This window comes from Panthera onca, chromosome B1 (genome assembly GCF_046562875.1).
Source record: "Panthera onca isolate mPanOnc1 chromosome B1, mPanOnc1 haplotype 2, whole genome shotgun sequence".
Lineage (NCBI taxonomy): Eukaryota > Metazoa > Chordata > Mammalia > Carnivora > Felidae > Panthera > Panthera onca.
In genome coordinates, this window is record NC_138342.1 from 152590350 (window position 1) to 152712088 (window position 121739).

The following is a 121739-nucleotide window of genomic DNA, read 5'->3' on the forward strand; positions in this document are numbered from 1 at the left end:
TCTCTCTCTCTCTGCCCCTCCCCTGCTCGCACTCAGTCTCTCTCTCTCACTCTCTCTCTCAAAACTAAATAAACATTAAACAAATAATAATAATAATAAAATAGCTAATCCCCAAACCAGATTAACTACAAGAGTTACATCTTTCTTTTGTTCTTTTTCTTTCTTTCTTTCTTTTTTGTTTTTGTTTTTTTTTTGAGAAAGAAAGCATGAGCAGGGGAGGGGTGAAGACAGAGGGAGACACAGAATCTGAAGCAGGTTCCAGGCTCCGAGCTGTCAGCACAGAGCCCGACGCAGGGCTCAAACTCATGAACTCATGAACCGTGAGATCATGACCTGAGCCAAAGTCGGACACTTAATGGACTGAGCCACCCAGGCGTCCCAAGAGTTACATCTTTAAGCAGATTTTTTTTAAATGCAGCAAAATGTTCCTTCTATTTTTCACTTTAAGAGATAACTACTGGTCAGATCTTTTCCATGACGTTGATTTTTTTATGTAACATAAATAATGAGTGAATCAAAGACTAAAATATCGCTAAATTTCATCCTTTAAAATGAAAAGCAATGACATATCACCTCTTTAAATCAGGATTCAGAGTTCAAAGAAAAGCTTTTAAATTACCCATATGAGATCTGAAATGATTCTAATCTGTTGTCTTCCAAAGTTTTCCCCAAAATCACTTTGAACTCTTGCTTCAAAGCCTAATTTTTCTTAGAAGTAACATCCATTTTTAAGTGTTTTAATCCTGCTAAATTTTATAATTTCTGCTTTTGTTCCCATTTAATAAAAACAGAATGAAAAATTCTGATCAATTAATTACTGAAAAGTCTTACCACCCAAAAAGTTTCAAAGTCTTAACAACCCACTATGTTCTTCTGATTTCTACAAAAATTGTTAATTTAAAATCTAAGGATCCTTGTATTGCTGACAGAGGACTTTAGCAATCTTTTGTATTTTTAAAGTATTCTTTGTAGGACCTTCATTTGCATCCCAAAAATGTAAGCCAGGCTTTACTATGCATTCATTTATAGTATGCTTAATATACATAAACTTGATTATATCTCACTTGATTATTATTGGCTCCTGTGGGGCAATTTGTTTGCTAATTCTGCCACCACTCTCTTTATTAAAGTTTTTTTTTTTTTTATGTTATTTTTGAGAGAGAGAGAGAGAGAGAGAGAGAGAGCGAGCAGGGGAGTGGCAGAGAGAGAGAGGGAGACAGAATCTGCAGCAGGCTCCAGGCTCTGAGCTGTCAGCACAAAGCCTGATGCAGGGCTTGAACCACAAAATCATGACCTGAGCCAAAGTAGGACACTTACCTAGTGAGCCACCCAGGAGCCCCTTCATTAAAGTTTTTAAAATTTTTTTTTGAGTTCGAGCCCCGCGTCAGGCTCTGTGCTGATAGCTCAGAGCCTGGAGCCTGTTTCAGATTCTGTGTCTCCCTCTCTCTCGGACCCTCCCCCGTTCATGCTCTGTCTCTCTCTGTCTCAAAAATAAATAAATGTTAAAGTTTTTAAAGCCACGTTTATCAAAGATGATTCTCCAAACTTAATGTTTAGTAAGTATTTTCTCATGAGTATATCCACTGTATATATTCTTCTCATGCAAGGGATGAGTAACTTCATAGTATTACTAAAACCCCTCTTTAAATTATATTGATAATGTACTTTTGACATGGTTCTTGAGTTTGGGAAAATCCTAATATTTGCATTAGATGTCCCCTTTGAAAATGGATACCAAAGTTTGTTTTTATGACCTATAAACGGAACTGAAGGTTACAACCCTTAATTATAAATTAGTACTAAAATGCAAACTTGTCCAAACAGCTTAGGATTGTTGTCTCAATAAGAAAAAAAAAAAAAAAAAGAAATTGAAACACTATTCTACTATTGGACTCTGGCTCACAAATAAAACGTTCATCAGGAAGACAGGTAAAAATCGATGGCATACAATTTCTCCATGATCAAGCCTAATAAAAACTTCCACCCACAGAAGCCCTATGGCCAATCAATATCATCAGTGGCAGTCACTTCTAAAGAATCACTTAAAAAAGAAAACTCTCTAAATGTTTTTCCTTATGGATCTGTTAGCTGAGAAGAAAAAGGCTCCTTCATATCTACTCTTGAGACAAAAATAGGAGAAAACAAAAAGGTCAGCTGCATGAACAAATGCAGAAAGCAATTTTGAGGGGTGATAAAAAAGCTAGGATATTTCCTCTTTTAAAGTATTAATATAAACATTTTGTACAATACAGAGATACTGAGAGCATGATTTCCTTTGCTCCTTGCCTTAGCCTTTTTGTGAGAGCTTTCATGCCTGGAGACTCATAACTATAGCCAAGAAAATAAGAGAATAAATATGGGCTTGAAGGAGAAGGCAGGCAAATATACCAAAAGAGAGTTCTGATACGCATGGTTTTCCAAGCCTTTTGCTACAAGTCTGAGAAAACAGAAAAAAAAGATGAAGCTTGGGCAACTGGAGATAGAAAGTACTTTGCTACTTTCTAAGGCTTCTGAATGTGGCCATAGATGATGCTAGAGGTGATTTTTTAAAATTATATTTTTAGCTTAATACACAGCTCTAAAGCAGGGTTCAGTTTTGGTGTGCTTTACACTGAAATGGTTATATACAGATGGGGTGGAAATAGTATTAAACATTATTCTTCAACTATCCTTTTAATGGAAAACTAGAATTCATAGTATTTTTTAAAATAAACAGTGTCACAAAACAAATGTATACAGAAAGAACTGAACCACAGACTTTTAGAGTAGCAGGCATGAACTAGCATAGCATACGGTCATAACATTGAAACATTTCAATCTGTTTCTGAAGTTTAAAACATAGCTTTGTCATGTTCATAAACTTTCACCTCCACTTCAAGTAGATTTGCCTAACATATAATGGACAAATCAGCAGAATCCAGATAAATGTTCAAAAGGCTCAAGCCAACATGAAAGTTTTAAGCTTAGTATTAGTAAACTCTCAGAATACTTAAAAATAAGACACAATAAAACTTAACAAACACAGATACATAAACCAGTGCAATAAGAATTTCAGATAAGGGCAGTGCATCTCTGGTTTAAGGAAACCGTATTTGTAGCTTAATTATAACAAATTAACATCTACCCTAAATGATGGTTTAATACGATATCCAGCATTTGATATGCACTTTATTATGTACTCTCAAAAACCTGAAAAATCAATTCAACAGTAACAATACCATATCAGTAACAAATTCCTACTTTGTTTCTATATTGCACATACTTTTACGGGTCTACTGTTAAAATTTACTTCTTAACGTAAATATCAGAGGATTAAACCTATAACCCTTGCAAAAATAATTTACCTTGAATAAATATTCAGATTTTCCTTTCTTGACAAACCAGAATGAGAATGAATTCAGCTTTGTTAATCCAAAGCTATTTTAAAGAGAAGGGCAAAGGTATTGGAAATGGCGTGTTAATCACAAAATTCTTGGTTTTTCAACCATTTCAGTTTTGAAAAATATTTCTATATTTGGAGTGTTTAAAAGTCTAATCTTTTTTAAAACTACCAAATATTTCCTAAAGAGATTAATCATATACTTGACCGGTCTAGAGCAGTGTTTGGAAAGTAGACACAGAAGAATAAATGGTATATAACGCAAGTGGCATTAAATAGGTCACCTGTTTCACATAAAATAAAATGACTAGCACCTCCTTTCTGCTCCCAAAGTAAAGAGGCCTAACAGGCCACATGAAACATGAGTAATTACAGTATATTTCATTCATAAAGTATTGAGAAGTCCACTACATTTAGAGGGTTCTCACATCTAAAGCCTTAAGTTCAAGGCTACTTTGTAAAAGTGAACTGAAGGGCCAAAGGAAAAAGAGGTGGATACAGGTCCAGGAAGGTCCTTATGTAGGTCATAGGGAGGTCTTTCATGGACTCTCCTGCATCTCGTCCTCAGTTTCCAGTTCTGCCAACTGCCTCCTAAGGATATTTACTTTTGCTTGTAATTCCTTGTTATATTCAATGATGTTAACCATTTCTTCATATGCTTCATCCAGATACTTGGAGGATCTGTTCCAACGTAGGAAAATACCTATTGAATTCCAGGAAAGGAAGACAGAAGGGAAAAAGATACAGATGGTGAATTAACATTGACATTATTCCATGCATTATACATTCTTTTCTCTTTACTTTTCTTTTTTTTTTTTTTTTTTTTTTTTACAGTTCACATCTATATTTTACTATACTCTGAAATAAGCAGGAATATTGGTGTACTGAAAGAGTATAATTAAATACACTATTTAAAACATCACTATTTCTATGTACATAATCATTCATTCTTCAACCCCCCCCCATAAAATTATGATTTTACAATACCATTTTCTGATGTATTCAGGAAAATAAGCTGATAATTTACAATGCCATAAACTTTACAGTTTCACAATATAAATTTTTTATTCAATTATAGAACTTTACTCAGACCTGTAGGACCTCATACATGTATAAAATCATTCACTGGGAAAATGATGGTTACAGTAACAGCAAAACTACACACACTGTTATTTAAAAACCTAAACTTCCCAACAAACAAATGTTCAGGATCAGATGGCTTCAGAGGTAAATTCTACCAAACATTTAAAGAAGTGTTAATACTTATTTTTCTCAAACCATTCCAAAAACTTGAAGAGAAAGGAATGCTTCCAAGCTCATTCTATGAGGCCAGCATTACCCTTGATACCAAAACCAAACACAACACAAAAAAAGAAAATTATAGGTCAATAACCCTGATGAACATAGATGCAAACATCCTGAATGAAATTTTAGCAAACTGAATTCAACAATACATTAAAAGCTAAAAGCATCTTATGCCACAATCAAGTGGGATTTATTCCAGCAATGCCAGGATGGTTCAATATCCAGAAATCAATCAACACAATACGGCACATTAACAAATAGGATAAAAATAATGATCATCCCAACAGATGCAGACAAAGCATTTTATTAAATTCGACATCCATTTATGATAACTCACAACAAAGTGGATATAGAGGCCATAAATGACAAACCAACAGCTAACATCATATACAACAGGGAAATGTTGAAAGCTTTTCCTCTAGCTCACAGACAAGGAGGCTTACCACTTTAACACAATATTGGAGATCCTAGCCAGAGAAATCAGACAAGTAAAAGAAAAGGCTTCCAAACAGGAAAAGAAGAAATAAAACTGCCACTATTTGCAGATGACCTGATACTATATATAAAAAACCCTAAAGACTCCACCAAAAAACTATTAAAACTAATAAATTCAGTACAGTTAAAGGATATAAAATTAACACATAAATCTGCATTTTTGTATACTAAGAATGAACTATCAGAAATTAAGAAAACAATTCCATTTATAGTTGCATTAAAAAAAGTACCTAGGGATAGGAGGAAGATCTTGCACTGAGGAGGTAAAAGACCTGTACTCTGAAAACTGTAAGACATTAATGAAATAAAATGAAGAAAACGCAAATAAATAGAAGGACATACCATGTTCATGGATTGAAGAATATTGTCAAAATGTCCATACTACCCAAAGCAATCTACAAATTCAATACAATCCCTATCAAAAGGCATTCTTCACAGACATGAAACAATCCTAAAATTTATATGGAACCACAAAAGACTCCAAATAGCCAAAGAAATCTTGAGAAAAGAACAAAGCTGGAGGTATCACCCTTCCTGATTCCAACCTATACTACACAAAGCTACGGTAATCAGAACAGTAGGCTAACAACACAAAAACAGATACACAGATCTATATAAATCAGAATAGAGTCCAGAGGGGTGCCTGGGTGGCTCAGTTGGTTGGGCATCTGACTTCAGCTCAGGTCATGATCTCACTGTGGGTTTGAGCCCCGCGTCAGGCTCTGTGCTGACTGCTCGGAGCATGCTTCAGATTCTGTGTCTCTCTGCCCCTCCCCCCACTCGTGCTCTGTCTCTCTCTCACTCTCTCAAAAATAAATAAACATTAAATTAAAAAAAAAGAAGTCTAGATATAAACCCACACTTAGATGGTCAATTAATTTTGAACAAAGGAGGCAAGAATATACAATGGGGAAAAGACAGTCTCTTCAATAAATGATTAATGCTGGGAAAACTGGACAACTACATGCAAAACGATACTGGACCACTTTCTTACATCATATACAAAAATAAACTCAAAATGAACTAAAGATTTAAATGTAAGAACAGAACCCATAAAACTCCTGAAAGAAAGCATAGGCAGTATGCTCTTTGACGTCAGTTTTAGCAATAACTTTTTGAATATGTCTCCTCAGGCAAAGGCTAACAAAGCAAAAATGAACAATAGGACTACATCAGACTAAAAAGCTTTTGCACAATAAAGGGAAGCATCAACAAAATGCAAACTAATGAATGAGAGAAGATATTTGCAAATGATAGAAATGATAAGGGGTTAATGTCCAAAAGAAATAACAGAATCATATAACTCAAAATAAAAAAAAAAAAAACAATCTAATTAAAAAAACTGGCAGACAACTTGAATAGATATTTCTCCAAAGAAGGCATACAGATGGGCCAAGAGACACACGAGAAAATGCTTAACATCACTAATTATCAGGGTGAAATGCAAATCAAAACCACAATCAGAAATCAGCTCACACTTGTCAGAATGGCTATTATCAAAAAGACAAGAAATAACAACTGTTGGCAAGGATGCGGAGAAAAAGGAACCTTCATGCACTGCAAGTGAACATGCTAAATTGTATAGCCACTATGGAAAACAGTATGGAGGTTCCTCAAAAAATTAAAAATTGAACTACCATATGACCTAGCATTTCCACTTCTAGGTATTTATCCAAAGAAAATGCACACACAAATCGAACAGATATATGCATCCCTTATGTTCACTGCAGCATTATTTACAACAGCCAAGATATGGAAGCCATCTAAGTGTTCATCGATAGATGAATGAATAGAGAAGACGTGGTATACATAAACAATGGAATATTACCCAGCCATAAAAATGAATGACATTTTGCTATTTGCAACAACATAGATGGACTTGGAGGGTATTATGCCAGGTGAAATAAGTCAAGTAGAGAATGATAAATACCATAGAATTTCATTTATTTGTGGAATCTAAAAAACAGAAACAAAACAAACAAAATAAAACAGAAACAGACTCCCAGATACAGAGAACGGTCTGATGGTTGCCAGAGGGGAGGGAGGTGGGGCGACGGACAAAACAGGGGAAGGGGATTAAAAGGCACAAACTCTAGGTATAAATAAGACAGGGATGCAACATATAGCAGAGGAAACATAGTTAATAATAGTGTAATGCCTTTGATGACAGGTTGTAGCTAGACTTATTGTGGTTATCACTTTGTAACATACATAATGTTGAATCACTGTGTTGTATACCTGAAATTAATATATGTCAGCTACACTCCAATTAAAGAAAAGGATAGAAAAAATAATGCTCTCCCTCCCTGTTTCTTAAGAGGTGGTCTTCCAATTCTACAGGCAAGTCTTCTTTCCCCCATTAATAATTATCCTTTTATTATAGACTAAAAGGAGACATTTTCTCCTCCGTATAGATCTACATTAACTATATCAGCCCAACATAGTGGCTTAAAGATAGTCAAATAAGGAGGTACAGAAACTTTCCAGGCAGCAACATGTCAGTAGCTGGTAAGTTCACAAAGGTTTTATGTTTCTTTAAAACACTTTTTAGAAACCAAACTGCCAGGGCCTTAAATCCTGTATGTCCAAATGCTACTCTCTATCAGAAAAGGAAAATAGAAACATAGCTTAAAGACTATCTCCTTTGTTGATTTTTCTGTTATATGAACCTGTATTTAAAATCCTGTTCTTCAACCCAGGAATTACCTTAAATTAATGGTTAACTATGATGTAAATATAAACAGGAGAGAGACATTTTAAGGTCAAAGAGTAGTCTCATTATACAATCCAAATACCTACTGTGGGAAGATTTTCCCTAACAGAATTTCTTCCAGTTCTAAGCTGAGGCACTAAACACATATGGAAACTCTGTTCTTTATGGAGCGGTAGGAATTTATTCATGTAACAACAAAGATTTCCTCCAGTCTCTTAATTTCTAAACTCTCAATGAGGTTTACTCATTGTAACTAGTAAACAAGTTAAACTGTCCTTCAGGCCATTCAATTCCAAAATGTGGCTTTTCTCCCAAGTAGCTAGTCTCTCACTTCAGTTATTAAACATGACAGTGGCTTCTAGGTAAATTGTCCCAGAAATCTTTAACAAAGAAATCACTTATCCTGCACCTGTGACTATCTACAACAACCAAGAAAGTAAGCAAAGAGAAGTTCTGAACAGCCCAAAATTCCCAAAGCACCAAAGCTCAGGCTCAGAGAATCTGCAGACTATCTGAGGCCACTTTCCCCACAATTCTAACTTGGGGACACCTCAACAGATAAGATTAGAAGCATAAATTGAGGAGGAAGGAAGCAGCTAATGACAGATATGCCAAGAGGAACAAGACCTGAGGGCTGACATTCAGAGAAGTGACAGAAACAGACTCAGTCCCAAACTGAGAGAGCAAAATGATCTGAGGCCTTTTTGCACACAAAAGGCAGTTTCCCACACATGGATTTGCCCTGTGGGCATAACATATGAAACCGTGGTATAGTTAACTGACATGTATGGTAATTCAGTTCAATTACCAAACAGCTACCATTCCTGTGTGTAGGCTCTGTGCTGTTTAATACAAAGATGAATAAAGATGCATTACTACCTTCAAGATGATTAAAAAGAAACGGTATTTTATAGTCTTTGTTTAATGGATAGCTAATATAGTCTAGATAGATTTTGGTTATATTTTTAAGAAGAAGCTTTGGTATTTTATAGAACCTTACTAGAATAACTAGCTAATTAACCCTTCAACAGAAAAACCTATCCTAATGGCTGCTTAATAAAGGAAATAGAAACCATCTCCTTGGAGCTTATAATTTATTCCTGTCCCAGCTACCTACCAACTCTCTCAGACAAAAAATAACGTACTTTCCCTCATTACCCATCAGACTGGCCACTACCAAAGGGGGGAGAAAACCAAAAATATAGGAAGTGGTGGCAAGGATGTAGAGACACTGGAACACTTGTGCACTGTTGGTGGAATGTAAAACGGTACAGCTGTTATGGAAAACAGTACAGATGTTCCTTAAAAAATTAAACATAGAATTCTCATATGATCCAGCAATTCCACTTCTGGGTACACACCCAAAAGAATCAAAAGCAGGATCTTGAAGAGGTATTTGTGCACCTATGTGCCAAAAGATGAAAGCAAGCCAGCTGCCCATCAAAGTATGAATGGGTAAGCAAAATGTGGTCTACACATACAATGGAAAACTATTCAACCTTAGAAAGAAGGAAGTCCTCTCATATGCTACAACATGGATGAATCTGAGGACATGATGTGAAGGGAAAGAAGTCAATCACAAAAAAACAAATACTGTATGATCCCACTCATATGGGGTACCTGGAGTGGTCAAACTCAACACAGAAAGCAGAATGGTAGTTAACCAGGGGCTGCAGAGTGGAACAATGGGAAGTTGTTTAGTGAGTAGAGAGTTTCAGATTTACAAGATGAAAAGTTCTGGAGACCTGTTTCACAACAGTATAAATATACTTGGCAAGACTGAATTGTATACCTAAACATGGTTAAGTTGGTAAATTTGTAATCACAATTAAAAATAGAAATGTATCTTTCTATCTGGGGAAAATAACCAACATAAACAGCAGTATCCATTGAATTATCACCGCTAATGTCTGAAATGGGGACTGAACAAAAAAAGTGTGACCAGATCATGGATATGAAAGAGAGAACCATTCCCCACATTGAGAAAAAACAGCAATAACACACAGGTTTGAGGGTCAGGTCCACCACTTACCATCTTCAAATACAAACAACAGCATGTTCACAGAGGATCCTTGGCTACTGATAACAAATTTACAAAGGATGCACAGCTTACCTTCCCATAGCTGAAGACTCTGCGGAGCAACTGAAGGCCAGATGACGAGATTGTTGGCTTCAAAGAGAGGATTGGTGAATTTACTCAGTTCACTGGGCCGATTGACCCAGGACCACAGAGACATCGTTTTCTGCTGCAGCTTTAACTTACATCTGATTAAGGAAGAAAACTGCCATTAAAGCAGTTAAATTATAACCACCACTATTAAATGCTCCTAATAGGACAAGTGCTTCTCTACGTGTGTTAGAAGGCAGAACACAGGACTTTTAACAGAGGAATAAAATATTGCAAAATAAAAATATTTGTGGGATGCCTGGGTGGCTCAGTCCATTGAGTGGCTGATTCGGCTCAAGTCATGATCTCGAGGTTTTGTGGGTTCGAGTCCTCTGCCGGGCTCTGTGTTGGCATCAGAGCCTGCTTGGGATTCTCTCACACCCCACCTCTCTCTCTCTCTGTGCCCCTCCCCCACTCGTGCTGTCTCTGTCTCTCTCAAATAAGTAAATAAACTTTAAAATAAAAATATTTGTCAGAAAGTTCAACCAACATTACAACTCTCAATAACAACAAAACTATTCCACAGGCTCTCAAAGCCAGCTAAAAGGATAAAACCAGAATCTGGTCATGTCAGGTATGGTGTTAAGCAGAACATTACTATACCCAAAAGCCCTTTATTGCATCTGGCATTGTGTTTTAATTTAAAATAGCTAAATATAAAACTAACTCTCCTTTTTGTTTTGACAAGTCTAGAATACAAAGAACAGATTACAGACATACTACAAACGGAGGTTGAGTCAAATCTCAAAACTTAAAAATTTTAGACACTGAGATTTTAGGACAAATAAATTACATGTACATAAAATATACATGGACTGTCAAAGATTAAAAATAAAGATGTGTCTTGTGTAAATACAAATACAGATTTAATCTACATTTATATACAATGAACAGCTTCATAATAACCCTGAAGTTCTGTAACACTCTTTTATCATGGAATAAACTCACAGGGATGGAAAATAAACTGGTACATTTTTTGAAAAAATAAATTTTAATAACAACTGGAAGATAATTTGTGGTCAACCTTACATTAAGCGAAAAGATAGTACATTCAATTTTCACAGGATCCTATTGAAGTTTTACTATAAGATTGGTTTTGTCTCTGAAACTACTTGGCCATTTATAAGGTTCACACAAGTTAATTATGTGCATCCTTTTTATGCCAGCAATAAAAACAATCCACATAATCCCAGAACCCATGTGCTGGAACTTAACTGCTAGGATAGCAAGTCCCGTACTATGTCCCCCGGAACCAGGCATGGAGAGAATAGGAAACCACTGCACCAATTGCTCCTGCAGAAAGTGGTTTGGCCCTGCCCCCCAGCCCTAACCAATCACTGAACTTTTTCCACCTGAGCCCACCCCATACAGCTTTAGAATCCTTCTCAATCAGCCCTACTGGTAGAATCTACCAAATGGCAATCAGAATGTGAGATAAAATGCATTTGTGATGCCTTTATTAAAAGCTAGTTCTGAAGGATGTTAGTAAGTATAATTCCAAAAAGAAATCCATAGTCAAACGTATAATTTAATTTAAATGCTGAATTAAAGGGGCGCCCGGGTGATTCAGTCGTTTAAGTGGTTAAGCATCCCACTGGATCTGGCTAACTCAGGTCATGATCTCACGGTTCAATGGACTGAGCCCCATGTAGGGCTATGCACCGGCAGTGTGGAGCCTGCTGGGGATTCTCTTTCCTCTCCCTTAAAATAGGTAAACTTTAAAAACTAACTAAATAAATAAATGCTGAATTAAAGTTACGTACATTGCTTTATTGAAGAGTGTCTTAAAGCTTTTAATAATTATTTTGTGACTCTCTGAGAGGGGACTACATTATGCCACATTCCCCAAATTTATCTGTGTAAATCATCAATTCTCTTCCTTGCCCCATCAGAGTATAGTCCAGGGCTGAGTCAAACATGTTTTAAGAAATGGCAGGAGAGGGGCGCCTGGGTGGCTCAGTCGGTTAAGTGTCCGACTTCAGCTCAGGTCTCTCGTGCTCTGTCTAGCTCTCAAAAATTAAAAAAATTAAAAAAAGAAATGGTGGAAGATATTAGATTTCTAAAACATTAAGTGCCATAAAAAGAATTGCCTTTGTGATGATTATTGGGATGTAATTTTTAATCCCCTAAAAAACAGGCTAAAACCAAAATAAAATATCAAAGCCTTGACATACGACTTTGTTCAGTTCTTTTTTATTTTATTTTAATTATTATTTTAACTCAGCATTTTTATAAAAAAGTATTTTTTATTTCAGAGAGACTGTGCAAGCAGGGGAGAGGGGCAGAGGAGGGGAGGCAGAAAGAGACAAAGGGAGAGAAAATCTTTTTTTTTCAAGATTTTTTTTAATGTTTATTTATTTTTGAGACAGGGGAAGACAGAGCACGAGTGGAGGAGGGGCAGAGAGAGAGGGAGACACAGAATCCGAAGCAGGCTCCAGGCTCTGAGCTGTCAGCACAGAGCCCAATGTGGGGCTCAAACCCACAAACTGTGGGATCATGACCTGAGCTGAAGTTGATGCTTAACCAACTGAGCCACCCAGGCATCCCAAGAAAATCTTAAGCAGGCTCCATGCTGTGTGGAGCCAGATGCAGGGCACAATCCCATGAGCCTAGGATCACAATCTGAGCTGAAATCAAGAATTGGAGGATCAACCGAGTCACCCAGGTGCCCCCGTTTTGTTCAGCATTTTGTTTGTTTCTTTTTGACAGACAGCAAGCATGCCCACACAAGTTGGGGGGGGGGGGGGGCAGAGGATCTGAAGCTGGCTCTGCGCTGACAGCAGCAAGCCTAATGTGCGGCTCGAACTTAACGAACCAGGAGATCATGACCTGAGCCACCCACATGCCCCTTGCTCAGCATTTAAAAAGTATTTCTGACCACGAATCCTTTTTGGTGTAATACCTTTTAACATTGCTTGGTATTAGTGTCTATCAAAGAAACTGTAAATACGTTTCATTTCACGTGCTGACTCCCAACTGCTAAAGGTTACCAATTCTCTTTCCTTTTTTTTAAGCATCAGGTGACACAGAGCACAGTAAATCAGTGGTAAGCTTTGGGCTCATGTCTAAGCAGGTGATAGAAGACTGAAGGAGGAATGAATGAATGAACTGACATTTTTTAAATGCCATTTTGTGAAAGGTATGCTGGGAATTTTCACATGTGTGCTATTTGAACCTCCCTATAACCCAGTCTGGCAGAGATTAATTTTTGCCTTTAACATTAACAGAAATAGATTCAGAGAAGTCACATGGTTAGTAGGTGGTATGGTGGAGATTCAAACTCAAATCTCCTAACTTCAAGTCCTGAACTTTTTCCTTTTAAAGTACATTGGAGAGAATGAGGAAGGGGCTGATGGCAGTGAAAAAGAAAAGTCCCTCAAGTTTCTCGGAGTATATTTTAAAATGTGGCGTTTGGGTGTGGGACTTCTGGAATGGTAGTGAGGATCTCTGTATATCTTCTCTAAAAAGTCATGAAAACAGTGGCAAAAATGGTCAAAATTAATTACTTTTAAAACTCTGGGAATTAACAAAAGGCTTGGGACAATCTGAGGAATACTCATTCAAGAAAAACTAATGAGACTCTGAAAGAACAGCAGGATTTGTGGCATTTTAACTTGGTCAATGCCAACACCCTTTCCCCAGCTCTGCAGTAGCCTTGTAGCCACCGGAAGGGCAGGCCAAGTTTGGAGCTCCTCAAAAAATACCACCCCCAGGGGCGCCTGGGTGGCTCAGTCGGTTAAGCGTCCGACTTCAGCTCAGGTCACGATCTCCATCTCGCGGTCCGTGAGTTCGAGCCCCGCGTCAGGCTCTGGGCTGATGGCTCAGAGCCTGGAGCCTGCTTCTGATTCTGTGTCTTCCTCTCTCTCTGCCCCTCCCCCGTTCATGCTCTGTCTCTCTGTCTCAAAAATAAATAAAAAATGGTAAAAAAAATTAAAAAAAAAAAAAAAATACTACCCCCAGAGCACGGTCACTATTTGATGCGTCTTACAGCTCCCTGGCAAAGCCTCCTTTGCAGAGTGTTGTAGTTATCTGACTTGACTCACAGTTTTCTTGGAGGGAAAAACCCTATTCCCCAGGGTGTTTGTCAAAACTAATGAGCAGAAACTATTTAACATCACAGCTGCTTGAGGCTGCCATAACAACTGGGGCAAATAAGAGCCTGGGAAAAATCGTAAAAGTAAGATTTGGGGAATGAGATGTCCATGGGCAACAGGGGATGGGGGTGAGGTGGGGAGGGGGCTATGTGAAGCTCTGACATATTCCTGGGAATTTAAACGGGTGTGCACATGCCCAGAAAATGCTTGAGATAGTCCCAGTCTTTCACCTCTGGCTGAACCTGGGGCCCTGTACAAGCTGAAGGCTAAAGCAGAGTTGTAAACCACCTGAGAGTTGAAGTCATGCCTAACACACACATAGGGCCCCTCAGCAAAGGGTAAATGAGTTATTCATTCAGAGGGTGGAAGATCTAATTTCCAGATTTGCCATATTATCTAAAACATCAGTTTTCCAAAAAACAAATTATAATGCACATAAAGAAACAGGAATGCATGGGTAAAAAAAAAGGCAGTCAAAAGAAACTGTCCCTTGGATGAGGAAGGACATATTGAACTTACCAGACAAAGACTTTATATCATCTATCATAAATATGTTCGAAGAGCTAAAGAAAAATGCCTGAAAAGTTAAAGTATGATAACAATGCTATACCAAGTGGACAATATCAGTAAAGAAGTAAAAATTATAAAGAAGAACCAAACAGAAACCCTGATTTGAAAGTATAACTGAAATGAAAAAATGACCATAGGAGGTCAACAGTAGATGTAAGCTAGAATTTGAAGATAGGTCAATTGAGGTTATTAATTTCTGAGGAAAAGAAAGAAAAATTGAAGAAAATTCTAAAGAATCTCCAAACCCGTGGAAGACCACCAAATATACCAACATATGCATAATGGGAGTTCCAGAAGGAGAAGAGAAAAAGGGAGCCTGGGTGGCTCATCCGACTTTGGCTCAGGTCATGATCTTGCTGTTCATGAGTTCGAGCTCTGCATCAGGCTCTGTACTGACAGTACTGACAGTACTGATGTACTGTACATCAGGCTGTACTGACAGCCTGTCTCCAGACAGGCTCTGTACTGGAGCCTGAAGCCTGCTTCAGGTTCTGGGTCTCCCTTGTCTCTCTGCCTCACCCCTGCTCGTATTCTGTCTCTCTCACTCTCTCTCTCTCTCAAAAATAAATAAACATTAAAAAAAAATTAAAAAGGTCTCAAGTGTGATGAAGACATTATCTACATACCCTAAAAGATCAAGGAACTCCAAGTGGGATAAATTCAAAGTGTTCCACATTAGGACACATCAACGTCAAACTGTCAAAAGTCATAGAAAAAGAGAATTGTAAAAGCAGAGAAAAATGATCCATTATGTACCAGGGACCCTCAATGAAAATAGTGGCTGACTTATCAGAAACCACGAGGCCAGAAAGCAGGTATGACATGTTCAAAGTGCTGCAAGATAAAGACTATTACTTCAAAAATGAAGAGTGATGCCAGCAAAAATGGCAGAGTAGGCAGCTCCAAATGCCCATCCCTCCACAGGAACATTGATAACGCAAGCAGAAACTGTTAAAACCTACTTTGTCAGGAGCGCCTGGGTGGCTCAGTTGGTTAAGCATCCAACTTCAGCTCAAGTCATGATCTCACGGTTTGTGGGTTCAAGCCCTGCATCGGGCTCTGTGCTGACAGCTCAGAGCCTGGAGCCTGCTTTGGATTCTGTTTCCCTCTCTCTCTGCCCCTCCCTGGCTCACACTCTGTCTACCTCTCTCTCAAAAATAAACATTAAAAAAAAAAAAATTAAAAAAAAAAAAAACCCTACTTTGTCAGACTTCTCAGAAATAGTCCAAAGTTTATAGCACACAAGCAAATGAAGAATCAAGAGGAAAAGGGACTTAAAAACAATCACAAAGCTTTATGGCATTTTTATTTGCTCTTGCCTCACCCATTTCCTAGCTCCGGGAGGTCTTGAAGAGGGCAGCCCATGTTCTCAGTATGGGACCCTGGTCCTGGCTCCAGAGGGAACACAGCAGTCCTTATTCACAAAGAATTGTGTCTCTCTGTTCTAACTTATCCAAGGGTTCGGACTTGTCTTTGTCATGTCTAGCTTGGAAACCACCGTGGGCAGAAAGGTGATGGGCGTTCTTAGAAAACATAAGATGAGCGGGCAACCTGCAGTCTTCTAGGGGAAAAGATGATGGGTGAAGGAAACACCAGAGCACCAAAAGCCTAGGGAATAAGATTCTTTGGAAAACCAGAGTATTCAAAGGTGCCCATGTATACTGAGGAATTCAGAAAGCCACATGCATGCCCAATGCAGGAAACCTGCTTGCAAGGGCCGAAGAAGATCCCAAGATTTTGGTTCTGGCTGATCTCAAGGCTCAGTGAGAGCCAGAAGTGAAGGCTGAAGCTTAAGCACTGAAGAAATATTCCAGCAAAAAGCCCATCTGCAAAGACTGCAAAAGGATTTTTCCTTTGTCTTGAGTGGTTTTCCCTTTCTCTTTTCCCTCCCTCTTTTCATCTCTCTCTTTTGGTTCCTGGCACTCAAGAAAATTGCTGTCAAACACTAGATGAACACAAACTAAAAGAACAGATACTTCAGAAACCACACATGAAAAAAAAAATACGCTTTACAATATAGTTTAGAAAATGACTAAATAAAGCGATGAATCACGGTAATCTACCCCCAAAACCAAGAGCACACTGTGTTAGCTACCTTGACAGCAAATTATATTTAAAAAAACCCAGAAATGACTAAATAAACAGCTACAGCCCACAGAAAGCAATAAATACAAATGCTGAGGAGTGGGAAGAATCTGATTTCCAGAGAGCCACATTATAATATTTTAAATGTCCAGATTTAAAATTACAAATAATGCAAAAAGAAACCCTAGAAAGTATGGCCCATTCATAGGAAAAAATTAACAGACACTGTTCCTGAGAAAGCACAGACTTGGGTTTTACTAGATTTTAAATCAACTGTCTGAAATATGCTCAAAGAGCTAAACAAAACAAAACAAAAAAAAAAAACTAGGACAAAGAACTAAAGGAAACCAGGAGAACAGGTCTCAAAACCTAGACTATATCAATAGACAAAATTATAAAATAGTACCAAACAGAAATTCTGAAACTGAAAAGTATAATATCTGAAATTAAAAAAAAAAAAACAATGCACTAGATGGGTTTTAATTACAGATTTGAGCAGGCACAGGTATAAACAAATTTGAAGACAGGTCAACAAAAATTCCCCACTCTGAGAAGAACAAAAAAAGAATAAAGAAAAACAAACAGAGCCTAAGCAATATACCAACATACGCATAATGGGAGTCCCAGAGACAGAAGAGAGAAAGGGAACAAAAGAATATATAAAGCATTCATGGCCAATTTGTCATTTATACCTCAACACAAACGGGGGAAAAAACACAAACACAAAAAGAACCACACACACACATGCAAATATTAAGGACTGAAAACTCCCCAAACTTAATAAAAGACACAAATCTACATATTTAAGAAGCGCGATAGGCTCCAAGAAGGATAAAAGCAACTCACTGCCCATACTGGACACACCATAATCATCAAATTGTCAAAGCCAGACAGAGAATCTTGAAAGCAGCAAGAGAAAAGCAACTTCTCAAATACAGGGATCCTACATGATCCCTCCAGAACAGGTTTCTCATCAGAAACCATGGAGGCCAGAAGAGAGGGCAATAACGTTTTTAAAGTGCTAAAAGAAAACCAAACTACCTACGAAGAATTCCACATCTGGCAATAAGATAAAAACTGAGGGAGATCATTGCTAGAAGACTTGCTTTGCAAGAAAAATGCAAAAAGGAATCCTTCAAGCTAAAATGAAAGGACACTAGACAGTAACTCCAAGCCATGTGAACATACAATTCGGCAAAGATAATTACATAGGAAAGAATAAAAGTTATTATTGTATTTTTGATTTGTAACTCCTCTTTTTATTTCCTACATAATTTAAAAGACAAATGGATAAAAATAATAATAAATCCATGTTAATGGGCATATATGAGAATATAACTTGGGATAACAACACATAGAGGAGTGGAGTATAGAAGAGCAAAGTTTTGTATGCCATATGCACTGAAGCTAAGTTTGTAGTCAAGTAGATTGTTATAAATTTAGGATGTTAACTGAAATCCACCTGGTAACCAGTAAAAACAAACCCAAAAAACTGTTTTAATATACACAAAAGGAAACAAGAAGGGAATCACAATAGTATACTATAAGGTATCAATTAAACACAAAGGAAGGCAAGTAATGGAGGAGATGAAGAACAAAAGAGTATAAAATAAACAGAACACAAATATCAAACTGGCAGAAATAAGCCATTCCTTTTCAGTAATCACTTTAAATATAAATGAAGTAAATTCTCCAATCAAGATGCAGAGATTGGCAGAATGGATTTTAAAACATGATCCAACTATATATTGTCTACAAAAGACGCAAACAGACTGAAAGTAAAAGGAAGAAAAAAGATTTTTCATACAAATAGTAACCCAGAGAGAGCTAAGGAGGACATATTACATCAGATGAAATAAACTTAAGGGCAAAAGCTCTTACAAGAGACAAAGCAGGACATTATAAACTGGAAAAAGAGTCAATCCATGAAGAAGATAAAATAATTACAAACATATAATTTATGGCACTTTGCACCAGAGCCACAAAATATATGAAGCAAAAACTGATGTAATGGAAGAGAGAAATAGATAATTCTACAATATAGTTGAGGACTTCAATATCCCACTTTTGATAATGTATAGAACTAGACAGAAGATCAATAAGGAAATAACAGGATTTGAATAAAATGTAAAACAAATATATAATACTCTGCTCAACAACATCAGAGTACACATTTTTCTCAAGTGTACATAAAACATTCTTCATGATATATCACATGTTAGTCCACAAAATAAATCTCAATAAATTTTAAAAGTTTAAAAGCCAGCTAAGTATCTTCTCCAACAGCATGAAATTAGAAATCAATAACATAAGAAAAAATGGAAAATTCATAAACATGTGGTATTATATAAAGCAATTTTAAACAACCAACGGGTTAAAGAAGAAATCACAAGAGAAATTAGAAAACACTTAACAGATGAATGAAAAGAAAAACACAACGTGCTAACACAACGTATGGGGACCCAGTGAAAAGCAGTGCTCGGACGGATATTTATAGCAGTAAAAACCTCTATTAAAAAAGAACAAATACCTCAAATCAAAAACTTAATTTTTTTTTTTTAGTGTCTGTTTTTTTATTTTTGAGAGAGAGAGAAAGAGACAGAGTGCAAGCGGGGAAGGGCAGACAGAGAGAGACACAGAATCCAAAGCAAGCTCCAGGCTCTGAGCTGTCAGTACAGAGCCCGACATGGGGCTCAAACACATGAACATGAGAGCATGACCTGAGCCAAAGTTGGAGGCTTAACCAGCTGAGCCACCCAGGCACCCCCAAAACTTTTAAATCGATAACTTTATATCTTAAGGAACTAGAAAAATAGGGGAAACTAAACCAGTGCTAGCAGAAAGAAGAAAAAAATGAACAGTAGAGAATAGATGGACAAAACAGAAAATAAACAGATAATAGAGAGCATCAATGAAACCAAAAGTCAGTTCTCTGAAAAGATCAACAAAACTGTCTCTTCAGCTAGAATGACAACAGAAAAAAGAGAAAGCCTTTTGACTGTACCCAATTGAAATTACCAGTTGATCACCTTTAAAGAGCATTCTGATATGAATCTTCTAAATAAACCTATGAACTTGACAGAGTGTAGGCTGTGAAGTGAGACTGTCACTCTGGGCCTGAGGGCAGTTTCCAGGTGTAATAAAGAAAGTCTGGAGCAGGAGTAGAAGACCTGTATCCTAGCCCTACTACTGGTGACCAACTGGCTGCGTCATTTAACTTTTTGGATACCCTCCTAATCTATAAAATTGGATGGAGGGGCCTCTTCCAGATATAAGATTACCATGATCTTAGATAAGGAAGTTAACATTTTAAATGGTTGCCAAATTTACTCAAAGCTTTTAAATCAGTAGGTAGACTAATTTTAATCTAACAGAACAAAATCTAGGACATGTTCTCACCTAGCATGTGATAGGCTCATAATAAGAACACATGTTATGTAATTTATCTATACTAATTGTAACCTCTACCATCTTACAAATAACAATATGGAACCAAATCCTGGTCTCTTTTAGGAGGTGACCAAAACAATTACAAACAAAATGGCCCCCATCCCATGTAAACAGTGTACTCACCTTTCACTTTCATTGTTGCCGAGAAATGTTCCAAACTGTGAGGCATATGCATGCTCAAAGAGCATGATGAGGAAATTCTCATTAAATTCAAAAGAACAGGGAAACTGACGAAGTATCTGCCACACACAGTCCAAGAAGAGAAGAAATACAGGTGACTCCCACTTCTGCTTACTATTACAATATGCTGACTGTGCGCAGCGCTGCTGAAATGGGTGACCAGCCTAAGACAGAAGATGGAAAGGTGACAGTCATAGCCTACTGAGATCACATTACAGCACATTCTATTAACATATTTCACACAGTTACAACAAAACTTATTAAATGGAACATCATGTAATTTGGATGGCTGCTGTTTACATTAATGATTTCTTGGCTTAAAACAATTTTTAGCATCTAAGGAAAGAAACACAACTTCCAAACATGTAACAAGGCCATGCAGTTACGGCATAACCATAAGAACTGCAATTATCCTTGGTGAACTTCATAAAATAAAATTTTCTAGGTCTCTGTAATTGGTAGCAAAGTCAAAGAATGTAAGGTCTTCAAGTACAAAACAAAAGACAGCTATCACATTTTATCTGTCCAAAGCACTGCAGATTGTTGTAAGCTACGTAAGCCTCACTACTAAATGGAAATAAATCTGGGGCTCTCACAGACAAACTTTGTAAAGTCACTCCTGATATTCAATTTTTAATTACATACGGGAAAAAAGTTAGTGTGAAGAGATATTTATGAATACTTTTATATTAGAGATAAAAACTGTCCCTAGCTCCCCTCTTCTCTCAAAAAGAATTGGAGGAGTCTGACATGTACTGACTAAAGGAAATTCAAGAATCATTTGGCTCTCTGGCCCACCCAGAACCTGAGTACTGACCTTGTCCCAAATGACACCCTTCTAGGTATTTCACAAACTTGCTTTATCTTTGGATCCTTATACTACTTTACCAGACAAAGATAATGACATCAGCATTTTCTAGTGGCTAATGGTACTTCGATACTCATTAAAATGGTAATATATGAGTAAGTAAGTCATATTCATTTTATTTGTTTGCTATGCATCATGAGGAATGTGGCTGAATAGATTTTTGCCAAATATTTGGGATGGTCTGATTTGAACAGAGATACAAATCAGTTGTCAGGCAAGATAGACAAGGTATCCATAACAGCATTAACACGCAACAAACCTGAATTTTAACTAGAAGGTCCAGAAATTATTTTTCTCCAGAGATACTTCCACTTTCAAGATATATCTAAACATCTGTTCTCAATCACAATTATTTGCTAAGTTACACAGTGTATATACATTTATAAATTAATCTCTGACTTGGAGGTTTCAATCTATTTCATGAGAACTTTCTTTCAGTTGTCATTCAGCATTACGTGATAGCACTGCATTGTCTCCTAGGGATAATAGAGCAGCTGCGCATGGTTCCCTGACCTCAAAGGAATCACTTTATTTGGGTCTAGGAAACAAATCATGAAGACAATGGATGGATTTTATCTGTGAAGAAGGTTAAGGTCCCAAGACTTCAAGAGAGCAGTGACATTTAGCTGTATCTTAAAGCATGAGAAGGATTTCACCTGGTTGGGCAAGAGGATAGAGGGGAACCAGACAAGCAAAAGGCAGAAAGCACTAAAGCACACGTCTTATAATTACAAATCCCCACATCCCTTTCCTGCTTTATGTTTTTTATCTCTAGCAAAATTAAGCTCTGCAAGACAGAGACTACGTTTTACGCTCTTTGTTCTTTCCCTTGTAGGTAACAAAGTACAACTAGTGAGAGCTTGTTAGGGGAATAAAATGCCAAATGAGCAATATAAGCAAAGACAGGTACAAAATTGAGAGGCAGTAAAGATTATAAACATTTACTGAGAGGAAGACAGATTATTTGCCTCCAGAAAATTAAACATATAATGTAAACATTTTAATCAAAACTTCATACATTATGTCTGTCCTACAACTAGGATCACACCCATTATTATTAGCAGTTCCTGTGCACATCAAACAGTGTTTCTCACCTGCAGCCACTCTCTTTCTATCAGGGCCTCAAAACCACGGATGGTCCTGCTTCTCGGTTCCAAGATGATCTGGGCCAGGGAGGTAACCTGAAGTGTGGAATCAGTTCCTTCTGTTCCATGAATCAATATGGATGCCCCTTCCCTGATAGGAAAATCCAGAGTACAAATGGGGTACTCCCAACATGGTCAATCAACTCTGTTAATAATAAACATTTCCTGAGTACAAACTCATGCATTCTGCTCTGTCCAGCAGGGTTTAGAGTCTAAGTAAGGCAAATGAAGAGAGCTTCTCTTAGGAGAAATAAATAAATAAAACTATAAGTTCCAAATTTCACATGGCAAGAACCTCTTTAACTTACAACAAGTTTCACAAAACTTTTTAGTTGAATTTTTTCTCCCTTTACAAAACCCAAAAGCAGTCCTTATCATGCACACACAGTAAGCACTTACCTTTTCTGCCTATTAAGTTAACTAAAGCCTTTTCTCATCACACCTAGGAACACACACTTAAAGTTATTTTTCTGTATCTCTCTGACCTTGATTCTATCTTTCCACCTCAGCTGACTGTAAGGATGCCTTCATAAACTGTAATGTAATGAATCTAGGAAACAAGTCCTAAACCACATTTTTAGAAACATGAAAACAAGATACATAAAACAAAACATAAAAATTTCAATCTAGAAACTCAGTGGCAATGATACTATTATACCACAATATTTAGGAGGAGTCTGGGGCCCAATATTCTAAAGAGAGTGGAAGGAAACACCAAAAACTAAACTAACTACATTCTTTCCTCTCCCCTTCTACCTCTTATATTGAAATGACAGTGAATAAAATTTCCCAGAAGAGTCTCCAGTTTGGTTACCATTAATTCTTTTCCCACATACATATATACTTTACGTAGCTATAACATAAGGTAATTTCTTACTATTTCCACTTTTATTATAAACATTTTCCAATGTTTCTATACCACCTTTAGAAGTATTGTATTCATGGTTATATAATATTCTATTAGGTGATCAACTATAATTTGCTGAAATGTCTGAGAATTAGACATTTAGGTCATTGTCAATTTTTGTTACACTACAGATGACATACTTAGCTTTTTGTCTTTTGCTGGATCATTTGAGAGTTCTTAATTTGAAAATAAAGGTCCCTGGTTAGGTTAACAACCTTATTCTAAGAATGCAACCTCATGAGTAGGTAGAACGGTATGAGTAAATAGTTTAAGGCTTCTGATGTATATATTGAATCTATATATCTTAGTTATCTGTGGCGTATTTTAAATTCAATTCAATTCATTTAAGGTCTATTTTTACATTTTGAGCAGTTAATTATAAGGGCAGACTTTTATGGAGGTATAAATAATAAGCCTAATATCAGAAAAGGTAACTCAATCATGGCAAAATAAACCAAAACCTTCAACTCTTGTTAAGAATGTGGAAGTCCTTGTTTAAGGTGGCCAGCTGACTCTAAACAAAGATGGAGATAGCAAATACTGTTCTGCACCTAGGGTTCCCTTAATCTGCAGCATCCCATTATTACGGCTGCAAATTCGGACAACACGGTGAGAAATGTTTATTACAATTTATGGTTCATAAGAAAACAGAAGCTCTGTACTCATCATGTAAGGGGAAATCTTTTTAACTTGGGTTAAAAAGAAACAGAACCTTTAATATCAACACCTCATCATTCTGTAGTATTGATTTGTCTGCCGTAGAACCTCTTCTTTAACTCCCATATTTCGTTAGATAAATGAGCTTTGAGCTTTGCCTAAAACAAAAAACTAGTGACAGCCTGAGAATCCAGACCAAAAATCTCTACCCATTTCTGGTGTTGTCACTAATTCACCACATGACCTTAAGCAACCCATTCTATTACCAATTTCTCACTAACCACAAAAAAATTACATATGTCTATTTCCCTAATTTGGAAGCACCAATAAGACAAGTTACAGTTTCAAGGAAAAGTGTCATCCAACTATGTAGTGGCGATACTTACACCTACCTATTGTCTCAGAAGAATCCCCTTCTTAAAAGGGGCATTCTAAGCTTCTGCAACAACTTATACCAGAGTTCTCTGTTCAAGTCCTCTGCTTCAAGTCTCAAGGATTAGCAACCTTCAGCTGAATGAATAAACTAAAATCGCTTCATATACTTTACGTCACTGCCATCAGGTTTTCTCAACTTGAGATCCTGTTGTAATGGCACGTATCAAGTACTTTGTAATAAGATATCTGAGAGATTAGAAAGAATCATTTTACTGTGTAACAAAATTACATGTTTCCTCTCATTGATATTTCGAAAGTAAGAAGGCAAGCCTGGCCCTCTGAGAACAAATAAGAAAACTTCTTTTCATTCTTGTTCACAGTTTAAGCAAAGGAAAATAGGTAGATTCACAATTCAAGGATTTTATAGAAAAAAAGAGTTCCTTTAGTATTTAAAAGCTTTGTGTCCTTGAAGATGTGTGCCTGTGGTTCATATTTGTTCAACAAATATTAATCACCAATTAAATGCCAGACTCTATGCACACACTTCATTGATAGCACTGAATGGCATTGACCACCTTATACAGTAATTTATGCAATGATCTCAACATAGAATAGAGACTAAAAAACTTTTAACAAATATATAAACACATGTCTGGATAAAAGCAAAGTCTAGTTAGCGCTGCGTGTCCCATTTCAGAACACCGAAATACACTCTACCTGTCAATACACTGAGCCGCTAGACAGGCAGTTGTAAGAATCTCTTTGATGTGAGTCAGCCAGTTAGAAGCCTCCAATTTACTGAGCCATCTGTCCATGTTATGTGTTTGGTCATTACAAGCTTCCACGAGTTTGATTAAGCTCTCCTGAAGAATGTGATACCTTTAAAAAATAAGAAAAAGTAAAAAGAAAATAGAAAACACACTGATGAAGAGAGAAACCAACCAAAACTTCAACCTCCAATATATCCAAGAGGAAAAGTAGCTCAAAATGGTATAAAAATATTTACCTTACTGACAATAACTTGATGATTAAACACTGAAAAAATAATATGTAAACATGGCAGCAAAGATACTTAAAATGCCTGTCATGGTAAACCATTCCTCACCTGAACAGATTAAACCCAGTTTACATAGCTAAATTACCTGACTGGGGAGTGGGCCAGAACACCGCATTTTGTAAGAAGTCACGAGGCCGCACCACTGACACCTGCAATCCTATTTCCACAGATCCAACACTGGATACCCAGTACCTTTAGCAGGGATGCCCAGGGCCAGCTCAGACCCCACTGTTTTATTAGCTCCAACTCCCACCCACCCTTCCAGAAGTCCCTATAAACCTCTAATTGTAGACATAAACAAGATGTAGGTGGAGGAAACAGGGTGGGAGAATAGGAGGGTGTGGGGGAAAGTGTCTAGTCTTCTGACTTAGAAAAATATACTTATCCGTGGCGTATCTGTTCAGTAAGTTTGATGACCACTGATCTTACAAGGAGAGGAGCAGACCTCTGACCTTGCGGAGATGAAATTTCAGAGTTAACTTAAGAGGAAGCATGCTGGATGTAAATTAAAAAAAATATAAATAAAATAAAAATAAATAAATAAATAAAGCATTAAAAGAAAAGAGAGAGAGAGAAAAGCATGCTACCTGACTAAAAGTCAGCTGTGGGCATCCAAGATACGTTTCCTGCTTATCTTATAAAACGCAACAGGAGATCCAGCCGATTTCCGACTCTAAGTTAATGCGTAGGTTCATTTGAGAACTTGTGATTTTTGCAGCTAAGGGCTCACCCATTCTAATTCGCTTCAAATAAGAGCCTACTACTGTCTCCAGAGTCTGTTACCTCTCAATGGACTTATGAATCCGCCTCCACTGGGGATAATGGGCTTCTTGTTCAAAGCCGCCGCCTTTGGCTCTAGCTTGCTGAGCTACATTTAAAGACCGTGTGTCAATGATGTAGCCACGTTTCCCTGCCCTGAGGGTAGCATTTATCAGCTTTTCATCTTCTTTGCACCTTCTCCCATTTGTGCCAGTGAGTGGCTGACCGCTTCGCATGATTACCTAGAAGCACGATGCAGTTTAAAATTTAAGAGTAGCTGCTTTGAAAGTTTCTGAAAATAGAAATAAATTAGCTAGATTAAGAGTATCTCAAAAACAATTGTGTGGCACTTTGAAGATGAATATGATCGTAAAACAAAGAAATATTTCCACATATTTGCAATAGTTAATAACTGTAGAACAAAAATAAGCCTTGCACTTTAACACAATTTTTCTTCCTACTTCTCAAAATACTTCCACATAATAAATTACAATTGCTAAAAAGATCAATTACCACAATTTGTTTAGTTAGTAAATTGTTTACTGGACATGGCCCTGTAACAGAGATAATAATAATGGCCTATGTGCCAGTAAACTTTTGCTTCAACTACATAAAGAGGGTTGGCAGGTTTAATCAAGAATTATAAAGAGAGAGATGGGGTACCTGGGTGGCTCAGTCAGTTGAGCGTCCAACTCTTGATTTTGGCTCAGGTCATGGTCCCAGGGTCATAGGATCAAGCCCTGCATCAGGCTCCATGCTCAGCATGCTCTACTTGGGATTCTGTCTCCCTCTCCCTCCCTCTCTCCCTTCCTCCCTCCCTCCCTCCCTCCCTCCCTCTCTCTCTCTCTGTCTCTGTCTCTTTCTCCCCCTCTGTCCCTCTCCCCAGCTCAAGTGTACTCTCTCTCTCTCTCTAAAATAAGAAGAAGAAGAAGAAAAAGAGGGGCGGTTGGGTGGCTCAGTAGATTTGGCGACCAACTCTTGATTTTAGCTCAGGTCATGATACAGGGTCATGGGATTAAGCCCTGCATCAGGCTCTGTGCTGAGTGTGAAGCCTGCTTGGGATTCATTCACATTCATTCTCTCTCTCCCCCCTGCCCCCAACCCCTCTCCCCTCTCATGCTCTCTCTAAAATAAAAATAAAAAAAGAAAGAACTATAAAGAGAGAAAAACTATAAAGAGAAAAGCCACCAATGGTAAAATAAAGTTTATGTACTATTTGTGTTTGGGGAATCATTTTTAATATCTTTAAAGCTGCTTGTCTATTATTTATTCTCCTGTTACCCTCTTTCATCCTGTTCAATATTTCAGGATTTAGAAACTTATTTCCAAAGACCATCAACTATATATTTTGAAAGGTTTGATTTTGAAACCTTTCATTTTCTCAAGAAATTAATATTATACAGATCTCTTCCTTGGTGAATGGTTTAGAGTTATTTCACTTTCTCCCCATAACATGTGCTGTTATCTTCACTACCTTGAAATTTAACATGATCAAGAAAGGTCATCCAGAGGATGACAATGGCTAACTCCCAGACTGCACTAACCATGTAAATGGACATATAGTATATTTAATATCCCTTTTTAAAATGCTTTGTAATGAACTCTCTAACAAACAGAAATACTACTATGCAAATGGGATAGATGATCTGATGCCAAAGTAGCAAATTTTTTGGAAATTTTTTTACCCTAAATATCCATGCTTGACTTATTATCCAGGGGAAAAAAGGCAACGGAAAATGACCATAACTTATCCACTATTTTACTATTGGTTTCAAAATGAGAAGCCAAGTTTATTGACTGAGAGAAAATAAGAGGACAGAAACAGATTTAGAAAATATTTAGGAAACATACATACAGCAAGCACTATTCAATTACTGACTCCTGTGTTTACTTAAATTGTAACTAATAACGTGACATTCTTCTCCTTTTTGAAAATAAAAATGTCTGCTCAATTTACTTTTTACAGGGAAATTTGGGTAAAAATAATTTTAAAAAAGAATTCTGCCATTATTCTGGTCAGAGAAATTTATTTTTCTACCTAACAGTGTTATTTTAAGTATCAAATAAACATTAGTTCCCTTAGTACTGAGTCCTTAAAATAAACCTGCCTGGCCTTTTTTTTTTTTTTTTTTTTAAATATTTATTTATTTTTGAGAGAGAGAGAGAGCAGAGGAGGGCCAGACAGAGAAGGAGACGCAGAATCCGAAGCAGGCTCCAGGCTCCAAGCTGTCAGCACAGAGCCCCATGTGGGGCTCGAACTCATGGACTGCGAGATCATGACCTGAGCTGAAGTCGGACGCTTAACCGACTGAGCCACCCAAGCGCCCCACCTGTCTGGCCTTTCTAATTTTCAGCAGCATCATGAGAAGAATTCAAAGTCATATCCTAATCATGGAAAACACTCTACTCCTGATTCCCTAATGTTTAAAAGAAGGAAGTTCTGGCAAGGGAGACTAATCGCATCAATGAACAAGTACACAGAAAGTGGAGCATTTCTAAGGAAAGATCTGTAAACCAAGGCATTCATAGATCAAGCAGCAATACTGTACACATACCATTCCATTTTTCTTATGATAATAGCTGAGTACTGGGAAGCGTCCTCCATGCCGAAATGTAGCTACCTTCCGAAGAGCTTCATCATCAATGGATTTGGGCACTATGACAATTGGCGGGTAAGAAGGACAGACAGCAAATTCCTTATTGGCATAGCTTAACCTCCATTCACTGGTCTGGAAAACACAAAATACTTCAAAGCTAAGCAAGTATCTCAATGTTACAAAATAATCTGAAAATTTTAAAGGACCTTAGAGATCAATTTTCATACAATGAAGAAGCCATCTCTGGGGAATTTAATATAAGGATACCCAACCCATACTTAAAGGAGTTCTATTCTTCAGAGTCCGTTTCCTACATTGCTAGGTATTCTCCATTCCTAGAAAGTGCTTCCTTATATTGGGCAAATGTGGCTCTGTAACTTCCTCTATTGTTTTTACATGGCTTCAGTCCCAGTTTCCTATTTCACATGGCATCCTATTAAATATGTGAAAGACAGTTGTTTCCCCTGTAGTCGCCTATTCTCCAAGTTAAATATATTTAAGCATATCCATGCTATCAAGGCCAACATCATCCCATTCATCCTTTTTGGGGTAGCATTTAACTTTATTTTTGGTATTCTTAAGTACAGCAACAGGAAGACTGTAATATTCTAGATAATGCTTAAGCAGATGATAACAATAGAGCTACTACCTACATCAAATCCCTTGTTCCCTTCTGTTATTTAAAAATATAGAAAGACTGGTGATATCTTTCTTAAAACAATAACCACTTAATGCTAAAAAAAATTATACTTAGGAATCAATGAAATAATTTCTAACTCAATATACTGAGGACTAAGAGTATACAATATAAGATTATCAAATGACAACTTATTTTAAACATCAAAAATAAAAACCACTTGAAGACAGTAAAAAAAAAACTTTTTACAGTTAAAAAAATAAAGTTATGAATATGCAAATTTTGATACATTCCGATAAATCAGATTTGGCGTGACATACTGGCCAAGAGGTGCAGTACCAGGAAGATAAAATTGAAGCATATTCAACATACTATAGGAAAAGAGAATTTTTTTAAAAACCTTTTTACAAGATACAATATATTTTTTAATTAAACCACTTACACTTTTCGGTTATTCTCTTACCAATTTTAAAGACAGTTTTTAAAAAATTCATTATTTAAAAAAAGAAAAAAGGAATTTACCTGTTTCCTGTTCACCTCCATCATGTAATTCCCTTTCCCCAGAGGTAATCATTTTCAACTCTTATAGCTTTTTATTTCTAGTGTTTCCATCCAAATTTCTTTTTTTTTTAATTTTTTGTAATGTTTTATTTTTGAGAGAGAGAGAGAGAGAGAGAGAGAGAGAGAGACGGAGCACATGTGGAGGAGTGGCAGAGAGAGAGGGAGACACAGAATCCAAAGCAGGCTCCAGGTTCTGAGCTGTCAGCACAGAGCCCAACGTGGGGCTCAAACCCACCAACCGTGAGGTCATGACCTGAGCCTAAGTCGGATGCTTAACTGACTGAGCCACCCAAGCGCCCCTACATCCAAATTTCTAAATAACGTGATTATACTGTTACTTCTTGAATTTCACTATTAGACATTACTTACTGATTTCCTACTCTGGAGAATGGTATGATCATCCATTGACCTGCAATGCCACTTCCGGTATATATTAAGTTCCCATACGTAGAAGGTTCGCTATTCTGTCCCACTGGTTTATTGTAGTAAGTCCCATAGCTTTTAGAATAAACTTGATATTTAGTAGGCTAAGTCTCCTCCTCCCTCTTTTTTGTTCTTCAAGAGTACCTGAGCTTCTCTGTGCAACTTTTATCTAATTTCATGTAAAAACCCATTGTGGTTTTAGTAAGACTGCATTGATTTTATGGATTCATTTAAAGACATCTTTAAAATATTCTATCTCCCTGTCCATGAGCATAGTGTCTCTCACCTTTTTAAAGCTTACTTAATTTTTTCAACAAAGTCGTACAATTCTCTCAGTAAAAGCCTTGCCTAACTTTTCTTCGATATATTCCTAGAAACCTTATATTTTTGTTGCATTTTAGTCATATGTTTTTCAAAACTGTGGTTGGTATACAGAAATGCTCACAATCTCAAGACTCTTTCAGTTTCCTGTGTAGACAAACATATAAGTAAAAATGACAGTCTTGCTTCTTTCATTTCAATCTTTGTATCTTTTATTTTTCCTTCTTGTCTTAATGAACCAGCAAGTAGTGGTGGTGGACAAACTTGTCTCAGTCTTGAACTTAAAGAGAATGATAAAAGACTTGCTTTTTTCATGTTTTTGTTTTGGGTAGCTTTATCAGACTTATCAGACAGCATTTATCAGATGATATAAATGCCCTTCAAATCCAATTCTGCTAAGAGCTTTTATCATGAATAGATGTCTAATTCTATCCAATTTTTTTTCTATTCTAATTGTATTACACCAATATGTAGTTTCTCTTTTCTCTCCGACTTACTTTGTGATATTCTCTTTGCCTTACGATTTAATAGCTGGACTACAACACATCTAACTAAAGATTTATTTTTTATTGTCTTGCATAGTGCTTCCTGGGACACTTTAAGAGTTTGTGGCTTTCATCAATTCTGGAGAACTCTCAACCATTACCTACTTGAATAGTGCCTTTCTCCCATATTCTCTATTATCTTCTTGAACTCCCATTTAATGAATATTGGATCTTTTCCCTTTATCATTCATACACGTGTCTAACTTTTCTATCATTTTGCACATCTTCCTTGTTTCTCTGCTCTGCACTCTGAGCAATTACTTCAGATCTGTATTCTAGATCACTCTTTGTTTCCAATCAGGTACTTAACCTTACATTAAGTTTTTTCTCTTCTTTTTAATCAATTTTGAGATTTTATTATTTGTATGGAAAAATAAACTAGATCCATTTAGAGTGCATGATTTCATGAGTCTTGACAGCTATATACACTCATGAAACCACCACCACAATCAAGATAACAAACATTTCAATCATTTCCCACAAAAATCCCATGTGTATTTTTGCAGTCCATATCCTCTCCTCCACATCTCAAACTAGGAAATCATTAATCTGATTTCAGTCACTTTTGGTGTTCTATCTAAAAAATCTTTGCCTAATCCAAGGTCATAAAGATTTTCTCCTGTGTTTTCTTCAAGAAGTTTTATAGTTTTAGCTTTTATTCCATTCATCAATAAGTCTGCCCTTATACCAATGCCACACTCTCTTCATTATTATAACTTTACATTAAGTTTTGAAATCAAATAATGTAAATCCTTTCTTTTTCACAATTGTTTTGACTATTCTAGTAACTTTGCATATCCACATAAATTTTAGGATAATTTTGTCAATTTCTATTAAACACACGTATTGGAATTCTCATAGGAATTGCACTGAATCTATAAAGCAATCTGAAAACAACTGTGATCTTAATGAGAGGTCAGCAAACAATAGTCCACAAGCCAAATCCAGCCCACTGCCTGTTTTTATAAATAAAGTTCTATTGGAACATAGCACTACCCATTGTTGCAGTAGGCAAATAACTTCATTAGATTTAAACTGCAAATTCTGTCACACCTGAGGTGCATGGCAGCTCAGATCTTGGTTCTGACTGATCTCAGTCTACCCCATGCAAGCAAGGTTCGAGATCAGCCCAAAGTTCAAGGCTGCACACAAAATCAAGGTTCCCCTTCTCTGGCTCTCTGGTTGCCCCAAACCGTTCACCCGGCTCCTCCCACCAGAAGAAGGTGGGCTTTCTATTGGAACGTTAGCTGTTCCACATTATCAATCCCACAACTATGCTGACCTGAGGACAAAGCCACCCAAATAGAAATCCCACTCTGGCCTTCACTGTCTCTATGTTTTGATTCCTCCAAAATATGCTGCTTTCTGTACAATTACCAGAGCTTTCAGATGGCAGTTTTTTGTGTTTTATTCATAGTTTGTCATCTATCTCTGCAGGAGGTCTTGTCAGATAGGAGTTACTCAATCAAAAGTAGGACTTCATCACCTTTTTATATATAATTTCTAAAGTGGTAGATTAGGTGAGTACACATATACTGTGTATGTGTACTTCAACAAAGTACCTGAAATAATCTTTCATGATATCCTAGAATAAAAAGCATGCTTAACATAGGAGGAACTCTAGAGATCACTTTGTTCAATACTTTTATTTTGTAGACATGGAATCGGAGTCCCAGAAAGTCAAGCAGCCAATAATATATCTGGGATGCAACCCACAATATCCTGATAGCTAGCTTTAGTACTAATTCAATACCACACATTTCTTTTGGACATAATAATGAAGTAGGGACTGGCTAATATTATAAAGTTTTTACATGGTAAAAAAAAAAAAAAAAAAACTTACTCAAAGAATATTAAGTGATAGATGTCTAACCTGGCAGAGGATTTTTAATGATACATAGAAGGCTTTCCTGTCCTTCTGCCCTATCCTGAATAAATACACATTCCTACATTCATTCACTCAACAAATATTTACTCTTCGTTGATCATATGCTAGCAATACAGTAGAAAACAAGAATGACATTGTTCCTGCCCTTGTAAAGTTAATATTCTAGCAGCTTATATTCTACGCCGTGAAAGAGAAAATAAACAATGAATAAGAAGCTGTCCACACTGTTGACTCCCTCCTATGTGAAACTTGCTCTTTTCTTGGATTTTTCCTCCATTTACCTCTTAAATGGTTCAATCCTTAGCATCCTTTTTACTTTAGATGCTCCTTAGGCAATCTCAGTTTCTCCTCATGGTTTCTACAATGTATTTGCTGGTTAGTCTCAGTTTTTCATTTTTAACACATCCCTCAAGTAAGCTCTAGACTATCTCTTGTATACATTCAATGACATGTACCATACAGGCCATTCGAATTGCCATGCCCCAAACTAAACTGAACTCATTCCCTCTACACATATTTCTTTTTCTGCCTTTCCTATCTCAGTGGTAGCATCCTTTTCACATCCAGTAAGTGGGTCACCAACGCCTTTTAATTCTACTTTCTGAATCTTTCTGTGCTATATCCAACCACCTTTATATTATTACAGTAGCCTCTTAAGCAGTTTCTTGGCATTTTGCTTCAGAATTGATTTTCTGTAACACAAATTTAATTATGTCATTTTCCCTGTGCCTTGTGGATACTTTTGTCAGCACTTATTTTTATTGTACTTGATTACTTAAATAATTGCTAGACTTTGAACAAGTAGAAGGAAGGAACCATGCTTTGCTCATCTTAAATTTCCATAATCCAGTAATACCTCAAACAAGGCATTGAAGATGTTCTCATTAAATCTGTGGATTACAAAATTTGCAGGAAAATACCAGAACTTCAAACATACAAATTGCTTAAATAATTAGCTGAGCCAAAAAGAAAATGTCTACAAGGAGAAGTATTGAATCTGAGTAAAAATTAGTACGTAAATAAAATAACAGAAACATAGGGAGGATCCCTTAGTAACACATGTGAGATGCAGGAATTTTCACTTATTTCATTAGTAACTTAATTCTCAAAAATGCTAATTCAAACTTAAGCTGCCTTAAAGTACCAGCCATAGTTCCAATCTACACCAAGTGTTATGGGTACCATATGTTTAAGAGAATAAATGACAAACTGAAGGCCCTGTTGAGAAGAGCAACCAGGACAGTGTGGGGACCTGAGGTCACTGTTACTAGAAGAAAAGTTGAGGTAAATACTGACATTTAATCTACAGAAAAGAAAACTTCATGGGGACATAAAAGTTCTTAATTTGAGGAACAGTTCATGGTAGAGGAATAAGATAAATTGGGTAACACAAGGTAACATCAGAAACATTGGCTCTGTGTACAGGGAGACAGAGCTCAGCTCAGCATAAGAGCTGTCCCCAAACGGGGCATCGTTGTGTTTTTGTGAATTCTCCCACACTAAGAGTTCAAGCAGAGGCTAAACAACAACATCATGGTTGTTTTTTCGAACAGGAGATTTCTGCACAGAATAGGAGACTAACTTGAATGTTGAGTTGTAGAATGTAGAATTACACTGGTTCACTCACAGCACCTATCTCCAAGATAAATCACAGGCAGGTCATCTGTATGGACAGTTTTGGGTAACCAAGCAAATCATCCAGACATCTCTCTTTCTGACCACCATGTGACAGCCATTTGCCACCTAGGAAATAATTGAGGATTCCCCTAAGGTAACCATTAGGTGGCAGCTGACACAACAGAAAAGCATCATGCATTTAAGAGTGTTTACTATGCGGGCACCTGGGTGGCTCAGTCGTTTGGGCGTCCAACTTCAGTCAGGTCATGATCTCACAGCTCGTGAGTTCGAGGACTGCGTCGGGCTCTGTGCTGACAGCTCAGAGCCTGGAGCCTGCTTCGGATTCTGCATCTCCCTCTCTCTGCCCCTCCCCCACTTGTTCTCTGTCTTTCTCTCTTTCTCTCAAAGATAAATTAAAACATTAAAAAAAATTTTTTTTTTAAAGAATGTTTACTATGCAGTTTGTAATGCAATAAAAACACTAAATGTAAGTGTAAATACAGGTAGTTATCCACAAACTACACAAAAATGCCCCATAAATAAGAATGTGAACTTCCTGTTCCTTTGACACTTTGCTTGCCATGAACATCTTTATTCTTTAAATTACATAGCACCCTGGTCCCTACTTCTTCATCCCCATGCCCCGCCCCACCCCCACCGGGTCCATTTACATAGGTGTGACGGAAAAAGAAAGAAGTAAAATAGTGAAGAATGAGAAAGAAAACCTGGTTCTAGTAACATGGTCTTAATAACCCAAGTTCTAAAAACATAAAAATTATCCCACAGAAACAAACGTGATCTATGTTTCTCTAATGCTGTCTTAGGTACACAGTGGGTTCAACAGACTTCTTTGGGATAGCTCAGACCCTAATTACTACATATAAAATTGTATCTATGGAGACACTTTTAAAATAATCAACAATTAATTCAAACATGTCAGGATTACCTTTATGAAGATCTTAATGGTTTATCAATGTCATTTTCGAAATTAAAAAAGTAGTATTTGGAATACAGCAAATCCACTAGTGGAAAAATCACTTGAGCTACAGCATTGAAAATAAATTACGCAAATCTCTGAATGGCAGAAGTTGCATTACTAATCACTACCAGAAATTTCTTTTAGGCATAGATAAGCCAACAACACCTTATTACTTGTCAAAAGGAAGTGATCATTTTCACAAGTACGGTGCTGGGTTATTTCTCATTACATATAGATCTCTCAGAAAAGTTAACTCACAGCTGAAGAGTAGAGTTCAAACTCTTGCTCAGGAAGGAAAGAATGCCAGCCATCTTCTATCACTTCAAACATGGGTCGGTAAAAGAAAGGGTACATCAGAGTGATAGAGTCCAAGGTAGACAGTGCCTAGGGCATAAAAAGGAAGTTAAAGAAAGGAAAAGGAACATACTGCAATTTCAACACTTTCTAACTGCCAAATTGGTATTAAATATGATCAATAATGATACACACCCAATATATTTCTTTAACGTTGTACTTACCACTAGATGTATAGTTTATCGAAGCTAATTTCCATGCCTTTAGCATCTAACAAGGTATGTATCTGGCACATAACATACACTCAGTTACCATTTGCTGAATGAACACAAGGACAAGAAAAGTATGTACACCTATTCTAGGAGAAAAACTAAATAACTCCTTTTGATACCACTTAACAAAGCCTAATAAAAAGGTCCAAATATTTCTGGAAATCAGAAAATAAACACGTTTTGTTAGCAAGCAAGGTCATGGCTCAAAATCCCAGCTATCAACTGTATCAACATATGTAAACTACATAAAATCAGTGTCTGTTAATAACCATAAATAAGGGTGTCACAGGTAAGTGGCCAAAGAGTCAGACTAGAGCCAAACTGCTAGACTCAAATTCCAGATCCCAGTGCAATAATGGTTAACTAATGTAACCACTCTAATGCCTCCATTTCCTCAGCTCTAAAATGGGGGGAATTAAAGTACCTAACTCATAGGGCTATTGGTAGCATTAAGAAAGATAACGTATAAAACAGGCCTGTTAATAATAGTGCCTGGCACATGATAAACCCTGAAATTGATCTTGGCAATTATATGCTTCACATATATGCACCACATATGCTCCATCAATGTTCATGTTCTACCTCCTTAGAATGATATGCCATTTGGTCATGTATCATATTATCTTTATGTTACAATGAATGACCCATTCTCAACCTGCGGCATTAACTCTGTGGTCCCCAAAAGAGCCTGTGTTCATCTGGAACTCTTGAATTCTGGGTAACACCACCAAGAAAATCTGACTAAATGGGAGGAACAGACAGATGAAATAGCCTCCAGGGGATGGAGGCTATTTCAACCTTCTGACAGGGGAGTTATGAAAAGCACTTCTATGGCTGCAAAAAAAGGCACCAAAATCAATTAGCATAATTCAAATTCCAGGAATTATGGAGACACTCTTCTGGAGGAGGGCGGGGCCCCAACATCATGCTAGCTCCCCAAAACTCTCAGAATAAAGCTACCTCCCTCTAGGTCACAGAAGGATCAGTCTCACAAAAGAATGGGCCCAAGCCTTAGTAAAAAATAGACTGGACATGTAGTTCAGCAGCTTAACAAAAACATCCCCATCCAAAGCTATTCTTCTGTCTGTTCATAAATCATGACACCTTCCCCCCAGAGCTCATAAAACAGAAAATATGGAGAAGCAGGGCTGGATAATCCATTATCCACTTCTGTAGAGTCTTTGGCTTCCAATCACACTAAACAGAAACAGAATGGCCAGTGTCCACATCTGACCTAGGCCAGAACTGTCATCGTTCAGGACAAACATTATTTTATTTAATTGGTTTACTTTTTTCATTGGTTTAAGATATTTTTTGCAATATTTAAAAAATCTTTTTCATCTTTGCTGAGGCAAAACTACCAAAACTAAGAGATATTTCAAGTGATGATCTGATACACCGTGAAAGGACTCCCCCATTGAGTCAATTAACATGTCCATCACCTCACATATTTACCTTTTGTTGTTAAGAACATTTAAGTGCTACTCTCTTAGAAAATGTCTGTTATACAATACAGTGTTATCAACTGGAGGGACCATGGTATATATTAGATCTTAAGACCTTATTCATCTTATAACTGCAAGTTTGTAACTTTTACCAACCTGTCCCTATTTCCCCAGCCCCCAACAACCACTTTTCCACTCTGTTTCTATTAAGTTTTGGTTTTGTTTTTTAGGATTCCACATATAAGTAATAACATGCAATTATTTGTCTTCTCTGTCTGATTTCACTTGACACAAAGCCCTCCAATTTCATTCATGTTGTCACAAATATTAGGATTGCTGTTTTTTAAGGCTGAATCATATCCCATTATATATATAGATACGTGTCACATTTTCTTTATCCAGTCATCTGTTGACAGATACTTAGGGTATTTCCATATTTTGGCTAATATGAATAATGCTGCAATGAACAGTGGAGTACAGATACCTCTTTGAGATAATGATTTTGTTTTCTTCGGCTATATATCCAGAAGTGAGACTGCTGGGTCACATGGTAGTTCCATTTTTAATTTCTCAAGGAACCTCCTACTGTTTGCATACTGGTACAATCATGATTTTTTTTTCTAATTTTTTAAAATGTTTTATTTATTCTTGAGAGAGAGACAGTATGAGCGGGGGAGGAACAGAGCAAGAGAGGGACACAGAATCTGAAGCAGGCTCCAGGCTCTGAGCTGTCAGCACAGAGCCCGATGCGGGGCTCGAACTCACAGAGGGTGAGATCATGACCTGAGCCGAAGTCGGATGCTTAACCAACTGAGCCACCCAGGTTTCCCGTGATTTTTAATGCAAGTCAGCAGTCACTTTAGCAGATAATAAGCACTCATATTCTGACTTGTTGTGATCACAATTTGTATCGCTAGAGGTAGGACTTTTCCTTTAAACTCATTAACGCTGAAAGAACTGAAAACATTTCAACTCCAAAAGACAGTAGAAACTACATAGAAAAAAGCTTCATCAGCCTTCCTACTATGATTTAGAAAAACGAGCACTTGCAAGTTATTACTCCAGTGGGATTCTATTTATGGCAGCAGAATATATTTGGGTATATGGATTCTTGATTGCAAAGAACAGTTCAACTGTGTTATATAAGAAATTCACTTACTACTTCCAAGTTATATCAAGATATATAGGGGAGATGGGAAAGAAATTAGATACCAGCAAAAGGCAAGAGGCCACGTTCACTATGGACATTTACTACGTTGTAAAAATAACCAGTAGAGCATTCACTTCCTAAGGTCAAATTATGAGAATGGCTCGTAATTCATAGCTTCTTTTCAGCTGTAAGGGTTTCTATATAATCAGTTTCTAAAGGATTTTAGGTACTATATACAGCTAATGAAACAACTGATTAGTGCCAGATGCTAACAAAGCTAAGTAAATGCAATCAGAAAGTGGGTTAATAGCTTTGCCCTATATTTTCTTCACCACTATCCTTCACCATATGCAATTTCACTGACACCCACCAACCAGCTATCTTGTAACCCATAAAACAGATAAAAAGAAAAATGCAGACTGGCCAGTGAAAATCCAAACCCACAACTGAAATGAAATGGGTCAGTAGCATTTCCTTGCCCAAAGAGCAGGACGGTATTTCAGCTTAACAGCCTAGAAACCACAGTGTGTTTCTTACCCACGTTAGCGAATGTGGCCAAATCAACATTACTCTGTCACTTCCAAATGACAGATAGGTAAGACAAACAGTTCAGCTCATCTTCTCATTTCCTTTAAGGAAAATTTAGCAAAGGCAGAAGGTAAAATGGTTACATGCCATTTTCTCAGCACCACAACAGTTGTTTTTTTTATTTCTCTATTCTTGTTTAGAAACCAAACATGATCCTAGTTATAGATTTTTAAACCTTTCTGCCTCCTTTTAATAGTTAAGCCACTAGCATTTGTTTTGGATACAAAGACCAGATTAGTCACTCATAGACGGAAGGAAAAGAAATCAGTGTGTCTATAATTATCTAGAAAATACCATAAACATAAAGTTAATTACTATAATTTAGTAGCAATGATTTAAAATAAGGCAATTGAAAATTTGAGTGTAAACCAAAATAGTTGGTTTGAATGGGGAAGAAAATGAAGTGAGCTCCTCAATTTAAATATTAAATTATCCAAGTAAAATTTCTATTATTTGAAATCTGAAGAGACAGTCAATACTGTTTATACAAATATAAAACAAACACACTTTTTAGTCTTAGGCAAACATTTGCGTAAGACAAGCAAACATTCTCTGTTTGCTTCAGACTTGCTAAAAACAAACACAGGGCTATAATCATTGGTATAATTATTTGCTTTGATAAAAGAAGTAACTTCTAACAAAAGCCTTATCATATACACATACAATGGATTATCATCCAGCCTTAAAAGGGAAGGAAATTCTGTCAAATGCTACAATGAGTGAACCTGGAGGAATAAGGAACCCAGAACACTAAAAACTGCTATAAGTCAATAAAAGCCTAATACATTCCTATAACAATGAATCCGGGTGAGGCTTTTCCTAACAATTTTCAATATGTGAGTCATAGAACATGACCAAATATCTAGTAAAACAAACATAAGAGCTATACTGAGTAAGAATATAAGGTTCTTTTTTATTACTATTTACTTTCACCAGATTTTGCTTCTGAAACATTTACCTCAATGGAACTGGCAATATTCAAACATTCCTCCATTCCAGGAATATCCAACTGAATTATTCGAAAGTCTTTACATTTTATGATGATGGTACCCAGTGGTCCCACAAATCTGTAAAAAATTACAAATTATGCTTAGGAACATATACATTTCTATCTTTTTAAAAAAAGTATATTTATTTATTTTGAGAGAGAGGAAAAGGGAATCCCAGGCAGACTTCACACTGTCAGTGTGAATCTCAATACAGGACTCAAACTCACAAACCAGGAGATCATGACCTGAGCTGAAATCAAGAGCTGGATGCTTAACCAACTGAGCCACCCAAGCACCCCCATATATGTCTCTATCTTTAAGCATATGATTATTTCCTTGAAAAAAGAATGTAGAAAAAAGAATTACCATCTACATTCACCTTTCTTCTCCCCAATTAGTCTAGTTAGGGAAGAGGCAAGCCTGCATTACTAAAATGTGAGCCATAAATTATTTTAAATATATGTACTTAAAAACATTTCAAATTCATAAAGTAATTCATACTAGGCCAATTCATTTAATGAAAATTATTTGGGACCTTGCTTCAAAGAATGAAGAAAAAAGATCTGTAATTAATGTGGTAAGTGTTTGTACAGAGGTATTTCTGAAACGTAGGAAAACACTTCATTTCAGATTTTACTTACTTCCAAGTTTAATAGTTGATTTTATATATAAATATCTCTTTTTCAGTCTTTAAAAACTATTAGCTTGCAATATCTATTCTAAACCAATGTCATATCTAATCACAAATTTTGTATCAGTAAATTTTGTGCAAATGTAATTTTACCTTTATTGGAATTTTTGTCTTTTATTGTAGTTGTTTTGTTTTGTCAGTACTCGCTAACAGCTCTGATTTTTCTTTTGCTTTGCCACTGGTTGGCCCTAAATCTTTTCCATTAATAGTTCTGGGTATTCCTTAACTAGGAATTCTTAGATTGTCCAAATGCTGTTCATTTAACCTACTTTTTGCCCAGTTTAGAAAGACATCTCCTACAGCCACTCTTCTGAACACCATCTGAATTGTAAGCATCCCTATGCCTCTCACCACTGCGTTGTTAATTTGGACAAGCAGACGTTATCAGCACGGGTCAAATCCCAGTAAAGATAATTCCACCAGACATCCACAACCTATCAACACACTAGAATGCCGCTTATAAAATTTATTTTGAAAACTCACATTCTTGGCACTTCTACTTCTGGCAAAGGTAGAGTAACAGGGACCAGACTTACCTTCCCACCTGAAACAACCAAAATAACTGGACAAAATATAAGAAAGAACTGTTTTCAAGACACTGGACATCAAGCAACAAAGAACAGAGATCTCTGGGAGATGGGAAACAAGATGAGTCCTACAAATACCCCAGTTTACTGTTTTGAGTTTCCAGGCCACAGGAGAGGGAATCTGGGTGGGGCTGATAGTCTGAGGAGAGCATCTATATTAAAAAAGAAAGTTTCATAGTGACTTCAGATTCCAGGATACTAGGAAAAGAAGGGCAAATTAAATCCAAAGCAGAAGACATTAAATAATAAAGATCAGAGCCAAAATCAATGAAAGAGAAAAAAGAAAATTATAGGGAACAAGAAAAGCAAAAATGATTGTTTGAAAATAATAAAAGCAATAAACCACTTGCCAAAGTGATCAGGAAAAAAGAAAATCTGTCTCAATTTACCAATACCAGTAAGGAGAGAAACGAGAATCTCTACAGATTCTACAGGCATTAAAAACATTAAAGGAAATACTAGTAACAACTTTATGCCAATAAATTCAACAAAGGAAATGATATGGACAAATTCCTAGAAGACACAAACTCAAGGAGAACCTAATTAGTTTTATAGCTATTAAACAAACTGAAATGTTCATTAAAATCTCCTCCCTACCACCACCAAAACAAACAAACAAACAAACAAACAAACAAACAAAAAACAAAAACAAAATAACCTTCAGGTCTAGGTGGCTTCACTGATGAATTCTACAAAATGTTTAAGGAAAAAATACTATTCAAGACAAACTCTTCCAGAAAGTTGAAGAAAAGGCAATTATTTATCAATTCATTCCATGGGGCCAGCATAACCCTAATATATATATTAAAAAAAAAAAAAAAAAGACATTACAAGAAAACTACAGACCAATATATTTCATGAACCCAGATGCAAAATTTCTAAACAAAATATTAGCAAATTAAATCCAACAATACATGAAAAGGATAATACATCATAAGCAACTGGGGTTTATCATTTGAAAATCAAAGCAATTTATCTTATTGCCAAATTAAAAAAGAAAAACACCACATGATCATCTCAATAGATATAGAAAAAGCATTTGACAAAAGTCAACATCTATTCCTGATTTTAAAAAACAAAAACAAAAAACCTCAACTCTCAGCAAACTAGGAACAAAAGGAAACATCTTCAACAGCATTTACCAAAACAAAACAAAACAAAAACAAAACAACCCTACTACTAATTACAGACTTAACAGTGAAAACTAAATACTTTTTCACTAATATCAGAAATAACAGAGATGTTCACTCTCACCACTTCTATTCAACATTGTATTGACAGTTAATAGCCAGTGCAATAAGGCCAAAACAAAAGAAAACAAAACAAAAAAAAAAACACAAAAAAACAAAACCAGAATGAATAAATGGCATCCAGATTGAAAACAAATAAAATGGTCTTTAGTTGCGGATGACATGATTGCCTATTTAGAAAAGCCAATGAAAAATACATAAAAGCTATTAGAATTAAAAGATGAGTTTAGTAAGGCTGCCAGATACAAATTCAATACACAAAAATCAATAGTATTTCTATATACTATCGCAACAATTGTTTAAAACGCCCAGGATTTGGTTTTTATTCAGGACGGTGAGGCTGATAAATCAGGAGATAACTGTCACTGAAAAGTTATTTTGTTACTCACATTTCCCAACAGGAGAGGCAAACTATGTCACTCAGAGCCACATGGGGAAGCATCTGGGACAGTCAGGAGGCAGACAGAGCGAGAGGAAAGGATGGGCCAGAACTTCTGTGATGTTTCACAGAAAAGAATGGGAAAGGCAGGGTAGGTGAGCTGAGCAAGTTTAGGATTAGAGTTTGAATAATTCTGTCAGGCTCTGGGTTATACCAGTGATCCCTGGTTGTCTGGTACCTGGCCCTGGAAGAATTTAGGACAGGAGAATAGTGGTCCTGACTGCAGAAGCCTGATAAGAGGAAGCAGATGCGGGTATGGACTTGAGGTTGGTTGGTCTGCATATCAAAGGTGTGCTTGCAGGCAATTTTCTTGCTATCTCTAGGAAATAGCTAACCCTGAGTGGAAGCAGTCCCACTCCAGGTCTGCAAGGAGCTTAAGACATCAATGTATTATAAAATACAAAAAGTAAAAAACATAATTAATACATATGAGCAATTAGAAATTGAAATTTTTAAAATACCATTTGAAAGAGCATCTAAAAATGTGGACTAGAGGAAAATCTGTCAAAAGATGCCTAAGATCTGTAAATGAAAATTACAACACATCACTGAAAGAAATTTAAGAAGACCTAAATAAAATAAATGGAGAGATTCACTTTGTTCATGGGGCAGAACACTCAATATTTAGATATCAGATGTTAACTCTTACCAAATTCATTTATCAACAGATTGAACACAATTCTCATCAAAATCAGAGGCTTTTTTTAAAGAAATTGACAAGCTGATTCTAAAATTCATATGGAAATGCAAATGACCTGAAATAGACAGAACTTTTAATTAGAACAATTATGTAATACTACATAATTTCAACTTAATATAAAGCTACTGTAATTAAGACAGTATGGTAGTGTGGTAACAGCATCAAGATAAACAGATCAATGAACCAGAAAAAAGAGTCTAGAAACAGTTCTATTTATATATGGACAAAGATGCAAAGACAATGCATTGAAAAAAGGGCAAAACAATCAGATATCTATATGCAATATATATACATACACACATATACGATAAACCATATATAAAAACTCAAAATGTATCATATACATAAAGATAAAACCTAAAACTATAAAAGTGCTAGAAGATAAAGAGAAAAAATCTTTGTGACCTTGGGTTAGGCAATGATTTCTAAGATAAGACACCGCAACCCCAATCTATAAAAGAACTGGTAAATTGGGCTTCTTCAAAATTTAAGTCATTTTCTCTTTGAAAGACACTGTTAAAGAGAATGAAAAGCCAAGCCACAGACAGAAAATATTTGCAGATCTTATATAATAAAAGACTTGTATCTAAACTATATATTTTTAAAAACACTCAAAACTCAGTAAAGGGAAAGATTCTGGGAAGATGGTGGAATAGAAAGCACCAGGAATCTGTCTCCCAACCTAGACAGCAATTTCATTGGCATGATCTGTTGATGTGACTGTTTTATAACTCTAGAGTCTACTAAGGCTTGCAACTTCCAGAGTTCCAGAGACCTGGATGGTAAGTTTTGGATAAATTCAGCTCTTAGCAAAATAGCAGCTATGCATCCTACCCATGAGGTGGGCAGCTGTGCACACGTTCCTGGAGCAACTTACAAACAGCTTGCAGAAGCTAGGTTGGGCAAAAAAGACCCTGTCCTCCAAACATCAGAGAAAAGAGATCCTGTCCTACAAATATCAGGATTTGTGTGCTAGCTGATTGCTGCTTCTGATCACAGAAGAGCAGAGGCCAGTGGACATCTGGTTATTGCATCTGTTATTGCATCTTTCCCCATTGTTGTAAGCCTCTCCCCAACAAGTGACTTCCAGAGTTTTAAACAACAGTCCCCTTTCCCCTCCCTGCCTGCATTTCATTTTTCACTCTTCTCCTTTCAAGAGACAGACATTAAAGACTAAGACATTCAAAGACAATTACATAAATCAGGAAAATTAGGATTGGAAATGCCCAGGGAAAGGCTCAGAAAAAACCCTAAGATGACCTTAAATTTATACTCTAGGCTGATCCTTGGCATAGAGAAAGCTTACAACAATAAATAACAACATCAACAACAACAATAAGTAAATAACAACAACAAAACAACAACAAAAAAAGAGCAAACCTTGGGGAAGGAGAAAAACATGATTTCCAGAATCACCACATTATTAGATCAAATGTTCAATGTTCAACCAAAAAAAAAATCACAAAGCATACAATAAACAGGAAAGTATGGGACAGTGAAAGGAAAAAAATACATCAACAGAAACTTTCCCTGAAAAAGACCTGATGGCAGATACACTAGACAATGATTTTAAAACAATTGTCTTAAAGATGCTCAAAGAACTAAAGGAAGATGTAGAGAAAGTCAATGTGATGTGTGAACAAAATGGAAATATCAATGAAGAGAGAGAAAACCTAAAAGGAAACCAAAAAGAAATGTTGGGGCTGAAAAGTGCGATAACTGAAATGAAAAATTCACGAGAGGGATTCAAAGGCAGATGTGAACAGGCAGAAGAAAAATCAATGAACCTGAAGATAAGAAGATGAAAATTATTGAGTCTGAGGAACAGAGAGAAAAGATTGAAAAAAAGAGAACAGAGCCTAAGGGACCTGTGGGATACCAACAAGAGAACCAACATACACATTGTGGAAGTCCCAGAAAGAGAAGAGAAAGGGAGAGAGAATATTTGAAGAAATAATGGCTGAAAAATTCCCCAATTTGATGAAAGACATGAATATAAACATCCAAGAAGTTCAACAAAATCCAGATAAGATAAACTCAGAGAACCACATCAAAACACATTTTAATCAAACTTTCAAAAGACAAAGAGAAAATTTTGAAAGCAGCAAGAGGGAAGTAAATTGTCACATACAAGGGAGCCACAATAAGATAATAAACAGACTTCTCATCATAAACTTTGGAAGCCAGAAGACAGTGAGCTAATATATTCAAAGTGCTAAAAGAAAAAACTGTCAACTAAGAATCTTATATCCAGAAAAAAGTGTCCTTCCAAAGTGAGGGAGAAATTAAGATAATCCCAGATAAACAAAAGTTGAGGCATTTATGACCACTAGAGCTATCTTACAAGACATGCTCAAGGGTGGGGTACCTCAGTGGCTCAGTAAGTTAAGCATCTGACTTTGGCTCAGGTCATGATCTCATGGTTCCTGAGTGTAAGCCCTGCATCAGGCTCTATGCTGACAGTGCAGGGCCTGCTTGGGATTCTCTCTCTCTCCCTCCTTCTTTGCCCCTCCCCACCTCATGCTTTCTCTCTCAAAATAAACTTAAAAAAAAAAAGAAAAAAAAAAAAGAAATGCTCAAGGGAGTCCTACAAGATTAAATGAAAGAACACTAGGCAGTAATTTGAAGTTATATAAAAAAATAAAGATCTCAATAAAGGTAAACACATGGGTAATTATAAAAGCTAATATGTAATAATGGTGTGTAATTGCACTTTCTGTTTTCTACATGATTTAACAGATTAGTACATTCAAAGAAAAAATTATTAGTATAAAAGTTAATATTACTGTATTACTATAAGTTTGGTTTATAACCCCAAATTTTGTTTACTACATAATTTAAGAGAGTAATGCATTTTCAATAATTATGAGTTTATGTTTGGGGGCATACAATGTATAAAGATGTAATTTTGTGACATTAACAATGAAAAAAAAGTAGGGACAGTCCTATAAAGAAGTAGATTTTTTGTATGCGATTGAAGTTAAGCTGGTATAAATTCAAACTAGAGTGTTATAACTTCAGGATGTTAAATGTAATGCCTATGATCATCTTAAAGAAAATAGCTACAGAATATACATAAAAGTAGACAAGAAAGAAATTTAAATATTTCACTACAAAAAATCAACTACAGGGGCGCCTGGGTGGCGCAGTCGGTTGAGCGTCCGACTTCAGCCAGGTCACGATCTCGCGGTCCGTGAGTTCGAGCCCCGCGTCAGGCTCTGGGCTGATGGCTCGGAGCCTGGAGCCTGCTTCCGATTCTGTGTCTCCCTCTCTCTCTGCCCCTCCCCCGTTCATGCTCTGCCTCTCTCTGTCCCAAAAATAAATAAAAAACGTTGAAAAAAAAAAAAAAATCAACTACATACAAAATAAAACAGTAATTAAGGGACTAAAAAGCTATAAGGCATATAGAAAACAAACAGCACAGTAACAGAAGTCCCTCCTTATCAAAAATTACTTAAAATGTAAATGCATTAAACAAACCGTTCAATCAAAAGACAGAGACTGGAAGAATGAATAAAAACATGGTCTGGGGGTGCCTGGGTGGCTCAGTCGGTTAAGCATCCTACTCTTGATTTTGGCTCAGGTGGGATCGAGCCCTGCATTGGGTTCTGCGCTGAGTGTGAAGCCTGCCTCGGATCCTCTCCCTCTGCCCCTCTCCCCCACTCACACACTCTCTCTTATCAAAATAAAATAAAAAACTTTTTTAAAAAATGTGTTTAGGGACACCTGGGTGCTCAGTCGGTTGAGCACCTAACTCTTGATTTCAGCTCAGATCATGATCTCGCAGTCGTGGGATGGAGCCCTGTGTCAGGCTTTGCACTGACAGCATGGAACCTGCTTAGGATTCTCTCTCTCTCTCGCTCTCTCTCTCTCTCTCTGTCTCCCTCTCAAAATAAATACACATTTAAAAAAATGTATGATCCAACAATATGCTGTCTTACAAGAGACTCAAGATTCAAAGACACAAAGGGGTTAAAAGTGAAAAGACAGAAAACAGATATTCCACACAAACAGTAACCAAAAGACAATAGGTACAGTTATACTAATCTCAGACAAAATGGACTTTAAATCAGAAGTGGTTACAAGAGACAAGGAAGGGCTTTATATGCGAAAAAAGATTCATCACAGCAAGAAGATATAACAATTATAAATATTACACACTTAATTACAGGCAACCAAAATATATGAAGCAAAAACTGACAGAAATTGAAGGAAAAATAGTTGGAGACTTTAATACCCTATTCACGATAGTGGCTAGAACAACCAGACTAAAGATAAATAAGGAAATAGACACTTAACACAATAAACCACCTAGACACATCAGACATGTACATGCTACACAACAACAGAATACACATGGGACATTTTCCAGGATTGACATATGTTAGGTCACAAATCAAAGAAAGCCTCAATAAATTTAAAAAGATAGATATCTTACAAAGTATCTTCTCTGAACACAATGGGATGAAATTAGAAATCCACAACAAAAGGAAAACTGGCAAATTCGCAAAATTATGGAAATTAAACACTACACTTATAAACAACCAAGCCATGGGCACCTGGGTGGCTCAGTCGGTTGAGTGTCCGACTTCGGCTCAGGTCATGATCTCACAGTTTGTGGGTTCGAGCCCCACATCGGGCTCCATGCTGACAGCTCAGAGCCCAGAGCCTGCTTCCAATTCTGTGTCTCCCTCTCTCTCTGCTCCTCCCCTGCTCACACTCTATCTCTTTCTCTCTCAAAAATAAACATTAAAAAAATTTTTTTAAACACATAAACAACCAAGGGATCAAAGAAAAAAAAATCACACAGTAAATTAGAAAAAATAGAAACAAATGGAAACAAACACATAACATTACAAAACTTATGGGACACAGAGAAAGCTATACATATATGAAACCACTTGATATATGTTATGATGCATCAGTTAAGAATGGGTTGCTAGCCAATGGTAATGGTATATTAAGAAAACTGGCTTGCTACATGGAGGAAAACAATTGAAATGAAGGTAGAATCCAAATGAATTAAAGTACTAAAAGTGAAGGGTAAAAGTATAAAGCTAATATGGAAGAAAATGTAGAGAATATCCTAGTGATCTTCTTCAGTATGACTTAAAAAGCACAAACAATAAAGTAAAAATTGATGAATTCTGAATTAAAATTAAGGCCTTTTGTTCAACAAAGAACACCACAGAAAAGTCAACAAATGGGTGAGAGACTAGAAGACATTTGCCATGTCCAAGTAAAGAATAATACCTCAAGAGTATACACGGAACCAGTGCAAATCAATGCTAGAAAGACAACAAACCCAACTTTTAAGCACTTTTTTTTTTTTTAAGAGGGAGAGAGGGGCGCCTGGGTGGCTCAGTCGGTTAAGCATCTGACTTTGGCTCAGGTCATGATCTCGAGGTTTGTGAGTTCGAGCCCCACGTCGGGCTCTGTGCTGACAGCTCGGAGCCTGGAGCCTGCTTTGTATTCTGTGTCTCCCTCTCTCTCTGCCCCTCCCCCGCTCACGCTCTGACTCTCTCTGACTTTCAATAATAAATAAACATTTAAAAAAAATTTTTTTTAAAAAGAGGGAGAGAGAGAATTTACACATGAAGCGGGGGAGGGGCAGAATATGTCGTGACAGCAGGAAGTTGGAGGTTCTCTGGAGGGTCAGAAAAGCAGAATGTGGTAGATAATTTGGGATTCTATTCTGCCATCAGAAGCAGTGAAATGGATGTACACACAGCAATAGGAAGAGATCCTGAACAAGAGTACTGAGTTAATGTTGAGAAATAGAACAAGATCTGCAACATACTCATACTGAGGGAAATTAAACTCACACATGATAGTGCTATATATTTTATAGGAATATACATATATCCAAGGACAAATAGCAACACTCAGCATTACTTGCCTATAGGGACTGAGGATGAGGTAGAAAACAGGCATGAAAATTAGAGCTTGAAGACGAATCAAATTAAAAAAAAAAAAAACAAAAACAAGAAAACCTTGTAATGAATCCATCCTGAAAATGACAAGTCATCAACTGAGTAGGATTAACTCAACTCTCTACATGTGAGGTCCATGAAAAGAAAAAGGTATAATTGTAAAACCTGTGTAACACCTTGCGTGCTGAAAGGACCACATCAAATTATGTATGCAACGTGCACAACAGCACTACACGAGCCTGTGACGTGTTACCCAAATAGAAGTTACTACTAGATACGAGAAGGGCTGTCTTCCTCTGTGTGATAGAAGTGATGTTCAGAGAGGTTAAGTGGCTTGTCCAAGGACACCTACCCCACCGGAGGCAGCACTAAAAGAGGCATCCTTAATACTGCTCTTCCTCTCACATCGCATTTGCAACTCACTCAGGAGGCATGGCAGCTCAGCCTTCAAAACACACCCCAAACTGGCCTGCTTCTGACCATGCTACTACTGCTTCCACTCCTTTTTTTATTTCAAGTTTATTTATTTATTTATTTATTTATTTATTTATTGAGAGAGAGAGAGAGAGAGAGAGAGGAAGGAGCAGAAAGGGAGAGGAAGAATTCCCAGCAGGCTCTGCATCACTAGCGCAGAAGCTGATGCAGGGCTCGAACTCACAAACCGTGCGATCATGCCCTGAGCAGAAGTCCGACGCTTAACCTGCTGAGCCACCCAGGTGCCCCTGCTTCCACTCTAAAGTCACCACCGCCCTTTCCCTGAACTATTCAACAGTCTCCTAACTGGGCCCACTGCTTCCACTGTTCCCCCTCTGCAATCCATTTTCTGCCAGCGGCCGGAATCATCTACAAAGTCTGTCTGCTCTTACTTCCTTGCTTTCAACTCTCCAGGGGCTTCCTGTGAAAACCATCACACCGGCAAATAAAGCCCTACACCATCTGGCCCCTGCTTATCCCTCCAACCATTTTCTGCTATGCCTCTAGCCTCTACTCTTGCTCACTGCCCTCCAGCCAACTGGTCTCTATGTTTTTTCTTGTCTAATCCCAGCATATTCCTGTCTTTGCATTCCCTGATCCCTCTGGCTGGAATGCTCCTTCTTCCCATATTCACACTGCTAGCTTCCTCTCTTCATTCAGATGTCATTCATTTAAATGTCACTTGTCTTCTCTGAAATTCTTTCTAAATACACGGGCATTCTGTACCCTCCCATCTTTCTTTATTTTCCTTCCCGGAACTTATTACCTGACATCGTTATCTACTTATTTGTTGATTTATTTGAATCTCCTCCACTGGTACACAATTTCTTCAACCACCTTAGTCACCACTGTACCTGCAGAGCCCAGACAGTGATCAGCACATAGAAGACACATGGAAGTATTTCTTGACCACAACAATTAAACAAACTCTGGTCTGACCACCTAGCTCGTGCTCTTTCCATCATATCATGCTGCTTCCTGGAGAAAAAGGTAAATGTATACACAATTTGTCATTTCTGCCCTAACAGGTTAAAATGTCATGTTTTATATACTTTGTTAGCCTTACCAGGCCTGGCATGTAGTAAATGCTACGTAAATATGATGAAATGAAATTGTGAAAAGCAACCATAGAAAAAGAAGAAAAAGGAAAAGGGAGTTGGTGGTGAGGAGAAACTCTGCTTCAGAGGCACCTGGGTGGCTCAGTCAGTTAAGCATCCAACTTTGGCTTGGGTCATGATATCGTGGGTTCGTGGGTTCAAGCCCTGCGTCAGGCTCTGTGCTGACAGCTCTGAGCCTAGAGGCTGCTTCATATCGTGTCTCCCTCTCTCTCTGCCCCTTGCCTACTCACATTCTGTCTAATTCTCTTTCAAAAATAAATAAAAAACATTTTTAAAAAATTAAAAAAAATAAATAAGTAATTTGTATTCTATAGCGCCACAGACCATTCGGGGGTCAATCCATCTTATACTTCCTATATGCCTATCTGCCCACGTTAGGAGTTTGGAAAGAGATAAAAATTAACCAAATGTTAAGTACTGACTTCAAGGAGCTAACATCTATGTAACTATCAAAATACAAATGGTAACATACACTTATTAAAGAAGTATAATTAAAGAGCTAAAGGATTTCAAGGTGAGAATTACTTCTAGTTGTGGAAATTCCTTCTTTGTAAGAAGAACCTACAAAAAGAGGCGGCAGTTAACAGGGTTAACCTAAATATTGATAGACGAATAGAGGTTGGATGATGGCCTATGAAGTCCTGAAAGACAAGCACTATATTTTATTCATCTCGATGTTCTTAAAGCCTCCCAAAATGTCTAGACCCTAAGGACATTCAATAAATCTTTAACAAACTTGGGAGGAACACGGCATTCCAGGCAGAAGGAAGAGCATCGATAAGATATACACAAGAGAATGCAGGACACGGCAAGCAAAAATAAAGAGTGAGGACTGGCTAATAAAAAGGGTTCGTGAAAGGGAATGGCAAGAACCAAAGTGGGAAAAGTAAGTTAGGGCCAGACACGGAGCACCACAAATGATAGAGTTAAGAGGTTTATGCTTTATTATGCAGGCCAGGAAGAGACCATCGAAAACTTTTACACAGGAGAAGGTTGGTCTGAGGAGTCCAGCAAGAATCCTCTGCTTGAAAAAAAATAAGTAAATCTGTCACCAATTCATCCATACCATTCAAATTCTACCACTAGAAATTATTTTCTTTTAAGGCATAACCTCTCTAGGAATCTTCTTAATATCCAAGTTTTCCTGAGAGGTAATAAAAAAGGCTGTTGTCATTCATTTATACTTTAGTGTAAACTGGATGATCAATTCACCTTCTCCTGGCTAGAGTTAAGTACACAGAGCCATTGGGGAAGTAAGAATTTTGACTGCAGATGGATGTATAACTTTTTGACTCTGAGACACCACCTTGGAAAGACAGAGTCTGGGGTGCAAAAAGAAAAAAAAAAAAGAGGTTAACGAATTAATATTTTTGATTAAGAGCCAATTCCGTTTCTTCCAAAAGCAGACCTTAGTAAGGATAAATAAAAGATATTAAATCTCCTATGGTAGGAAGTATTCAATTGATGACCCAGAAGGTAAGAAATAAGGAGAAATATGATCAACCAAACATGTTTGAGGCAAAGGAAAAAAAAAAGTTTTGTGAACTTTAGACACTACATACGAAGTTCTTGGAGTTTTCCTCAAAAGTGGCAACTAAAGACTTTACCTAAATCACACTCAACCACTTCAAGAACTGTGACAGGCAATCAATAATCAATAATACAAGGAATATGATGGTGCAAGAAGAAAATTTTTTTTAAGGTTGAAAATCCACCCAAATGATGTTATGTACCAAAAATGATAATCAGGATAACCATGTGACAACCCTGGAAATTCCACCCAGATTTAACGGAAATCAGGCATCTCGTTTGAATGGTTTTCTGCTTTCTAAAATTCCTATCCTCAATCTAGGCCAGAGAGGGCTCATTTTGCTGGCGGGTTAGGCGATGGGGCGCAAGGAAAACACTGAATCGCGTGGCCCCAGACGTCCACCTAAGGACCCCCAAGCTCCCTACGGGAAGGGGGTGGGATGGGCACTCACCGCTTGTCGATGGCGTCGATGTTTGAATGGAGAAGCCACAGCTCCTCGGTGTTGTCCTGCCGAGAAGACAGGATCAGGTGGTGACCAGTCAGACACAAGGTCCCTTCGACGGCGGGATAAAAAGGCCGGTGCAGCACCACATTGTCCACCCGCGGGGTCTTAATCAGCTCCGCAAACTCCATGTTGCCCCGCGGCCGGAGCCACGGGACTGCCGAGTCCCGGAGGTCCGAGGCGGTTACACCGCCGCAGGGCTGGGGACCAGACTGACCAGGCTCGGGGCAGGCCGGAGGGGCGGGGACGGGGCGGGGAGGCCGGGCCCCGCCCCAGGCTAGGGTGGGCGCGGCGAGGCCTGTGGCCACCGTCACTGGCCGCGGGAAGACGGGGGCTGGGGCTGGGCCAGGCCCGGGCGTCTCTCTTGTGCTCCCGGTGCCCCAGGTCCAGGTCTCGGGCCGAGAGAACGCTCCGCGACAGGCCCGGCAAGCCTCTGCCGCCACCTGGGGACCCGGCCTCAGGTGGGCAGGCTGAAGGGACAAGGAGGAGGCCGCTTTAGGGTCAGTTTCCGAGACCGAGCTGCTTGGGACTCCTGGCGGAAGTAGCTGCTCGGAGCCGGAGCCTAGGGCAACTCTGGGCGGAAGCGGTGGAGCTCGAAACTCGAAAGGCAGGGAAGTCAGAGCCGGAAGTCGGTCCCCTCCCCAGGTCCGAAGAGAATGTTTCCGGAAACAAGGACCCGAAGGTTTGTGTTCCTACCAGGAAAAAGAGCCTTTCTGCCTTCACGCCCACCGCCGTCCCTCTCACCCCTTCCAAATACTTATCAGAAAAGGCCAGGGAAGAAGGGACGACGAGAAGAGGTCCTTGCCTGCCTCCCTGCACTTTAGTAGTCCCTGCAAGGGCTCGTCACAACGTGGGGCTGACGTAAAGTGTGAGGATTTTCTTCCATTCTCCGTGAGATGGCAAGTGTGCGATCGAATCAGTGATTGTGACCGTAGAGAAACCGCAGGTGTAAGGGAGGAACCCAGGGCCGGCACCGCAGACTCCCAGAGAGCGCCGCGCCAAGGTTCTGTGACCTTGAACGAGAGTAAGAAAAAGCATGCAAACACCTATGAGAGGGACCTAGGTAGAAATAACACACAATGCGCAGAAGAGGAAAAATTTAATCCTATCCTGTGAGGAAGCTCAAATGGCTTGCTAAATCTTAGTCTGTAGCGGAGACTGGACTTCCATCTAGATCTGTGAAATCAAGGTACCTGGGGCGGGGGGCGGGGAGGACATTGGTCACCACCACATAGCCACCCCATTAAATACAGTGCCACTGAACTACTCCCAGATACCTAAATTATACGAGAAATTAACTCAAATAAATTCTTGCTTAGTGCCCCCTTCTTTAAACTATTTTCGTAACTTCATTAACCTTTGAAATCCTCACCATCTAGTACCTGAGGACAACGGATAGGCTGAAGTCTCACAGCAATCAAAGTCAAAATGAATTGTCTAAAATCTCACCTGATATATATAAATAAATAAATAGAGAGAGAAATAAATAAAATCTCACCCCATCACCCAACAGTGTCCCTGCCTCTGGCCTTGCCCCCCAACAGTGTCCCTGCTTCTGGCCTTGCCCTTCCTAAAATGTTCCTTTATTAAAACAAACACTTTATAAGATCGTTACAGCTGAGAGTCCAGTTTTATTTGTCTCCAAACGAAAAAAAAAAAAAAAAAAAGGAACCAACAGAAAAGAGAAAATGAGGGAACTGGTTTATAAAGCTATTTTTCGAATTAGAATTTTTATCGTCCTTCCACTTTGTGATTCATTATAACAATTCAGAATTTACTTCCAGAATGAGGAATCAGGGAAAGTTTTATGGAGAAGATATCATTTGAAACAATGACCTTGAAGGATGAGTAAGATTTATACTCTGAATGGAATGTAGCCAAGATGTCTGTCTTGTCTTAAGTTAATGATGTCTGCTTGAGGTAGGGAAAAATTCTTCCAAAATTCTGTGACCTTTTCTTTTAGTTTAACTGAAAAACCAAAAAAAGCCTATGAAAAAAAAACAGTGTGTCATTACATTTTAAAATGTTTAATATTCCATAAAGGCATAAACTCTTTGCCCACAAGAGAAAATTGTCAGTATCATGTTAGATTGCTATAATGGAACACTGGAAACTTAAAAAATTTCACCTACTCTGGGTTGAAACTCAAAGCATAGAAAGCCCCTGAGATCTGCAGAAAACAAATATTCAATAGCAAAGAATAGAGCGGAGACGGAGCGCCATTTGTGAACTTAGTAAGTACCTGAACAGTAGGTGGCAGTCGAGCTCAACAGTAATAGGACAGGCTTCCATTCTATTACATTAAATTCAAGGAGGCTGTAGTCAAAACAAACAGCCTGGTTGTAAGGGTCTCAGATGATGCTGATAAACAAAAGAAGATGATGGCATTTATAATGCATGTAAAATACTCAACACCTTACAGGTGTTATTACTTTTATTATTATTTTGTGAGATAATAAATGGCATTAATGTGTAATCATCTTGTATTCTATCAAATAGTCACCTAGCATGTATTAGGTGCCTACTGGGTCATCAGCACTTGCCCTCAAAAAGTAACAGCTAATGTGGGAAGGCCAACACACCCTACACAACTAATGAACAGAAACTAAGAGAGTAAGTACGGAAATTTTGAAGTACAGGTTTACTTTCCCGGCTCTGTGTTTCTCTACCAGGCCTTGAGTAGTTAGTAGAAATGGAGCGTTTGAAAGTAGTTTGAAGAAAGCCGATCTACAGTTGCCAAAAGTAGCAGGAGCACTTGAGATAGAGAAGACACTGCCTGTATGTGCCATTGATGAGCAGTTTTTCTCCATGTGCTTGACTGTAGCAGGCAGCTGAGTCAAACTTGATCACCTCGTGCCTATCTTCCTAGTGTTCTTCCTCCCTTCATCCCGTAAGCAAATCAATCACCAAATTGTGATCTAATAACTCTTGAAATCCCCCACCTCTCTCCATCACCAAGGCTGATGCCACCACCATCTCTCACAGTACTTAAGGAGAAAGCCTCTTAGTTGGTCTCATTTCTTCCAACAGGGTTTCCCTCAAGACTATTTTTCCATTTGGTAGCTAAAGCCCTCTTTATGTTCTAAATTTCTTTTTTCTTTTCTTGTAGGTCCTTTTGTGATCTAGCCCCTTAGGCAGTGATCAGCATCACAGATCTCATCATTCCTATTCTCTCTACCTGGCACGACAGTTCCCAAACCCCATTCCCAGCAGTTTGCACACCAGCTATCCTTAAATAGCTGACAGTTTCCTCTTGAGATTTTGCACCCAGTTCAAACCTTGCTCTGGTGGGGAAGTGAAGGACAGGGACCAGCATCATCAGCATTCCCTGGGAACTTTATTAGAAATATTTCACTCCAGGGGCACCTGGGTGGTCAGTCGGTTAAGCGTCCGATTCTTGATTTCAGCTCAGGTCATGATCCCATGGTTTCATGAGTTTGAGCCCCACATCAGGTTCTGTGCTGACAGCACGGGGCCTACTTGGGATTCTCTGTCTCCCTCTCTCTCTGCTCCTCCCCAACTCACACTCTCTCTGTCTCTCTCTCAAAAAAAAGAAAGAAAGAAAAAAAAAAAAAAAAAAAAAAGGAATGTTTCACTCCAGAGCTACTGAATCAGAATCTGCACTTAAAGAAGATGCCTAGATGATTTTTATGAACATCAAAGTTTGAGAAAGCACTGATTTAAAGAATCTGGGTGTTCTTTCTGCCTGGTATACATTCACCTCACCCCCAATACCTTGTACCTTGGCCTGCTAATTCCTGTCATCCTTCAGATCTCCTCTCAGCTGTCACTGCCTCTAGGAAGCCTCTCCTGATTCCACACCCGCCAAAGCCCCCAAAGCTATGGGCTCCACTTTATGTAGGCTCCACAGCCCTATGTAATGCTAACAATAGTTCACACTGTGTTCCAGACATTGTGCTAAATGCTTTGCATATATTGGCTCATGTAGTCGTTGCACAATTTTCTGAAATTAGTTTGTATTCTCCTTTTACCAATGAGGAAACTGAGGCACAGAGATCTTAATAAGTTTTCCCAGGACAGATAGAAATAAGTGGTGGAAGGAGGAGTCAGACCCAGGCAGTTGGGTTCAGACTCTGTGCTCTTCATCACCATGCCCCATTGCCACCCATGAGACCTGAGCCCACCTTGGTTACTTTCCCTGATTTCACCTCTTAATAAACTGTATTGGCGGACGCCTGGGTGGTTCAGTGGGTTGAGCGTCGACTCTTGATTTTAGTTCAGGTTGTTATCTCATTGTTTGTGAGATCAAACGCCACCTCAGGCTCTGTGCTGATAGCGTGGAGCCTGCTTGGGATTCTCTCTCTCCCTCTCTCTCTCTGCCCCTCCCCTGCTCTCTCTCTCTCTCTCAAAATAAATAAACATTAAAAAAAATAACTAAATATGGGCACCTGGGTGGTTCAGTGGGTTAAGTGTCCAAGCTCTTGGTTTTGATTGAGGTCATGATCTCACGGCTATGGTTTCAAGCCCGGTATCGGGCTCTGTACTGATAGTGTGGAGCGTGCTTGGAATTCTCTCTCTCCCTCTCTCTCTGCCCCTTCCCCCCTACTCTCTCTCTCAAATAAATAAATAAGCCTAAAAGTAAATAAATAAACTGTATTGAAATAGATTCCTGAGGTGTCCATAACATTCCACTAGACAATAAGCTCCTTGAGGGCAAGGACCATTTCTTGATTATAGTATGTCCAGCAACCAGCTTAGTGTCTATACATAGAAGCCATTCAATGTATATTTGTTGAATAGATACCCTGTATTTTACTGAACATATTTCACCCTGGCTCTCCTCCCAAATCTGACTGATCTTAGATATCATTGCAGATGTTTATAGCAGTGTTCTGATGAGAGTAGGAGGAAGGTGGTATTATATTTTTCCCACCTTGCAGATGAGGAAATTAAAAGCAGATGAATAACTTGTCAGTGATGATGATAATTTCTTAGGTTTGTTTGGTCACTATGTTACAATTCACGTTATATTTTCAAATATGTTATCACATATGCCTCTCTCAATGACCTGGTGAAGTAGGAGTGGAATTGTTCCTGGCTCAGAGAGGGAGAACTGAGCCCAAGGGATGGTGATGTCCTTTAAATGGCAAAACCAAGCAGAAAGGCAGAAACCCAAAGACAACACTTACGAGTCTAAAGTTCAGTGCCATCACACTAATGTAATTAGACTTACTTTGCACTGCTTTTGTCTGTTGAGATCCTGAGCTATGGGTGTTAGGAGAAGACAGCCACTGCTATGTCAGCAAAAGAGGGCTAAAGTTTCATGACACAACCACAACAAAAGGAGAGCTCTGAGGGCAATGATATGATCAATGGGCCTATATTCAGATACATTCTAATAGCCACATTCCTTATGTCTGTTCACTGAGCCACTTTGGTTTTTGGAACCAACCAGAACAGCAACCCGGCATCTTAGAAGAAGGTGACAAACTGGACGGATGAGGGACTGTTGCTATTGCACATAAAATAAATCAGCCCAAGCATGGTTGCTTAAAACAACATCCAGCAGTTGGTAGCTAGAGCTGGAGTAGTAGGAGGGGGAGAGGCTGAAGCATCTGGGCACTACCCAGCACCCTTCTCTGTAGTCTCCAGGGCTCTCCCATGGTTTCCTTGGGAGTCAATTTGGTATTTCTCCTGGTAAGTTGGCCACAGGGCAGTTGGGCTACATACAAAGCACTCTGGAGTCCAGAGTGAATATTCCCAAGGGTAAAGCAGAAGCTGCATCAACTTTTATGACCTAGACTCTGATGTCACATAATGTCACTTCCACAGCACTGTCTTGATTTTAAACAGCACAAAACCCCACCCAGTTTCAATGGGAGAGGGTGTAGACCCCATGTCTCAACAGGAGCAATGTCAAATGAATGCATGCCACAGAGATGCAGTTGATAGTGGGAAACCTATGTATGAACTCAACCACCCCTGCACACTCTGGCAGCTGCGAAGAGGAATAAAGAGAATATTCAGAAAGTCAACACACTCTTTTTGGCAAAGTGCTTCTCTGCTCATAGCCATAATGAAATGAACTAAGAATATGCAATTACATCTAATTGGATATAATTAAAATAAAGAGTCACATCTAAAATAAAGGCATAATTAAGAAGTGGGAGAATTTACTAGGTGGCAATGTCAACAATGCTAATTAAGTGATCACTATTGGAGTTTATTTTATCGTCACTGAACCTAAGTTGGGGTCAGTGTCCAATAAAGCAGGGAAGCAACTTCAGTCTGCCCTCGACTCTTTTAGTCACAGCTACGTCGCTTCCCATTTTTTTCCCCACATTATTTACAGGAGGCTTTACGTATAATTTTAAATGTGACATGTAGTTTTGTTTTCAGTCCTTTAATTTGTTCAATAGACTATGACAACTGTTCCACTTTCCCTCCCCATGTCTTCCCTTACTGTGCTTCCTTTGGCTTTCCTCCACTGTCCTTTCCTTTCCCAACCTATTCTGCTCTTCTTACCCCATCGTTTTTTCTCAGAGATGACCACCCAAAGAGGACAGATCCACAAGTGTCACCCCACAGATCACAAAGTAATTACCAAAGGAAAAGCATATCTTTATAATGGAGAGATCTGGTGATCGTCACGATAACCAAGTGATCAACAATGCAACATCCAGTCATTCTGAGCCTCCTGCTGTGAGACAGTAATAGGCACACAACATCTCCTGGGATATGCCCTGGCCAGATGTGCTTACCTTGAATCTAAGCCTGAGAAACCACCAGACACATCCACAGAATGGGATATTCTACAAGGCAGTTGGCTTGGGCTCCCCTAAAAATTCAGTGCCGTGGAACACCAAAACAAAAGCAAAAGGCAAGAGGCCCATTCCAGATTCATGGGAGGTAAAGAAAGGGATGTAATAACCACGTGCAAGGCAAGAAACTTGATTAAATCCCTGACCCCCCCAAAAACCCCCAAAAAACTACAGAAGACTTTGGGGCAAAGTGTGAACATGGATTGTATGTTAGTTGACATTATTGAGTTAATGTTGATTTTTTACAGATGGGATAATAATAATGTGATTGTGTAGGAGGAAATTGTCTTCTTTCTCAAGATACATGCTGAAATGTTTAAAGATGAAGTATCCCGATGTCTGCAGCTTCCAAATGTTTCAGAAAAATATATATGGATTGTATATGTGTGCATATATATGCATGCACACATAGAGAGAACACACACATATACACATACATAGAGAATACACACACACACAAGGATGAAAATGTGGCAAATTATTGATAATTGGTTAATTTGGGGGAAGGATTTAAGGATATCTCAGGTACCAATCTTCCAACTTTTCTATATGCGGACATTTTTCAAAATTGAGATTGAAAGAATCAAAATAAAAAAAGACATACTGTAATATAATGGTCATTAATGCAAGTTCTGGCAGCTAAACACCATAGCAGACTTGGAGCTGTGGCTTAGCACTGTATCTAGTCTGGAGTGGCTTGGATTGGCAACTCGATTTTAATACAGCCCTGACAGAGAAGTATAATTGAAGACCCTCCTGAGAAAGTTTAGATTCCAAAAGATCATCAAAGACTACGGAAAGACTGGGCACTAGTGACTCCTGCTGTGAACTTCATTGTTTTATTGGGTTTTTTTTTAATTGTTTAATTGTTTTATTGTAAGGGGTTACTGGTAGGAGTTCAAATATGAGTTGCCAAATCATGCATTCAAAATTTCAAGTCCACACAGTGTAAACTTATACCAGCCAGAATTTCTGTACATCTGACATTTTCAAATCCTGAAATTCCACCTTCTGACCACAGTTTCCTTTTCCTAGCCTTCTTTTACACTCAACCTGCCCTGCTCAGGTAGACTCTGAGTCCCTTCCAGCCTTCTTTAACTCACTTCCTTCCCTGCGCAGGCCCCATGCCCTCGTCCGTGGCTTCCGGGACACTCTAGTGTTCACTCCTTCACCTGTATAAAGGCAAGGACTGGGTTCCACTGATCTTTGTAGCCCCGGAGTTGAGCACAGTGATGGGTACACAATAAATATTTGATAAATACATGTAAATGAAATAGAATAATCTAATCCAACCCTCTCATTTTACAGATGAGGAAACCGAGGCTCAGAGATGCAAAACAACATGCCTAAAATCAAACAACTGGTGAGTGGCAGACCGGGAAGGAAACCCATTTCCTTGGGGCTTTATTTTTTTGTGTGTGTGTTTGTTTGTTTGTTTGTTTAGAGGGAGAGACAGAGCACAAGTGCGGAAGGGGCAGAGAGAGAGGATGAGAGAATCCCAAGCAGGCTACATGTTGTCAGCACAGAGCCCGACGTGGACTCAATCTAATCAACCTGAGCTCATGACCTGAGTTGAAAGCAAGACTCAGATGCTCAATCAACTAACCCACCCAGGTGCTCCTTCTTATAACTTTCTTATCAGTGCTCTTTCTACTGCCAAAACTTCCTTCTCCATCACTTAAGTCTAGTTTAGTTTTTATTTTTTGAGATAGGATGGCTGGGGAACAGGAAAAGAATGAAAAGCCAGTTTGTCTACACATACCAGCTAATGGCCCAGGACATGTCTCTTCATCTGGCCTCTGCTCTCCACTTCCTCCGTCTGCTCGTCCCCAAGGAGCATGGAGGTATATGTAACTAGGCACCAGGAAAGATGTGGTAGTTGCATCCTCTGCCGGATTTCTGCTGCATTTTTAATCAGTGTCTCCCTGGTGAAAAGTCTCCGGTACCTTGATTTACTTTCACTTTTTCTCCTTGGTTTCAGTGTGTGTGTGTGTGTGTGTGTGTGTGTGTGTGTGTGTGTGTCCCTCCCTCAGGGTTTTGTTTCTAAGGAGCAATGGAAGTCTATTTTCTACAACTTTCAATTTCTTACCCGAAGATTTGAGAGGATATTCTGTCATTATCAGTGTCAAAGATGGAAAAAGCCAGACACGAGCTAAAGTGGTCAGGACAGATTGTCATCAGTAATACATTATTGCAGTAGGGAAGGGTCCAGAGTGAACTGAACTCAAGTTCAGTTTGTTCAGAGGTGACTGGGCATTTCCAAGGGAGAATGGGAGAATAGGAAGGGGACTTGTACAGAGGCATGGAAGTGAAAAATTACAAAAGCTTGGTCAGTGTAAATGCTATTAGGCCAGCTGTGTCTGTTAGGGGACAGTTAATCGAATTTAAGGTTCTATCCTCTCACAGACTGGGAGACAGGGGCCCTATACTTCCTGAGGATTGTATTTCAAAGGAATGGATTTCAGGTCTGTGAGAAATTCATTCCTGAGTTGTAGGAGATACATATCCATCCAGAGGGACAGAGGAAGGATTCACAATTATAAGCCCCTTTTAGCAAATCCTCCATAGAGGCTGACGGGGGCCTATCATCAGGTGTTGGCTAGAACAAACAGTAAATTCTTTAAAAAAAATTTTTTTAACATTTATTTATTTTGGGGAGAGGGAGAGAGACAGAGCATGAACAGGGGAGGGGCAGAGAGAGAGAAGGAGGCACAGAATCGGAAGCAGGCTCCAGGCTCTGAGCTATCAGCACAGAGCCTGATGTGGGACTCGAACTCATAAACTGTGAGATCGTGACCTGAGCTGAAGTTGGAGGCTCAACAGACTGAGCCACCCAGGCACCCAAACAGTAAATTCTTTTGGTCACCTTGAGCTTTTGTGTTTTAAGGTGGGTAAGGGTCATCCAAGGATGTGGTCTTGAACTGTTAGAAATCAAGTTAGTGTGTATATAAAATATATACAATAATGGAATATTATTCAGCCACAAAAAATATCATCCATATATAAAAAATATATGTGAATATTACTATCATTGATGGACCATATATTCCATTACATTGACACTGGGGCTGTTTCCATACTTTGGCTATTGTAAATAATACTACAATAAATACAGGGGTACATGTATCCTTTGAAAAAAAAAAGAAATCAAGTTAGTGTGTATTCAAGGATTCAGAGTGGGGGTGAGGGGAGGAAGGGGGTTGGATAAAATCATTTGTGCAGAGTCTGCAGTTTTTACAGACCAAGGATGAGGCCTGATCAAGAAGGCCCAGATGACCTGACTAGAGTCTGACTGAGGAGAGACTTTTTGTCATCGCTACCAAGGAAACATGAAACATATTTTTTAAATGGGCCTCATCCTCAGATTTCAATTTTAAATCTGAAAACTGAATATGGCCACATATCTATGTGGCTCACACTTGACATTCCTTTACTCATTCCCTCCTTTCTCTCCTTTGTAATATTCCCAGTCATATTAGTTTCTCACTAGACCATATGCTTTTTTAGAATGACAGGTCTATATCCTATTTATCTCAGTGCTTCCTCCCCTCTCAGAGCTCCTCACAGTGCCAGGTGCATAGAGGACACTGGGCAAATATTAATGAAATAAAGGAACAATCAAAAAAGGGGTAACCATGTCAGTCATCAGTTCCAAAAGGCTAGAAGATAAAGTTGGGGAAGCAAGGTGAGGGAAGTTCTGACACACTACTGATTTCAAAGGAATAATCTCCTTGGGGCATCCTCTACCACCATCACCAAAGATAGTTATTTGCCCTTGTTTTCTAAAGAACCAAAGAGAATTCATTCTTAGAGAGAAAGAGAAAGAGAAAAAGAAAAAGAGAAAAGAAAAGAAAGGAATAGAAAAGAAAAGAAAAAGAAAAAAACTGTTATTACCCATCCTGGCCATTGGTAGGAAAATTGACTCTGTAGTAAAACAACATTTTCTCCCCATGTGTGTTTCGGGTTAGAGGGAGGCCTCAACAGATCATATTAACACACGCTGCTAGTCACATAGGGGTGGGATGGTCACTTTTACTCTTGTCTTACCTGCAAAATCAGGCTAGCAACTCCTACAGAACCAAGTTATGCTAAGCATCGAGTACTGTTTATGAAATAAAGCTGTAAACTGTAAGGTGCCATGGAAATATAAGACGAAGATGATGTTTAGGTTTCTATTACAGCTGAGTGTGTTGTTGGAATGATGGTACATTCAACCCAAGTGGCGTCTTCTCATTGTTTTAGTCATGCAGGAAAAGGGAAAATTAAGGTACACATAAGAGAAGCTAGCGGGTTATCGTCATGCAGGAGAAAATGATAGGGGAGGACTTAATGAAGCCAAGCTCTGATGATCTGTGCTTTAACCACTATTTTCTCCTTTGAGGAGGAGTGGGAGAAAGCTTGAATAGGCAGGTATGAGCTGAATTGTGTCCTTCCCAAATTCATATGTTGAAGTTCTAACCCCTAGTGCCTCAGGATGTGTATTTGGAAATAAGATCTTTTAAGAGGTAATTAAAGTTAAATGAGGTCATTGGGGTGGGCTCTAATCCAATATGACTAATGTCTTTATAAGAAGAGGACAGTGGGACACAGACACTCTCAGAGGGAAGACCATGTGAGGACACAGGAAGAAGATGGCCACCTGCAAGTCAAGGAGAGAGGCCTCAGGGGAAATCAACCCTGCCAACACCTTGATCTTGGACTTCCAGCCTCCAGAACATAAGAAAATAAACTGTTGTTTAAGCCCCCAGGCTGGTATTTTGTTATGGTGGCCCTAGCAAACTAGAACAGATGGTCATCCTGTTATTTAAAAACAAAAACAAAAACTATATAACACAAAAGATTAAGAAAAAATTGACAAGAACAATCCAGGTGATTCCGGTGTCCCTTACTCCTCCATCATGGTTCTCCATGTGACGTGACTCTCATCTCTGGGTCGTGTTTGAGCCACAGCTCATCAGTTTGTCCTCATAGCTTCCCCACCCTGGCAGTAGCCCTTATCCTGGACACAAGCTTCCATGCCTGCCCACCATGGGAGAAGAAAATCAATGGAGGAAACTGGAGAATGCTGTGGACTAAGCAGGCTGGACCCCTAGGTCCATACTACTTTATCAGAGGGCACACCCTGGGGACAGCAGTGGCCAGTGGCAGAGAGATGCTGCTGTGTGGGTCAGATTGTACCCTGTGGCAATCCAGAATTCTTCCACAGACAGTCGACTCAGAGAAAGAATGTGGAGGCCTGCCTCAGTACTTATCAACTGTGTGGCCTCAGGCAATTTACTGAACCTCTCTGAGCTTCAGTTTTCCTACGTATAAAATGAAAATTACCCGCCCCGCATGCTGTCAAGAGGATGAAATGGAATTATGTAATTATTTGAAATTCATAAAGCGGCCAGCACAGGCTTAGTACACAGCTGGCTACATCTCAAGTATTGATAAAATTGGAAACAGGGCATCGTTGTTTTTTGGTCCTCTGGGCACCTTCTTCTTGACTCCTAGGACCGTTCCTGTAAATTTGAACTGTTTATGATGGTGAGAAATGCAGATTCCTTCTGTTCCTAGGAGGATTGCCAAGACCTTTCCTGTGACCATTTTTATAGATTCCAGGAAAGGGCATTTTGATAGTGTATCTCGTTCCCAGGTGTCCTGTACAGGTCCTCTAGAAGGGCAGGTCTGGAATGCTGGAGGCCACCCCTACAGGTGTGGACACTGATTTCTGTAGCTTGTTCTTGAACTGCCTTTGAAGAGAGCCTCCTCCTGCTTACCTTCACCCCCTTGAGGTCACCTTGGCGGTGACTGCAGATTATTTTTAGCTGTAGGCAGTGTTTCTTACACTGTGTGCAGAACATTTATATCAGAATTTTGGCGGGGGGTGGGGGCAGAGGGAAACATGCAGATTCCCAGGCTCCTCCCCAAACCTATGGAATCAGAACCTCTGGGAGCCTATGCTTGTTCCCCTAGCTCCTCAGGTGACTCTGAAGCTGCAGGTGCTGTCACCTTGATACAGTGAGTATTCAACTAATGGTGGCTAGCATATGTATGTGATGGGGAGGTGAGGCAACAATAGTTATTGAACATTTACTATGTTCCGGCCCTTACATACTGTGTATGCTTCCTATGGATGCTGTAACATATTACCACAAACTTAGTGGCTTAAAACAGCCCACCTTTGTTCTCTCACAGTTCTAGAAGTTGGAAGTCTGAATCATTTGCACTAAGCTAAAATCAAGGTGCTTGTGGGCAGAGCCACACTCTCCCAAAGGCTCCTTGCCTTTTTTACCCTCTACAGCTGCATCCCTGGCCTGGGGCTCCTGCCTCCATCTTCAAAGCATCTTGCTTCAGTAGCCACCTTGCCTTCTTCCTCTGTAGTCAACTCTCCCTCTGCCTCCCTCTTATAAGGATACTTATGATTGAATTTAGGGCCCACCAAAATAATCCAGGATAATCTCCCCATCTTTTTATTTTTTTAAGTTTATTTATTTATTTTGAGAGAGACAGAGACAGTGTGAGTGGGGGAGGGGCAGAGAGAGAGGGAGAGAAAATCCCAAGCCGGCTCTGTGCTGCTTGCGCAGAGCTCGACAAGGCACTCGAACTCAGAAAACTGCAAGATCACGACCTGAGCCGAAACCAAGAGTTGGACGCTTAACCTGATGAGGCACCCAAGTGCCCCTTGGATAATCTCCCCATCTTAAGATCTTCGACTTAATTACTGTTGGTTTACAAATCGGTCCCCGTACGTGGAGCTTAAGAAGAGACCAAAGAAAGAGGCAGACCGTTCCAGATTGGTAGATGACAGGTGTAATAAAGAAGGGAAATTCACACAAGATTCCTATCAGGCAGCTGCAAGACCAGTGGATCTCCATGCTCACCCACCAGAAACTTAAAAGTTTAAACAGAGCACTGAATATTTAAAATGTGCATGTTTGTCATTGTCCAGACAATAAAATTGAATGTGAGAATGAAAAAAAAAAAAAAAAAAAAGTTTAAACAGAGGCCTTAACTGGGTTTGATCACATATACTATCTAGGTGGTCTCAAAAACACATTGCTCTCTCAAGGCTGCATTCTTGAAAACACCATTGTGGAAATGGTGGCAGAATGTACATTCCAAGCACATGGAAGGGGATGAAGAGCCTCCAATTGTCTGGGTCCAGCTGGTGGGTCACATCCTCTCAATGGACCTCTAATAATCACATCTGCCAAGTCTCTTTTGCCATATAAGGTAATATTCACAGGTTCCAGGGGTTAGAACCTGGATATTTGGGGGGGGGGGGCATCATTCACACACATTATTTTTTAATCCTCAGAACAATACTATGAGTTGGTTAGTGTTATCCCCATTTTCCAATGGGGATCCCAATTGCAATCCCAATTGTTGATGAGGGAACAATTTTTAAATTGCAAACCACACAGCTGGTGGAGGAGTTAGGATCTGTGCCCAAGACTGACTGGTTTTAAGACCTGTGATTCCTGCTAGACATCAGATTGAACTATAATACCTGACACAGGAATACTACCAGTCACAGCTTGTCGGTCTTGTAGACATCTAAGACAGCCATTAAAATGTCCCAACATGATGCTATTCTCAGTCTCTTTCCCAAATACAGGTGAGAAGTCCAGCTCTCGAATTCGAGTGGGTTATTGGAAGACAGGGTATTGACAGACAAGCCAGGTCTTTGCCAAATTTTTGGAACACCCGAGAAGATATAGATGATTACCAAACAGCCCACTGGGTCAATTCTTGAGATGGGAGCAGCTACTTCCATTTAGAACCCTCGTGGTAGTTCTGCACAATTTAAGTAAAAAAGATTATATAGGAGGGGCGCCTCTGTGGCTTAGTCGGTTGGGTGTCCAACTTCGGCCCAGGTCATGATCTCACACTTCGTGAGTTCGAGCCCCGCGTCGGGCTCCGTGCTGACAGCTCAGAGCCTGGAGCCTGCTTCAGATTCTGTGTCTCAACCTCTCTCTGCGCCTCCCATGCTCATGCTCTGTCTCTCTCTGTCTCTCAATAATAAATACAAAATATTTAAAAAAAATTAAAAAAAAGATCACATAGGAGAAGCAGCTAGGCTAGGTCTCAAAGACAGCCTTAAAAAGGTACATCCAGGCTGTGTTAACCAACCTTACTGTGGAAATCATTTCACAGTACATACTTGTATCAAGTCACCACACTGTACAACTTAAATTTACATATGTTCTATGTCATCAATAACTCAGTAAAGCTGGTCAGGGGTAGGGGGGGCAGAAGCTGTCTTCTTATTCGACAACATCTCTGAGGTTGCTATGGTTCTGCAGTGCCCAGCCAAGTGCAAAAGCAGGACCTGAAGAATTGTTGTAATAGTGACTGTAACAAATATCGGAAGTGTGTAGTTATTGGAATGTCTGTAAGTTAGCACTATGGAAACACAATGGCAAATGCTTCATGAAGCCCAGCGAGGTAGAGATAAGTAAACAGGGGAACCTTCTGAGTAGAGAAGCAGAAAATAAGAAAAGGGATATATAGGCTTCACTGCAGGAAAAAAAAAGTAAAAATAGACTGTTAGACTTCTATCATATAGATATAACTTAATTACAATATCTAGTTTGCAATAAAATACAGTGTTCTCAAAAAGGAGAGAGACTAAACTTTTTCTATTCCAAAGTGTAGGAAGGAATCCCGAATTGGATATTTTAACCTTTAAACAGAACATAGTCTCCACTTAGTGTTCTCTCATTTCTAAAAAGGTTGTGCATTGTAATTTAAATCACTCTGAAGCAAAACCACCTTTAAGTTCTGGTCAATGGCTTATTTATATGTATTTGATATATCAAAGAATTAGGATGGTTCTCCAAAGTTAATTGCAATGGGATTCATCCTGGGTTCTAAGTTTCTGTATTTAGATGGGCTTGAAAATTCAATACTTACTCTCTTAGCACCCTCAGATTGCCTTTATGTGAACCCAAACTCAGTCCAAAGTGTTTGAATCTATCCATGATCCTAATCACCCATCTTTATTTAGGTCCCACCTTCCTAGAGGAGTCAGGAAGAACAAGTAGAAGTTTTTCTCAACAGGAAAGCTCATCAGGAAAAAGCTAGTGTATGAGAACAGAGGAAATGCAATGAACGAAGCACTACAAAAAGGAATAAAGGTCATTTCAACCTTTTGTATCAAAAGGAATCAGGACTAGTGTGGGTAGCAGACGGTAACCAAAGTTATGAAGGCAATCTGTTTATTACTTGACATTTGCTTTTGTGTATCCTTTGTCCGTAAAGGTGAACTCATCAAAGTTCCTAACACACACTCACTCAGTGCCAGTTTCCCATTGCACCTTTCCTTTTATGCCATTTGAGTCTACAAAAGTGAAATATAGCCCTATCTCAAACTAGAGGCACCTGGGTGGCTCAGTCAGTTAAGCGTCTAGCTCTTGGTTTTGGCTCAGGTCATGATCTCATGGTTTGTGAGTTCGAGCCCAGCATCAGGTTCTGTGCTGCAAGTGTGGAGTCTGCTTGCCCCTCCTCCGCTCATTCCCTCCCTTCCCACCTCTCAAAATAAATAATAAAAAAAATTTGAAATAAGTTCTAGCTGAAATAAAGCTCTAAGTTTAAAGAAACCATGCTCAGCAATATGGCAGAATGCAAACCCTATTAATCCTTTTAGCATAAGACACCTACAATTGTCTATTTTTAAAACAATTTTTTTTGAGAGAGAGAGAGGGCACAAGTGAGCGAGGGGCAGAGAGAGAGAGAAAGAATCCCAGGAAGGGCAGCAGGAGAGAGAGAGAGAGAGAGAGAGAAGTGGGGTTTACCCAAAGCGGGGCTCATGTTTTTACCTGAAGTGGGGCTCAGGCTCACCCGATGTGGGACTGGAAATCACGAACCCTGAGATAATGACCTGAGCCAAAGTGAGATGATTCATGACTAAGCCACCCAGGTGCCCCTAAAACAACAAATATTTACAAATATTAAAAAAAAACAACAAACTATTAAGTGCCTAGCCAGCTTAGTAAAAGTAAAAGAAAATCCTCAAAGACCAAAATTAATATAAATCATGGATTCAGAGAAACAAGCAAGGATATGGAAAAGTTACTGCTCAAGGAACATCTGGAGGCCTGGAGTTTCCGTTTAAATGGTTTCGTTAAGGGGGGCCCCTGGGTGGCTCAGTTAGTTAAGTGTCCGACTTCAGCTCAGGTCATGACCTCACAGTTCTTGAGTTTGAGCCCCGAGTTGGTCTCCACACTGACGGTGCGGAGCTTGCTTGGAATTCTCTCTCTCTGCCCCTCCCTTGCTTGTGCATGCTCTCTCTCTCTCTCTTAAAGTAAATAAAAAGTTTTATAAAATAATAAATAAAGAGTTTTGTTGAGGGGAAAGGGAGACAAAGCCTAGTACCCACACAGGTGAGAAGTCTACCTACCTAGAGACCTTTGTTTATAAGGCTGGGACCCTGAAAACCACACCTCATTTGGTAATCCAGGGGAAAAATCCTTTCTCTCTTGAGATATTAAGGAAACCTGTCTCTCTTGCCCTTTCCTCTAGGTGAAAGGGAGACAAATATGTTTAAGAATTTGCATTTTACCCTCACACAGGTGTAGGACCAGAATGTATACTGTTTGAGAATCCTGGAAGCACCAAACTGATAATTTACTTTAAAGACATCCTGGATTGCTAATACATCAGGTGCTTGCAAAAACAAATGTAAATATTCACTCAAGGATTACACCTTAAACCCGAGTCAAGGAACTATTACAGATAGGCTCCATGGAACACGATCTCACAATGATAAATTATAAGACACACGAGGAAACGGTCACTTGAGTGACAGTCAAGGGAAAGAAGAAATAGTAGAAACATTCGGAAAAGACTGAAGACATTACAAAATAAACCAAAATAAATATTGTAATGTATTGATTGAAAGAAATGGGGTGTTAGAAGTATGACCTTGGAGCAAACGTGAAAGCATTCTGCCAGCTTTACAAGCAATAACTGAGACCTGCCATGAGACCTGCCATGATTTGTAATACACAAACAAAAATTACAGAGTATCTGCTCGACACTCTACAAAGACATGCTAAGATATGGCCATAAAATCTTAACTGATATTAGACAAGATAGTATTTTACAAGCAATTACTTTAGCAAACAACCTAATGTAAACAACATAGTTCTGCATTAAAAATCTTTCCTCCAAGACCCTCAGGGGATCTGTTATTTGATTGTCTACTATACGTACCATAAAATTTTGACAAGGCTTAATTCTGTTTTCCCTTTGTGTTAACATTTTTGGAGGTCCAACAGAGATTACCCACTACTCAGAGCTTGCTCCTCAACTCCTGAGCGGGGGACATTTTGGCAGCATGCCAAAAGATCTTTGTCTCTCTTGACCTTCTCACCTGGGAAGCCATCACTGACCAGAGAATCCAAGTTGTTACAGTGATCGGGAACTACCGAGGTATTACTGGTCAAAACTCCTGAAATTGGCCATGAGATTATTGAAGCTGAGTGGTGAGTACATGAAGGGTTCACCATAAGCTGTCTCTACTTTTGTATGCATTTGAAATTTTACATAACAACTTTAAAAATAGAATCTGCTATAGAACACTCCTCTCAACAACAACAAAATGTATATTCTCCTCAAATGCACGTGGAATATTCTCCAGGATGGATTATATGTTAGACCATAAAACAAACCTTAATAAGTTTTTAATGATTTAAATTATGTGAGTATGTTCTATGACCACAATGGAATTAAATTAGAAGTCAATAACAGAAAGTAATTTGGAAAACTTACAAATAGGTGGAAACTAAAACAATACAATCCTAAATAACCAATAGATCAAAGTATAAATAATAATGGAAATTTAAAAAAATATTTTGCAATGAATGAAAATGAAGATACAGCATACCAAAACTTATGCCGTTATGGGAGTGCCTGAAGGAAAATTTATAGCTGAAAATGTCTAAATGAAAAAAGAAAAGATCTCTAATCAATAACCTAACCTTCCATCCTAAGATCCTGGAGAGAGGAAACTGAACCTAAAGCAAGCAGAAGGAAGGAAATACCAGATAAATATTAGAACAGAAATTAATGAAATAGAGAATACAAAAACAGTAGGAAAAAAAGCAATGAAACCAAAAGTTGATTATTTTAAAAGATTGATAAAATCAATAACAATTGGCCAAGAATGAAAGAAAGAAGGCTCAAGTTACTAGAGTCAGAATGAAAGAGGAGACCTTACCACCAACCTTACATAAACAAAAAGGATTATAAGGAATACTATGAAAAACTGGTAATTAAAAAAAAAAGAAAAGAAAAATTGGTGATATATAAATAATTTATATATGATGAGGTCAGATGCATTTAGGGTTAGATGACCTTAGACTACTTGTATGACATGAACAAGTTCTTAGCAGGATGCAAACACCTGAAAACAACTCAAGGTGAAATAGAAAATTGAAACAGACCTATATCAAATAAAGACATTAAGTTAGTAATAAAAAAAACTACCTACAAAAAAAGCTCAAGCCCAGGTGGATTCATTGATCAATTCTACCATTTAAGGAAGATTTAATACCAATTCTTTACAAGTAAGAGAAGAGGACAACTCATTCTATGAGCCAGTATTACCCTGACACCCAAACCAGACAAAGACATCACAAGAAAACTACAGACCAATATCTGACGAATATGGGTGCAAAAATCCTCAACAAAGTGCTAGCAAACCAAATCAAGCAGCATATAAAAAGGGTTACACACCATGATCTAGTGAGTATTATCCCAGGAATGCAGGTTAGTTTAGCACCTGAAAGTCAATTAATGTAATACACCGTATCAATAGAATAAAAAAACAATACACATAATTATCTCAGTAGATGAAGGAAAAGCCCTTGACAAAATCTAACACCCTTTTTTGATTAAAAAAGAAAACATATTAGGGGCGCCTGGGTGGCTCAGTTGGTTGAGCTTCCGACTTCAGCTCAGGTTATGATGTCACAGTTCATGAGTTCGAGCCCCGCTTCAGGCTCTGTGCTGACGGCTCAGAGCCTGAAGCCTGCTTCGGATTCTGTGTCTCAACCTCTCTCTGCCCCTCCCCTGCTGATGCTCTGTCTCTCTCTGTCTCAAAAATAAATAAAACATTAATAATAATAATAATAATAATAAAGAAAATATATTCAACAAACTATAGAAAGGAACTTCCTGAACCTGATAAAAGACATCTATGAGAAACCACAATTCACATTATACTAATGGTTCCCTAAGATCAGGAATGAGGCCAAGTGTTCTTGCCACTTCTATTCAATACTGTACTAAAAGTTCTAGTAAGGAAATTAGGCAATAAAGCAAAATAAAAGGTATCCATCCAAATTAGAAAAAAGATTTAAAAAAATAGAGAAATAAAATTATCTCTATTCACACTCAACATACTCTTGTATATAGAAAATCTAGGGAATTTACTTAAAAAGAAACTATTAGAACTAATAAGTTCAGCAAGGTTGCAGGATGCAAGATCAACACATAAAAACCCATTGTATTTCTATATGCGTGCAATGAGCAATCTGAAAATAAGGTAAACAATTCCATTTACAAAAAAGAATAAAATACCTAGCAATAAATTTAACTAAAGAAGTATACAATTTATGTTCAGAAAGCTACAAAGTATCATTAAATGAAATTTTGGAAAGGTATCCCATGTTGGTATATTGAGAGCCTTAACAGTGTTTAAAAGACAATATTCCCCCCAAAGTGATCTGCACATCCAACATAATCTTTATTAGAATCCCAGCTAACTTCTTTGTAGAAATTAACAAGTTGATTATAACATTCGTATGGAAATGCAAGAGACCCAGAATAACCAAAACAATCTTGCAAAAGAAAAACAGAGTTAGAGGACTCACACCTCCTGAATTCAATTTACTATAATGCAATGCTAATCAAGATTGTGTGATAATGGCATAAGAATAGGTTATAGATCAATGGAATACAATTGAGTGCCCAGAAAGAAACCATATGTCTATGGTAAATTGATTTTCAACAAGGGTGCCAAGACCATTCAGTGGGGAAGAATATTCTTTTAAACAAATGGTGCCAGAACAACTGTGTTGCCAAATGCTAAAGAATGAAGTTGGAGCCCTACCTCACACCATATACAAAAAATTAACTCAAAATGAATCAGACCTGAATGTAAGAATTTAAACTATAACATTCTTAGAAGAAAATATAGGGCCAAATTTTCATGATGTTGGATCTTGACATAGATTCTTAGATATTTCATAAAAAACATGAGCAAAAAAATAGATACATTGGACCTCATCAATATTAAAAACTTTTGCACTTCAAGGGGCACTATCAAGAAATTTAAAAAACAACTTGCAGAATGGATTAAAATATGTGCACATTATATATTTGATAAGGGATTTGTATCTAGAATATATTTTTAAAAAAAACTCTTACAACTAAAGAATAAAAAGACAAATAATTCAAATTAAAGATGAATAAGGTCTGAATAGACTCTTCTCCAAAGAACATACAGAAATGGCCAAAAAGCACATGAAAAATGCTTGAAATCAGGGGTGCCTGGGTGGCTCAGTCGGTTAAGCATTGGACTTTGGCTCAGGTCATGATCTCACTGTTCGTGGGTTCAAGCACCACTTCAGGCTCTGTGCTGAAAGCTCAGAGCCTGGAGTCTGCTCTGCATTCTGTGTCTCCCTCTCTCTTTGCCCCTCCCCCACTCACACTCTGTCTCCATCTCTCTCTCTCAGAAGATGAATAAACATTTTAAAAAAACCTTTTTTTTTTAAAGAAAAATGCTTGAAATCAGAAAAATATAAATCAAAACCACAATGAGCTACCACTTGAGATGTCTAAAATCAAAATGTATACAAGAATGCTTATAGCAGTATTATTCATAATAGCCAAAAGGTGGAAACCCAAATGTCAATCCACTGATGAGTAGATAAGCAAAATGTGGTCTATGCATACAATAGGATATTATTCAGCCCAAAAAGGGAGTGAAGAACTGATACATTCTGTAGCGTGGATGAACTTTGAACACAGCATACTAAATGAGAAGCCAATCATAAAGGACTTCATGTCATATGACTTCATTTATATGAAATGTCTAGAAAAGGCAAATCTACACGGAAAGACAGAAAATATATTGCTGATTTCTCAGAGCTGGAGGGTCTGTATGGTGAAGATTAGGGGATGATTACTAAAGGATATGGCATCTCTTCTTGAGGTAATAAAAATGCTCTAAAATTTCTTGTGGTGATGGCTGCACATCTCTGTGAATGTGCTAAAAACCATTGAACTGTACAGTTTAAATAGGCCATGGGTATGGGATGTGAATTATATCTCAACAAAACTGTTACAAGGAGAGGGCAGAGAGAGGGAAAAGCTATAAGGGCAGATATACAAGTTAATGTAGGGGTTCGTGCTTAACCTGTAGTAAGCCATGTTTCAGAGAATCGCTCTAAATCAGCACTGTTCAATAGAAATTTCAGTGAGGGGGCGCCTGTCACTGAGGGGGCTCAGTCAGTTAAGCATCCGACTTTGGCTCAGGTCATGATCTTGAGGTTCATGGGTTCAAGCCCCGCGTCGGGCTCTGTGCTGCCACCTCAGAGCCTGGAGCCTGCTTCAGATTCTGTGTCTCCGTCTCTCTCTCTGCCCCTCCCCAGCTTGCACTCTGTCTCTCATTCTCTCCCAGAAAAAAAGTAAACATTAGAAAATAAATACATAAAATTTTTTTTAAAAAACTGTAAATGTAAGCATGTGTATTTAATGAGAGTTGCAACAACTAATGGCTACATGTGAAACACTGCAAATTATGTGAGCCTCTAGAATCAATCACTCCACCTTTACTGCCTGGATCAATTTTTAAGTGTCGTGTTTTTCTTACAAATTTTTAATAAAAACGGTGATTATATGTTCTTCAAGTATAATCCTAAGATTCATACTTAGCTTGAGACCTTTAAGTTATCCACTGAGGTAATTAGGGAGTAATCTTTATGTATCTGGAAATTTTTCAAAGGAAAAATTTCAAATTTGTAAATAAAGAGAAAATAAGGCCCATACTCATGTTGTTTTGGCCTACATCTTCTTGTCCATATAAACACACGTAGCTTCAAAAATGCTGATTCGAAGGGGCACACGCACCCCGAAGCTTACAGCAGCGCTATCAGCAATAACCAAAGTACGGAAAGAGCCCAAATTTCCATCGACTGATGAATGAATAAAGAAGATGTGGTGTATATAAATACAATGGAATATTACTCAGCGATCAAAAAGAACGAAATCTTGTCACTGGCAGCAACATGGGTGGAACTAGAATGTGTTGTGCTAAGTGAAATAAGTCAGTCAGAGAAAGACAAATATCCTATGATTTCACTCACATGTGGAATTTAAGAAACAAAACAGATGAACATGGCGAAAGGGAAGGAAAAATAAGATAAAAACAGAGAGGGAGGCAAACCGTAAGAGACTCTTAAATAAAGAGGACAAATTGAGGGTTGCCGGAGGGGTGTTGGGTGGGGGGATGGGCTCAGTGGGTGATGGGCATTAAGGAGGGCACTTGTTGGGATGAGCACTGGGTGTTGTATGTAAGTGAGGAATCACTGGGTTCTACTCCTGAAAAACCAATATTATACTATATGTTGACTAACTTGGATTTAAATAAAATGAAAAAATGAAGAAAAAAATCATTAAAAGTAAATAAAATATTTACAAAATTTAAAAAGCAAACACATGTATCTTTAGGACACTCAGTGAAGATAGTAAAAACCGATCTATTATAAACATTGCCTAATAACATGCCTGGTAAGATGAATTATGTGTATAAAATTAGAGTTTCAAAGGGTTTAATAGCATCGGCATTTAAACATTATCTGGGCACAAAGCCAATCCAGGCAAGTCATGGGGGAGCCCTGGGAAGTAAGAGGCGATGGGCCGTCAGGGCCTGCGGGGAGGGGTCCCCACCGCGATAGCACGGGACCTGTTCAGGATTGCCATGGGGCCTTGCAGGGTAGGGCTGTGCCCAGGACAAACCCTGTACCTACTGGAGAGCTTTGCCACAACGAGGAAATGATAGGCCTCTGGGTGATCCTACAGAGGACTGTGAGCTCCCAGCTGAGGGCTTGAACTTTGCTCTCCCAGGTGACTTGTGATTTGCCTTCTGTGCTGGCTGTAGAGCCCCTAGAGATTGTCCCCACTCTAGGGGGTGCTCTGGTTTCTGGAAAAGACTACTAACATTTGTACACAGTTGGCTTCACCTTTTGGATACTTCCGGACTTTATGCAAATTCCTAGTGTTTGTAATATTACCTTTGGGCATTGTTGTTATAAAATATATGAGACCAGTTAATCATGCAGCCAAGATAATGGACATTTCTTGTTTTCTTGTACCTTTGCTTGTATCTTAATAAATTAACTATTCTCTTCTGTTTTAATTAAAAGACTTTATTTTTTATAGCATTTTTAAGTGTACAGAGAGTTCTTAGGGCACCTGGGTGGCTCAGTCAGTTATGTGTCTGACTCTTGATTTCAGCTCAGGTCATGATCTCATAGCTTGTGGGTTTGAGCCCCACATCTGCACTGTTAGTGCACAGCCAGCTTGGGATTCTCTCTCTGTGTGTCCCCAGTTCATGCGCTCTCTCTCAAAATAAATAAATAAACTTTAAAAACAACTTTACAGAGAGTTCTCATCTACTCCTACCCCACCCCTACCAAGCCAACACAGTTTTCCCTATTATTTACATCTTGTATTATAATGTACCTCTTTTATAATTAACCAATACTAATACATTATTATTAACTGAAGTCCACGGTTTCCATTAGGGTTCACTCTTTGTGTTGTACCTTCCATAGGTTTTGAAAAATGTGGAATGACATGTCCATGATTTTTGTATTGTGTCGAATAGTTTCTCTGTCCTGCAAAACCTCTTCCTCTAGTTTTCAGTTTAGTTTTAGTTGTATTTCTTTATATATATATATATATATATATATATATATATATATATATATATATATATTTGAGACAGAGGGAGACAGAGTGCGAGTGGGGGAAGGGCAGAGAGAGAGAGACACACACACACAGAATCTGAAGCAGGCTCCAGGCTCCAAGCTGGCAGCACAGAGCCTGATGCGGGGCTCGAACTCACAAACCGTGGGATCATGACCTGAGTCAAAGTCGGACACTTAACTGACTGAGCCACCCAGGAGCCCCTTTTAGTTGTATTTCTGACATCCAGCCCCAAATTGAGAACCAGGTGGGTTTTTTTATTTTCCCAAAATGGCCTAAATGGTTTTTGACTACCATTTTTGATTTTCCCAAAATGGCCATTTGGTGATATCCGGAGGAATATACATACCTCCAGCTCGAGTAACATATGCAGGCTCCAAAGGCAAGAATCAACACCCAAGTGCAAAAATCCCCAGAGGTGGGGAAATTTTATTCCATTTGCATAACTAGTTGCCTCACTTGCAACCAGCATAACCTTCAAATATCTATAAAGGTGTGGTAAAGACATTACACATTGCTGGGTCCCTATGAATTGGATTTTCAGTGCTTGTTGACTACATCTTCATAAGCATGTGTATTTTCAGAGTAGGTGAAGTCATTCCCTGTCACAAAGCACTCCCTTATCCTGTCAAAGACATCAGGACAGCATGTCATTCTTTCCAACCTGGAGAATGATGTCAGCTCACTCCGCAGACAGAGGCTCACTTTATTGAACTGTTTTTGTTGTTGTTGTTTTGTTTTAATTTTTTTACGTTTATTTATTGTTGAGAGACAGAGAGAGACAAAGCATGAGCGGGGGAGGGACAGAGAGAGAGGGAGACACAGAATCCGAAGCAAGCTCCAGGCTCTGAGCTGTCAGCACAGAGCCTGATGTGGGTCTCGAACTCAGAACCACAAGATCATGACCTGAGCCGAAGTCAGTCGCTCAACCAACTGAGCCACCCAGGCACCCCTATTGAACTGTTCTTTTGCCTTATCAGGCTGGTTTTTGGGGCCATTTACCAGTTTTACTATTCATATCTATATCTACATTTCCCAAACACAGAAATGTGAAACACATTGATACAAGTGTCAAAGCCAAATTGGCTGATCTAGTGAGTGAAACTGAAACGTTTTGGTCTCTTTCCTCTTTACTCATGAGAATTCATTCCTCTGCGCAAAGCAAACAAACAAAAAATACCACTGAATCCTTATGAAATAGCTCCTGGAAGGCCTCTGCATTTTCATGTTATATCCCCATGAAAGGACAATACTTGGGGTGACAATACATCCTAGTTTTTTCCCAGCACAGTCCTCGTTTATGCTGTTGCCTGTGATGGTTAATTTTATGTGCCATTTTGCCTGGGCCACAGGAGGCCAAGATAGGTGGTTAAACATTATTTTGACTGTGTCTGTAAGGGTGTATGTCTAGATGAGATTAAGATTTGAGTCTGAAGACTGAGTATAGCAGACTGTTCTCCCCTCTGTGGGTGGGCCCCATCCAACCAGTTGAAGGCCTCAATCCAGCAAAAAGGCGACTGAGGCAGAATTTTCTCTTTTAGTCTTTTCCTGACCTCCTCACACTAGCTCTCCTGGATCTCAGGCCTTTGGATTCGAACTAGAACTACACCATCTGATCCTGGGTTCCCAGCTTGCTGACTGCAGATTTGGGATTTCTCAACCTCCATAACCATGGAAGCCAAGTTCTTACAATAATTAATTAATTATTAATAAACAAATAAATATCCTATTAGTTGTGTTTCTCTGGAGAACCTTGACTAATGCATTATTCCAGTGTAATTTTTCATAACCCCTCCCCCCCATTTCACTCTCAAAAGTGTTCCAGTTTGGAAGATAGATTATATGGCTACCCTAACTCTCAGGCGTCACGTTCTGATATGATCAGCACATCCTGCTCTAGCACAGACAGCATCCCCCTGAACTACGGAAGACTCAAGACAGGACATCTCATTTTAGGCCCAGCTTGCCCCTTGCTGGCCAAAGCCCGGTGTCTGCTTCCCTCATCACAGGCAAACTGGAGCCCGTGACTGCACACGGGACTGAGGGGAGGCAACCAGAGCTGCCTTGGGATAAGGATGGAAGCAGAGAGTGGGACTCAAAAGGGAGAGGCTCACTGCTGTCATCTGAGTGGTTGTGCAGAAAACCACAGGCCCAATCAGCCTGGGATCCAAGCGGTCTGAACACGAATCCTCCTCCTGCCTTTACCAGGACTTATCTGCAACTTGTTCCAACTTTCTAGGCTCTGTTTCTTGATCTTCTAGAATAGGGTCAATAGCAGAAAGACAGAAAAGCATAGTATTGGTTAGATGTCCCTGAGGCCATAGAGTAATTAAGCTTTTGACCTCCGGAGCCAGACTGTCTGGCTTTGAATTCCAGCTCTGTCACCTACTAGCTAGGATCCGGGAGAGTTACGGAATCTCTCCAGGCTTGAGTTTCTGTATCTGTAAAATGGGGATGGTGATGATAATTGTGTCTGCCTTATAAGATTTGGCAGAGGAAGAGGGGAGGTGAGAATGTGGGGTTAGAGTTTAATGGGGACAGAGTTTCAGTTTTGCCAGATGAAAATGTTCTGGAGATGGAAGGTGGTGACGGCTACATAACGTGTGAATATAGTTAATGCCTTGGAACTGTACACTTAAAAATGGCTAAGGGGCGCTTGGGTGGCTCAGTCGGTTGAGCATCCGGCTTCGGCTCAGGTCACGATCTCACGGTCTGTGAGTTCGAGCCCCACGTCGGGCTCTGTGCTGACAGCTCAGAGCCTGGAGCCTGCTTCAGATTCTGTGTTCCCCTCTCTCTCTGCCCCTCCCCCTCTCATGCTCTGCCTCTCTCTGTCTCAGAAATAATAAACATTATTTTAAAAAAATGGCTAAGATGGGGGCACCTGGATGGTTCAGTCGGTTAAGCATCTAACTCTTGGTTTCAGCTCAGGTCATGATCTCACAGTTTATGAGTTCGAACCCCCGGTGGGTCTCTGCATCAACAGTGGGATTCTCTCTCTCCCTCTCTCTCTCTCTGCCCCTCCCCTGCTTGCACTAAGTAAATAAATAAATAATGGTTAAGATGGTAAATCCTATGTTATGCATATTTTACCACAATTAAAAATAATCTATAAAAGCTTAGAGCATGAAAGCATGATGTAAGTGAACTAAGTCAGAAAAAGAAAAATACCATATGATCTCACTCATGTCTGGAACTTAAGAAATAGAGCAAATGGGCAAAGGGAAAGAGAGAGAGACAGAGACAGAGAGAGAGATAGAGAAACCAAAAAACAGACTCTTAACTATAGAGGACAAACTGATAGTTGCCAGAGGTGAGGTAGGTGGGACAGTGGTGGAAATAGGGGATGGGAATTGAAAAGTACATTTGTCATGATGAAAAATGAAATGAAATGAAATGAAAAAATTATAAAACCTTTTTTGAAAAAAGATTTAGGAGAGGAATACTGAGCTCATTTCTGAACCACCCCTGGAAGATTGCCTGTCACCCATGAGCCTTCCCTGAGGACTTGCTGTGCATATCGTGAGCTGGGTTACATGGAAAAACTTAGCTTGACTCCTGGACTTTAATCCCCTTACCCACAAACTGAAGTCGTGGCAAGAATTAGAAATAAAGCAGGTACAACCGTTTGACACGCAGTCCTATCCTTAATAAATGGTAATAGCTGTTAGCTCAGAAACCACTGGGGTATGAAGCTGACTAGGGCTGGGGGTAACCTGCCCTGCAGACAAGAAGGAAGGCAGTTTTCCCAGACACCCTCTAAGTTGGAGCAGGATCTTGGTTCCAAAGCAAACCTGAGGGGCAGAAACATTGCAACAATGCAAAGGGGAAGAGACAGAAACCTTGTCAGTTTCCCTCCACGGGTAAAAACTGACCTCCAGGCAGGGGTCGCGGGGTGAGGGGTGAATTACACCGTCTTTGAAGAGTGTGTCTGGATTTAACAAGATGCATGTATCACGGAGCATGTATCAGGAGTGTATCAGGAGTGTGTTCTGGCCAGAACACACGCACCGCGGGTCTTTCAATGAATGGTCCCCTCCCTGAGCCTGCCCCTCCGTCTGGGATGCACAGATGGGACCTCCTCTATCTCACAGACCAAAGTTGCTGGTATTTGTCAGATACTCTGAAATCTTCCCAAATAGGGCTTCCTCAAACGAAGGGAAGGTGCGGGAGTGGGATGAGCTTGGCTTTGGGCAGGATTGGGAAAGTCAAACACCATCTCTGCGGCGAGGGCTAGAGGGGGAAGAAAGCGCATGCCTGGCTAGAGCCCCCAGTCATAGTCTCTGCACCTCTGAAATGCTTCTCCCAGCAGAGCACTGCTCTCCCAGCTTCTCTGAAGCAGGGTTCAGTTTCCTGATATGAAAGACTTCCTTTTCTTCTTGAATGGCTGTCACCAGCTGGATACTTCCTAGAAAGGAAGGAAAGCAAATTATTTTGAATCTGAGACCAGAGGGGACCTAGCCTAATTAATATCCACTCCCCCACTTCCACTATACAATGAAATTACTTTTAATAATGATCATGTAATATCCAGTAGTAATCTGGATTCAGTCTATAGTTTCAAATCACACAACTTTGAGGACAAAAACATTTCAATTTAACATTATTCAAATTTAGTAACCTATTTCATGGATGAACAAAATTTCCCTTGCCACTAGAAGATATTAGATCTCACATTGTTCTCTGTTTTACTGTTAAGAATTCTTTTTTATTGAGATGTAACTGACATATAACATTGTATTAGCTTTAGTTATACAACATAGTCTGATATACTAGGAAATGGTCAGAACAGTAAGTTTAGTTAACATTCATCACCTCACACAGTCACAAATTTTTTTCTTGTGATGAGAACTTTTAAGATCTACTTTCTTGGCAACTTTTAAATGTACAACACAGTATTCTTAACTACAGTCACCATGCCGTATGTTACATCCTGTGACTTATTTACCCTTTAGCTGGAACTGTTTCAAAAATTTTTTTTTAACGTTTTATTTATTTTTGAGACAGGGAGAGACAGCATGAACAGGGGAGGGTCAGAGAGAGGGAGACACAGAATCCAAAACAGGCTCCAGGCTCCGAGCTGTCAGCACAGAGCCCGACGTGGGGCTCGAACTCACGGACTGCAAGATCATGACCTGAGCCAAAGTCGGCTGCTTAACCGACTGAGCCACCCAGGCACCCCTGTTTCAAATGTTTAACTCAAACAAAAACTCCCAAGTTTGTATCACGTAGAATGTAAAAAATGAAACATCTCAAGGCCTATTCTTCATCCTTACAATCACTGTGTTATCACGGTTTATTTTGAATCTATCATTTTTTAATTTTTTAAAAATGTTTACTTATTTTTGAGAGAGTACAAGCAGGGGAGGGGCAGAGAAAGAGGGTGACAGAGGATCTGAAGCACGCTCTGATGTGGGGCGTGAGCTCACAAACTGTGAGATCCTGACCGGAGCCGAAGTCTGATGCTCACCCAACAGAGCCACCCAGGCGCCCCTATTATTTTTTTATTTGTTTTTTAAGTAGTCTGTACACCCGATGTGGGGCTTGAATTCATAACTGGGAGGTCAAGAGTCACGTGCTATACTGACTGAGCCAGCCAAGCACCCCTTGAGTCTACTATTTAAGCAGAGTGGTTGGAGACCGTCACTTTACAGACCCTTGGCATGTTTCTGAACTGACAGAAATGTACAAAAGAAGGAAAATGCAGAGAGCTGGGTCCATGTGGCAGGAACTTCTGCACAACTGGGAGTTCTCTGCATTAGCTTCCAGACAGAATACAATTGCTGATGGATAAATAGGAAAATGTAGTGCAGGAATGCAACCAATCCCGGAGAAGCTGGTGGGAGCCCTGGGAGAGAGTTCTCATTTCCTTGTGAAGGGCAGGACATCTTGGAATAGGTTCGCCCCAAAGGAGGTGCCTGTACTTTAGAAAAAGAAAAAAAGAAGAAGAAGGGGCATCTGGGTGGCTCAGTCAGTTTAGCATCTGACTGCCACTCAGGTCATGATCTCCCCGTTCATGGGTTCGAGCCCTACATAGGGCTCTGTGCTGACAGCTCAGAGCCTGGAGCCTGCTTTGGATTGTGTGTCTCCCTCTCTCTCTGCCACTCCCCTGTTCACGCTTTGTCTGTCACTCTCTCTGAAAAACAAACATCAAAAAATTTTTTTAGAAAAGAAAAAAGAAAATGTACCAAGTGGAACTTATGTATATGTTACTAAAATGCAATCATACCTGCAGAAATTGTTTAGAACTTCCAACAACAAAAGATTTTTTTGTGTGTGGAGAATTTTATCACTGACATCATTCAGAATTTCTGGTACAGAGTGATCCGAAAAACTGACTTTTAAGTTCTCTGCAAAAGATCCATTCCTTACTGCCTGCCCCAAAGTCACACTGCTGTCACAGCTCTGTCCTTGGTTTGTCACTAGTTTAAGAGGTAGCCTCAAAGCTACAAGGTTATACATCTGTCTTCGTTTAAACCAAGTCTTGAAGTTGAGCATTTTTATTTTAGATGTAAGATCCCTCAAGGGTGAAAGGGCAAACAAATGGAATGTTGCTAAATTCTTTTTCTCAGACATCAATACTTAGGATTTTTAGAGCATGTTTTACAAATACGGAATTTTTGCGGGGTGGGGAGGCGGGGAACTGGACAACAGCTTTTTCAAATTCCAGAACCGGGTTTGCCGCCCTCTGGTGGACAGTTTGAAATAGAAATAGCAAACAGACTAAATCAACGATAGCTTATGTTGTTTATTAACTGCCGTGTTTGAGCTCAGCCCTTTGTATGCATTATCCCAGCCTTACAACCTTCTACAAATTAGGCATCTGATTCCAATTTTACTTATTATAGAACTAACTCAAAAATGTCAAGTAAATTGACCACAGCCACACAGCTAGCAAGTGGCAAAGCTGGGATTGAAGTTAGTTTTGTCTCATAACAGAGCCAAGTTCTTAAGCACTACGGACATAATACCGGCTCTGCATCTTAGAGCCGTGGGGCTGGAGGAGGGCCCACCCAAACTGTGCTTCCAGAACTATAGTTAACTGCCCGATTGTGGTGGTAAGATTTAAAAGTAGTTTTTTGATGTTCACTTAAAGGTTGTGATTTGCTCTCAAAAGTAAGCCACCGTGGCTTGGTTTGTCACTATTTTCCCATGCTTTTGGTACTTTTGTGTCTTCACATGCTCTGCTCAGTTCATGGCCATGGCTTATGGTGTCTAGCAATAGTAACTTTCAAACTTTAAGGAACGTTAGCAACATACTTCATCTGTGAAGCCCCGGCAATCTTAGAACCATAGAATTGAAATGAGCTAGTTCTGGAAGGATCTTGGGTGTTGTCCAATTTAGTGGTTTCCCAATGTGTGTATCTTGAAAGCCCGTGGAGGAAGTGTTGGCTGTTACAATGATTGGAGGGTGGCTACTGATGTATAGTGGGAGGGACACTGAGTGTCCTTCGATGCCAGCACAGGTTACACAAGGAAGAATTTACCCAGGTCCCATAAGACTTTCCAGTGTCCTGCCAGACATTTTGAAAGAAAATGTCCACTCCAATCTGTCATGGGATTTCAAGATCTGGGAAGTCTGTTCCACGACAGTTCATCACTCCCAAATCCCGTGTCATCAAAAGGAATTGTTTCGACACTACACTTATAAATAAAGCCTGGATGATTTGCAAGAATATTCTACTTCCTGGGGTGCCTGGGTAGCTCAGTCAGTTAAATGTCCGACTCTTGATTTCGACTCAAGTCATGATCTCACAGTTTGTCAGTTCAAGCCCCGTGCCAGGCTCTGCATTGACAGCGTGGAGCCTACTTGGGATTCTCTCTCTCCCTCTCTCTCTCTGCCCCTTCAACACTTGCACACGCATGTGTTCACACACACACACTCTCTCTCTCGCAATATAAATAAATAAACATTAAAAAATATTCTACTTCCCTTTCCTGTATAGTCTATAACTTTTCTTGGCATCTTATCCCTACCTAAGGTTTTTCCTCTTTGTCCTATCGTATACAAATCACTCAGCTTTGTTAATACTAACCATGAACATTTATCCTTCTGTGTAACATTCTCCTGCTTTCTTTTCCTCTGTCCTTCTAGGAAATAGCTCCTGATCTCCCAACTTTTGTTAAATCTTAGCTTATTCATTGTGAGTGGGAGCAGTAAACCATTTTCAAATGTCTCACCATATAGTTCTGTTCTTAAAATATTTGTATTAATAGAAAATTCAGGGTATAGTAAGCTGACAGACCAGGAGATGACTACTATTGAGATGATAGCTTGTTACTCATAGATCCCAAGAGAAGGGGGTGCACTGTGCTATGGGGAGCCCACTTGGGGAAGCACAGGGTAGGTCAGGAGGCAGAGGGAACAAGGAAGAAATGTGCACATGGGTCTCTATTGTGGTTTCCACGGGAAGGAAGAAGTGAGGCAGGGGAAGCAGGCTTTGGATTGGCTAGTCTGAAAAACTTCAGTAGGCTCTGGGGCATAACAGCTGTCCCTAGCTGTTGGTACCTGACCCCACAGTGATAAGGGCAGGTAGATGGTGGCCCGGAGTGCGCAAGCCTGACTTGGTTGGGTTGTAAGCTCTGGACTGGTTGGTTTGCATTTTAGAAGTCTGCTCTGGGGCAAGTTGCTTACAAGCTCTAGAAATTCACTAGCTCTGAGACAGGGGGAGACCCCTCCGTGGTCAGCAAGCCCCCAGATGTCAAAGCATCAGAATACAGACCATCAAAGACATGGTTAATACACTGCCCAAGCCTTTGTGTACTACAATATGTATTATTTTCTCATAACCTATTCACTTGAACTTCCTATTTAAATTACTTTTAGAGCATGAGAGTGGTTTATAAAAATTAGGTCTACAACTAGTTGTCTACATATCTGTATATCTATGATTTTCATTTTCAGATTGCCAAGAGGATGTTTCAAAAGTTCATTTCAAAACAGGGCATAGGGTCGGATGAGATTGGGAGCCGTAGATGTGTTATGGATGATGAACCTGGGACCTGGGGAGCCCACGTGACTCTCCCAGGATGACAGTGGGTTAGCAAAAAGTTGGGACCCAGCGCTCGCTCCAGCCTAATCTCTGCAAGGCTTTCTTTGGCACCAAGCTGCCTCGGTTGAGTCAGAACTGCCCCCACAAAAAAAGTAGTATTAGTGCGCTCCACAAATACCCGCAGTGAATACCTATAGCACTCGATACAAATAATGAGTACGTAACAGCAAAAATTTGCCCCCAAAATCAAGTTTGTATTTCATCTTTTGGTAAGACTGGGGAGGTAGAACACATGTAGCCCATTCCCTGCATCCTTTCTGCCCTGTTTCCTCCATTTCTGTGTTGGTCAAAAAGAAGCAATAGGTTTGCCCTCCCTTTTTTTTCCATCTTTTTAGCAGCCCAACTTCCTCATAACATCCTTCCTGACCTACTAACGGTGAAATCGTCACGGTCTCCCAAAGACTTCACCTGGCCTATGGATCCCCTCCACCAGGGCTCCTTCAGTTTCCTGCAAATTGCCCGGGGCTGCTGTAAAAATGCAGTCAGTGTTTCTAACAAGCCCCCAGGTAATGCTGAAGCTGCCCGGACAAGGGCCCCTACTTAGAACAGAAAGACTCTCCGAATAAAGCCACGGGTCTCAAACCAGCTTATCAGTACGGGTATCTATCTGAGCAGCTTCTTAAAAATACAGCCTCCCAGCCCCCACTTCATACCTATACTATCATAAGAGATGATAAAAGCAGAGCCCAGAATGTGAATTTTTAGAAGCTCTCCAGAGAGCTCGATAATCAACCAGGTTTGGAAACGCTCTCCCCGGCAACAATACAATGCTGACCTAATGCCTATGAGTACTACAACGATGTTATAACTTAATTTGGAATTGGCTTTCAGAGGTAAGCATCTTGCAGGCTGCTGAAAACCCTGAGTGATCGTTCTGTTCTGTATTTTCATGCTCAGGCCAGATTCCAAGAACTGTTCCTTCCCACACAATTACAGGACCGAACCAGATGGGGAAATGATCTAAAACAATCTTGTGGTGTTAATATCTTATTTACATGTATTTATACATCTCTTAAGATGATCATAGTAGTTGCCAGAAACCCAAATTGAAACATTTCACTGCATTAGGATTTTAAAACTAGGGCACTGGTGTGTATTTTACCAGAAGTTTATATTTGCATAATTATGAGTAGCCTGCATTTTCTTGAGCCCCTGTCTGTGCCTTCATCAAAGGCTTGAAGACAACCTGGCCTCAGAGGGAAATTCTTACAGAGGGAAATTCTTAAAGCAGTCTATTCCTCCCACCAGAGAAGGGGGAGGTGGGTGGGGGGAAGATAACAGTGGAGGGGAACCCCAAATTAGGATGCTGCTATTTATGCTGAAATTTGGGTGCCCTCAAAATCCATGTGTTGAAATCCTAACCCCCAATGTGACGGTGTCTGGAGGTAGAGCCTTTCGGAGTGATTAGGTCATGAATGGGATTAGGGCCCTTATAGAGGAGACCCCAGAGAGCTTCTCCACTCCTTCCACCATATGAAGACATGGCGAGAAGACAGCTGTCTATGAACCAAGTAGGCTCTCACCAGACACTGAATCTGCTGGTGTCTTGATCTCGGACTTCCAGCCTCCAGAACTGTGAGAAATAAATTTCTGTTGTTTATAAACCACACAGTCTATGGCGTTTTGTTATAGCAGCCCAAAAAGACTAAGACAAATGAACTTCTGAGCTGCAGAAACACTTAAAAAAAATTTTTTTTCCCATTTTTTCCAGAAGAGCACACCAGAGAACTGCAGTGATGGACTGTACCAGCTACAGCCATAGTTCATCGAATCTGACAGAGAAATAACACTGAGGCCCAGATGGGAGGATTCAGGCGGGTCGTCGGGACTGCTGAGGAAATTTTGGAAATGTCTCCGGTGGGACGAGGAGTTCCAAAAGGCAAGGTCATTTTTTCCAGCCCAATATGCCACTGTGGTTAGGGACGTACTCTGCCTTCAGGCTCAAGTGTGTTCCAGAGAAATGCACCTTCCATTTTCAGATGGCAAGTCAGTGTTCCCAGGGGGCTGTTATGCTCCACAGACAACTGCTCAAGACCCTGTGTAGCTGGTCCCTGTGTGGGCTTGGCAGCTCAGCCCTGGGCTCCACGAGGCAAGGTCAGGGCTTTTGGGTTCACGCCTGTCTCCCCAGCATCCAGTACGGTGCCTCACTCATGGCAGCTATTTAATGAACAAGTGTCGACTCATGGAATGGACTAGATGTTATGTTTGTTAATTGCAGAGGTGCCTGATGCACCTTCTAGTTTCCACATTCTTCAGGAGTTAGGACTTCACAGGGAGGTATTATTTTTATTTGACTTTGCATTAAGCAAGTCTTTTTATTCTGATGCCTTGACATCTGGGCCTTGCTGACCCTGAAGCAATGGCGCCTCCCATGGCTACCAGTTCTTAGAGTGAGGGAGTCAGCAAAAATCATGACTTTCTTATGCAAACCAGCCAATCTGGAGCCCACATCTCCAACCACCTCCTCTATTAGGCTATCTACCACTCTCTAGGCCTTTATCCACCTGCCCTACTCACCTCAGGGCCAGTACCAGACAACTAAGGAAGCGTCTATGACCCCAGAGCCCACTGAAATTATTCAGAATAGCCAATCCTATGCCCTGCTTCCCCTGTCTTACCCACTTCTTCCCACGGAAACCACAATAAAGACTTTTGACCATACTTCCCTCCACCCACCCCTCCCCCCAAACACACACACAGCTCAGTGTCCTCTCTCCTCTTGGAATCTGTGAGTAGCAAAAGATCCTTTCAGGGGCACCTGGCTGGCTCAGTCAGAAGGGCACGCGACTCTTGATCTCGGGTGGTGAATTCAAGCTCCATGCTGTGTGTAGAGATTACTAAAACTTTTAAAAAATGTTAATTGCTTAAAAAAAGAGAGATATCATTCCAATGGCAATCTTCCATGATCTGTTAGCTTTACCATACTTGAATAATCATAAAACCTACATTTTTAAAACAGACATATTGTGAAATCACAGGATATCAGACCTATTTATAGTCAAGTGTAGATTTCCAGACAATTTCAATGATCTGGAAGGAACATTTACTGTGGATAATAAGTAGTGCAGTATATTAAGACTGTTTAGGGTTCATCCCAGCCAGGGGTCAGTCAGAGCAGCAAAGCTGCTAGAATCTAGATCTCATATATATACCATCAGGGTGTTTGCACGGCAAACCATGTTGACAGAGAGCAGGGTATCGTCCTCTGCAGTGAAGGGCAGGTCTGTTTGCTGCCTAATGTGAGAAAGATAATGCCTCCCCTGGAGCAATGTTCAGACATGCTTACTGTCCACCATAAAGGACAGGCTCACAGGGAAGCCTGGGTGGCTCAGTTGGTTAAGCATTTAACTTTCACTCAGGTCATGATCTCACGGTTCACGAGTTCAAGCCCCTCATCGGGTTCTCTACCATCAGCACAGAGCCTGCATGGGATCCTCTGTGCCCCTCTCTCTCTGCCCCTCCCCCCACCTCAAAAATAAATAAACATTAAAAAAAAAAAAAAAAAAAAGACAGGCTCACAAAGCTTGAGCTTACTCCCAGTAAAGCCACCCTATGCCTCTACAGGCAGTACCTGGCCCTCATCACATGGCCCTGTGGGAACTGGGCCCTGGGAGATGAGCACAAACCCCAATACTCTGGGTACTGCTGTGGCTGTAATAGGATCCTTGGTCTCTGACCCCGAAGTCTTGTATCTTCTACCAGCAAACATGAGGCTGTGCAGGCTAACTCATAAGCTTGTGAGGAGGGTACAATCTCACGCCCTTCACAGTTGCTGGTACTCCAGCCTCCTAGGGAGGAGGAAAGGGTCTCACTCCCCCTTCTGTCACTGGTCTGTGAGGCTGTCTTTCGTAGCAATTGCTCTGTGCCTACCTCTGGAGGAACAGGCATCCAGAGGAGTCACAGCCAGCCTTCTTGTGCTGACCCAAAGAAGAGTTATTGACAATTGGGCCACAGAGGCCACACCACAAAGCCAAGTGACAGAGGGAACTCCTTTTGGGAAAGCCCCTTTATTAGTCTGCTAAGACTGCCATGACCAAGTACCACAGACTACATGGCTTGAACAGCAGACACATTTTCTCAGTTCTAAAGACTGCAAGTCCCAGACCAAGGTGCTGGCCAATTTGGTTCATGATGAGAGTGCCCTCTCTGGCTTGCAGATGGCCACCTTCTTGCTCTATCCTCACACGACCTTTCTTCTGTGTGTGTGTGAAGAGAGAGAGTGAGCCAGTGTCTCCTCTTGTAAGGACACCAGCCCTACCGGGTCAGGGCCCCAACCTTGTGATCTCATTTAACCTTCGTTGCCTTCCTAAAGGCCCTATCGCCAAATACAGTCACACTGTGGGTTAAGGCTTTGACATATGAATTTGGTTTCGGAGGGGGGAAGACACAATTTAGTCCATAGCAGCTCCCACATGGCTGTGAGGTAGGTCGGCCACATTCACAGTCTTAAAAACATGATAAAGCATCTTAAACCATCCACCTGGGGGAGGAAGAGCAAAAGGTAATCCTCGGGAAGACAAATGGAGAGAAGGACGTAGCAAGTGCTAGTAGCCCTCTGGCTTCTGAGTTGAGCTTCCTGCAGTTTTCTTCATGTTTTTTGTCTGGTCAAGTCACAGTCTCCTGCTGTGGTGTCTCCCTGTAGAAAGCCATTGCCCACTTTGTGCCTTGGAGGAAGTGTGCTGAAGAGCAGGCCATTGAAATTCTTTCTACATCATAGCTTCGAAAAGAAACCCAGAGGAGCTGACCGATGCCCAGGAAGAGCTCAGAGCACCCAGGGGCTCTGGCCCTGCCCTCACGCTTGCTCTAAACACACCCACTGTCCTCTCTCATCTGCTGTGGTGACTCCTCGACCACCCCAAACTTCTACAGTCCTCCCCTTACTGTTCTCTCTGGCGACTCCCTGCCTCTGCCCAGCCTCTGCCCCCTGCCTGTTCACCCCTGCTCCCCTCCTTCACTTGGCTGATTTCATAAAGATTACCTCGGACAGTAGCTTTATTCATAATTGTCAAAACTTAGAAGCAACCAAGCTGTCCTTCAGCAGGTAAATGGATAAACTGTGGTGTGTCTGCAGGATAGAACAGTATTCTGTGCTAAAAAGAAATGAGCTGTCAATCCATGATAAGACAGGGAGGAACCTTAAATGCATATTACTGAGTGAAAGAAGCCAATTGGAAAAGTCTTATATTGTATGACTCCAACTATATGACATTCTGGAAAAGGCAAAACTGTGGAGACAGTAAAAAGACCAGTGGTTTCCAGGGGTTAGGGGGAAAGGAAGGGTGAGTAGGGGGAGCACAGAGGACCTTTAGGGCAGTGAAACTACTCTGTATGACATTATCAAGGTGGATATGTATCATTACAAATTTGTCGAAATACATAGAATGTACAACACCAAGAATGAAACTTGATGTAAACTACGGACTTTGAGTGATAAGGGTGTGTCCAGGCAGGTTCATTAGTTATAACAAATGTACCCCTCTGGTGGGGGATATTGATAATGAGGGAAGCTTATGTATATGTGGGGGCAGGGGGGTACATGGGAAATCTCTGTACCTTTTAATCAATTTTGCCGTGAATGTAAAATTGCTCTAAAAAGTAAAACCCAGTAATAAAATGGAATAAATAACTTTTAACGTTTTTTTATTTTTATTTTTGGGACAGAGAGAGACAGAGCATGAACGGGGGAGGGGCAGAGAGAGAGGGAGACACAGAATCGGAAACAGGCTCCAGGCTCCGAGGGAATAAATAACTTTTAAAAGACTCACTTAGATAAAAGACATCATCCTTTCTAGACTCGATGCGCTGGAAAAATTGCAAGAGAAAATCTTTTCTGGCTCAGTGAAACATTTCTTTCTGGTGGAGGTTCTTCCTCCTTAGAAGAAACCTGATAGTTTCCAACTTACTTAGTCCTATAGGTAAGGCCAAAGGAATAGGCAAGAAGCGAATCTCAACATCCCAACCTCAATAGCTGGAATAAGTCACCTTCCTCTGTGGTTCCACAGCACCCTGTGTTTACCTAATGGACAGTAGTTATGCAGTGCTTGCTATGTGCCAAGTTGTGCCAAGAAACTGTACTATAATTCTCATCATATCCCGTGAAGTAACTATTATTACCTCCACTTGGCAGACAAGGAAACTGAGGCGTGACAAACTTGCCAAAGAGCCACCAGTTGGTAGGTGGAGGGGCCAGGAGTCAAATCAAGTCATTTTCCTCCAGTGCCCGGTCCCCCACCACTGCGCCTTTTGGTCTCTGCATAGACCTTTTTGCCCTGAGATGCGACTGCCGGCCTCCTTTGCCAGCCCGTGGACCCCATGGAGGCAACACTGCATCTTCCTGTATTTTCAGCCCCTTAAGAACAGCACATATCAGTATTTCAATATGTATTTTTGAAAAAAAAAAAAAGCAGGTTGATTTGCACTTGGTAAGACTGGGTGAAAATGGCATAGCCATCCATGTCCCGGGGCGGGGGGGGGGGGGGGACAGATGGCACAGTCAGGTTAGACTAATCGAGGAGCGTTTAATGGAGGGACTATTTGCAAAGCTATGGCCCAGGGAAGTACCCAGAGCCTAGTCCCAGCTGGCTTTCTTGCTGTCTATAGAGTTGAAGGGGGCAAGGGCAGGGAAGGGTTACCAGAACCTGGAGACGAACAGGGTGTGCAGAGAGGGCTGCCTGACCAGAGCTGGGATCTTCTGGTTGAAGGACACAGCCAGCCTGCAGTGACCCTGCAAGGGGAGGTGAGGAAAAAATACTGTGATCTTTCCCACCTGGCCTCCAGGAGACTGCTGGGACAAAATATGTCCCCAGTGAGAAGCTAGGGAAGAAGAGAAGTGCTGTTAGTGGCACATGTAAAGGATTGTGGGTTTTCAGGGAAGGCAGTGGCATTTGTGGGTAGGTTTTGAAAAGACGGAGATGTGGGGAGAGGATTCCTCCCTGAGAACACAGCAGGGCAAAGGTGCAGTGAGCCAGGAGCACAAGTGTGTCCGTCCCATGATGGCCGCTCGGTTTGGTCAGAGAGCAGAGTCGTTGATGGTGGAGCTACAGGGATGGGCTGTTTACAGCCACAGTGAGGAGGTCCTTGAGTGCCAGGCCAAGGGTGCAGAAATGTTTCTGTAAGATGCTGAGCAGGAGGGCAGTGTGCTTACAACTGTGCTTGAAGAAGACTGTAGCAGGGGCAGCATGACGATGGCCACCAGCTTTGAGCCAAGGGATGGAGAAATAGGCAGCAGGCCACCACAACATCGTGTGCTATGGGCTGAATTGTGATGACCCCCAAACTCCTCTGTTGAAGCCCTAACCCCCATACCTCAGAATGGGAATGTATTTGGAAATAGGGTCTTTAATGAGGTAATTAAGTTAAAATGAGGCCATGTGGGTGGGCCCTATCCAATCTGACCAGTGTCCTACCAGAAGAGGATATCAGGGGGCACCTGGGTGGCTCAGCTGGTTAAGCGTCTGACTTCAGCTCAGGTCATGATCCCACAGTTCATGAGTTCAAGCCTCACATCGGGCTCTGTGCTCACAGCATGGAGCCTGCTTGGGATTCTCCCTCTCCCTCTCTCTCTGCCCCTCCCCTGCTAGCGTGTGCTCCCTCTCTGTCTCTCAAAATAAATAAACATTAAAAAAAAGAAGAAGAGGAGGACATTAGGACACAGGCACACACAAAGAGAAGACCGTGCGAGGACACAGGGAGAAGACGGCCATCCACAAGCCGAGGAGATTGGCCTCAAAAGGAACCAACGCTATGGACACCTTGATCTTGGACTTCTAGCCTCCAGAACTCCGAAGAAAGAGATTTCTATTGTTTCAGGTGCCCAGTCTGTGGTACTTCATTACAGCAGCCTCAGGAAACTAACAAAGCCCAGGAAAGAAAATGATAAAGAGACACACTCAGAGAAGGCTGGCCAAGGACCATGTCTCATTGGACAAGAGTACTGAGGTCCAGGATGACCCAAGGCCGTAAGCCCAGTGGCGAGGGGCGTGGTGGAGCCACTGACGGAAGCAGCAAGCAGGCGATGCTCAGTGCCAGGAAAATGAAGTCTGTTTCTGATCGTGAGCTGCAGTTGCTGGCAGGATGTCTAGGCAGAGTTGGCCTTCCCATGGCATTAAAGGCTGATCTGAAGCCCAGAGGCTTGCCAGAGGTGGAGATACAGATGTGGGGAGGGGGATGCACGAGATCACTTTGGGAGGGAGGACACACAGCACGAGGGCCGGGAGACAGGCTCAGAGGGAACCCACAGCAGGCAAGGAGACGAAGGGCTGGTCAGAAACACAGAGGACAGTGTCCCAAAGGCCAGCAACAGGCTGTTGAGACCCAGGGCTCATCCTGCCAGCCCTGGGGGAGGACAAGGGCTCATGGATGACCTTTCAGGAGAGGGTCACTGCAGACGGGTGGGCGAAAGCCTGACTGCCAAGGGATGAGGTAGCGAGGAGTTTAGGAAAGGAAACCATAAGTTTCATGTACTCCTTTTAGGAGTTTGGAAAAAGGGAGAGAAGTGGTAAATCAGGCCATGGGAATTGTACTGTACTTGTTTTCATTTTATTTATTTTTTATTATGGTTACACAGACGACTATACATGACATAAAATTTACCATTTTAATCGTTTTTAACTGTACAGGTCACTGTCATTAAGCACACTCACACTTATGATGTGTGAACATCATCACCATCCATCACAGAACTCTTCATCTTCCCAAACTGAAACTCCATCCCCATTAAAAATAAGTGCTCCTTCCCCCACTCTGTCTAACTCCTGGCAACCCCCATCCTACTTTCCGTGTCTAGGAATCTGACCACTCCAGGAACCTCATGGAAGTGGATCATACAGTACTTGTCCTGTCGGGGACTGGCTTCTTGCACTTGGCATAATGCCCTCAAGGTTTGTTTACGTTGTAGTATCTACCAGAACATCCTTTCTTTTTGAGACTGTGGGGCTTTTCTTTCTCATAGTGGCACAGCCCTGAATATGTCACAGAGGGAAAGAAAACAGTAAGGAAAGATGGAAAAGTGGAAGGATGAAAGGCAGGGAGAAAGGCAGGACAGAGTAGACGGAGGGTCCGGTTTAGAGCCTAGCAGGCCTGGGTTCAGATCCTGGCCTTTCCACTGCATGATTTTGAGCAATTCATGTCATCTCCCCAGATCAGCTTCCTTGTGTGCAAAATACAGAGAGTGATGTCCTTTGGTGGGATCACTGTGCATGTAAAGCGTCCCCGGAAGGGAACCCACACTTGCTGCGTGTTTGCTTTGTGTCCTCTGCAGCTGGATACTCAGAAAGGATGGTCTTATTCAGGAGGACTTTGCCCTCGTTTTCTACGGGAAGGAGCAGAAGGGTAGAGAGGACATGTGACATGCCCCCAAATCCACATGTGATGGGGGGGAATGACCCACGTTTTCTTGATTCCCAGCCCCATCCTCTCTCCAAGGCACCAGGGAGTACCACATGGTATAAAGCAGGCTCTTCCTCTTCCCCTGGAGGGGTGAGGCACCATCTATCTGCTAAAAGGGGAAGGGGAAGTGGGTGGGAGTCAACTTGAGAATGAATCTAAGGATTGCCAAACAGCCGCGAAGAACCACCTGGCCCCATTACTATGACCAGAGCTAAGTAGACATGGAGCCCAAGAGGTGACAGGTAACTGCCCAAAAAGCTGTATGGGAGAGGCTGGCGAGAAGGGCATCCAGGATATACAGTTCACACAAGGGAACAGGAGGCTTGCAAGACCGCCAGAGACCACGGAAGCCCAGCAGAGGTCCTCGGTTCGCTGGATTGAGTCTAGCTTGGAGGCAACCCAGTAGCTGGAGTCAGTAAAGATCTTTTCAGATGCCATTGAATCGCGGACTCTGAGTAGACACCAACAAGGGCTCCATATCCCGCAGGAGGGAAGTCAGGAAGGAAAGGCACAGAACCCTTTGATGCATGTCTGGTATATTTTCTCCAGACAGTCGCAAGGGACGGCATGCATGTGTTTTGCAATGTACATATATGATTTTTGGTGCATCAGACATCTGTCTAATGATCTTAAGCACCTGCCAGCCATAGAGTTTCAGATGCATTTCTCAGATAAGCAGGGTCTGTGTCCTGTGTTGTCCCCCCACCCCACCCTCCAGCCCCGTTGCAAATCGCTGAGTGACAAAAGCAGATTCTTGCTGGGACCACGGAACACTGGCAGTGTTACCCTGAGGCTGCTGTCTAAGGAAAACATTCTGCCGAGGCCGTTTGGACAATATGGTTTTATGTGCTCATTTATTTCACACCCATGTTTTAAAATAATTCTTTTTGGCCGAAAATGTATTTTCACCTAAGATAATAGATGGAAGTTGTGAGCCGGTTACATTTCCGTCAAGTGACATTAGCATGTGTGCCACATTTTTTTCCTGAATCCCACCCCCTGTCTCCTTTCTGCTTTTCTGTCTTTTTCTGGTTCGAAGGAGGAAAATCTGGAAAGAAAATATTACCTGCATAATATACCTCTTTCTCACCTTCCTCTCCCCCACCTTGTCACAGAAGGTGAATAAGCTTCCAAGTCCAGTCTTACTTTATTTACCAGTAGTAGAGTCTCCCTCAGACCTGTCCCTACTTCTCCACCCCCACAGTCTTTGTCTCAGTTGAGCCCTTGCCTTCTCCCACCTGGATCCTCACCGAACCTCCTCTCCAAATTGTCCTGTGATCTTCACTTTTACCCTGTAACCCATTGTCCATGCTGCAACCAAAACAATCTCTCTGAAGCTGCAAACTGGGTCCTGTTTCATCCTTTGGGGACTTCCCATTAGTTTCAGAATACTTCCTTCTTTCTTACCAAGCCATTCGTTTCTCATTCTCTGCCCTTCTCCTCCAACACTCCATGGGGTGTCAAGTCAATCTACTCATGTACCTGGCAGTTCTATCTCCCCAAAGTGCTTTTTCCCTCCTTGCCCACCCGGCAAACTCCTAGTCACTCTTTGGGTAACTGAAGCCCACTTGGAAGTGTCTGAGGCCCACCCAAGTGTAACCGATCACTTCATCTGAGGCTCCTGCATCAAGCATGGCATGTGCACCTGGGAGTTTCCAATGTCGGCCCTGCTTGACTGAGTCCCTGACTACCGGGACTGACCTTCCTTCCTCTCCTTTGCACCTCTAGGGCCTGTCCTGTGCTTAACCCAAAACAGACCCATTAAACATGTATGTCGGATTGAAAAGCTATGTTGAAAAGGTTAGGTCAGCTGATGGCAATGGTAGGTCTAACCCTCTATGATTATTGAAAATGTCACTCTAGTTCAACAAATATTCATGGACTATTTACTATGTGCCAGCAGCTCTTTTGAGTTCATTGCACCCAAATGAACAATGCATCATTCCCTTCATCACTGAGCTCACAGTTGATCAAGTGAAGACCAGCAAAGAATATCACTAATACAAAACGAGAGGCACTAGACTAGGGGTGGGGACAAAATATTATGTAAGAGGTTTTCAACCCGTGGCTATATATCCAAACGTGAGGAGTTTTAAAAATACGCATGTTTCCACTTCTAGGAAATATCTAAAATAGTCAGACTCATAGAAGCAAAGAATGTAAAGGTGGTTGCCAAGGACTAGGGAGAGAAGAAAATGAAGAGTTGCTAAAAAACATATATGAAATTTAACTTTGCAAGGTGGATTAGTTCTAGAGATGTGATGTACATTATGCCTATAGATAACAATACACATAACACAACACACTTAAAAATCTGTTGAAGATGGATTTCATGTTAAGTGTTCTTAGCAAAAGAAAAGAAAAAATTGTGCAGTCCAACAAGGTAGAGAAATCTTATCAAACTGTGTCAGGTAATTTATAAACAAATATATCATTTTTCTGGATTAAAAGAATATGTACATCTTGGCCTGCATTGATGATCTTTTCTGCTTAACAAATTGCTCCAAAACTGTGCAGTGTCAAACAGCAATAAACCTTTATTATGTCAAACCACTCTAGGTGAGGTTAGAATTGGGGAGAAGCTTACTGAGGTGGTAGTGGTATTTGGGTCCCTCCAGTGGTTGTAGTCAAGATGTTGTCCAGGGCTGTCATCATCTGAAGGCTTTGCCAAGGCTGAAGAATTCATCTCCAAGATGGTTCATTCACATGGCTGGCGAGTTGGTGCTGCTCTTGGCAGGGAGCCTCAGTAACTCCCCACATGGACCCTTCCACAAGCAACCCAAGTATCCTCATAATGTAGTGACTTTCCCCCAGAGAGAAAGATCCAGGAGAGAGAGCAAGGTGCAAGCTGAAATGTCATACATGATCTAGATTCAGAAGCCACATTGCATCATTCCAAAACATCCTCCTGATTACACAGGGCAGCTCTGTTCAGCGTGTGAGATGTCCACACAAGATTGCGAGTTCCAGGTAGTGAGGATTGCAGAGAGGCATTCTGGGGGCTGGTTTCAACATGACCTTACTACCCCAATGGGTTTAATTCAGTATGCCCACGTAGGACCCTGGGTTCTGTTTGGGGAGGGGAGGGTTATTTGGTTGTTTTTTTATTTTATTTTATTTTTATTATCTTGTTGGCTTTTAAACTTTTTATTGAAACATAACATACATATAATACATAAATCATACACAGATCATGAGTGTTCAGCTGGATAAATCGTCATGAAAGTATACACTCATGTAACCTATACCCAGGTCAAGAAACAGAACATTAATCGCACTCCAGAAGCCCCAGCTGTGTTCTCTTCTAGTCACTAAACCCTAGAGAGCATACTCTCAAGACTTTTAACAACAGTGAATAGTTTTGCTGGTCTTTAAACTTTGCATAAGTGGAATCATACAGTGTGTACTCGTTTATATCTGGCTTCCTTTCACTCAACATTGTTCTCCATGCTCAGCATGGATACATGTCATGAACATATATTTGTTCATTCTCATTGCTATATAGTAGTCCCTTGAGTAAAATGGCTATTCTACTGCGTTCCAGTGGTTGGCTACTATGAGTAGCACTGCTGTGAACATTCTTGTAAGTGTCTTCTGGTGACCATATGTACATTTTTCTGTGGGGTATACACTGAGGAGTGGAAATTCTGGGTCATAGAGTAAGTGTATGTTTAACTTTATAGAGACTGTGAAACAGTTTCTCAAAGTGGTTATATCAATATACACCTCTATCAATAGTCTATGGGAATTCAAGTTCTCTATCTTCTCCAATAGTTGGTATCTTCTGTCTCTTTCATTTGAACCATTCGGATTGGCATAAGGTGATATCACATGTTGGTCTTAATTTGCATTTCCTTGATGACAAATGCATTTTAACACCTTTTCACAGGTTTATTGGCCATTTGGATGTCCCTCTTTTGAAGTGATTGTTCATGCCTTTTGTCCATTTTTCTATTGAAATATATTCCTTTCTTAAAGATTTGCAGTTTTGTTTAACATATTCTGGATAAGACTTTTTGTTAGACGTATGTATTACAAATGTCCAACCATCCTATATGTCACCTTTGACTCCCTAAATGATCATGTTTGATGACCAAAAAAGCTTAACTTTAATATAATCCAAATTATCCATTTTTCCACTTTATGGTTATTACTATTGGTACCCTATTTAAAGAAAAAAAACCTTTATCTACTCCAAGGTCATGAAAATGTTCTCTCATTTTTCTCCCTAAACTCTGTGTTGCTTCACTTTTCATGCTTAGACATACAATGCATCAGGAATGGTTGTTTGTTTGGTGTGAGGTGAGGATCGTGATGCATTTTTCCCAATATGGAGATCCGATCTATCTAGCACCATCCATTCAAGAGATCAGCCTTCTCCTCTCCTCTTCAATGTCACCTTTGTTGTATTTCAGGTGACTATACACATGTGAGCCTGTTTCTGGATTCACTATTGTGTTCTAGTGGTCTGCTTGTTACCCTTGCATCAGTAACACGTTTTCTTAACTATTACAGATTTTAACAGGTGTTAATACTGGTGGCATAAGTCCTCCCGCTTTTTATAAAACTTTCCCCTACCAAATGAGGAACAAATTGAGATTATCTACTATTATTACTTCCACTCAATGTTGTCAGGGGAACACACAAGAATTGGAAAGGAAGAAAGAAAACTATTGGGGTGCCTAGCTGGCTCAGTCGGTAGAGCATGGGACCCTTGATCTCAGGGTTGTGAGTTTGGGCCCCACTTTGGGTATAGAGATTACTTTTTTAAAAATCTTAAGAAAAAAGAAAGAAAACTGTCATTATTTGCAGACAACATGATTTCATTATAAGTAAATTTAACAAGGCTACTGAAAATAAGATCAATATATAAAAATCAACTCTATTTCTATATGTTAGCAACAAACAATAAAATCAAAATATCTAAATATCACTACCAATGGTACCAAAAACTATCAACAAATAAGCGGGCCTCTACATGAACAACTACAAAAATTTATTGAGAAATTGTAAAAATACCTATATAAATGGAAGGATATACCATGTTGTTGGAAAGATTTAACATTTAATGTAGTTCCAATTAAAAATCGAGCAAGATGTGTGTGTGTGTGTGTGTGTGTGTGTGTATTTGAGTCATTCAGGGAGCTCTCTAAACAGTAGATAGAAAACTGGAAGAGCACCCTTCCCCTCCCCCTCCAACAAAGGAAAGAGAAGAGCTGGCACTGGAGAACATTCAATAAAAATGAAAGAGTCGGCATAACATCACGGAAGTTAGAAGGTGCGTAGCATATTCTAGGAGCTTAAATAACTTGAAGTGGTTGGAGTTTAGGTTGAGTACAGTAGAAAGAGAGATGAGGGGGGAAATGTAGATTGACAGCCTAAATGCTAAGGACTCTGAATATCATGAAGAATTCTAATTAAAGTAAGAGCTTTATCTAATTCCATAAATTGCCTACATGGTCTTTTTAGGCAATGGAATAAGATGCTTTGCACATGGTAATTCATACTCCTCATGACAATCCCAAAAGGTAGACACTATTATTATCCACATTTAACAGATGGAGAATCTAAGGCAAGAGAGGTTACCCAACCCAAAGGCACAGCTCATAGAAAGGGGGATTTAGAATTTGCTCTCAGGACCCTCTTGCACTGCTGGTGGGGATGCAAATGGGGGCAACCACTGAGGAAAACAGTATAGAGGTTTCTCAAAGAGTTAGAAATAGAACTACCCTATGATCCAGCAATTGCACTACTAGGTATTTACCTAAAGAATACAAAAATATTAATTCAAAGGCATCCATGCACTCTGGTGTTTATAGCAGCATTATCTACAATAACCACATTATGGAAACAGCTCAAATGTCCATCGATTGGTGAATGGATAAAGAAGATGTGGTATATATAGACAATGGAATATTACTCAGCCATAAAAAAGAATGAAATCTTGCCATTTCCAACAATGTGGAGGGAGCTAGAGAGTATTATGCTAATCAAAATAAGTCAGTCAGAGAAAGACAAATACCATATGATCTCATTCATATGTGGAATTTAAGAAACAAAACAAAAGAGCAAAGAGAGAAAGAGAGAGACAAATCAAGAAACAGGCTCTCAACTACAGAGAACAACCTGATGGTTACCAGAGGCAGGGTAGGTTGGTGGAGGGGGATGGGTGAAATAGGTGATGGAGATTGAGGAGTGCACCTGTGATGAGCAATGGGCATTGCAGGGAAGTGTTGAATCACTATATTGTACACCTGAAACTAATACAACATTGTATGTTAACTGGGATTTAAATTAAAACTTTAGAAATAAAAAAGAATTAAAAAAAAGAATTTGTTCCCTATACTTTTGGTTTCCATGTTATACCATTTCTCACCATTACCACTTCATTAGAAAGTTAACTTTGGCAGCGGTAGGAGGGCTGGCTTGATCCTGTGATAGGAGACATTTCAGACGGAGACAAGCTTGGAAATGATGAGTGGCAAAGTTCTGACATAGAGTGACAGCAGTGGGAAAGGAGATGGGATGGGTTTGACCAATATCACTGAACTGAGGGGACAAGTGAATTTGGCAATTCACTCATGTAAGAGTCAGATGGAAGGAGGAGGAAGAAAGGCAAGTCAATGAACAAACCCTGAATAAAGTTCATGCCATTTACCTACATAGGTCTTTGTTGGGGAAAAGCTACAAATATACTTGCACTTAGCATGGCAGACATAGAACCATTTGCCATGGGTTAAGGAAGGCTGGGCTTTTTAAGTTGCAAGAAGGCAGATAATGTGAAATCTAAGTTTATATAGTCCAATTCCCTAGAAGTCCTGAAATTATTTCCAGACCATGGTTCCAGCCTCCCTCTCTGTTTCTCTGTAGCTCAGCCCACTCTTCTTATATTCTTTTTCTCTTGAAAAAAGTTTAAGTTTATTTGCTTTTGAGAGAGAGAGAGAGAGAGAGAGAGAGAGAGTAGGGGAGGAACAGAGAGAGAGAGGCACAGAATCCAAAGCAGGCTTCAGGGTCTGAGCTGTCAACACAGAGCCCGATGTGGGGCTCGAACCCGCAAACTGTGAGACCATGACCTGAGCTGAAGTCAGATGCTTAACCAACTGAGCCACCCAGGCGCCCCTATATTCTTTTTCTCTTACTCGTTTTAAATTTTAAAAAGTTCAGGAATTTCTTTTTCTGGCCTCAGCAAGGCTAACCCATGCCCAGTGTCCAGTACCAACAGACTTATCAACAACAGTTCCTTTTCCAAGAGGGATTCGGATGCCAGGTATTAAGATGACACATTTGTTGCTCCATTATAGAACATACGGTCTTTCATTATATCATAAATTAGGCTCTAGAAAGGTCCACCCTGAAGTCTGAGGTCCTCAAGTATGAACTGTTCTGTTCATTCGCGTGGGTTGACATTAGCATGGGTTGCCAATCACTTTGGGGGCTTATAGAAGCTCAGGGTTCTAGGCTTCATGTCTCAAGATTGCTTTTTAGTAGGTTTGGAGTAGGGCCAAGAAATCCCCCTTTCTGGCCCTGTCCCAGATGGTTTGGAGGAAGGTGGTTCTGGCCTCACTCTGAGAAGCAATGCTGCAGCGGGTGATGGATGTGCTATTCCACCCCACCCCCCAGGGAAGCAAGTCCTCTCCCCACCTGAGAGTAACTGGCCCCTGATACACACCTGACACACTCACTTCATTCTCCCAACAACCCTTTGTAATACGTACTATCATTCCCATTTCACAGGTGAGAAAACTAAGGCTCAGAATGATCCACTTGCTCCAGTTTTCACAACTAATACTCAGCCACGAATTGATACACTTATTCATTTACACGCCACCATATGGGAGACCTTATTCTAGGTGCCAATAGGTAGCAGAGCAAGGGTGTGAACTCACAACTTTAAGGCCATGTTCCTCACCACAATGACATAATGTCTTCCTAAAACGTTGTTAAGACAGCATCATAGACCATGAGGCTGTATAATAGGCAGAGAAGATGCAGGAAGGAAGAGGTTCCATCACGCCAGGCTGGTGCCCGCATCCCAGAGTGTGCAGGTGGGGCCTGTTGACCTACAGCGGCATCCTGCAGGTGTGGAGGCATGAGGAGGGGTCACTCCCACTAAGAACGGCATAGGCAACACCTGGAGTGGTGGGAATGACTCCAGCCAGAGTTGGGAGTGCTGGGATTGGAGGAGGGAGAGGAGCTAATGTTCAAATCCATCTACCTTCCCAACTCCTCTTTCTCTTCCCTCTTCTCTTCCTCCTTCCCAAAGCCTCTCTGCCTCCCTCCATTTCATCTCTCTTCTTCTTCAGTGCCTCTTCTCTTTCCCACTTCTCTTGGTCTTCTCTGCCTCTTTTGCTAGCTGCCATGGGAGGTCTGGGTTGTTGTGAACATGGCTGCACCCCCCTGAGGCTTCCCCTCCCCTGCGAGGGCTCTGTAGACCCTTCACGGGGTCAGTCCCACCCCTGGGTCCTAGGACTAGTCATGACAGAATGCAGTATTGCTTGGTCTACCTTCACGTGAACTCCACTTGTGTTTGAGGGACCATGCAGGGGGCTACAAGAGTCTGGGGGGAGATGGGGTCTCTGCCCTCAAGACACTTAGGGACACAAAGCACAGCGGGAGGGGAAAAGACATAGTGGAAAGTAGGAAATTGTAATGAGAGAGGTACAAAGGGATTCCACCCACGTATCTTCTTAATCTGCTGCCTTTCTGCATTCTTACCACCACTGCCTTGGTCCGTTGTTCACCTGGATCCTTATTCACTTGGTTTACTGCAGTGGCCTCCTTTAGATCTTTAGAGTACATCAGTATTACCTGGATGGCTTGCTAAAACTTGGACGGCTGGGCTCCATCGCAGAATATCTGATTCATCAGGTCTGGGAAGTGGTATTTCTAGCAAGTTCTGTGGTGCTCTCAGTGAGTACCACACTTAGAAAATCACTGTTCTCACTGATCTTTGCTCTCACCCTTCAAGTCATTCAATTACAAGTATGAGTTGTTGTTTTTTAAGAGAAATCTGCTGCTATTTCTCTCCTGAAAATCAGTTAGCATTTTTACCTTTGTTTTGGGGGCCAGGGAAGTCCTCACATTTAGCCGATCTGCTCTCTGCTGCCTCTTAGGCTTTGCTCGTGTTGTTCTCTCTCCCTGGGATGCCCTTTCCCCTCTGTCTGGCTAGCTCCCAGGAGTCTTCAAGATGCCCTTTGGCTCCACATCCCTAGAGACACTTCCTGCTCTCCCTGTCACCCATGCACCCCGGGCAACCACTGCCTGCAGGGGTTCATTGATTACCGTGCTGGCATATCTTCCTTGCCTTTCTGTTCTGCCTCCCCCACACTAGGCTTTCAGCCCAGTATAGACAGGGAGGAGCCCAAAACCATGTCTTGAAGTGAGTGCTTCAGGCGTGTGCCTGGATTACCCCTTTCTGTCCCATTTTTTCCTCTAGGCTCCCACACCGCATGTATTCTTGGGTTAATCTGCTTATTCCTGGCTCCAGGTGTTGATAACCTACACAACTGGGTACTCTCCTCCTGAAGTATCAGCCTCGAGCCATTTGTGGTCCCGTCTCACCAAGACACTAGCATCTGAGCCCCAGCCATCGGGTGAGTTCCCCTTCTGGCCTCCTGTTTACTCTCACCTGCCTGGCACTGCAGGCCCCTTCTAGAAGGTGCCGTGGCAGATGTCTTAGAGTGTGCCCTCGTGCTTCTGATGTGGCAACATTTTTGAAAGCAGAGTGTTTGAGCCTAGTGAGGCCTCTCTCTCCATCCAGGTGATCTCAGCCCCGTGGGCCCTTTTGAGAATGAGAATTTCAGAGAAAAAGGGGGGGGGAGGGGCGCTCGGAGAGGTGAGCTGCATATGTAAAAAAAAAAAAAAAAAAAAAAAAAAGGCAAACATTTTTTCCTTACCATTTTCAGCAGCACAACAGCAGCAGGCACTATTTTAAACTCTCGGATAATTCGATCTTAATTATATGGTATGCAGAGCACTAATAAGTTTACAAAGCTGCCAGCAACACTAAACACACATGTCGTCGAAAATGGTACCCTTTTCCTTGCTTATTGTAGGACCGTGAATTCGGTAATTGTCAGCAATTAAGAGGGAGTGACCAAACGGTGATTCAGAGGAATCCTCCAGAGACACTGACATCAGTGAAAGCAATGAGTCTGGCCTGGTGGGCGAGGGGCATCTGGAGGCTGGGGAGGTGTCCTGGAACCCCAAACTGTGGGATTGATCCATCACAGCCGAATGTGATAGAGAAAAGTATGCCGGGAGTGCCAAAAAATTACTCACTCCTACCACAAATGGAGACCAAGAGGCTCAGCCATGGCTTTGCAAAGAACACTGTGGCAAATGCGAGCTTCTGCTCCCAACTCCTCGCTCCGTGTGGGATAGGTTTGGGCTTGAGATCCAAAAGTCTGTACCCTTCAAACTTGAGTCTGCCACTCACCAGCTGAATGCCATTTTGCAAGTTACGGGGGTGACCCTGGGCTTGTTCCCTGTAAAACAGCTGCCTTGTGGGAGTCATGTCAGAAAAGACACAGCACACGTGCAAACTCAAGCAGACGTGCTGGCATGCAATGTATGCAATTTATATTCATGCCTTTCCTTCCCTGCCTCCTTTCTTCAGAAAGGGATAAAACATTTTTATTAAGGTCATCTATGACTGGTACATTTCCCAGCCTCTACAAGGTATTACATCAAAATTTGGAACAAATAATCGGTAAATAGTGTTTCTTACTAAATCAAGAAACTAAAGCGCAGAGACGCCAAGTAACTTGGCAAAAGCACACAGCAAGTAGATGGTAAACTGGCCTTTAGTCCTAATAGGGAGCCCAAATTCAGTACAACTAAATTCAGTATGATAGAACCAAACTACAGCATGCAATTCTGTTCCTTGATCTTTATTCTGAAGTTGCAATATTTTACAAGAATGTTTATTTCAAAGAGGATGGGGGGGGGGGGTGGGAAGAGAAAACACCCAGAAAAGCTGAAGGAGTGTGAATGCCTGATTACAGACTTCTTTGGATAAAATAGAAACTTTGCCTCTGTGGTATGTGTGTTTAGGCAGATTAAATTCATGTTTGATTACAAACCCCAGGATAGAAGCAAAATAAATATGTTCACGGAGACTAGGAATTCCCAAAGGGAGGAAAAGGAAAAAAAAAAAATCATCAGTTAATACTCTGATGGGGACTGTCTCTAAGAGAGTCTAGATAGATGTCACCATAGCATCCCTGTGTGCAGAGACCCTCTGTGGGTGGCTCCCCATTTTCCCAGAATATCCACACTTCCAAGCATGGTGCTCATGACCCTCCTGTTCTGTCTGAATCCAACATATTTTCCAGCCTCATCTCTCCAGACTTCCTGTCCTGCGCCCTTGCCTCAACCACACAGCAGAGGGCTTACTTGTTCTGAACACCTTCTGAGCTCTACTGGCTGAGGGCCCTCATGCAACCTCCCCATACACACCCCTCCCCATCCCATCCTTTACCTGTTAGGAAATACTTATTAATCTTTAATGTCTTTAGTCTTTAAATGAAATGGAGAAATCCCTTCCAAGTCCTTTCCCAGTGCCTCAACAGGAAATGATTGCTTCCTCTGCAGTCCCCAAGTGCTTGGTAGTTTTTGTTTTTTTGTTTTTTTGTCCCATCCATCTGAATCTGCCTCCTTTTTAAAATGACATTTATTTCTGAATGTCTCTGACCTCCTCCCTGAATCTGTAAATACCCTCTTGGTCCCCCACCCACGGTGCCGTGCACATAATAAGTACTCAAAAGATATTAATTGATGAAAACAAGTTAGAAGTCCCAAGACAGAGGCCCCTGTGAATCAGGTGTGGGACAGTCATTCGGTGGGGTTTTATGCACCATTAATAACGTGACATGTGCATTTAAAGGAAATAGAAGCATAGCTATTGACATTTACATGTCTACTACACTGGCATGACCACAGCCACTCATAGTACATTCCATCTGTTTTCGTGCGTCTCCCTGTCCCCTCGCAGCGAGTTAGATGTGGCCATGTGAGTATGTGGCCAGTGGAATGTGACCACAAGCGACTCTACTAAAGCAACGAAAAGCCGGTGCATGACGCTCCAGGCTTTCTTCTGCTGTGTTGGCCAAGACAGCCCTGGGATCCACAAAGTGCAGTCACAACACGGCAGTGCCTCCATCACCCGGGTGACCACATGGAGCAGAGGTATGATTGATATGCTTCCAAGGCGAGAGCTAAACCCTTCATGTGTTAAGCCACTGCGATTCTGGTGAGCGAGACACAAAGCAGGGATGTGACCGTCTGCTTCATAGGCTGTGGTGACAATGAAATGATATTATATTACTTGACCCAGCACTTGGCATAAAGGGGGCACTTGGAAATGCTCGTTCCTATCCCCCCTTCTATTCTGCCATGTAGTGAACCTTCAACTATCCATTAGTGAATCCATGCACTTAGCAGAGTAGACGTGACGGAGGATTCAGAAAAAGCCCAGAACATGCGGTGTTGCACTTGCTCTAAGTGTGGCCCAGATGTGTTGTCATGGGGGAGATTCTAGGAGAAGCAGTGTGAAGGCTCTGGGCCTCCAGCCTGGATGAGGAAATGGGGAGCCTTGGGGCGCCTGTGTGGTTCAGTAGGTTAAGCGACCAACTCTTGGTTTCGGCTCAGGTCAAGATCTCACGGTTCGTAGGATAGAGCCCCGTGTTGGGGATTCTGTCTCTCCCTCTCTCTGCCCCTCCCTCTCTCATGCTCTCTCTCTCTCTCAAAATAAATAAATAAACTTTTAAAAAAACAAATGGGGAGCCTAGGGATGCCCCGGGTTTGGTGCTCAGACTTCTGACTTGTTTGCACTCTCTTATAGAATGGAAGCAATTTATCCTTGCCCGAGTGGGACAGGAGGGTGAGGGAGATGGAGTGGTTTCTGGATGTCTGCCACGATGGTGAGGGCAGAGATCTAGAGGGCTGTGTATGAGGATAAAAGGTTGTGGAAAGGGGTGAGGCTCAGGAGGCTGCCAGAGAAAGGGAAGTGTCACGTCTAATCCTATTTGTCCTATGGGAGTTTTCCAAAGCCAGACAAAGGACATCGTATCTAATGCCTGGTCTCACACACAGATGTCTGGGGCAGTCTTTATGTTCTTTTTAAACTCTGCACACACTTGGCTGCACAGATTTTAAGAAGGACAAAGGTTGTTTTAATAGTGTTAATGGGGGGCGATGGGCGAATCATAATCTTATAACCAAAATGGTTCACTCGTTTGTGTCAGCTATTGAAAGGAAAGGCTCTTTGGTAGGTAGAGAAGAAAAGGATTTGAAATCACTTGCCACCCACCTCCTCCACAGGAATGCTGTGTGCATTAATGAGGGAATGTATTAGTGCTGTGAACGCCCTGGAAAGAAGTCGCTTTGCCGATTCCAAATATTAATGTGACTTGCTTAAGGCAGAGCTGAAGGAATGATGGGAGTGGGAGGTTGGCTACTGCATGTGGTGTTTTTCTTTCGGGGCTCCTAAGTTGCTTCAGAGGCAGAACGGTTGCTGAGAAAGCCCCCAAGGAAAATGGAGCACAGATTCTGGATTCTTATTCCCACAAGGCACTTGCCTTTCTGAGAGACCCTGCTCTGTGTCTGGTGCTTTGCTGTGGCTTCACATGGCTTCCACTGCGAACTTTTCAACTTAGTTTTGGATGAACACATAAAGAACTTGCAAATAGCTTAAAGCTTGTTGGAAACACGGAATGAAACAAACACCATAAGAATAATGATGAAATGAGGGGCGCCTGGGTGGCTCAGTCAGTTAAGCGTCCAACTTGGGCTCAGGTCATGATCTCATGGTTCTTGAGTTTGAGCCCCATGTTGGGTTCTGTGCTGACAGCTCAGAGCCTGGAGCCTGCTTCAGATGCTGTGTCTCCCTGTCACTCTGTCCCTAACCTCCCCCCCCCAAAAAAAACCCAAATAAACAAACAAACAAAAAAGAATAATGATGAAATCAAGGTAGAGCATAAACATTTTGTATCCTTCTTCCTGCAAAATGGCTTAAGATGCTTCCATGTTAAGGATTTCATTGGTATAGAGCTGTGTGCAGACCATTGCAGTGAAGTTAGTTGGCAGAAAATAATAACGGTAATAACTGTCTGGCATTTAGAAACCAGCTTAGAACCCACAGAGCACATTCCATGCACTGTATCTTCTGTGGTCCTCCAGCACTGAATTCAGATAGGCAGGGAAGAGTTACAGTGATTGTCTCCATTTCATAGGTAGGAGCACTGAGGCTCCCCCAGGTGAAAGGTCTGAAAAAAATAGTGGGGCAAGTCTTCTGGTTTCATATCTCTGTTCCACTGGACAAAAAAGAAACATACCAAAATAAAAAGTAAAATACACTAAGAAAAGTAACAAGATGCATACTCAGTGACAAAAAAACAAAAACAAAAACAAAACAAAAAAAACTGGTAACAATGTTAGAAGTAGTAAGGAAGGTTTTACATAAGCTTAAGCAGTGATTTTTTTTTTTTTTTTTTTTTTTTTTTTAGTTTCCTTATTTTGAGGGGGAGGGGCACGGACAGGAGAGAGGCAGGGAGAGAGGGAGAGAGAGAATCCCAAGCAGGCTCCACACTATCAGCACAGAGCCCAATGCAGGGGCTCTACCTCATGAACCGTGAGATCGTGACCTGAGCCGAAATCAAGAGTCAGGTGCTTAACTGACTGACTGAGCCACCTAGGCGCCCCAAGCAGTGATTTTTTTTTTTAATTTTTTTTTTAACGTTTATTTATTTTTGAGACAGGGATTGACAGAGCATGAACAGGGGAGGGTCAGAGAGAGGGAGACACAGAATATGAAGCAGGCTCCAGGCTCTGAGCTATCAGCACAGAGCCCGACGCGGGGCTATAACTCACGGACCGCAAGATCATGACCTGAGCTGAAGTCGGCCGCCCAACCGACTGAGCCACCCAGGCGCCCCCCAAGCAGTGATTTTTAAACAAATTTTGCATTTTTTTTTGTTTTGCTTAAGAAACCCATAGTGTGTCTGGAAGGTGGGGTGGGGCGGATGGGCTAAATAGGTGATGGGCATTAAGGAGGGCACTTGTGATGATCACTGTGTGTTATATGCAAGTGATGATTCACGAAATTCTACTCCTGAAACCAATACTACACTATATGTTAAGGAACTTGAATTTAAATAAAATCTTGTAAAGAAAAAAAAAAAAGAAACCTGTGAAAGGGAAGGGAAAGCAGCCTTTTTATAGGGGAATAATGGAATATAGAGAGCTGTAGAGGCAGGAGGAAGAATGGTATTTTGCCAATTTGAAGATACAATAAGCCCCGGGGTTGTAGAAAGAGAGGGCTCCTGAATAAGTTAGTGGAAAACGTCAAAGCCCATAATTAGTTTACATTTGACTCAAGAAACAATTGGAAGCCTGTGCTAGTTTCTCAGAAGAGTATGACAGAAGCCAACACTTGCAAGAGATCATTCTTATGGCACACCCAAGCCCTGCAAATGGGGGACACGGCGTGTCATTGGGAGCCATTGCGGAGAAAGGACAGGACTTCGTGACAGAAGGAACTCCAAGGAAGACAGAAAGGAATCATAATTAGTTTTAGAATAGTAGCTGGGGTTGGGGGGGGGGGGCGGGTGTATTGGCGGCTGAAAATTGGGGTCACCGAAGAACTCACTGAAATGACAAAAACCTCATCCTCCATATCTATCCTGCTCTCATGCCTACCTCTCAAGATTTCAGATAGATTTTCTAGGGGTTGGGTGTGTATTGGGAGAACCTCTCCAGCTGATTCTGACAGGGCATAAAAGGATGAAAAATGACCCCAGTAAAGCTCAAGTCTAACACACGCGTAAAATAGTAAACCAGAACTGCGATACATTGTGTTATGTGGTACGATGGAGATGTATAGAGAAAGCTCTGGAAACTCATGTGAAGGAATAATTCCGTCTACATAGAGGGGAGGGTCACAAAAAGGTACAAAGGAGTTGTTCTCAACCCTGGTTGTACATTTCAAACAACCAATTAAATCAGGGTCTCCGTGAGGGTGGGACCCGGGCACTATTTTTTAAAATCTCCTCAGATGATTCTAGTGCAGCAAGGGTTGAGAATGGCTGTTGGAGATTGAATTTACCCCAGCCTTTGAAGAAAATGTAGACATTTTCCAGGCAGAAAGACAAATGGGACAGACAAGGGCATAGAGACATAGAAGTAGCATGTGTGGAAAATGGGGAAAAGTCGATTATGGCTAGGACTCTGGGACTCAGGAGGAGACACTGGAAAAGTAGGCTGGGGCTACGTTATGAAGATGATGGCAATGGTGAAGAGGAAGAAAAGGACGAGGAGGAAGAAAAGGAGGAGGGGAAGAGGAGGGAGAAGAGGAGAGGGGGCTGGAGGAGGAGCAGGAGCAGGAGGAGAAGGGGAGAGAGAATGACAGCAGCAAGCAGGAGGAGGGAATGAATGAGGAGGGGATCACCCCGAAAGCATTATGACAGGTGTTTTGCAAGAGTGAAAAGGGAGACCTATGTTTTACAACAATTCTGAAGGATGAGGATGGATAAAAAGAGATGTAAGGACGGGGCGCCTGGGTGTCTCAGTTGGTTAAGCATTTGACTCTCGATTTTGGCTCAGGTCATGATCTCACGGTTCATGAGATCGAGCCATCGAGGAGCCTGCTTAGGATTCTCCCTCCCTCCCTCGCTGCCTCTCCCTCACTCTCTCAAAATAAATAAATAAACTTTAACAAAAAAGAGAGAGATGTAAAGATTGGCTCGATTTCTTTGGGCCATGGGGCCCATTTTTGCCTATAGTTGTCGTAAAACAAAGGTCAGTGAGTCTTTGAAAGTAACATGCTTGATAGTCACAACGATGATTGTCTTAATTCTCCATGAAACACATATTTTTAAAAATGAGAACTGTCAAGGCCCATTTCCCCTCTGACGTGTGAAGTTGTTTCCCTTCTCCCCACTGAAAATTAGAAGTGATTTCAAGATTGTTTCTGCTTCCATGTTAGGAACTTAAGAGCCCAACTCTTTGTAACAATTTCACCCAATGCATACATATCTTACACATTTAAAGGCAGGCATCGTAAAAGTAGTTTTAGACATTGAGGTCCGTCCTTGCCCCATGGGGCACAGGAGCCCAACCTCAGATCCTTGTATCCTTCATTTTCCTTGTCCTGTCCTTTTCTTTCTCTGTCTCCTTTAAGTGGTCTTAATATTAAACTGAAGTTTATTTTAATGGCTCATAGCTCTTACTGAATAATTTTATTTCTGCTTTGAAGTTAAAAAGTCACCCAGGCACCCTTTAAATTAAGGAGTGCCTGGGTGGCTCAGTCAGTTGAGTGTCCAATTCTTGATTTCAGCTCAGGTCACGATCTCACAGTTCATGGGATCGAGCCCCGCATCGGACTCTGCATTGACCTTGCAGAGCCTGCTTGGGATTTTCTCTCTCCCTCTCTGCCCCTCCCCCACTCTAACTTGTGCGCCGTTTCTCAAAATAAATTAATAAACATTTAAAAATGCTTTAAATTGAGTTTACAGATATTTTTGCATATATGTTGATTTTTACATGTATGTTCTTGGGTTGTACTTTTTTCCTTGTCCTCTCTGAGTCCATAGCCTTAAAACAAAGTACACCAATACAAACACCGTTTCCAGATGGCAATAAAAGCTTCATGGTAGGATAGGATCGCTGAGGACCTGAGGTTTACAGATGCCTGATCTTATTCTTAGATTCTTTGGACGGATTTCCTTCTTCAAGGCACCTGTCAAGCATTCACTGAATACCCACAGAATACCCACTATAGGCCAGGTCCCTTGTGGGAGAGGGTACAGAGGTGAATAAGTAGTCCTTGATCTCACCTCATCTTCCTAAAAGCTTTAAGATACATGAAGGAGACAAGATTATATTTACCTAATGAAACTGGAGCCCAGAAGGGTTATGGGCATGGATCAGGTCTAAACAAAAGTGGATCCAAGATGATTCTATCCTTGGAGTGGTGCTCAAATTAAATTCCTACATGATATGACATGTTTCAATAGTACCTGCGTTACTTGAGGAGATGGTGGCAACTGCTAATTTACATCACTACAATGGAAAATCTCACATTTCCATTACATACTATTGTTTTGAGATTCTAAAATGTGGACTGAAAAAAAATGAGAAGCCGGTAAAGCAGTTATTTAACATACAGAATGAAATACTTCATCTTTAACTAGTTCCTGTTAGAGAAAGAACAGAATGTCTGAAGAAATCATTTTAATAGTTAACATTTTAAAAATGCTTTAATAAATGGTTTTCCTCAAGCTCCTTTCATAATTACAAACCTTTAAAAAAGTTTTAATTGAGCCTGTGACCATTAAGTTCCAAATGATTCATGCTTCTATTTTTTTTTAATTTTAAGTAAGTGTATCAACAACGGTGATAATGATTATGTATTTTCAAGTAACTGTCCTAAAACTTTGAAGTGCCTTGAAAATATTAAACAGTAAATACTAACATCCTAAACTATAAGGAATCTTTTTGGCTTGACCCAGACTAGTGTTTTACACCTTAAAAAATTATTACCGTATCCTTAAGTGATCACATAATTCTTTATATCTCAGTTGACACTGAGCTTCATTAAAAAAAACAGGGGGGGGGGGGTTCCTGGGTGGCTCAGGCGGTTGAGCGTCTGACTTTGGCTCAGATCATGATCTCATGGTCTGTGAGTTCGAGCCCTGCATCGGGGTCTGTGCTGACAGCTCAGCTAGGAGCCTGGACCCTGCTTCAGATTCTGTGTCTCCCTCTCTCTAGGCCCCTCCCCCGCTCATGCTCTGTCTCTCTCTCTCTCTCTCTCTCTCTCTCTGTCAAAAATAAATAAACATTTAAAAAAAAAAGCAACAGCAAAATTTCTGAGGTATTGAATAGATACATAAATCTACCTTTCCCTTTCTACTCACTCTACTCACTTTTCTTCCTCCATGAAATAAGCCTTCCCTTTTCCATTGGATAGTAGAGATGATTCTGGTAACTTCCTTAAATTCATCTAAGTAGCTAAAGTATACTTCATTAACTTCATATTTTACATTTTCTAAGTTGAAAGTTTACCCACAGTGGTACTAAGCACTCCGTCCCATTTCCTACCCAACTCTGACCACTTCTGTTATCTTCCTTTGCCTGCTGGGTATGCTATAAAGATCATGAACCCCTGCAGCCAACTTACAGATGAACCTGAATTAAAACCCCAGCTTCACCATTTACTGGCTGTTAAGTTGGGGGAAATTACTTAACTTCTCAGCATCTCAGTTTCCTCCTGGGCAAAATGGGGATAATTTCTTATCTTCTGGAGGGTGGTAAAAATTAAATAATAATGTATGTTAAACTCCTGGCCCAATGCCTGGTACAGAGTCAGTTCCTAATTGAAGTGAGTTTTCCTGTCCCTGCTTCTAGGAAGAAAATAAATAGAGACAAGCAAACATCTTTTTTTTTTTTTTTTTTTTTTTTTACTCTGGGTACTTGCCTTCCTAGGTCCTCTTTGTTTTAAGCCACAAATCACTTTCACAGGCTCTTCATCTGGAATCAAACATTTTCAAATGTACATGCCATGAGAGTCGGTTCTTATTTATATTCTCTAGAAAAAGAGCACGTATATTACCTGTCATCTCCTTTGGGAAATGCTAGGATTTCAGAAATCAGAATCCTAGGAGTTTGAAATAAACATTTTTTTTTTATTATGACATTTATTGTCAAATTGGTTTCCATACAACACCCAGTGCTCATCCCAACAGGTGCCCTCCTCAATACCCATCACCCACCCACCCCTCCCTCCCATAGAAATAAACATTTTAAAAAACTGTCTGAGTTGCAATTTTAGGCACAATTAGAGTATATTTTATTATTTCTTTTTAATATTAAAAACAATATTAAAGAATAAAAATATTAAAGAATAAAATATTAAACAAAATAAAAATATTAAAGAATAAAAAGAATATTAAAAATGGGTGCTCATATTCATTGGATAACTAGCCATGGGTATAAAGGATAAAACTGTTTTTTCTGGACTTTTATAGGAGTTTCTGCCCAGTCTCCCCCTTCTCTTGGGAACCCAGCCTTTCCGCGACCCACCACACAATGTTCTTACCTAACTCACTGTGCCCTCCACCCAACCATGACCCATCAATTGGCTTAGGAGAGGGCACCTAGAAGCAGAGACCATGAGTTCTTTCTCTAGGGTTTTTGGCCCCAAGGCAAAAGAGGTCAATAAGCATTTCTCTGGTGGCACAAACTATGAAGTGTGAAACTTGCAAACAGGGTACACATTTCCTACTACCTAGAGAAACCCAGTGCGACAAGTAGACAGGAGAGATAGAAAGTGAGTCTTGGAAGTGTTAAGTGCCAGCCATGCACCCATTTCTGTGTGGGCTTGGAATTCTCTAGCACTTAGCAGACCCTGGGGGGCTGCTTCTCTTTATTCTCAAGATAAAGCATTTTGAGTGAGGAGGTGGGAGAGGAAAAAAGAGGAAGGGAAACTTAAGTCCTCTCTCTTTTGAGAAAGTCCTACTGGAGACAGTTTTAAATCAATCTATTCATACTCAAGCATTTGCAGACTAGAGCCTGCAGTCAACTATTCACGGGGTTTCTTCCTCCTTTTTGCCAACGAATTGGCCCCTACCATTGATAATATAATCATTTTGGATGAGGATCAGAAGACAAAAAGCATGTGTTTGTGTGTGTGTGTGGGGGGGGTGGAGTTCAGAACATTTGGGGCACGGTATTTCAAAATGAAAACAAAACGATAGCTAATAGTTACTGTGTGCCTAAGATGTGCCATGCACTGTTCTTAGAGTTTACATATACCAACCCATTTAATTCTTACAACAACCAAAGTTAAGGTAGTTGTCCTCCACAGAAGATATTGTGGCACAGAGAGACTCAGTAACTTGTCTAAAGTCACACAGGTAGAGTGCAGGGGTAGAATCAGGATTCAAACCCAGGCAGCCTGGCTCCAGAGTCCTTGCTCTTACTGTCCAGCGCGCCTGTTTTTTTTATGACTGGATGCAGGGTACAATGCTTCATAGCAATGATTTTTGAGCCCCATGGGATCACTGGACTCCACTTGGGGAGGGAAGGTTTTTCCAGACCTGCTGTCATTCTCTGCCCACGGTGGGTCATGGGCTCAAGTATGGTCCAATCACTATTATCTGGGGCTTGTTGGGGCATTAACTTACTCTGTTGTAAGAAAGGCTGCATTTAGGGAGTTATCAAAAGCACAAGGATTTCCTTACATATAGTAAACGTCAATATATAACTGATGAATGAACAAGTGAGCAACAGCTATTTACAAAAACTGTTTAAGTGTATACCAGGAGTCTAAAACTTAATGGGCTTTTTGTGGGTGGTAAGATTACAGATGATTTTCACTTTGAGTTCTTCAAGTTTTTAACCAAGGATATGTATCTTTTTTTTGGTTTTGTTTTTAAAGTTTATTTATTTATTTTGAGAGAGAGAGTGAGAGAGCACGTGCAAGCAGGGGAGGAGCAGAGAGACAGGAGAAGAGAGCGAATCCCAAGTAGGCTCCATGCTGTCAGTGTGGAGCCCGACTTGGGGCTCAGCCTCATGAATCGTGAGATCATGATCTTAGACAAAATCAAGAGTCGGATGCTTAACCAACTGAGCCATCCGGGCGCCCCATCCCTTTTTTTAAATCAGAAAAAATGGTATGCTTCAAAAGAGAGATACTCAGATGCAATGATTATCATGTGTTGGTTTTTGTTTCATTTTTGTATTTTATACCCCAAAGTCAAGAAATATTTCTTGGGTCCCCAGTGTAAAGTTTCGTGTAGATACTCAACAAATACTTGTCATATTTGTTAATAATATATTTGTTAATAATATATTCTATTTCCATAAGACCCTGTCATTTCTGACTGAAAAAAAAATCATACAGTTCTAAAATATCTACTGGAACTCTTAAAACACTGGGATTAGACAAAGTACAGATCCTCATGGATACATACTAAGAATAGTGTAACTAAATAGCACTTTGAGATCCTAATTTTTTCTGCATTTTTTGTTTCTTTCAACTCAAGCAGCTGCTTCATAACCTTAGGGAAGGCAGTAGCAGTCAGGGAGTAGAAAGAGTTCACCAGATCTCCAGGCTTTTGTTTCAAAAAGTCAAATTCATCAAGGACGATAAGGTCCGAGGTAAAGGATATCTTCCCCAAACCAAAAAGAAAAATTTCCCATTTGGATGACAGGAGTAAAACCTGGGGGTATTGCAAGAGCAAAGGCCTCTCTGTCATCACCGTGGGGTGCAGGGCGATAGTGGGGGGCTCTTTCATGGTACAAAACATGCTCGGGGATCCTACCCTACAGACCCATTTTTTTAAGTTTATTTATTCATTTTGAGAGAGAGGGAGAGAGAGTGTGTGAGTAGGGCAGGGGCAGAGAGAGAAAGAGAGGGAGAGAATCCCAAGCAGGCTCCACACTGTCAGCACTGAGCCTGAGGCAGGGTTTGAACCTACAAACCATGAGATCATGACCTGAGCCAAAATCAGGAGGCAGATACTTGATCAACTCAGCCACCCAGGCACCCCTGGACCCATTCTTATTCCCCAACCCAGCCTGAAAGCAGCAGAAAGCAATTGGTCTGAGTGGCTCTGGCATCTCATGGCCAGAGATAAGGCTCTGGCTCTCTGTGTGGAAGACTGGTTGTTGGCAGAAGGAGTTACCCCTGGGTAACTCCTTGGTTGTGATGGGCTGAGTTGTGCTCTCCCGACCCCCGTAAATTCATATGTTGAAACCTAACCCTCAGGACCTCAGTATGTTACTGTATTTGGAGAAGAGGTCTTTGAAGAGGTAATTAAGATAAAATGAGGTCTTTATGGGTGGGCTTTAATCCAATCTCACTGGTGTCGCTCAAAGAAGAAATTAGAACACAGGCACACAAAGAGGGAAATCCTGGGAAGACAAAGGGGGAAGATGGCCATCTGAGAGCCAAGGAGAGAGGTCTTCAGAAGAAACCCACCTTTCTGGTGCCTTAATCTTGGACTTCTAGCCTCCAGAACTGTGAGAAATACATTTTTGTTGTTTAAGCCGCCCAGTCTGGGTCATTTTGTTGTGGAAGCCGGAGCAAACCAATACATGGGCGTTGACCCTTAGTGAGACATCAGAAACTTAGTACACCCCAGAGAGGATCACTCCAAGAGGACTGAGGCTGAAAGTTTGCCAATCTTATAAGATTAGGGCTTAGAATAGAAATTCAATTGTTTAATGGAAAATAAAACAATGCTGGGGCACCTGGGTGGCTCAGTCAGTTAATCATCTGACTTCGGCTCAGGCCATGATCTCACAGCTCGTGAGTTCAATCCCTGCATCAGGCTCTGTGCTGAAGCTCAGAGTCTGGAGCCTGCTTCGGATTCTGCATCCTACCCTCCCCCCCCCCCCCCCCACCACTCGCACTCTCTCTCTCTCATAAATAAGTAAACATTAAAAAAAAATTTTTAAACAGAAAAGAAAACAATGCCTTATTTCTTTCACATGTAAATTGGAGCTATATGATTCAAAGTTATTACCCATGCTATTTGGTTTCATGTCGATTTTGCTGCACTGCATTTTGAGGGATCTGTTTTTATTTTTACTATTTGTTATACATTCTTTTTTTAATGTATCTCTCTTAGAACTCATTATTTTATGACCCATTGTGAAGTTGCTTAAAATCACCTAGTACATTTCTCACTTCTTTATTCTTTCCAGGAAGCTTGGCTATATTGATTTGACTTTTGTGTTTAGGTGTCCAAAATTCCACTATAAAGAAGAAACTTGGAAGGAGGAATTGGAAACCAACCTCCCCCGCCCCTTCCCCCCCCCCCCCCCCCCCCAATTTGCAGGAAGAACTAACCAGCAATAAACAATGAAAGCAATGGAAAAAGCTTGGACACTTCTGTGATTTTATCAGCAATGGCAAGTGTAATTTAACAGACAAACTAATAATTAACCAGGGAGGAAAGAGGCCAGCCCAGTGATGTGTCTAGGCAGAAAATCATCTTCTAACACACAGATCAAGAAAAGGATTTAGGGATTATTCTTGAAAAAATCATTAGAACTATCAGTCTAGCGCAGAGTTCTGGGAACAAAAGCAAACACTGTGTTAGCAAAGAGAAAGCACAGAAACTGGAGGTGCACCTGTTAGCTTGAAAAGAACTTGTTTGATCTAGTCAGGAATATCATCATGTTAACCGTTGTTATGCAAGAAGGTAATAGAAAAATGATAAAAACCCAAGAATGAAATGTATCCACTTATCCAAGAGGGATGCAAATTCAAATGCCTTCAAGGACCAAGCAGGTAGGTAATTGCGTGAGCTGTCATAGTAAGACTTTTGGGAATGGTGGGAATGGGGTCAGAATGGAGGTGTTTAAACTTCTAGATCCACACACACACACACACACACACACACACACACACGCACGCAATGTGGCAGCCCCACAAGATCTGCCTGCCTAATTCAGCGCTTTGGTTGCCAGGACGGATCCCTGACTTAGAAAGTTTTGTTTTGTGCCTTTCTTCCGATTCCTCCCAACTCTGAGGGTCCCTGGAGGATAGGCATCCTGCCTGGCATCGAGCATAATACCTTGCCCCATGAAGACTGACTGAAATGTTGCAACAAAGAAAGAGCTCCGGGCTGTATGGAGCAGAAAAGGCTGCTGCTGATCGCTGGGCCTAGTACTCAGTGGCGGCTGTGTCTCAGGTCGCATGTCTAAAAGAGCTCTCGAGTGGGCCCAAAAGCCCACTCTGTGCTTGACTCAGCCTCCCAGTACCTAATTTCCATGCGGTGCATAAATTAT

General features: G+C 40.5%; 1 protein-coding gene and 2 long non-coding RNA genes across 6 annotated transcripts; 2 read left to right on the forward strand and 1 right to left on the reverse strand.

Moving 5' to 3' along the window:
* Positions 1-3734: 3734 nt before the first annotated feature.
* On the reverse strand, positions 3735-54281 carry MTMR9 (myotubularin related protein 9). 2 transcript variants are annotated; one of them, XM_060653719.3, is made up of 10 exons: positions 53687-54281; positions 40482-40590; positions 36033-36158; positions 28762-28935; positions 26231-26448; positions 25108-25269; positions 22401-22542; positions 20382-20602; positions 10006-10157; positions 3735-4082 (listed from the first exon to the last, which is right to left on the reverse strand). In XM_060653719.3, the coding sequence occupies exons 1-10, from the start codon at positions 53866-53868 to the stop codon at positions 3919-3921; spliced, it is 1650 nt and encodes a 549-aa protein (XP_060509702.1). In that variant the 5' UTR covers positions 53869-54281; the 3' UTR covers positions 3735-3918. The 2 variants fall into 2 exon arrangements, with proteins under 2 accessions (XP_060509702.1, XP_060509703.1); XM_060653720.3 differs by lacking the exon at positions 10006-10157 and having other exon boundaries at positions 3929-4082.
* A 43-nt stretch (positions 54282-54324) lies between these two features.
* On the forward strand, positions 54325-90183 carry LOC132692943 (uncharacterized). Of its 3 annotated transcripts, none has more exons than XR_013555085.2 (3): positions 54325-54419; positions 61828-61882; positions 89266-90183. It is a non-coding gene; the product is annotated as an uncharacterized LOC132692943 (long non-coding RNA). The 3 variants fall into 3 exon arrangements; XR_013555084.2 differs by lacking the exon at positions 54325-54419 and adding an exon at positions 54695-54926; XR_013555086.2 differs by lacking the exon at positions 54325-54419 and adding an exon at positions 56269-56350.
* A 16179-nt stretch (positions 90184-106362) lies between these two features.
* On the forward strand, positions 106363-120763 carry LOC144616018 (uncharacterized). Its single transcript, XR_013554873.2, has 3 exons — positions 106363-106534; positions 108937-109130; positions 120687-120763. It is a non-coding gene; the product is annotated as an uncharacterized LOC144616018 (long non-coding RNA).
* The last annotated feature ends 976 nt before the right edge of the window (positions 120764-121739 follow it).

Bases quoted from the DNA above. Each gene is read 5' to 3' on its own strand.
- MTMR9 (XM_060653719.3), bottom strand. From the start codon at position 53,868: ATGGAGTTTGCGGAGCTGATTAAGACCCCGCGGGTGGACAATGTGGTG. The intron at 26,449-28,761 runs GTATGTGTACAG...TCGTGCTTCTAG, and splicing joins ATCATAAGAAAAATGGAATG to GTAATCATGCGAAGCGGTCA. The intron at 25,270-26,230 runs GTAACAGACTCT...TATTTTTTAAAG, and splicing joins ATTCATAAGTCCATTGAGAG to GTATCACATTCTTCAGGAGA.